Below are 144,179 nucleotides of genomic sequence, written 5' to 3'. Positions count from 1 at the left end.
TCTGTCTGTTCATGTTACGTATGTTACGTATATTTAACGTGTGAAAAGTTGAAACCTGTGGAGCAACATATACTGTAGGTCCTGCAGCAACGTTCTAGTGCTGAGAATGAGAAAAGTTAAAGTTTCAGTAAATGTCAAGCTCCTTACATGCAATTCAATTGTAAAAGCAAGTTTTTGATTATTTACATCGATAATGATTTGCATGTGTGTGCCATTCATGTGTTTGGGTTAAAACTTTTCGCAATGTTTTACAAGGTCTTCCAATGGGTTATTTGTCTGAAATTCATGTAGCTGTCATATTAGATATAAATTTGTATTATATCAGATTAAGATTAAAGCTAAGTGACTTCCATTTACAACAGAAGAACTTTTCACCTGGCAAGGATCAGCAAGGAATGTCATCAAGTTAAAATTGTCCAGCGCAAGAGAAGACTCATATTAAATAATTCACAAAAAATTGAAGGAAAAGAAAGAGCAATGAACACACAAAAAATGAGTGTCATAGAGGATTGACAAAATAGATGTTCCCATGTCCTCAAAAATCCATTTGAGATTTCCATATGTAATGTCTCAATAGTGATTTTGAATTTATATTTATATAAATGGGTGGTTGACAGAATAATATGCTAATTTGTCATATGGTATGACTGCAAAAACAAATAACAATGAAGATGCTAAATTGCATCTCTTATGCAATGTTATGAATATAAATATTAATAATATGAAACAATGTAATAGCAAAGTTTAGAAAACAAAATGTCAATATGTCACAAATATGTTTAAAAAAATTAGCCTAAAGAATTTCTTGACGTTCTTAAATATACTCATATAAACATTAATAAAATATTGATCAGTTCTAACATGTTACAAGGTTGTGTATTTATTTAATTGTTAATATTGCACTATAACAAATGATATAGATAAATTATCAATATTTTTCATTTTTCATTTCTTACCATATTTTAGCATTTCCATTTTTTAATCGGATTAGGTCACGGACCAGCTGAGCACTGCCTGTGAAAGAATGAAATTGTTAACAGATAGCTTCAGTATATATAGAGGTATTATACACCTCTGTGCCTCAGAGCAGAAAGAGCACCTGCTTGTAAATCAATGAAATGACAGAATGGACATTAAACAACAATGCATACTTCCAAGATAAAATGTTCCCTGAGGCATCAAGAGCCTCATTTACAGCTAACTATACAATCTACAACACAAGAGTGTGGGATAAGGACAAAAATATGATATTCTCCCAGAGGGAATTGTTTTGTATCAACTTCCAAGGTTAATTCTACAGAATCTGCTGAAATGGATCTGTGATACAAAGACTTTGACGAAATGGTAAAGGAAATAAAGCAAAGAATGTGTCTCAAAGGTAATACGCCAAGAACAATAGGATAGTGAAATGATTACGCTAAATCTATCAAAAGAGACCAAATACCAAAAACTAATACATTTGGCCCCATCCAACTGGACACATTTTGTTGTCTGATACTGTTGACAAGCATTGCAAGTTAAGAAAAAATAAAGAAAATCGACAGAAGCTATTAGGAAGCCAGGGAGATCTTCCCAAATCCCCCATAGACTTGTAAAGACCTCCCACTATCCAAGACAAAGTGATCCACACATAAATCCATATCCTCTTAAAACAAAGGAATCAAAAGATGGCCTGTAGTATCGTACAGATAACTCTAGTATTGTATAAATGAGCTCGAAACAACTCCTTTTAAATTCAACATTTATTAAATTATCTTTTGTAATGCTACACATATAGCCTATGTCTAAGTTGTGAGATTGGGAAAACTAAATCACATCCAATTTTTAAACAGATTGACAGGCGATCTGACACATCATAACGCCGATAATATGTGTCCCGTGACTGATGTCCGACAAACAAACCAGTCCGGCAAACCTGCCGTAGTAGAGATTTGGTTATCAATTTGAAAAAATAGCTTTAGATTATTGTGATAGTAAACAGAGAGATATATACCCAGCTTTAATGAACGTTCACACTGTAACGATAAACGATAGTCATTACTTAAATAATTGTAGATGAAGGAGAATAGCGGAGTTCACATCATAGCTATACCAATACAGATACGAGACACGATATTGTTGGAATCAATAATTACAGAAGGAAGCGTTCGGGAAGTGGTGTTTTAAGGCGGTTTATAATACTTATTGATATATAACATGTATGAGCAAGCGGGCGACATATGCTTTGCCTCCCTGTGATGTGATGAGCGCACCTTCAGCCTTCAGAGAGCAGCATTTCCAGTGACTTAGTAAAGGAAAGACATTTTCAGCAATGAAGTCGTAAAGCAACAGCTGTTCTGTGTTTGTTGTATTTAACACAAATAAAGATTAAGACACCGATGGACTGTTATTCATTCCAGTAACTGTTTTTAAAGGTTTACTTTCATTTTCACAAAGAAGGATCACGGCGAAACCAAAACTCTGCCCGAAGTTTCACTCTCTCTAGAATTGTTATTACACCACATTTAGGTTAGCTATACATCCATTTGTGTGACAGTAGCCTACTGCATCGTGTGAGTTTACAATTAACGTAACGTTATCGTCTGCTGGTGTGGACACAAATAATTATATATCTCAAATCATGCATATTTCCCCAGGGAGTGCACAAATGAACACTCGGAGGAGCGCATGGCTGATAACGAAAGCTTGTCGGACATAGCAACAGGAATGAAGTTGGGCGGGGTTTTGCGAAGGGTCAATTGACGTCATGCTTTCAGTTCCATAGTACAGCATGGTCTGCGCTCACACTATTGTACCCCATTCAGAACCGAACTGAACCTGAGACCACCTCTGGAAACAGACCAGGACACGGTTCAGAATATCACACTCGGGAACAGGTATGGGGGGCTTACACTTGTCAATCGAACCCGACTTAAGGTGTCCTAAATACCCAGGCATGCGAGTACACTGTTAGGCAGGTGGTCATAATGGTTTGGCTCATTTGCGTAAATCGGCACCCCCCTAAACAATCTGTACATTCTGATAAGCTTGTTGTGGATAAAACCTTCATATGCAGCCACTATTACATAGAACTTGTGCTTGAAAATAGTAATGATCTAGTGCATGTAAAGGCCTTTAAACATATATCCATCAAATGTGTTTGAAAACAACAATTTATAATTCTGAAAAATAAAGTAAAGTCGTCTGATGAAATACTGTTGCTCATAGGGAAGAAATAATATGGTTGTGTGAATATTACACTCCCTATCTGAGCTCAGCAGGATACAAGAATGGGCCTGAGGGGAGTAAAAAGAAACTGTAGTTATTGAAAAGTAATAATAAAAAGAAAAATACAGCGTGTGGCTCTGAGCCTATTCCCTTTATACAGGCGTACAGGGAGGGCCATGGCTAACTGTGAAAATAAATGTCACTTTCAGAATCGACACACACACAGGCCGAGTGCGTTGCCTGTACTCTTATCACTGCTTTCTCCCTCCCTCCCTCTCTCTATCCCTCTCTCTCCCTCTTACACATACAGCTCTTTCTTTCTCTTTCAGGAACAATTAGCTTTGTGCTGAGGCTGAGCCTCTGAAATGTTATTCAGTGAGGTGAACTGGTTATTATATCACAAAGACTGCAGCTGAGTCAATTATTCTGAGTGAATAGGACTGTTGGGTTGAGAAAGAAACAAGACGACGAAAGGGAGAAATGTGCGTTGTTTTTAATTTTTTTAAGTGATCATAGCACTTTTAAAGGGAGACGTGTTGCCCATGGTTTAAAAAGAGCGTTAGAGGTCTGTTCTAACTGCAAACTCGAGCTTTAGAGGGTAGATAAGGAACCAGAAAGACAGCAGTTACACCATATTCATTGCAACTGGCATGTGAGACCCCCAAAAAAGTTACCAGACCTTTAAAAAATATTTTCAGTTTACCGAATGTGTTTGAGTGAAATTATAGTATGTTTTTCATTCTGTGAACTAACAACAATATTTATACCAAATTTCAAATCAAAATATTGTATCTATTTGCATTTATTTGCAGAAAATGAAAACTGGAGAAAACTGGAGAGATCCTTAAATAATGCAAAGAAAAGAAGCTCACATCACTTGTAAGCAATACAACAGCAATATCTGTATACGTATTTAGGAAAAGTTAAAAAACTGTTTTTATGTGATAACCTTGCTTTTTTATCAGCTTTCATGTGTCTTGTCGTTCTGTCAGTCTTTCACATCGCTGTTGAACGACTTTGTCACACCTGAGGTTTGATTTCATTGAAATTCAACAGACAGTAAACTGGAATGGCCACATTAATGTAGACATGTTTAATAAATGAAAATTTGGAATGGTCTTTTAATTGATCCTGTGTCTGTATATTTCAATATGAAATCTTTAAAAAAGGACAAAATAAAACTCACAAGTGTCCTGTTCAAGTTGTGCTTTCAAAGGTTCTGGTCGATCTACATTTTCATTATGTGATTTAAGGTCTATTCACACTATGGATGATAATGCTAATGAATGCTAATAGTCATCGTCAGTGTGAATCGCACTTTATATGGCAAAACTGACACAGTGTTTACACCTGAGAGATTGGAGCTCAGAAGTTGGGCTTTAAAGAGAAAAGAGCGTTTTGGACAAACTGTGAAGAACTACATAACATTTGAAAAAGAGCACAAGATGAGGTTTCCACGACTTATATTATTCATATGATACAAATATAACAAACAAAACTCTAAATATCTTTCAAAGAAGTTATTCTAATTTTTTTCACAAATCTGCTCACTATTTCTCTCTCAGATCAGTTTATTGCATCAGATTGGCAGCCTCCAAACATGACTTTTTTTGGCAGGCCAGTACAAATCTAAGTGCCCTCATTCTGCAACATAGAATTAGGTAGTAACCGGATATTATAGCCAGCTCGGTCTATTCTTCTACGCATCATGCGCCCAGTGTCCAATCAGTGGCCTATGGGCATGCAATCCAATGCTAAGACAAGATATAACAGCAATACCTATAAGGGAATCCAAATGGATATTAAACCAGGAGTGGCTCATCGCACATTCTTCTGTTCCAAAGCGAAGAGCCAGATGGAGCTCTGTACACACTGTACAAATGCTACACCCATTGGGACCACTGCCCAAACACACACACACATACACCTCTTTTGGGCAGGTGTTGGAGAAGTTGCTGCCCCCATATTCTCTCCTGCTGGGGGTCTCCACACTCCCCCTGCTGAGAAATCGGTCAAAATGCCAGCGTAGTCCCACCTGGGAGAAGCCAAGCCTGTGGCACCTGACGGGCCAGCGTCACTGTCACGCCAGGCCCGAGGCATTCACCCCTGACGGGAACACAATGGCGTGCAGCCTGCCGGCAGACGCGGGCAGGTACAGATAATATTGTTAATCGTGCAGAATGGCAAACAGGCCTCTCAGGACAAAGAGGGATTGCGGCACAGTGATTGGAGGATATCTTCTCTTCTATTTTTCGCCATTTCTCACCGTTTAAGCACAGAAAATTTCATTTCGCCATTTTCCACCTCACAGGGTCTATCAGCCAAGGTGTTTGCTTCTGATATACCGGAATGAAGAGTCTTGCCTTTTACAGCAGGGTATGAATCACAGGAAAAATACTCACACCCCCCTCCCTCCTCTAAGCCCTCATTCTTAATCTAACTCCGGCAACAATGAGTGCACATTGCTCCAAAATCTCGACATTGTTTCGCTTTCTGTTTCCATTCGTCTGGATACTAGCAGATATTCTGCAGGAGTGCTTTGTAAAATGAGATAAGCGCATTTCTTTCCCCTACAAGCATGTTTAATTTCTCATATATTTTAAAGAGGCTAAATGGCCCCATCTGGGTTTGCGGAGCATCGTCTACTTATGTTTCATATTTTGTGTCGCATCCCATTAACATCGCATTAAAAAAAGAAAAGAAAGCTTCATCTTTTTATACGCACAATAAATAGACGTCCATATCCTGAGCAGTGATTCACAAAGCCGCACAGAAAAAAACCCAGAGGGATTATGGTTGAGATCGACTTCTGTAAACTGTGTTAAAATGGCTTTTGAAACTTTGTATAAAAGACAAATTACACTTACTCTAAACTTGTTGTCAAGGATGTTTGTCGAATTGCAAGTTCAATACATTCAAGCATTGATGTTGTCATTTTTAAAGTGCTTTAAGACTAAATGATCAAGGTCATGATGATGTGACTTGCAGATGTCGAATATTACCTACGCAGAACAGAAGAATGGCATCTTTTAATCTTTGCAAGAATGAAATCATCATTTTTTTATACATAGTTTTTGATCAAAAGCGACAGAGCAGATCCACTATTACCATCTGTCTGACACCCCTAGACAACAAAAATGCTGTTTTTACAGACATACATAAAGCGTGACCAATAGTTATGATTTTTGAAAAACAAAATCTGAAAAATGTAGATACAAGCTTTTGGTCTGACAGCGAAAATATAATGGTATTGAAACCAAAGTCATTGTCTCACCATATAACAGCAAAAACACTTAAATGTATATATTTCACACCAAAATGAAAATTCTGTTATCCTTTACTCACCCTCTTGTCATTTCAAACCTGTGTGGCTTTATTTCTTCTGCAGAACACAATGGAATATACTTTGAAGATATTTTAAGGAACGGCTGTAACTTTTTCTTGCATTGGTTTCGTGTCTTTACAAAATAAGTGAATAGGTACTGCCATTGTTTGGTAGCCAACATTCTTCAAAATATCTTCTTTTGTGTTCACACGGTCACACAGGTTCGAAACGACAAGAGGGTGAGTAAATATTGACCACATTTTCATTTTTGGGAGAAATATCCCTATAAGACACATTTAAGTCAGAGATTTTTTTTCAATAGAAATATCTTAAAACCAAATACTAGCGAAATTTAAATAGATACCAGAAAGTCTCAATCCCAATTCAAGGTATGCTCTCTAAGAACAGCATCTTGTACAAATTTGCTTCACGAGTAATTTGATCTAATTTAAAGAGATGTTTTTAATATTTGTGACTTCTTCATCGACTCAATATTGTCCAACCACAAAATGTATCTCCTGTAAACCCGGTCGATAATGGTGTGGACCGAGGCTTCTGCTCCTGGCAGACACCGTGGGCCGCAGATTGAGTGACAGCAGCAGCAGCACTGGTACATCTGGGGTGTGATTGGAGCAGGGAGCTGAGCAGAGGATGTGTCACAGACAGCACTGCATCACAGAACCCCACTCTTTTACACCTGACAGCATCCATATTCATGCGCCTGGACTCCATCCTCTGCCAGACACAGCGAGCGTAGCCTGCTCTCCCAATCAGAGATAAAGGCACGCTCGCTTAAAGGCTAGGACTCGTTCTGCAGATGGCTGTTTCGCCGTGATATGTTGTTGGTGTGTGGAGGAGGAATGCTGACGATTTTCTGTTTCTTTTTGTTTTTAAAAGGTATCCACCTGCCTTGAGGTAAAAATAGAAGAGTGAACAGCAAATATCTTGCATTTGGTGCAGTGTTTTCTGTGTTAAAATACTTTTCAATTTCAAGGAATTCTTCGTTTGATTTTGCTGAAAAGAGCATACGCATAGAAACGTTAAAAATAGTTCACCCAAAATAAAAATTCTGTCATCTTTCACTCACCCGCTTTTCATTTCAAACCTGTCTGACTTTCTATCCTTCTGCAGAACACAAAAGAAGATATTTTGAAGAATGTTGGTAACCTAACAACAGTGGTACCCTTTGCCTTTCATTGGTTTTGTCTCCATACAATAGAAGTGAAAAGGTACCGCCATTGTTCGGTTACCAACATTCTTCAAAATATCTTCTTTTGTGTTCTGTGTAAGAAAGAAAGCCATTATAGGTTTGAAATGACAAGAGGGTGACTAAATGATCCTTATCTGTGAACTGTCCGTTTAACACTTATTTGAGCTATCGGGACATGTCAACACCAACACAATCAATGGCAACAAGTTTAGTCCAGGACTATCCGTTTGGACACTCTGGCATATAGAAGTTGGTATAAAGAAATGGAATTTGTGTTTGCCTCCTTGTCTAGCAGTAAGCTCACGTTTTAGCTCATGTGATATGACAGCCTTGGTGCTCACATGGGTAATGCGTATTTGAAGCTGCCTTTTATTTCTTGTCCTTTTCCATTCAATGAGAAACTATGATTGATGCGATCGCTCTTCGATCTCTGCTCTTTCATAATAAAACGTTTCCCCTTTCTGACGAATACATGTAGCTAACAAGCTCACCAAACAAAGCAAGATTAGGAGTAAGGACCTCCAAAACACGTCTACGCTGACCTTAGAAATGAAGAGTTCTGCGCAACATCTGGTTCATCAGCTGTATACTATGCATCAGCGGGCAGAGGGACACACTGGGACAGGTTTGGCGTCTGCCTTTGACAGCAACAGTTAATTTCCAACATAATCAATTTATGTGGAGCTCCATAATAACCATCTGTGTGCTGCATCCGAGACTGGGTTTCCGAGGAATGGTGCGTTTCTTTTCAAATGCCTTGGCTAGTAAGAAGACAAGTCCAGTTGGACCATATGGAACTATACACTGTCTGTGTGGGCTTTCCTAGCCACTTTCTGTGTCTTGCATTTCCATACATTCAATGTCATGTTTTCCATTTCCATGATTTTGGAAATGTTCCCCAAAATGTTCCCAAAAATATGAATACATTGTGTCTTTAAAAGACGTGATTTGATGGCAAAAATAGGAACACCTTACTGGTGCGGCCCTGGCCTCTAACAAGGTTACTCCTTATGGCAACTTGTGACACGCACCCTCTCCCTCACCTTTGGTGTCAAAATGTAGCGAAGAACGTGCCACTCACACGATTACGGATTCACCTCCCTGAGCCAATTACACCAGGCCTGTCATGGCTAAATGCAAAGAGCGGCTAGCGCAGAAAGAGACAGAACCGGCTGTGCGAAGCGGGGTATGAATAGTGAATCCCGCTCCATGGCCTCTGACCTCAGCGCATGCTATTAAAGTGGCAGGGTAACAGCTAACATCTCGGCATGTTTTGACCTTAACCAGATATCCAAGGGCGAAAGAGAACTCGCCTAGTACAGAGAACCCAGTCATGTGCAAGTAATGTTGTTTGTAATTTTTTCATTGCAAAATCATTGTTAACAGTCATGCAGAAATCATGCATTTCTGACCTTCTAGTTCAGCTGAAATTGTACTTGGTTCTTTAAAGGTCCAATGTGTAATTTTTCTATTGACAGAAATGCAATATAATGTGTCTTCGGAGTTGTATAAAAACCTTCCATAATAAAGCATAACGAATGCATTATCTCCTTCTACAAAGAAGCGAAAACACGACGACATCGCTGTCCTTTGTCAGCAGCCGTAGTGTTACGAAAGGGGAGTTGGAGTAATTTGCAACATCACTGATAGATGCCGTTAAATTTCATACACAGAACCTTCACAGCAGCAATTCGTAACTTTTGCCTTTTATCACTATTTTTGGTTGAAATTAAAATGGCAGGTTAGTGGATAGGCAATAAATCAAGATGTTAACATGACATTTCCGAGATGATGGCCATTTAGAAATCTTTACCATCCTCTCGATTTCAGACACTGACATATATAAAATGCATCGGACTGGTCAGTCACGGATATTTGTAAACAACACTTACTCAATAATATGCATGTGTGGCTCTTTGGATTGTATTGTAAAATAGTAAAGTAAATTTTTACATGCTTTACATCAATTCTGTCTTTTTTATTGTAATAGTGGATAATAAACAAAAAATAACTGCTTGTCGTGTTTAAAATAGAAAATAAAATACTGTAACCATGAAAAAACACGCCTGTATGAACATATAAAGAGTTCATTTGCAAAAACAGATAACTTGAAAAAAAACATGTTATTATTATGGTGCATTCCAATGAATATTTATCAAACTGAGGAATAATAACAAAAATAAACTAACATCATAGAATTAAAACAGAGGCAAATAAACTCTTCACATCCTCAAGGGGTTTATTCTCGGTATTCTCTCGCTGACTCTAATCAGGCAGTCATCTCCTGTTTTAACATGGGAAATAGTGAGTGAGCAAGTGTACATCGGATGTGGTGAAAAAAACAGAACAACTCAATAGTGAAAAACATTTGGGTAAAAAAAGAGTGCACGAACGTAGAACAAAGTTTTTCACTCAGGTTTGGGAAACCACTAAAATGGTGGACACCTTATAGTGCACTATATAGAAGATGGGAATCAGTTTTCAGACAGCCAAGAGCTACAACACTAGACTATAACATCTTGCACACAAAGAAGTACAAGCTTTAGCTTTCCTGCAGCTCACTTGACTGTGGAGCTAGCCATGCCAAGGTCATAGGTTCAATCCCATGATGCACATTAATGTATAGCTTCAATGCACTGTTAGTCACTTTGGAAAAAACGAATTGAACTGTAAGTCAACCATTTTCAAGTAGAGCAGAAATTTGGATTGAAATCAAATGCATATACAGTTCTACATTGTTGCTTTGCCTTTTTAACATGCAAGCAGACTCTAATAACCTTGATGAACTTCAGTAGTTTCTTCACAATTTCAACATTTTCCCCAAATGTGGCACGCGGAGTGCCGTGTGTCCTTGTAAAGCCTGCAAACACACTTTCCTCTCCCCTAATTGACATGCGAAGAATCCCAGCAGCTGGGAGGCTCTCTCTGAGCCCCAGCGCAACCCTGGCCACCTGGACATAATAGCCATCAGCTGCCACCATCACCAGATCGCTTTGTCGGCACCGTATTACAATATTCCCCTCTTTTATTTATCTCACAAGGACTGCTACCATTGTCTGTCCCCTCCTGGCTGAGATGAAAGAAGAAAGATTTCTGACAAGCGAGCTGCATTTTTGAAGTTTGATTACTTGTCTGCAAACCGACCGCACTTGAATGCAAGATTCTCCATGACGCCTTACACGCATCGTACGCTCTCTTATCCCTTCGTATTGGAGGAATTATTGTCTCTGTTTGTGTGAAAACATATTGATTTCCTTTTTCTCATCTGGCATTTAGAACCTGACACATTTCCTCCTCATCTTTAATTCAGGAATCACTTTCGCTCTCCGCTTTCCAATAGAAATCCTTTGATTCCTCTCCTACTTCTCAATTCTTTATGGAACTCTGCATTTCAAAGAGTTCGCTTTCTTATTCAGAGGCTCATCGCGGGCCAAGTCTTCCAATGAGACTGCCCATCTGAGGTTATCTGGTTTCAGCAGGGCTTTGCTCATCTCCAATTCAGGTCGTCCTCAACTGCACAAGGGGACATAAAAGCCAGCATGACCGCGTCTTGTGATCCCGGTAAGCCTTGCTGTTAAAAGGCTTGATCATTCAGGCGTCCACCTGGACTGCCTGACCCTGGCACAAGAGCCAGAAAGGCATACGGTATAAATGCCAAAGGAGGGAACGCCCTGTCTTAAAAGTGCTTAACTAAGAGTAGACTGAAAGTTTATTCATACACTACCTTTTTTTGTCCAAATGGTTCCATAAAGAACACATTTGTGGCGAAAAGTGGTTCTTCAGATTATAAAAAGGTAAGAAAGAGATTGTTCTTTAAAGAACTTTTAACTGAATGGTTCTTTGTGGAACCGGAAATGGCTCTTCTATTGCATCGCTGTGAAGAACCTTTTAAGCACCTTTATGTTTAAGAGTGTATATGAGGCAAAATGTGGCAATATTTCATGGATTTAGCAAATGCTTTTTCTAAATGACTTTCAGTGCAATTGCAACAATTAGTTGTAAATAAAACAGTAACCCTGATGTCCATTCCAGTTGATACAAAAACAAGGAAAAGAAAAACAAGGATAAATTTGACTTTAAAGTTATTTTGTTTATGGTTGTTATGCTTTGTGTCTTTCAAATCGTGTTTATTTGATTACGGTATTTTGTATATTGTGAAATACTGTAAGATTTGTTCCTGTTTTACTTTTTTTTTTTTTATTTGTAGTTAATAATTTTAGTGCCCCAAGTGAAAGCTGAGGCTTCATTTCTATGTTTTGTTTGGTTTAAGTTTTTCAAATAATGCATAGGCCTATATTAACCTTGACATGAACTGGCTCAATAGGCTCTGTTTTCTTTGTTGTGTTCTTTGTTTGTTGTGTTTTCTGTTTTGACCAGTCAAAAACAGGTGGTACTATGTGCAAAAACATCTCAATTGAAGCGATTACTTTATTAGACAGAATTATTGATTGTATAACAAGAAATCAACCATTTTCCAGGAAAACGGTTATAAGTGTGTAAATAACATCAATGAAAATGCTAGCATACAGATTAAAGCATTACAGACATGAACTAAAAGTCACAAAAGTCAGGGATGCATGCACCTGACTCGGATCGCCCTCTAATATCTTTATCTCTAGACAGATAGCAAATTGTTAGGACTGATTTTTTTAATATTGCATACGATGGCCTATGTGTATAACTTTAACATGTGTTGACCCAGAGGCAACGGTGTTCAGCGCACATCTGTCTGGAGCGATGCCTGAATGGGATTTGCCTGGGGTGGGACACCAGCTGAGGGTGCACATATGAAGCGGGGCTGTGGAAATGCTTTGTGTATTATGAATAAGGACCTTAATGGAGACACTGACAGCTGCTTTTCTCCTGAGCACAAGGCCATGCACTTTTTCTACCTTTAGAACAGCTGAGCATACACGTCGGCTGGATTGTTTTGAACGCAACTGTAGTCAAAAATTGCAGAGCGTGTTTGAAAGTGCTGTTCATGTGTTCTGATATAAAATTGTAGTGTAATGTTGTATGATACTGGTGTGTGAATGTGTGGTGGTTATTATGGAAAATGTGTTTTGTGTCTTTGAGATGTTGTTTGAATTGCATAAATAGTGGATTTGGCAGCTGAACGGCATTATTATACTTTAAAATGTTTTCAAATGTTAATTACATTTTAAGAAATTCACAGAGATTTAATTGCGTTCATTATTAGTGCTGTTCTTTATGTGTCCAGCTGTTGTGTTATCTCCAATTTGCTTAAGAATTAATAGAAAACCTGTAGCCTTGCAAATGTATCCATAAAATCAGTGCTGAACGCAACTGGAGTTCTGATTTCTGAACTGACTTCATGAGTTACTTCAACGTTGATGATTAAAAACATCTTTTAGAAGGTTTACTTATAGCAAAATACCAACATTTTAAGCTAAAATATTGACTGCAAGAATCTTATGAGAACTTGCACAAAGATCTATGCTAATATATGCACAGTGCACGCATGGCAACGTGATGCTACCCACCGCAAATAAAAGCCCACAGACACGAAGAGGCAGCCGGCATTTGCTGTGTTTGAGGAATTTGGGGATTTGATAATTTCCTGTTCTCTGAAAGGGATGGCAGCACCTGGTCGGCACAGCTGTACTTCATTTGGAGAGCAATTTGAACAGCGGAGAGGGAGGCAAGAGGAGCGCCTGCCTTGTCATTAAGGGCTGTAGAATGGCCTCTGTTTGTTAGACACATGGCACAGAGTTAATGCTTTTGAATGAGGAGACGGCCGCTGTTGATGCTGCCGTGAATTTCTCCTAAGTGTTGGCAACATCTAAAAAGCCACTCCAACAAAAAGAGAAAAATCACATTTCCAATTTTTTCTCGTCAGCAAATGTTTTAGATGTTAATTGCGAAATAATGTTGCGCGTCAAAGTGGCTTCTCTGCAAAGTCGGTAACGTTACGCTTCTTTATTGCTCACCACTCTTGCATATTTTATCAGCCCAGCACGTTTTGTTGCTTTGACATATGCACGCAAAAAAAACTCTTTCCATTGATCATATGCACAACCTAAAAGAGGGGAAACGATTTCAAAGCTACACCAGGACAGAAATATTGTCAATTTGGTGGTTGGCAATCCGTCTCTCGGTTTATGATGTAACTGAGTTTGACGCGCACATGTGCATGGTGATGGGGGAGGCAAAGTACGATCAAAGGGGAGCTCTTTTAGCCACATCAGGGCTCCCCGCTGCATTTTGTATTCTACCAATCTGTCCAAACAGTCTGACAAATTCCTATGATAGGGAGTTAAGTTATTTCCTCCTCTTTTATTCAACCACAGATGGGGCTAGAAGTACTAAAGTGCGCCGTGAAAATACACATCCGCAAAGGTGAAAAGAGCTACTGCAATATTGATAGATTTGGAAGAAAGTAGCAGCCTGAAAGAGGAAAAATCGTGTAAGTTTTGAAAACTTCTTTCAACTTTACAGCAGAAGAGAGGCACGAAAAATGTTTGTTCATATTCGATGTATCTCGTGCAGTATCTCATCAGTTTCAGTGGAATACTTTGTTATGTTATCTTGCCATCAGTTTGTGAAAAGATAATGAACTTTGGCATTCCAAGGATTCATACGGTAACAAGTAAGATGGTCAAAGTCATTTCAAATCTGTATTACTTTCTTTTTAGCACAGAACTCAAAAAAGACATTCTCAAGAATGTAGATAACGGCGGTAGAGGAAAACAAGTCTAACAGGTAATTTCATTTTTGGGTGAACTATCCCTTTAATCGAAAGTCAAGTAAATAATTTCTGTACCACCATGTCAACAAACGCCACTACAAAATGAATTCCTGTTTCAAGCAGGTCATGCAAACCCTCCCCCTCGTCCGCATTAGTGACAAACATATAGTCCCGCCCCAAATTCGCAATACTGCTTGAGCCCGGTTGAAACATACACATGACTGACTTATAATTAACTCCGCACAAGCTGGGATAGAAGTATTTCAACGTCAGAAAAAAATTACACACGTCACCTTTAAGTACTGGTTGATGCAAGTTTCCTGCCTGATTTTCCACACACATGCAGCTGTCTTTACAGATAATAGCAATGGGACATCATGGATCCTCATCATGGGTTTGCAGCCCCCTGAGGAGGCCAGTACAGCATGCTCATTGTTAATGGGGATGTTAGTGCGTCTGCAGGCAGTGTGGGGACAGCTATCAGAGTTGGACAGAAACGGGGGGAGTTTGCACCTGCCAGGTGGAGAAGTGTTGTAAAGCTCCATCAACAGGATCCATGAACCCCACAATGCTGTGCTGCTACTCTGATGAATCAGACGTACATCAGACAGAGTCATGTGCTACATCTGCATTGTGTTTGTGCGGGACGGACCCACATTCACACCTCATGTCCAAACCTTTGGCTTAACTCATCTGCTCATCTGTTATATCATAATTTCCATGACTGCAGGAGACATACTATTCGATTCTTCTTTTTGTCCCTGTTATGGAATATTTAAAGGCACTGTTACCTAAATATGAATAATGTGTCATTAAATTTCGTGCTGCTTGCAATCTCATGACTTCTTTATTTTTCCACACGAAGGGAACAGCCTTAGCCGATTTGGTTAAGTTTACAAATCAACAGTGTACAACAAAACGTCAAAACTATTATTATATATTCAATAACATTACTGTCTGTTCTTTTGCATACAGCTATAGTGGGAGCGTGCCATACTCGATGCCAAATCAAAAGAAATTACTCGTTCGCCAAAACGAAATGCACCATGTTTGCTTGGGTGGAGAGTTTTGACAATGGCAAATGCTATTTTACTTTTTGGCTTTTTAATTCTATCAATGTATTGCTAACATCATTCAGAGATAAATCTGGCAAACAGACAAACTACCTCACAGCTGTGCAAAAACTTTGGTACGTTAAAGCGACATGGCGCACGGCCTCAAGGGGCGCAAAGGAGATTTGGGTCACAGAGGGCGCTTGGCTGCTCTCTTCCCTCCTGTCACATGCCTTGCATCCAGACCATGGATGTGTTCGAGTGTGTGCGCGTGTGGCACGACCACGGCCCGTCTGCAGCAGATGCGAAGCCCTCATGTCAGAAACAGGCAATGGCACGCCGGTGCTGCGGAGCCCGATCATACCTCATTGAGCCGTTTCCCCCTTAGCAGATGGCGCGCTGCTGCGGGCGCTCCTCTTCCCGATAATTACCAGCCTTCGCCACAGATGGAAACGTCAGTCAGCCCTCACAGGTCCCGGTTCCTGCCATTGCCTCCGTCCACCGCCCCTCTCCACCTAGGCAAGGCACTGCCAACCTTCACCATGTGTTTTGTGACTGCTGACTAGGCAGACAACAAAAGAGAGAGAAAGCGCCTCATAAATATGCATGAGGAGACTGTAGGTACAGCGAAAGGCCTTTAGCCGGTTGGACACTGGCTTACCATTTGTGTATTGAGTTGAAGCATTTCTCTATCGCTCTTTAAGTAGCACATTTTAGCAATGTGGAAAAAATTTAAAAAGAGCAATACTTCTGCATCGCTGGTTTGCAAGGGGCATATTTAGGAGATTAGGATAACTGTGTTTGCAAAATGGATTAATTCTAACAGATGCTGGGACAAACCCCCACTTATCTGTGATAAGGTGAGCAGATGTCCCAACTTGGCACAGGCATGCTAAGAGTTTTATTACTCTGCATCTAAAGTATCCCAGGAGATGCTCTGCACAGCAGCCGCACATAATCTACCTTAGCCGAGAACAAGACTTCAGGGTTTGCGTTCTTATTTGCCTTGCCAGTGTACGTATCTGTGTGATGATGTTTATAGTGTTTAAGAGTTCAAGTAGATTAAGCCCGACTAATACTCTCGTGCGGAATTGATTTAGTACATTGTAGTCTTTTACAGACCCCTACGAACCAAAAAATACACAGGAATTGCAATATATTGCAAATAATGCCCTTCCATATATAGGAACCAAGTGCATATATTTTTCATTATGTGTAAAACAGCAATTCCTTATTATTCAATATATTGTAATGCAGTAATATTTTAACAAATTGTTATTCTGTATATTCATAAATAAATGTACATGTAAATATATTGACAGCTAACATATAGAAAAATCAGTTTTTCTTTGCATTAGGGGAGTGATAGCTTAAATTGATCATTTGAGACGTGGTTGCAATTTTACGTGTCTGTAATAGACGGTTTTATCTGAAGCATGCACCTGGTCCAAAGTTTTGCTTTTTGGTCTACATAATACATCTACATTTAGTCATTTAGCGGACGCTTTTATCCAAAGCGACTAACAAAGAACTCAGGGAGCAATAAGCAGAGATCTATAATATAACAACTTATATTACATTTAAAATATGTTTTGATTTGACTTTATATAAATTTTCATTAAATAATCTACTCTACAGCACTCTGTTGTCATTGATTCTTTGCAGAGATATACCGGAAGTTGAGTTAGGGCCACATAACGTTTATCTTGTTGTTGCTGAAAACCACCATACAAAGGTCTAATGCATATATAATTTAGTTATTGCTACATTATATCAACCTAATCATACATAACCTAATCATATATAACCTAATATCATATAATCCATATGACATAAAATAAAAAAATGGATTAGTTGATTAAATAAAAAATAAGAAAAAAAGGTGAATTAAATCAAAAATAAACTGTTACGTTATCTGTTAATCCAAATTCAGATAAAAAAAACAGTCATTTGCTTAAACTGTTACTGGAGAAATGATTTAGAAATAGCCACAGATTGATTCAACTAAATTACGAATACTAAACAACATGTACGATATATTTGGCAGCCACCTGGCATCTGAAGTGATCTAACACAATGAGAAAAATGAACATGCCATGAAGACTAATAAACAAAATGGCTTTGAATTTATGAGGTGTGCCCGCAGAGAGCTACTCAATGCAAGCTTCACTTGCCGTGGAAAACTGCAGGAAAAGTGGGAATGACTCATAGGCTCTTAGTATGTAAGATGGTAATTCACAGGGAGTTCAGGTGATATGCTGTGCATTGTGTCATTGCCTACTGTTGCAGTTGGGTTGCAGCACATACAGTAGGTGTTGATCCAGACGCCCCAGGAAAACTTTCAGCATCACACTAATGTCGAGTCCCGTAATACGGTGTAGAGAACCTGACTCTTCAAGACACACTAGTATTCAACAAGATGCAGATACAATCCAGTCTATGTTAATGAACCTCACTTCTAGGGTCCTTTGATTTGCTTATGAATACATTTTTAATCTTTAAAAAAATGAATTAATATGGGACCAGCCCAAAAAATCTTCAATTCATTTATAAAGCAGCGTCCTCTCCTCCTCCCCAAAGTCGAAGCTTTAGAATTTACATATGACATACATATTTACATTTATATACTTTAGTTAATAGAGATTACAATGAAACGGAGTACTTCAGTACTCTTCAAACCCTTCAAACCCAATTTAATTCCTATGATTTCTAATTCATAAAATGTGCTAGTTCAATGTAGCATCTTTTTGAGACTAAGCTACTTAACAAACAACACAGGCTCATGAATTATTTAGTTCAACAGAATCCCAACCAGGTATAAATCCTGCTTTAAAACAGCACGCTGGCACATAAAACAGTTTAACAAACAAACCTGCAGGGTGACAACTGATGCAACACGTTAGCAACACACATTAAAGCGAGAACACAACATGCCATTAGTGGAACCTGTTCGATTCATGTCCCTGCTCAAAGATGTAACCTTATTATTTTAAATATCCTGGGGTTTATCTGGTTCATTCAAATTTCAGAGATAGCTGCGTTTTATCCACGCCTTTTTGAGATCCTAGTTGCATCAGTATTTTCATGCCCTATTTATCTATGGACTGAATCTGTTTCTGGTGGTGAGCAGTGCTACTAGTTATGACTTACAGTACATAGCTGTTTTATTCAGATTACATGATCACATGTAGTCGTCAGAAAAACAGTGCACTGAGGTCCAATATATCATTATCATATGCATGTTCAGTCTAAACTTGAAATATATATATTTTCAATATGCCGTAACTGTTTTTATTACAAATAAATTGAATCATTTGTTTACTAAACCCCTGATGATAGAGTCCAGACATCAGAAAAATATCAGTCTATGCACGAGTTTTATTTTTTAAGAGGGAAAAGTGTATGTGTTATGGATGTGACAAAAAGGATGCACATTTTTTGAGAGACAACGTACAAACAATATACAAACCAGAAGCAATAAAACCCAACAATTGGAGAAGCTTTATATATGATAAAATAGCTATTTTATTTAAAATTTTCATGTGCCTATTTATCAGAAATATGGGCAGCTAAGGATGTGACAATTCTGTTATGGATGTGACTTACCGTACTATGGAAAAATATGATTAAAAAAACTTTACATGTGCATTTAAACCACCAAATGTTTAAAATAAGTATGAAATAAGTTGGTAAAACTAGATTTCTTCATCTTAAGGCTGACTTTTGCATGTATTTGCCCATTTTTCAATTTAATTTCTATTTTATTATGCTGTTGGGACCCCCTCTGCAAAGCCGCTATAACACACTGCATACCTATAAATCATTTTTCGACTTTACCTGCAATAACAATGAGTTTTCACGACACTAATTTACATAAAATCTCTAACGCTATACATATGCAAATATATCAACCGTTTTAAAGAGATGCAGCAAGGATGTATAGATGGCAGGATGGGATGATGGGCTCTGTTCCTCTCAGCTCTGAAGAATCATTGGAGCTGCATTTTGATTCCCACCCCATTATGCAGATTGTATGAGTTCAGATGGGGAATATAAGTGCAAAGGCCACAGTCGTCCTTTAAGCCTGGCAGAAATTTGCACTTAAAAGCCATTTGTTGCAGACAATAGCACAGGTGCAATGTCCTTGACAACGCTTCATTTTCTCCTGTGAGGCAGAAAGTTGGAGTCACACCTGTTTGGTCTTGTGTTTCCTCTCACTCTCTCTCTCTCTCTCTCTTAAGAAAGAGAGAGAAATGTCTATCGCTCTCTATTTAAAACATACAGGGTCGGTTTCATATGGTATACTTGGTATAAACTGTTGGAATAAATACATGTGAAAATCTGAATAATAGAACAACATTTAAGTGTAAAATATCATATTGTTGCATTTGGGCAGTCCCATTTCCATGCAATTCCAAAGTTTTTACCAAAGGCTTTCATCATACTGATGTGTCAGATGTTCATTTGATGGTTTAAATACCCATGTGTGGTCTCTCAATGTTTTTAAAGCATTTTTTGCAACCACATGATTCTTTCTGAAACCTCAGATCACCATATTTCGTGACTTGAATTTTTTGCCCTTTATGTTTCTCAATAGGCACTGCAAATATCTAACCAAAGAAATATCAATAAGTGCTTTTTAAGTTTGAAAACACAGTATATAAGTGTTTTTTCCATTTCCTGAAAACATAGAATTGTTTTGTGAAGGACAGCATCGACAATAACTGTTTTTTATTTGACTTGGGTCTCTTTTTGTGTTGGACTTGGTCCTTTACGCAATTATATTCTTAGCTCATTCATCGTCTGGTCTAAAAGAGATGGGAAAATATATTTGTGTGTTGACTTAATTCTACAGTATGCTTTGCCTTCCTACAAACTTGCTGTCAATGTAATGTGTGGCAGGACAATCACTACCTATACATATAATTGTGCCTAGTGCGGGCATCCATTGTTTTGGCAATTTCTTGATACAGATATGTACACTACTACTCATTTTCTGGGCCAGATTATCCAATGGGAATCACGGGCACCGGCCCAGCGGCCCATGAGCTCTTGGGGCCCAAGAAAGGGGGGGACATTTTTTACATAACAATGTTTTCGTTTGAGGTGTATGGGGTGGTAGGGTCTACAAGACACTTGTGCCCAAGGTTCCCTGAATTATTAATCCGGGTCTGCTCATTTTGCATACTCTCTAGCAGCAGTTTTACACAGATTAACACTCAGTGTTTACATTAATTCAAGTGCCGGTGTTTGACTCTGTGCCATCAAATCGGTAGGATTGACCTCGTGGCTTTAATCCGCTGTTTGATAAAATCATCATTTGATTTAAAACCATATGAAGTAGATTAATTGCTCCCCAATATGTTAGCAGACTCTTGCATTTGACAGATTAATAAAGGGCCATATGCTATTTGTGAAGTATGAGGGCGGGATGTGATTTCATTATGAATCACTCACATTGATGGATTCATACACTTTAGCTGAGATTATAAACACAGTTCATCTTAAAATAATCAACAATGGGGTACTTCCATGGTGAGAGGATTATTTCAAACAAATCCTTGCTTGAATTTGAAAGTTCTCTGGTCTTTGGCCCCATGAGGGTTGCATGGAGGTTTGCTCACTTAGGTTTATGACCGTATTGATTATTTTATCCGCTCTTCGAGTCATTTGTCTGAAGTATACTGCTTTTAAATAAATTTTCACCATCCCCATACAATTTCATAAGAAAGGTCATGTTTGGAATAAATTTCCTACGTCATTTAACATCTAATTTATTTAAAAAAAGCAGTGGGTCACTGATTTATTTGGGGGCCCCATTTGACTTCCTAGCGGCCTCAAAATGACTACTATTTTAAAATAAGACAAAAGTAGCATTGAAATACAAAAAATAAAATGAAATAATTTTGACCTTATAACTAGGCAGTGAAACAACAGATACCAGCATTTACACAGTAAGAAAAAGTGAGAGAGAGGAAAAAAGCTAGGTGACCTTGTTACCAGTCGGGCTGAGTTGGACAGGCTGGTAGGAGGTTCGTGTCTACGGGGAAGGACAGACAGATGCTCACTCTTTTTCCCAGGGTGAGACATCTCGCCCGGCACCGGCAGCAGACAATCTGGCCCTAGCAGCTGTAACCCTAATGATCACTGGTGGCGCTGCACCTGACCAGCTTAATGCTCGCCCAGCCCGCATGCACCCCCGGCCCGCCAGTCTCCTTTTTGACCTACAGCAGCTCCAAACTCTGTGAAAAAACAGACACACACAGATGAGTGCTGAAGCTCATGTGCACAGGCAAGTGAAGGGAGGAGAGAAAGGGAAACAGAATGAGGGACCCCTCCCCGCGGATCCCCCATGATCCTCTCTGAGCTGTTTATCTGAACGCTCACATACTGCTCTCCATTGGCCCAGGGGCTTGGGCGCCATCTTTGCCCAGCAGGCAGCTCTCTAAAGAGTGAACTGATAGTTCCTCATCCCAGGCCCTTCTGAGAGACGGTTTATGAGTGTTTGGGCTGGATTAATTGCACGCTGTCCGCTGAGAGGTTATGCTCATGGGAACGCTATCTGACCACACAGTGTGATGCTATGACACACAACACAGGGTACAAGCTTGACAGTTTAATTTGCGTGACTTTAACAATGGATTCTTTCGATATGGTCAGATAGTGAAATAAGCTCATTGTAGGGTTTAACATCACTTATTATAATGGTCCAACAGCAATTTCAATTACTTTAATATTGTATTGTAATATTGGAATTTATAGTCTGTATAATATTTGACCTGTGTTTCTCTCTTTTATCTTAGATGTGTGCTTCTCTGAGATAACCACGCTGTGTGTGCGTGTGTTTGTGTGTATGCGTCTGTCAATGTGTGTGTATATTGTGCTCTGTGCGTGTGGAGTTGTGTTTTATGCATGTGGATCTATATGAACCTGTGTGTGTGTCTGTATTCTGTGTGCGTTCACTTCTTTTGTTTTAACTTTACGCAAACCACATACACAGATTGATATATAAAAGTATTTTTATTTCACAGACATTTAAATATAAAAATAGAATGCAACGCAAAAAAAAGAAAAATGCACTGTATCCAAGAAGCAGATGTTATGAGACCTGTTTACCGGTTCAGTCATGTGACATTCGACATATACCCTATGACTCATTCTAAATCTGTGTGTTGTTTTTAACGAATTGACAAAAATACAGTTAAATAAATAGCTTCTTCCAAATGCACAGATCACAAGTTTTCACTTTAGGTGTGCTTGAGTCCATCGAGTTTGTGAGTGGAACTCGAGATCTAGATCAGCTTAAATCATTTCAATGAGAAAAACAGACTTCAGTGTTGCTTTTGTTCCTGATCTTAAGCTTGGCAAATCTGCCTTTTCTGTTCCACAGAAAATAAATGACAAGAACATGAGGGCCAGCAAATGTTTACCGAACGTTTAGATTTCAGGGGAACTGTTGGTTTAATATCTGAGGATTCAAATAAAACATTTTTATATAAAAGGATGCCTCCTTTTCTGTTAAATTGCCTTTTATTATGCATTTTCCAAAAGAACACAATCCCAGCAGAAAAACATCATGCTTTGGAATGGTTCCTCGCACTCAAACATTCAGCAGCAAAGACCAGATGCGATCACTTCAAAAGGGGGTGCTAGTTAGCTGCTGTCAGATCTGCCTCTTGGCTTCGCAGCGAGAGCGAGCGAGCGCAGATCTGTGTGTAGATTAGCCGGTGCACACCACATGTCTTTACCAATTCTAAAACTTCAAACCTTTCAGGCACAAATCAGAATGGGCCGTCATAACAAGTACTTTTCCTCTCTTTTAACGCGTCTCATTATCCCACCATCCCGATAATTAGCCTCAATAATCAGGATGTAATGTTTTGACAAAACTACAAGGCATTACTAATATAATGCCTCATCTGCTTGATAGTGGATATCCATGACCGGCTCACGCTGATGAAAAGATCTGGGACTGGAGACTTACTCGTGCTTTGATATTCCGATGCGTTCTCAAACGCCGTGGAACAGACTGCACAGTACGTAAGAAATGTCTGCTGTTGTGTGGCGGCCAAGCCCGCAGACTGACTGCTGCTCTGTGTATCTGCCCGCCTTGGATAGCACATGTGACAGACATTTCCCAGTCATTGTGACAGCAGACTTTTCCAGCACTGCTCCGAGAACAGTTTTTATTTAGGCGTATTTACATCGAGACAGGCCGGCCTCTTACAGTCTCTCTCAAGAGCGAGGTTGTGTGTTGTTGTCGGGTAATGTCAATCTGTCACCCTTGACAAACCGTGGTATTTACATAATGCTTTCCCCTTTTGTGGGTTAAACAGGCTATGTGAACATATGGTACAATGATCCAAAATATAAATCTTTATCGTGGCACACTGTGCTGTGCTGGGAATCAACTTAAAATGAACCGGAACACAAAATAAATGACCCAATAAAATATATACGTATACAGTATATATACACAATTTGGGGAGAAACAGGCTAGTTCCATGTGTGCTCAGTTAACTGCAAGATTGCTCAGTTGAGAGAGGCCCTCAGCTCAAGGGCCTTCATTTAAATGGTAATAACACTGTCCACAGTCCAGATGCTGGTATTAATATCCCTGTATATTTCCAAACACTCACTCTTCCAGCGGTATCTTTTATTAACATTATACTTTTTCTGGCGCTGAACACGAAGACATTGCCCATCAGTAACAAATGACCATGGCTCTATAAATGAATGGCCTGTGAAAACGAGAGGTAGTTTGAATGCTTTTCTTAAAATTTGACTTTTTGAGTTTGTTAGGCTTTACAAACAATTCGAGAAATCAATAAAGAATGTCTTCACAGTCAAAACCAGAGTATGGACAGGAGCTGGACACAGTTGGATTTTGGAGATTTGTTTTAACACTTCTATGGTGAAGGAAAACAAAACCTCCAAAACGTTACAGAAATACGGTGTGAGTAAAATATGAATACGCCATGAAACTTGCATCATGTGGAGGCAGCATCGCTTAGACAGAATGTGCTCACTGTATTCATCAAACACTTCTCAATATATTGTTATTTATTTTTACAACAAAAAAGTTGGTCTAAGAACGCATCTGGTACAGCAAGACAAAAACTATGGGCGCTCCAGAAAGGGAGCTACGTTGATTCTTCACAAACAAAATGCTAAGATATTCCACATCCAGGCACTCACACAGATATTTTAACACCCTGACACTCTAAAAGAAATGGTGCTATATAGCACTAAAAGTGTTTTTTGGCTCATAACCATAGGGGAACCACTATACAGAACCCTATCTTGGTGCTTCAATGGTTCTTCAGCCCATCTTTGGGATGTCTGAGGTGCTCTTTCGAACCGCTGAAGAACCATACAGGTGCTCAATGGGTTCTTTCTCCAGAAGAAGTGCTATATCACCTCAGTCATCCCAAAGAACCATGGAAGTAACTCTGAAGAACGTATGAAGCACCAAGATATGGTTCTATATAGCACTTAAAGTGGTTTCCCTATAATTACGAGGCCAAGAACCACTTTTTGTGCAATATAGCACCATTTATAAATATGAAAATATGAGTGCATGGATGTGGAATATCTTTGCTTTTTTGGGGGGAATAATCCACTGAATCAAATATTATTATTATTATTATTATTATTATATTCCTTATGTGGGAACCAAAGGCACAAAAATAAAACTTATTGATGTTTTTCCCCCAGCGTCTAAATCACGAACTGAGGCCGCCCTTGTCTGTAGAAAGATACATACATATTTGTATATATACATACACACATAATTATAATAACTATAATTATTTAATATATGAATTTATATTTATTATTTATTTTTGAGCTACACTGAGCTTTCCAGTAGCTCAGTGGTCAGAGGATGGCGCTAGCAAGGCCAAGGCCAAGGGTTTGATCCCAGGGATTGCACGTACTCAGATACAAATCGAAACTTTCATGGTATAATCATCTGCCAAATGCATGAATGTAAATGTTATTTACATATTTATATTGATTATTTATTATTATTTTCCTTTACTAATATCAATACTAATGTTTATTATTACTATTACTTATTATTGTTATTATTATATTGCTTTTGTGTGGGAATCAAATGCACACAACCAAAATTTGCGATGTTTTTTACCACACAGCGCTTGTCTACATTATGAACTGAGGTGGGTTTATACATGACCGCCCTGTCTGTAGACAGATATACTGTATACATATATCCACTTCACAAACCACGAGCAGCATCCCAAGGTGGACTCATCTCTGCTGGCATGCTTTTTATCAGCGGCACCAGCAGCCCGCAGTTCACGTCATCCAGAGGTGCTGCACATTACCAAATTAGTCCCAGTATCAGCTGTTATCTGCGGCTGTTGTTGCTGCCAGGGCAGGGCCGCTCTCTCCTCTTCCCCCCCTCCACCAGCTGCAGCGAGCTGAAGGATGCCAGGCCGTCGGTGATCTTCTCTTGAGCTTCCACAGACTTAAGGAAAAGGTTCTTTCTTCCTTTAAAGGCTGCACACTTGGCTGTGATGTATAAAAACATACTAGAATAAATGATACGTATATATTATGAATGCCAAGTTGGAATGATCTAGCTCTTTTTGAAGTGATATGAGAACAGACATGTGAAACAATGGCAAGTGCTCTCGTGCACTTTATTTTCAACTGATAACAGATGTGTCTACTTGACCCTTCCTATGGTGTATGACAAGAATGACTATGGTTATCGCCTTGGCAGGCGCCTGTACAGGCAATACAGCGCCGCTGAAATAAACCACTTTGCTGGTTTTAGCTGGTGTTGTAGCATGGTTAAATTGGTATGTTTGCTGTTTTAGAGAGGTTATGAGGCTGGTAGACCAATGTGACAAACTGAACCATGAAGAGATACAGCATATACAGTTCATGCCTGAAAACCAGAGGTAGTCTAGAAAAACATCTCAGACCCTCAAATCAGTTTAGACTGTTTTATTTCAACAGAGATTACACAAAAAAGATGAAGAAAGAGACCGAAGATTTGGGATGACTCATACATATCCTCTGTATGACATCGTGACTGAAGGCCGACTCCGATTCTGTGCTTCATACTTCAGATGCTAGTTCATGATAAATTATTGGAGCATATAAATGGGGGTTAACAGGACCACAGCAGGCCTCATCCCCCTTCATAAATTCCCAGAGCAGCAGGTGAGGGCACATCACGGGCACATGGTGACAGTTGGAGGTAGCCAACGAGTGCAGTTGACATAGCTGTGCCAACCTGCACTGAGTACTGCCATTCAAACATAAATAAAGTATTTTTGGCACCATAAATCCACGTGCGCTAATAATGCTTGCCAATGATTTTTCCACTCCATACTGTAGCCCCCTCGTTCACACAACTACACTAAGAACAAAGTTTCCAAATGCTGAGTCTTATCTTCAAAACACTTTAGAGAATGTGTTTCAGGTTGGATCAAAGTCTCAAGTTTCAGAGATAAAGATTATAAACTTCCCAAGAGGAAAATATTTCTGTTAAATACCAGCATTGCACGCTGTTTTGAAAAACTAACAATTGACTCAAAAAAAGACAACTGTCAGTAAAATGCTACAAAATATTATGTATAGCATAATTCAGATACTTTGATATTGAATCAAATTAATGAGAATTTGTGACTTTTGATTGTAGACTGAGATCTTGGCAAATCTGTACACAGTTTGAGACAATGTTTTTTAGTTGAACATGAGAAGGAGGAGACATAAGACAAAAGCGCCCCCTTTGTTCTCCATTTAATATAACTACTGTCTAGTATTAAGATATTAAAAAGAGCTTTACTAATTTTCTGTAAAAGTTTTTTATGGATGACATCTCATAATCAACAAATCAAAACGATTTGAAACGAGACCCATCCTTTCTAACTTTGTGAGTGAATAGACCAATGTCAAGTTGCTGTAAATTATTAATGAAACTACTGAATACTATTTAAGCGCCATGGCCGAGTGTTCAGCATTTTGTTCTCACAGTTGTATTTCCTGATGCCTCACTGTGCAGCCTCAGGTGGACTTTACAGAGCCCAATAATAAATGGGAGGGGGGTGGTATGGGGTTGTGCAATTACGGGCTGAACTGCACTGCTTCTTAAGCAACATTCACAATGCTGATGGCGCCCTAACCCCGGGACACTTGCAAAGAAAATCTCCCGTTGCCATGGCAACACAGCACTTTCTTCGCCAAGAACTTGACCTGCTCCCTCTACGAGCAGCTAGACTGCCAAACAGGCTCTTTCCCCCTTGCTACCCTCCACCAACGCACCCCCCAGCCCTTGTGGCTTCTGTCTTCGCTTAGATAGCCCTCGTGCCTTTACTGCAAAAATAAAAAAAAGAAAAAATTCTCGGTAAGCTCCCAGTAAATTTGCTATCGCATTAGGCCAGCATTGACTCTAATACTCGTAAGATGAAAGTTGCAGAGCGTGCACAAATTCTCTGTGTCCAAAGAATTTGTGTGGGGGAAAGCCGCCCTAATGTTGCGGTAGCGACAGTCTGTTTTTCGAATTTGAGAAAAAATGTGTGAATAAGAAGATAAGATGTCCATTTATTAGTTGACTAATCGAATTTAGGATTAGTACGTGAACAGGACCCGAAAGCTCTTCCGTGACATTTTTATTCCGGACAAGGGCATCGAGTTTCCTTTGCACGCATCCTTTTCACCTCCGAGCCCTTATGGAGAGCAAATACCCAGGCTAATGTTTCCTCTGATCTGTAAAATGTTTCCTACTGTGGCCATCCAAACCACACCCACCTTGCGAAGACCATACAACAGGAAGTGACACATTAGAAGAACAAGCTCCTGCCTTGTTAGTTAACATAATGAAAAGGCAGACAAAACAGAGCCATCAGAAGCAATGGGGATTTGTCTGTTGATAAGGCCTGACAGGGACGACTGTTTGCAGACTCTTTTCCCATGGCCTTTGCTAATAGATACGAGAGTAGGCTGTGTCTCTCTCTCTTATACGCCCTTGTTAACCAATTAAAACCCGGAAACAACCTTCAGGCAACGTCCCCACAACACAATCCCACTGAAACCAAAGGGCATTCGACTCTATTACCTCACAGTAGGAATTAACAGCGTGTCTGATAGTGTTTCCAAACAATGAACGCGTTAATAATTTCCAAATACATCAATAGCACCTTAGCGCAGAAAAGGAATTACAGTTTTCATGCGAGGAGAGATAGCTGCCCCTCGTGACGGTTATCGTACAACATTCATTCAGAAATGCCAGGATACGTATTTCAGCATGCAGAGCAATAACTACAACTCAAAAGAACCATGTAGACTAACGAAAAACAATGACCTCATGGGTTCAGCCGAGCCAGTTCTCACTGGGTTTGTTTTCATTGATATCCTTGTAAATGATGACAACATACTGATTGAAACACGATACGCTCATGTTCATTCACTGCATCACGCTGTTCTTAGCTCTTAGCTGATGTCATGGGCTAATTAGCAAACAGTGTTACATCTCAAAACAAGAGGCTCAGAGTTTGGCTCGCTCGCTCTCGCATCAGACTTGGAAACGAGCTTTCTGACGTCAGGTGAGATGTGGGTCACCTCTATTCTTTCTTCAAAGTGTAGCTGCGCAAAATGTTACGTTCTAAAAAACTACATGAGCTGTGACGGTTCGTTAATGGAAATCAAAGCAACATTTTGGACTTTCAAGTGACGGGGTGATAATTACATTAGCGCACAATAGAACTGACATTACATGCGCCATTCCAAAATGTACTGAGCTGTCTTGCTGCGTACTGCTCGCATTGCCAGATGCCTTCAAAGGCAGAATGAAATGGAACCTCATGAGTGAGTGATTTGGAATGTTATAAAGGCTAACAAGATGTGTATGAGCAACACTAAGATAAAAGGTGAGTCCCATATCGCATTCTTATAAGCACTATTCTACGCCATTTTTGTAGTTTAAATAATGTGAGTGTTTACAATAAAAATTAAAGAAAGTAGAGTTCGAGTACAAACTTTATGCTGGCTTGACAAAACATGTTCTATAAAGTTTAAAATAGTTTGAAAGGTTTACATTTTTAACATGATGGAAACAAGACTTACAATGTTAAGTCTATGGGAATTAAGGTGGTTTTGAGAGTCCGGTTATTGAAAACCAGAACCCGGATCAGATAGAAATGAAACAGCAACTCAAGTCAGACCAGTCTGAAGGTCTGTGGAAAGTTTGGAGGATGTAGCATTGAAAGCTCAAGGAGGAGTAGCCTTCAGAAGTTTGGGGAATCAGAATAATAATAATAATAAGTTTGGCTCTGTCAAGCCAACATAATAATAATAAGCTTCAATACAACATAATTACAATGTATAAATTGTGTTTCATTGGCTAGCATCCTGTTATGTATTTTACATTATTTCCTGTTTTCTGGGCAATTGCTTATATCTGAGATGATACTACCCTTCTAAAATATTGTCTGAAATAGTACAGAAGTCATTAGACCGAGCTATATCTCTGAACAAATATAAAATAAAATAAACTTTTTTCAAAGGTAAACCAGTTGAACACCAGTTTAGCCAGGCTGGAAGTTTAGCCTGCACTACAGTGAGGGAAATAAATATTTTATCCCCTGCTGATTTTGTAAGTTTGCCTGTAACAAAGAACTGAAGGGTCTAAAATTTCTATGGTAGGTTTATTTTAACTCATAGAAACCGAATATCAACCAAAACTTATAAATTGATTTGCGATTCAGTCAGTGAAATAGGTATTTGAACCCCTGCCAACCATAAAGAATTTTGGCTCCAAAGATTGGGATCACTATATGGACCACAGATTAGTCATGTTACTTTAAGAAAGTACTTCTAAATCAGCATATAAAAGATGCCTGCCAACAGAATCTATATCTTCCATTTCAGCCTCTCCACCACCATGGTCAAGACCAAATAGGCTTCAAAAGATGTCAGGGACAAGACAGTAGACCTGCACAAACCTTGAATAGGCTACAGACTGAAGCTTGGTGAGAAGGAGACAACTGTTGGTGTGATTATTTGGAAATAGAAGAAATACAAAATAACTATCAATTAGCCTTGATCCGGAGCTCCCTCCAATATTTCCCCAATGGGGTAAAGATGATCATGAGAAAGGTTAAAGATCAGCCCAGAACTACACGGAAGCAGCTTGTTAATGATTTCAAGACAGTTGGGACCACAGTTAGCAAGCTTCTTCCGTGTAATTCTGGGCTGATCTTTAACCTTTCTCATGATCATCTTTATAGCCTATCATTTTTTCCCCTGATTCTTTGGTTGCTATTCGGTTTCTATCAGTTAAAATAAATCTACCATAAAAATGATCGACCCTTCATTTCTTTCTATGCAGGTAAACTTACAAAATCAGCAGGGGATCAAATAATTATTTCCCTCACTGTAACTAAGCCTAGCGCAAACCATTAAACACCATACACTTTTTTTAACAGGGTTTTCACATATTTTAAAAATATGGTAAAACATATGAAATTACAGTAAAAGACTGAAGATGCGTGGAAAATAACATGAAAAACACTGTTATTTTACAGTATTTTACAGGATTACAGTGGCGGCCGGGTCGGCTGTTGTTCATTATTTCAGGCACATATTCTTCAAAAAAGCATTAAGTAAGGGCAAAAATAAGTTTATCTTATAGGAAACAAAAATAAGCTTTAAACAATAACTTCAACTCTTTATTTTTCCACATTCAAACCAATGTTTTGTTCAAAGTACCACTTACATTTAGGCATTTGGCAAACGCTTTTATCCAAAGCGATTTACATAGCATTATCCTATACATTTTACATAGGTATCTGCAATCCCCTGGGATCCAACACACAACCTTGCGTTGTTAACGCAATGCTTTTACCACTGAGCTATAGGAAAGCTCAGCTTTCTGTAGAAGAGAAGAGACGAGCCGAGCCAGTCACCATAGTGAAGAGCCACACATTAAAACATTTCCTTTAAAGCCGCCTTTTAATAATTTGAATGAAACAAATGAAACATTTCGAGACATCCAACCTGATCTCACAGGAATTCATAGCTATTTTACAAGGTGGCTAATCCGAATGAATTTGTACGTTGTAAATTGTACAAAACCGTGTGCTTTCTAGAAAAAATTACTGAAGACTCACTCCTAACCCCCCTCCTAAACATCACTGGTGCAAGAGCAAATCGTAATAAAATGTACGAATGAGAACGTACAAACGCATAACGAATTAGACAACATAATCCACTTCGTAAAATATGTATGTTTTTGCCGTGAGATGTGTTGAAACATATAAAGCCTGTTGCGCTCTGTGCATTGGTCAGAACCAGTGAGGCCTGATACATGGCAGGTGCACTTCCTGTTTTTGTAATTAGAAACAAATTAGGTTAGAGTGCTTTTTCAGGCTGTGCACCGAGGGCCAATGCTCTCTGCCCCTCCAGGCACTGACACACACACACACACACACATACACCGAATTACACATGACACCACGCTGACAACCAAATGCTGTAAACCTCCACCGCGGCTGCTCAGGAAAAACCTGCACCTGGAAAAATCATACAACTATTTTGTTCATAATTAAAGTTGCCTCCATTTGTCTCCGGCACAAAGAGACGGCTGAAGTGAATGGCGGCCCACGTTCGCACAAAGAAAAGGGCTGCTGTTGGTTTCGTGCGGGATGCTCTTCCCCCACCCTCTTCTCTTTTTTTGTGTGCAGGCTTAATTGAACACTGATGGATTTACATTAATTTCCTGCCCACACCTGCTTCCTTTATTTCGCTTCAAGATAGCGCAGGAGAGCGATGTGCCTCCACGCCATTATGACTAATGGACGACCGCGGTGAGCGGCTTTCTGTAGAAGAGACGAGCCGAGCCAGTCACCATAGTGAACTTCTCCGTACTCTTGAATACATGAAGCCTGGCAACACACAGACCTGGGAATTTCAGACATGTGAAGGCTCTTTGTTGGGGCCACGAATGCAGAGCTACTGAAATGTGTTACCAAGCACTCCAATATGAGGGGAAGATTGTTGTGAAAGCAGAAAGTATTTTGAAATGTTAATAACCCTTTTTGTGAGTTTGAAAGGCTTGATATTTTTGACATGAATGCATTGCATTCAGCTTTTAAAGGTGAAGGAGGGCTTTAAAAAAACAGCAAAGATATTTTCAATATCTTAAATATTTATGTTTATTTATTTAAATTCATATTGTTATATGTAATATACAGACTTTCCACAGACATTTTCTGTTCACTCTACATCTTTTTGGTTCAACAAACATATTTTTGGTTAGGCATAACAACTTTAAAAACTGAAACAACCAACTATCAACCTATTATTACCTCTAGGGTATAGATTTTTCACAAAAAAATCTGTTATCATTTACTCATCCTCATGCAATTCCCAACCTGTATGACTTTCTTCTTTCGACAGAACACAAAATAAGATATTTTAAAAAACCGTTGGCGTCCCAAACTAAATTGGGGTCCCACTGATTTCCATTGAATGTTCAAAAAACAACTGAGACATTCCTCAGTATAGAGTCATTTATGTTTTGAATTACATGGGGGCAAATAAATGACGAACATTTTGGGTGAACTATATCTTTAATAGGAATATTGCTCCTGCACCAACAAAATACACAGATGCAGAAACATGTCCTACTTGGCTAAATCCGAGTGTGCCAGGGGACTACTCTTTTGTTGCAAACATTGGCATAGATATAGGCATGTTTCCACCCCTCCACATCGTTGGGAAACGATTTCTCCCCTTCTACTTTGCACACCTGTTATGTTAAACATTTTGATTATATTTTGAGTTTATCAAGTATACGAGACAATATTTCATACCACAAACGTTTGCCAATGGTTATTGGTTGCTAACATGCTGTCTTAAAAACCAACAGCAGTACATGCAATTTTATAGAAGGCGACCAAAGCTCTGCAGTTTGTGATTTTGCGGTAGGCAGTAATGGGTAACTGCACCATTGGGAGGTGATATCAGGCTCCTTTACCGGGACGGGGCAGATCCCAGCAGCTGGAGCCTAATTGTGAACACTGAAACAGAATTAGCTTTATCATTGATGATCATAATTGCGCCCAGAATCTCCAGGGTATTGTTCTATTGCTCTCACAGTTCCTTTTTGCTTAATAATGTGTTTAAAAGCTTCAGATAGTACAAATGTTACCTTTTAGGATCACAGCGCTATTGTCATTTACATATTTAAGTGCTTTACGAGTGCACTGATGATCCGCTGAATATTCCTATAACAGGCTTGTGCCTAAATCACTCCGCAAATGGCTTACAAACACTTAAGTGCTGTGACACACAGTGACCGTGGTAAAGATACGGGTTTCGTTCTTTGAATCGATGAAAATCAAGTTGGCATTTGTTTCGGGCCAACACTGCCAATTCACAGAAATAAACAAATCCATGGTGTTATGCTTTTGCATTCCATATCTTTCATGTATGTGTTTTATTTATAAGCAAGTGCACTAATCCTACAGTAACCGAATTGTCTCTCTCCAAGTAAACACTGACCTTTTGAAACTGCCTTCCAAATTTGTAATCTCTGAAGAATGCACTGACAATTCTTATTAATATGTGGTGAACATTAACAAAAGGAAGTCGGAATTTGTGCAGACTTGAAATGAAAAATCAAGAGCGAAACTTCAACAAAGACCATTAAAAGGGTGTGTGAAATAGTTGGTTTCTGTAAAACACATTATTACCAAAGAATTTTAAAAAGGAACTTCATTTTCGGTGCAAATGGAAATGTGAGAGAAACATAAATCTAGAAATGACAATCTCCTATTGCATTCAAATTGTAATTCATGGTTTTCTACATACAATACAATGGGCATTCCCAATTAACCTCATAATCCTGTAACTAAATATTCTTCTAAATTATATTCATGACTCATGAGTAGTGTACATATATACAGTAAGAGCTGAATATATATAGTATACACGTCACACACTCCACCTTTCATCGTAAGGTAGTAAAGCCAGTGCAGAGGTGTGTTTGGACATCTTTCAGGCTACAGTGGCATACAGAGGGGCAGTGACCTCTGAGCAGCAGGGGCAACGCCTCTCTGCAGGTCACAGGGTTGACCTCCGACCCCACCGGACGTGCCTCCACAGGGAGAGGAGCAGCGAGGAGTCATGGGAAATGCAGGCGACAGCAGGGGCCGTGTCTTTAACCAGATGGTAGGCTTAGATTAGTCATGTCCGCGCCACAAGACAAAAAGACAAGCACAACCCTATCAAATCTGTCACTTCATGCACGCAGACTCTAAAGGTGAGTGATAAAAAGGCAAAAACCATCATGGCATATTTTACAAAGTGACAGTGACAGTGCAGTGGGTTGCTGTTCCGATCAATGATGTCTTCATCTGCCTTCCCAGCAGCACGCAAGATAATTAGCAGAATTTTATGTCGATGATGACAAAACTTGCCCCCATTATGGAGGGGGAGTGAATCATTTTGGAATTTATGTCGAGTCACTTTCATTCTGTTGCTCAGATGTTTTCCTAGCAGGGCTCTTCACCCACTGAAACGTAAAAAGTTCGAAAACCGTCGCGAATGTTTGAATAAATGGCTGTACAGGAGAGACGCAGTCCAACAGATTGCTGGGGAATGTGAAACACACTTTAGAACTTAGATGGAGAGATTGAGAGAGAACGACCACGGCCTCTGCAGCCCTGGAGAGAGCAGGAAACAGGACAAGGTTAATGTACTATGACAGACAGGAGCCAACAACTCTCTTTAATGTTGTCCCGTTAGGACGCCTCTGGTGCAAGCATCTTTCACATCCTTTAGGAGCCTCTCTGCCAACAATTGGTGGGGGAGAGAGCTGCCGACCAGCTGCCAAACATGACATTTGCTGGCGAGGGCCACTGAACCCCAGCAGGTGACATCTGTGGAACAGCCTTTCATCCCCTGTGCCTGGCAGTGGAAGGGTACCTGCGCGAGGCCCCGGAGAGGAATAGATGAATGTGTTCCATCTCTCTGGCCCAGCTGGGGCTCCGCATAGCCACGGGGCCAGAGCGGCCCACGCTCCCCAGCTTCCAGAGGCAACATCTGCACTCGCTGTTGCTTTTGTCCCCATCAGCAACTGATAACACGTACCGTCGTGGCCTTCCAGCGCAATTTAGACAGGAGCTGATCATTACGCCGATGAATAAACGCTATCATCATGAGAGGTTATTGCCTCATATCAGCTGTTTGATCAAATATGTATAACGGAGCCGGGTGGATACGTGGCGAATATCAAGAGCCGCCCGGTCGTGTGGTGCTGTGGTGATTTGTAGGGAAAGTAGTTGGCAGTGGATCAGAAAAATATTTCATTTAGCAGTCAGATGCTGACATGCATGAGGGTGTTAGAGCTAAATATCAAGGTGCTACTAGACGTCTTTTAGGAAATTGGGGTAGAATTGACATTCGTAAATAAGGGGTAATGTGAAGTCAGGCGGTCATTCTAGTAAAATAAGGCCTGACAGGGGGTTTCCCTCAGGGTTTATTTTGTCGTAATGACCAGGCGATTGTACATTATTTTGCTTATTATACAGCCACTTACCAAATAAATATGTGAATTGAGTTTAAATATTCATTTATTATGCGAGACGTGAACTAGTGTAGGAAATTGGTCACCAGGGTTAGTTAAGATCAATCAAAACCAAATGTTATGTTATGTAAAACTACATATAAACTTATTAAGTGGCTTATTGTTTGTGTGAAACTGCAGCAGGATCAATGAGACAAAAACATCAATAGTTACATTTATTAATGTTAATAATCAGAATAAACAATTCTGCCGCCAAGTAATATAGTTCATTAGCCTGACTGCAGGCTGTTTACAGTTGCCAAGCAATGTAACAACTTGGCACATTAATATAGAATGTGTGGTCACAGGTGTGCGCTCATCAACATTTTACAGCGTCTCTAAACAGGCGTCAAATAAAGTTATGATAAAAATGTAACATTATTTTATGTGTGTTGGCGTAAATAGCAATTAATTAAAACATGTCTAGCATCAATTCTACCTGCATGTATTCCAGTCTTATTGTCTTTCCCAGTAACTTTAAATGAATGCCAATGACACTGACACCTGAGCAACGGCCCAGTATCGCTGATGTCACTCATTCTGCACTAGTTCCTGACAGCGTTTCTTCTAAATGTGCTCATAATTGGCAACCCATGGTGAACTGACACACACAATTAAATTCAATTCTCATCACGCGGGCTTTACGTTGGGTCAAGTTTAGAAACCATTATACAAATTGAGGGCAGACGTTCACAGTGCGTTTCATAGCCCTAGAGGGTTTTAGTAAAATGAAACCGCATGCTAGGAACTGTTTTATAGGATTTAAGTAATATGGTCATGTTTGTGTGTTTAAATAATCCGGAATCTTATGAAAATATTCTGATCACATTTCACCTCCAAATCCAAGGGAAACATTTATAAAATTCATAAAGAAACGATGCCAGTTTTTAGGACTGATGAGGCAATTGTGGCAATATTTTCAGTTATTTCATTTTCAATTAAATTTTCAATTTAATGCATTGAGATTCTCATAATGTTATCATTAAATTAATAATTTGTAATAATTTAATTATAGTTACAATGTGCTCCAGCAAAGTTTATTGCTGTTATAATTAAAACAAGCTTAAAGTTAATATAATAAAAACTATGATGCTGTACTTTAAGACTTTACAGTCTGTTTTTTTGCATTCCTGTAACAAAAAAAGTATTTACGTATACAGGGATGAGAATTTGAGGGACATGTTTTTTTTATATAATCAAAATTTTGGTTTCATTTTCGTGGCAAAAAAAACAACTTTTAATTTCCTCCTGATTTTGTGATGACGAGTTCGCTTGCAAAAACAGATTTATAATTTTTTTATAAATCATGTTCAAATCATGTTTTTCATTGTGGATTCCAAGTAATATCAAACTGCATTTGGGATGTTTTGATCAAGAAATCATTGCTAAAAAAATACAGCTGAATAATACAATAAAATAATTTTTTAAGAAAATTTCTAAAAAGTGATCTGTTTTTGCAAATAAACTTTTCAAACGTTGTAAAGAACTCTGGAAAATAAATTAGACCCATATTCCATATCTTTAGCCTCAATTTTATTAAAAAAAATCAGTATAATCATAAACAAATAGATAATAGTCAAATTAATGTCAATTTGAGGTGCCAAGTTAAAATGGTGTTTGTGCAAACATGGGGCTAAAGGGGTTAGGGAGCTTCCCCATGCTCTGCTTTCATCTTCATTTTCAGCTTTGCCCTGGGCTCCCTTATGTTTCCAAATAGGTGGGCCCCTGTACCCCTGAAAGTGCCATGTTTAAAAAGGGCTCTTGCCTGCTGTTCCCCTTCCCTCGCCACCTCTCTGAGTGTGAACCTGAGCGCGTTGGCTGGCAAACAAAGCATGAGGCGTGCTAGAAGGCGCAGAGCCCTCCAAGAGATCCACACATGTTCTGACTCATGTGCAGAAGAGTGAGATCGACAAACTAAAGATAGTGGTGCTTTTACAGCTCTCAACATCTTGGGTTTAACTGTACCATGTGTGGCTGTACGTCTCTCAGCTTCTTCACTGATAACATCTTTCCAGTTTCCTGCTGACTGACGATTGAAAAAATAAATATGCCATTTTACCACGTATTCGAAAACTGCAAGTGTGATTTACTACCAGCTAGCAGAAGTCAGCTTTGAGGTGTCATAGGTTGAATATGAAGGATTGAGGGTGTCATACGGTGCTTTTCGGAATGAAAAATGTTTTTCTGTGTTTGCAAATGCATAGGAATGGCACACGCACAAATATTGACTGAGGGCATGTAAAATGGATAGAGTACATTGCGCTTCTGTCCAAATTTGTTTTCACACAGACGACCTGCCAACAGGCTGTTAGCTTCGAGTGCTGGAAGAGCAAAGGATATAACAAATATTTAAAGAAAACATGCTTAAGAGTAAATAAATAAAAATATAAAGATGTGAAAGATATGGGAAAATACATTTTGGCCAGTGTCATGCATATGTGGGGAGAAATTTGATAAAAAATGCATTAAAGTCGGTTGAATAAATGAATGGTGGCTGATAAGGAAAAATTTGAACCTTGTACTGTACTGTCACTGTATATATATAGTTATTTGTGAATGAGGTCATGCAAATTAAAACACGGTCATCAATTATAATCTGTCATCATTTACTCGCCCTCTTGTCATTTTAAACCTGTATGACTTTCTTTCTTCTGCAGAACACAAAAGATATTTTCAAAAATGGTGTTGACCGAACAACAGCGGTACCCATTCACTTCTATTGTATGGCCAAAAAAAATCAATGCAAACATTTTCTATGTTATTTCCAACCTGTATGACTTTCTTCCAAAGAACACAACAGGAGATATTTTAAAGGATGATGTACCACACAATTTCCATAAAGCGCCTTTGATGCTTTGAAATGCCTGTCCGTAGAAAAAGACCTGGAACTTTTCAAGCTCAAACTGCCATCTGACCCTCACTGAAGTTATGAGGGTCACGCACGAGAAGAAAGCAACAGAGACAGAACGCTGTCTCCACTTTAAACACCCTCTCGCTCGAGGAAGACCAACCAGCACTAATCTCCGGTGAGACAGGGCAGATACGGGGGAGGTGTGTGTGTGTGTGTGTGTGTGTGTGTACATATTAGGTTACTATGACATAGATCTTTATGTTCTCACAGTGCTTGTCTTTGTTTGCTGGTATTGGTGGAGAGGTGATGCAGGAGATATGCCTGGCGCCTCTGGAGAGACATTGCAGACCATGCTTGGCGTCTATATCTCTTGGTGCTACAGTGGGGCTTTGAGACACGTGTCGGGGCAGTACTTTTGAGAGCAGGGTCCCGAGTAAAAGGGAACGGAGAATGCTCCACGGAAAACCTTTTGGCTGGAGTCCCTGTGAATCTGTCTGCTAAATGGCTCTTGTTATTGTTAGTTAAATAGCACAGAGGATACCAGAAGTGCCTGTGACATGGGGTGGGTGTCCAAAACAGAGTGCAGACCCAGGGGCCGATGCACGGCATGTTTAATCATGCATTTATTGTAATTGTGAAATGACGTTTAAATAGAATTTGACAGGGGTATAAATATACTGACAATTTTTGGCTGCTTGCAATGGCTGTTGCTCATACATACAGTATGACTAGTAAATTCAATACAGAAAAAAAGATTCCGTTATCATTTACGGACCCTCTTGTCATTTCAAACTTGTATGACTTTCTTTTTTTCTTCTGCGGAACCCAAAAGAAGATATTTTGAAGAATGTTGGTAGCGGAACAATGGCAGTACCCACTTGCCTTGGTTTTGTGTCTACACAGCAGATGTGAATGGGTACTGCTGTTGTTCGGTTACCATCGTTTTTCAAAATATCTTCTTTTGTGTTCTGCAGAAGAAAGAAAGTCATACAGGCTTGAAATGACAGGAGGGTGAGTAAATGATGACATTTTTGGGTGAAGTATTCCTTTAAAAGAGGAACACAAACAATATGTGGCGACTAGGAAATTACTGTCTGAGACCTTACATTTTGTAACAAAGTAAATTCACATGTTTTAAAGCTGAGGTTACGTTCATAATTTGCTGAAATGACAAACTGCTGCACTTTTCCATGCAATAATTCTCTAAGCATTAATCCTCTCACAGTTAAATGAGCCTGCTTTGATTTGGATCACCATGAATCTTTGGGAGTGCTCTCATGACCCTCATCTTTGGTGGGCTGAGAGCGATGCCCTGCTGCACACCCCTAAGAGAATAAACATACATAGTGACTTTCCACTCTTTGACAAACAGATGCCCTAATATGGCCCAAATATCCAATTAGCCGACTGGATCAATGTTCAGCCTCATTTCACCTCAATAGCAGAACAAAATAATCTGGGTAATAAAACCAGCAATGTGGAGGATCGCCAGCTCAGGTGATGATGTTTAAAAACGATGTCCATTATAATTGCTGACGGATTATTTAGGGATCTATGGCATCAGTGGTCAAAACTCTTTTTATTTACAAACTGAACCAAAAGGTCTGATGTTATATATGATAAACCCTTCTAATATCTTTAAAGAAGTTTTTATTCTTTGGTACTTGCATGAACTAAAGGCACTTTTACATGACTCAAGTGAACATTTTCCAATTCACTGAATTTAACAGAGGAAGGGTTCCCCCCAGCACCACATTGCATGTCAGTCAAGTGCCGTAACGCAGAGTTCAAGGTTCAGCCAATGTCAGCTCTGACCCCATTTGTTGTTGACAAAAAAGTGCCACCAATAAGTAACATACAATTGATGAATGCAAAAAGCTTTGCAATGAAACGTATTATGTCTGTGATTTTTGTAACGTAAAGCTTAGAATTTCCGCTTTCGGGTTCATTTGCTTTCCACAACATCATTACACAACGTCATTCACCTTCGGTGAAGAAGCAAAAATGTGATGACATCTTAGCCCTGTGCTTTGAAAGGGAGTGGTGGAGTGAGCCGTTAGTTACAATTCACAAACTCACTGCTAGATGCCACCAAATTGTAGACACCGGACCTATAGAGGTGCACTTATGTGTTATTCTTTTCGTTTCGGTTTCCTTTAGAGTTAAAACTGGATTGAGGAGGTATCAGTTTAACTCTGTATGGGGAGGGTAACCCCCTCATACGTGCCGCAATGTTGACATCATATTACAGACAATTTAATAACACATATTAAAACACAACATCAACAGTTTACCAGAAAGATGATACAATTCAACATGCAGGCCTACATTGTCAGTCCAAATGTCATCGGTACGATTAAAAAAGGAACATCATGCCACAGTAGACAGGTGTCAGTATTAGCTCCAAAATGGCTGATACTGTTAGGACACATAAAAGCAGACTAAACAAAACCATGAAACTAACTGAGTATACCTTTAATCTAAATTACACGTTGTCACAGTGCATACTTTCCACTATACCTAGCAACGCTGAATCACCCATTTTGCAACACATGGAGCATACAGCAATGTAGTGAAGTCCTGACATATAAAAAGGCCTTAATATGCTTTTCTACAAATTGATCCTCATTTTGTACAAAGAACTCATGGTGCTGCAAAAACTGTTAGCTCTGGTTACCTCCTAAAACGAATCATCTAGTGTTACGGGCACCAACCCTAAATCTCTGACCTCTGAATGAAAACAGCAAATGGTCTGATGATGTTTTCCAACCACAATGTTGTTTACCAGCTGTTTATTACTAAAGGGGATCTGTAATGTCATAGGCAGCCATCCCTTGGAGATCATTAGATCAGATGATTGGATTATTGTATAATGACCTAGATGAGGAATATGACAACACGCTGAGAGACACACCCTATGGCGCAAATACACCTCCTAACAAACTACTAAATGTAAGAGTAGTTCCAAAAACACTAGTCAAGTCAAACACCTCACAGGGCTTTTCCAACACACAGATCCGAACATAACTACACTGAAAACGAAAATAAAAAGATATCAATTAGATGTCATAAGAATTTCAAGAAGCACAAAACTGCTGGGCTATTCCTTATTAGGTATTGATATTATTCTGGTGTTATTTAGGCATCTCTGAAATTTTCAATAGGCTGCTTGCGAGTGTCTATGGGCAAACCATCCACTAATGCCTATAACAGCAGCTTAGTAGACAGGTAGTGGAAAAACCTGTCCACACATGTTTAGTTTGGTACATTTTATCAGCACATTTTATCCCGGCATACTATAAATGTTTAATTCATTGATGCTTACAAGTTAAAAGGCAGCATTCCTTCTACGTAATCCAAATGCAAGATCTGTTTTATTCTACTCCCAGTTCAGCCCATTATGTTGACTCCTTGAGATATAGTGGGGCTGTAATTTTGTACTATGTGTACATTGTGTCTGCTCTGCATACAGATGTAAATCAGAAGTGGCAGAACACTAAAGAGCTCCAAAAGAGCCAGTGGAGACCGCTCGAGTTGCTATTATTACAGTACAGGCCCACCACCGCTGACTGGACCCCGAGACGGTTTGGTTATGGGTGACCATGACTCCTTGGAAGCTAATTCATTAGGCGTTCTCACTCTTTCTAACCTGTAAAGCCACAAACAAGCATAACCAGATTTATTTTATACAGATTCCACCAGCAAGGCCTTGTATGGTTACATTATTAATAGTGCATTATGCGTAGTGAGATCAGAATAAGAGGTTGGAATTTGCGCTTTCTTGGGTGTGGGCCTACAGGTTTCCCATAATGCCCTTCTTCTTTTGTCCTTAAGTGAACAGTTCACCCAAAAATTTAAATCTTTTAACCCTAACCCTTTACTCACCCTCATGTTGTTCTACATCTGTATACATTTCTTTGTTCTGATGAACACAGAGACAGATATTTGGAAGATGCTTGTAACCAACACTTCTTGGCCTCCATAACTTTATATATACTGTATAAGATTTTACTTGATGACACAATAACCAGAGGAAAATGTTACAGGACTTCGATTTGGTGTCTCAGAGACATAAAGGCATAGACAATAATTCATGCAACGAATTTTCATATTGTCCCTGTCCATCTGAAACCTGTACTTTTTCAATGATTAAATCCTTTGTTGTCAAAGTTGACAAGCACTTTTTAATACTTTTAATTGGTTAGATATTTGCAAAACCCAATGACAAACATAAAGGGTGATTAATAATAATGATTTATGGCTTCAAATAAAAATAATTCAATATTGAGATATGATGTTTCAGAAGAGCAGCAGCGATATTTGTCATTTTCTGAACAACTTTCTCAAAAAAGTATCAGAGCATGTCAGGATAAGAGATTCCCGCAAAACTGGTTCCAGATCAGAGCGGCTTTTACGAGCACAGACTGCACGTCTCTCACATGGGGCAAAGGGAGTGGAGGCCAGAGACAGTCTAAGAGCGCAATACATCTGAATGTTCAAACAAATTACAGTTTTGTGCCACCTATGTAAACAGCACTGGGCTCTCGGCCTGATGCAGCTGAGAGATATGGGCCTGCCCACAGAGCCACTGAGTCTAGACTCCAGATGTGCTAACACACATACACACCCTGCCCAGTTCAATGTATTAGATCACGTCACACGTCAATGGAAGTCAAATCCATTTAAAGCGGTGTCAGATATTCTGTTAATGAGAACTGTTTTCAGCTGGACAGATTGAAGAGCATGCTGTGCTTTATATGTGTGAAAACAGGAAAAAAACGAAGGAACGCCGAGCAGTGAAACATGTTATCTTCTGTAATGCGTTCTGGGGAACACTTGCGACGCTACTGGGACACTTGAAGAAAAAAGGCAGCAAATTAGAAAAACGTTGATTACTAATTACATATTCATTTTTATAATCGTTTTGAGAGATCAATTGCATATCGGGACGTTGTGGAGGATACTTGCTTGATGAGGATGCGCATCGAGTGGCAACAATTTCAACTCGGAGAAAAACATAAAATGTGTGAAGTGACGATAAAATCATTCTTGTAACATAACAGCAGCTCTGATCGTGTCAGCCTCGACGCATTCGCTATTTCTCCGGTGCCTACGTAAGCAGCGTCACACTAGCTATTCTTGTAGGTTTGTTAATTGTTTGTCACCCACCAGGTACCATCTGTCTAAATCCCTCAATCCCCGAGCCATGTGTGACGGTACTGCATGCTGCACCCTCATCAGTGACCTGCACTGCTCTCTTCCCTCCCTTACATTCGTACCATCCTACTAACATCACATCCTTAAACCTCAGGGAGGTGGTCACCTCCTTATTGAAACCTTTGCGAGCGTATCTAATTGAGGGTGAAAGCAATTAGAATGTATGTGGTGTTCAGTTGGCAGCGTGGAAAATCTGCCTCCACCCCCTGTGTGTGAAAAACGCATTTCTTGCAATGTTAGTTTCGTCTCCTTCCAAGCTTTACTGGATTGTTGTTATTTACATTTTTACAAGGATGCGCCGTAACACAAATATAGGGGCTTGTCATACAGAGACATCAAAAAGCAATAGGTCGGTTTGAAAGACGTAAACAAAAAGTGATTTCGGAAAGGTGTCATTATAACATTAACAGGATCAGTCTCGGAAAGTGCCCTGTGTAAACAAATGGCAGAAACAATGCAGTGAAAGCCATGTAGTGATGACACACATCTACTGTATAATCAATCATACATAATGTGGCTGTAATCTCTGTGTGAAAAGGTCTTAAAACATGTCAACCTTTTGTGACCCCCTTTAAGTGTTAAATGTGTCACACCCCAAACTTGCCCTCTCCAAAACGGACAATTTGTCCAAACCAAGCATTACAGAAGTTCATTTTTTGTACCTATAATTTATAGATATTGTCACGGTTTACCTCTGTCTCTCCCTGTGTTTCCCCCTTGGACTTCCTCAACCACGCTCCTCCACGCTCCCGCACCTGTTTCGTGTCTGTAATCCCCACACCTGCCCGTCATCAGCCTCATCTCACCCACATGGACTATTTATACTCACCCTGTTTTCATGTACTTTGTCGAGTCTAATATGTAATGTCAAATGTAACTTTAGTGTCTTCCTAGCCTGTGTTATACGTTTTATAAATATATTATTTGTGGATTATCGCTATGTGTGGTCTGTGGTGGCAATTCCACAAAAGGTTGACATGTTTTAAGACTTTCTTGCAGAGAGATTATAGCCAAATTATTTACGATGTATTATAGACGTGTGTCATCACTACACAGCTTTTAGGGCATTTTTTCTGCCTTTTGCTCACAAAGGGTGTTTTCCGGGACTGATCCCGTTAGTGGTACTAGGTCCACTTTCCGCAATCACTTTTCGGATTAATCCGGGATGCGTTTGCGTTCACACAGAAGGTACTCTGGCAATGTTACGGCAATATTCTGGGATCAGTGGTCTGCGTGAATGACCACCTTAACAGAAACTTAATAGACTTTCAAAAATGTACCCATTTCAAATCATCAAATTTCCTTTAGTAGATTGCCTGTAATGGTTTATGACTGTATAAAGAACAAAGGGTCAGCCTCTAGTAGCAGCCCTGAGAGAGTAGGTAACCTTCATCCGGGCGATGTGATAGTACTGTCTGTCTTTCAGCCGTGACGAATGAGAGGCGGTGCTTTGGGATGGCGTATTGGGGAATCATACAGACTGAGCTGGACTAATGTAGCACTACTGTAAACAGGTGGCTGAAAGGTCCCAAGGAATTCTGGGTCACCTTCATACAGGGTTCAAGGTTTGGCTGGCTGGCTTTGGCAGTCTGCCCCTGCTGGTAGATGCTGTAACTACATGTACACTATTATTCAGGAAAAGTCTTTTGAAGACCATTCACAAGTAGACATATCCCACATATAAATACACAACATATCTTCTTTTCTACAGATAAATGGAAACATTTTAGATATTTTATGTCACTGCCATTTTATGTAATAGTCCTTTATTATAATAATGATCAAATCTGCCCTATCTGATCTAATCTGTAACCTTGAACCTTAAGTGCATAAATTACAGAAAACATTATTGCGAAAATCGATTAACCAAACCTACAGGTCTACTACGGGATATTACAACGGACAAAAGTTTTGAAGATCATACATTACAAAAAACATTAGCTGTTCACTACAATGAATGCATACTTTCCAACTCATCAGAGGCTTGGGAATAGAGCCTCATTCTATGGGCTTAAAATCTCGTACAATGACAAACACAAAATAGATTTCCTTAAATTGATTAAGAAGTAACATTTCCTTAATGCCTAGAAACTGTGGCTTCCCAAACCACTGGAATTTTCAAACTGCATGCTGTGTGGATCATGTACCAGAGTATGCAGCAGACATTCTGATGAAACCGCATTGACTTTTACAGTAATTGCTTTTGGAAGCATTCTGGGTCGTGGGAGAGTACTATTATGATCTATAGCCTGTGTAACCAAAGTCTTTTTGCCAAAGTTTCCTTGCATAAATAGAAACACAATAATGTGAATAACAAAACTATCGTATATAACAAAAAAGTACAGAGAACGTACTATGTATGGACAAAAAATATGAAATATACTAGGGTTAAACGTGTTTGAATGGTTGGTATGGACGTTCACTTGAATGGGGGATATGTTTGTATTTAAATATGAATGTTGTTTTACATTTCACAGCATGACATTTAATATAATTTCCCAAGTTTTGCTCATCATGTAGCTTTGGCAACTTTTATTAAGGATATACAAAATTTATATGTATACCTGTATTGATAGATATTGAAAATGTCTCAACAGAATTTTTTTTATTGTCCAATATTGTTTGACACAGACTAATTTTTATATTATTTTTTTTAAAAATACATCATCACTTAAAGTGATAACAACAGATCTTTTCAAAGATTAATATTAGTTATGTCATAATGAAACGCAGCTTAAATTACTTTCATTCACAGTTATTTATTTAGCAGATGCTTTTATCCAAAACGACATACAAATGACATAATTTTTGACAAAATGGTGGTAAAAGTTATGTATGCTCTTTTATCCTTTATTATCAGTATTGGACAGACTTTTTATATTTTGCATCTCTAGCGTTCATGTAACATTTCAATTTAAAGGCCTTTCCAAATAAACACACCATGCCTTCATTTGCTAAATATATTACCCATTATAGCCTCCAGTCCTATTATAGACCAAAACTTATAAGGGTTTGCACACTTTCAAAGGATGATATATTTTTTAGAAACATTTCTGGCTGTTGTTCTGTCCACTCTGAGATGCAACATCTCAGCTTTCCAGTAGGATCTGGTACAGATGCTGGCAGAAATTATCATAAACTCCAGATTCTGCTTGCCAGCTTTCCAGTAACACATCTACACAAAAACGTGTCAGAGGGTGCCAGGGAATACAAGCCAAGAGGCACCAAAAAATTAATACCAGCAACGGGGCCCTCTTAAAGTCTAGATTCCTTTCCGCGTCGAGCTCCAGCTCTGTTAGTGCGCAGCAATGACTGGAAAAGATTTCAACAGTTTTCAACAGAGTCCACGCACAGAATGTGAGGGACAGAATGAGCTCGGAGCCCTGTCGGCATGCGCTTCTGATGCAAGAAGTCTGTCAACTACGACACCATCTGAAAGTTCTTAACATAATCTCTGGCCCCTCCCGTTTGCACGGGGTTCTGAACAATAACATTTACTTAGAGCGGGATCTATCTAATTCAACATATAATTATCTCTAGCCTTTTTTCCAATAGTCACGGCTCTTTTTTTCATTCAGAGCGAATTAATAACATATGCAGAGACTTGGAAGAGAGACACTATAAGTTGTAATGGAAGATGTTTTTCCAACAGATAGGAACTGCCGTGGTCTGAAGTGATACTTGTGTTAAACATACAAAAAAAAATGCTTCTCTGAAAGGAATGCATTACAACACAATGCTTTATACTGATCTTAACTTAAACATTTTTCTAAAACTATTATAAACCAAACCCATGATCATATCTCATTAAATACATGTACTGTAAGGGCAGTAAGTGTTTCATTTATTTTATTCTGTGATTCATAGTGGTTTACAGATCAAGCTGTATCAAATGCCACAAAAAGTAACTTTACAGAGAAATTGAGTCAAAATCTAACCAACCGTGTATAATATGTATGTGCATGGGCCATAATCCCAGTAGTAATGGTCTTCGCTACAATCATATAATGAAACACTACGAAATTAAAATCTGCGGGACCAAAAGATAATGAAATCAACATGTCATTTCCCAAAGTACAGTTTGAAGAACTCAATGTTCTCAAACGTTCTTCTTTTAAAACATGATGTTTTGATCTCTCATACAGAAAGCTCTGACAGGTCATCTGCAGAAACAAAATGTGCAGTTATTGTGAGAATGTGCACGTTTGCCAAGTTATTTAACCAGACGCCCGACCACACTTACGGTAACAGCCCACGTGGCCGAGTGGCAGGATTAAAAGTTTGTCTTTTTCTTTTTGTTTTCCTAATCGTTCATACATCACCTACAAGCCCATTGTTCAGAATCCCACCGCGGTGGAAACGTGACATTTTAATGTGCCCGCAACAGTGTTGACCTGACTCATGTTACAAGAGTAATAATATTCTTGACAGGCCTATGGCTCCGGCAACCCGTGAGCAGAACAAAAAACACTGTTACTAAGGAATAAAATGGGAGGCAAACTGGAAGGTGGTGGTCTATCAAAACAAAATGTTAGCAGTGATTTTTGTTTCTTTTAACAATTGTTTCTTTTAATTGCTGCTTTAAACATTGCTGCTTTAACATTTACACTACAACTACAAAAATATCATATAAATAATTACAGTACACGAAAACGTACTCGCATGTTTAAGTGATAGTTCACCCAATAATCATCATTTACACTCCCTCGTGACATTTAAAACATGCATGATTTTCTTTTCTTCCACAGAAGACCAAAGAAGACTTTTTGAAGACTGTTGTTGGCACTTATTGACTTGCATTGGTTTTGTGTCCAACAAGAAGTGAATGGGTACCAGCTTTGTTGGGTTAGAAACTTTCTTCAAAAAACCTTCTTTTGTGTTCTGCAGAAGAAAGAAAGAAATACAGGTTTGAAATGACAGGAGGGTGAGCAAATGATGACATCATTTACATTTTTGGGTAACCTATCACTTTAAATGCTACAGTTTTACTTTATTTTACGTGATTTGCTACAATAATATGGGGGGTAGGTCTTAAATGCCATGTAAACATCTGGACACTTGAAAAAAATAGAATTAATACTTTTTGGAACTGCTAAATTTAACCAACCAAATCAACTGAATCACTTGATATAAATGGCTAAAGCAGGCATTATGATGCATGTTGACAAAAGATAATTTTGTCACCATTCACCACTCCTTATAGGAAAAATATGTTACTGGAAAACACATCCACTTATGTTACAAAGTTGCTAAATGTAGTTATCAGTGCTACTTTTACTTATTTTCTCCCCACACAGAACACATAATCAAAGTCAATCAAAAGGCTTTTTGAAGGTACTTTAGAGGTGACAGACCCCCAATCTGCAGGGTGATGCTACAATGACAGGAAGGGACAAATGGTCCGGTGCCTGAATCAGTGCGATGGACCAGGCATAGCTGCTGTGGGTGGGCTGGAGAGGAGGGTGAGGAGAGGGGCGGCCCAGCACTGTCCCCGGCCAGCAGTGTTTGGATAAGGCCAACAGAACATGTGGAGGGATCAGCATGAGGCATCACACCTGGAGGAAAAGACAACTAAACCAAGCCCTTCACCAGGGCTCTGGCTCCGCTGAGTCTAGCCAGCATCTGGAAGTGATATCAGGAGACACGGCCTCCAACCTTCCCCGCCGGTCGGGACGCGCTTTACCTTCATAATGTGAGAATAGGGAGAGCAAAACAAAACAAATAAAAAAGTAGGATTGTGTCAACATAAACCTCAACACTCTCTTAGAAACACAACGTTGTTTGCAAATAAAACAAAAGAAGCGTTCCCTTGTTTTTGATTTGCTAGGGTTTTTGTCAAGTCAGATTTCACAAGGATGTCACAAAGATGTCAACAGATTCCAGATGATCTGAACACCTAAAAGGCAGCATACTGTACTCTCGTGATAAATTGCTTGCTATATTTGGAGAAAAGCATCTTCTAAATGAATAAATCTGAGGAAAATATCTCCTCATATCCTTCCTTTGATTTTTGAGATTTAAAGAGATTCTAAATGTAAAAGAATCATACATGAAATTTAGGTTGCATACATATTTTAGGTAAACAAAATTACATTTGGTGTTAAATCTTACGTTAATATTACATTTCAATTTACTGTATTATTTTATCATTTAACCAGCAATGAGATGCTGTGACTAATATACAGTAAACAAGTTGAAATTGCCTACTTATTATGATGATCTAAAGCAATGTAAATTATTTTTAAATCTAAAATTTTAGCAAGTTAAATGACTTGTAATTGAATTGTTTTTTTACTGTACAGTTCAAGGGTATCGTTTTAGTACAGTATCAAGATTTGAACCCACGTCCATGTTCATTGTAAACCAAAATTGTATCACTAAAATACTGTATCTTATAAAATAGAGAAATAATAAGCAGATATATTTGATCGCACCAAGGACTGACACTCTTGTTAGTTCAGTTCCTGTTAACTATACAACTGGATAAAGAAGGAGCTGTCTAGTTGGGTCGGACCAATACTGAATTGAAAATGTGTTGAAACAGGTCATGTTGTGACTTCTATTTGTTTACAGAGCAGCTCACACAAGTACTGCAGGCACTGACACTACTGATAAGATGCTTATACAAACATCTTTACAGTCCAGGTTGTTTCCCTTCCTAAAATCCCCAGCAGTTCTATTGTTTCCAGGTTTGTGGGTTATTTGTGGGTGCCGGCTACACATCTTTTGTCAATATTCTGCCTCTAAGTTTACAAGCCAGTGGTTTTTGTTTTGTTATTTTGTAATATTTTAGCCTTGTGAAAGTAGATCTTCACACCATAGAAACTCTGTTGCCATGCAAGACTTTTACCAGTTTCTAAAGAGAAATAACTTCATTAAAATTCCGGCCATGACCTTGGTGTCATCTCTACAAAGAAGGAATGCGCATTTTCTTTTCAAACATTACATTTCGTAGGAGGATAGGAAGAGTTTAAAAGAAAGGAAACAACACATTGTAAGAATCCACTTATTTTTTCAATCTAACTTTTTAACAAAATACACAAGGGAGAAAAGACAACATTGTTGCAGCTTAAATAAATAATACAAAATAAACAACTCATTAAGCAGACAAACCAGATAATGATCAAAAAACAATTTCAAAACACAAGATTAATTGACTTCCAAAAACCTCAGTAATTCACATCTAATGTTTACAGTTTTTTTCTTTCAGTACAAATCCCCCAAATCCTTAAAATAAGAGATGTTCATATGACAATATGACTTGCTTAATAGCTTCATATTTGGCTATTTTTTTATGTCTGCCTCTTATGTTCACTAATGTACATATCACATAAAATTGGAAACGGATATCTGACAGTGCCAAAAGTGTAACTGTCTGGTTGAAAGATTTGCAATAAAACTCTGCATTATAGTGAAAATCTTTTCATAATAATGAAAAACATGTCATTTTATTAATGATCATTTTTACTATATATACTGTATATATTTTTTTTAACTCTACGGACCCGCCGACGGTTCCAAAATGACATCACAAAGAAATTTCTTTAACGTTTACGTATTTCTGAAACTCTTACAATCATATATGGTATCATTTGAAAGCTTAGAGTCTCTAGTTTCTGGAGAAGTGTAAAATTTGGGCATTTATCATTAATATTGTGTATAAGTTAAACATCTGCTTCCAATGTCTCCTATCCAAATGCTGCATCAGCAACGTGATATAAAAGCTTGGATAGTTAAAAATTTGGTCAAACATATAAACCTCGGTCTATCCACATGAGATACATGTTAAATGGAAGCTCAGACTCTGACCTCTCTGTAGACCCCTCATTTGTCCAAATAGGCGAATCAGAAGCTGGATATGGCAATGCACAACAGGGGAGGCGGACCAAAACACCATGAGCAACACTTTCAGCTGTTGCATGCAATTTTGAGATGGTTACTGTGAAATTACACAAAAATATTATTTTTTTATACCACCGTATGTGGTTATGGGGTCTGTTTATACAAATAAACCTGACTTGAAGTATTTTTCCAAGCAAATTGTCATTTTGAATTAAATAAGATCCACTATATAATGTCTGAAACTCTTAATATAACGCAATGTTGCACAAAGTTTTTTCAAGAATTTTATTAATTTTATTTTTTCTTACCAAACGTGTTTGCCTAAACGTTTTAAACTGTAGGGATTGGTTCCACTGGTTCCAAAAAAAACCTACAATTTGATCTATACATGAATCCATTATTTGGTTTAAGAAGAGACTCTACAAGGGACTCTCAAAGTTCAATATCACACAAACACAAAGTCACACTGAGCACAAAGTAGTAATACAGAACTCTGTGCAAAGTCAATGCTGTACTTTTTCCCTCCACTTGATGGTGCAGCAGATGATTCTGACATCAGGTCATGATCTGTTCTCGTGGTCACACCATCTACCTATAAACATTTATTCACATTAACCAGCTGTGATGACCGACATATGATTAAATCTTTAAATCCATAAAATGTAAATCCACTTGCAGATCTGTCCAGAAAGCTCAAAGATATTTAGATTAAATGTAGCACCAACATTAACATTCAATCTAAATTCATGGTGCTCCATTGAAAGTAAAAACAAACATTTTGCATGCTTTCAAAAATAAACACAGGACAATTATTTGCAATTAGATTACAAAGAACGTAATCTGTCTGATGTAAACAGATGTTTATTTGTTCATGAGCTTATAGAGCTTGATTTATATAGGCAGTACATCCTGTTTCTTATGAAGTGCAAATGCATTGTTTTTTCATGTAAAAGAACATCTTGCTTAAAATAAAAAAATGAACGAGCAGCATCATTTATTGTACCTGCTTAACATGATTTGCAGTCAACAACAATCCATTGAGATCTTGTTACAAATGATGTTTCGTCTTCCACGGAGTGATGTGAGAGGCATCAGACTAGCAAAGCCATTTGGGAAATCAGTTGCCTGCCACAGTGGCTGAGTATACAATATAGCAGAAGAGTAAAAAAACTACAGACGGCAGAAGACCGTGATTGATTGACCAATCAGAATCAAGCATTATGGAGCGCCATGAAAATGTGTTTTTTTGAGTGATGTGATGTGATGTTGCTGCCCTCTCTTATAGATAACTTCAAAGTTAATGCAAAACCTTCACTTTACCTTACTTTAATGGTTTGAGACAAACCAACAACTTTAGAATTAGAATTAGAAATTAGAATTAGCCCTTATGATAAAAGCTGGTCTATTGTGACGTGCCGTGACCTCAAAGAGGACCATACCGACCTTCATGGAAACTAGCACTTGACACAACATACAACATTACAAAACCACAGAACACACAAGTTCCACATACACTATGAATCACATATCTACTCTTATATTGTACTGTATACGTGAAAATATGAACATAACATTACCACTCACAAAACTGTAAATACTGTACTGGACAGTAAACTAAACTAAAGTATTTCATTCCTCATTATTTTACTGTTTGTAACACTGTGTTTCCCTGTTTGGTTTATGACCCTCAGCAGACAGTGTCTCTCCGGGAGAACAAGTAGAAATGCTATCCAGAGTGACATCCAAAACCTGCCGGTGTTTGTTCCTTCCTGTTTGCTCACACCTGTGTGCTCTCAGTTATGATGTTATCAGAGCCCTGCACCTGCTGCTCAGGTGGAGCTCACCAGCAACATAAACAAAGAGTTATTAATATCTATCACAGCATTTTTTTGTAAAACTTGATACCCAGCTGTCACGTCAGGTGAAAGCGGTTGTGTTTCATCCCTTTGAAGGGCAAACCTGGGCTGTTAAACGCGATAGGATCTGAGCAGGTAAAGGAGGATTAGAAAATAGCAAGCGGCTTTTTTAGCCATTGTTGCGCTTGCATATTTGATGTGCAGGGGGTTAATGTGGTCTCAGAAGAGCTCCAAAATGAGAAGAAATGGAAGGACACACCCCTAGCGAAAAATCTCATAGTTCACATACTCTAAGTTCATTGACTCGCACAATAGTGGAGTGTTTGAGGTCAAGTGTGTTGTGTGTGTGAAAAAATACATACAGAATATATCATGTTCTGAAAGGCCACTGGCCGAAAATCTACAATCTAATATACCATCTATAAGCATTAAGTTGTTAAAAAAACTAGTGTTTTTTTTGTTTAAGTATAGAAGTTTAATAATGATCACGAAAAATGTGTATATCCCCAAAAAGCTTAAATCTAAATTTTTTATTTAAATAGATTTTAAATTAAATTATAAAAAAGTCACAGGATTTAATAATATAGACATTTATAGGATTGCAAAAATGCAATTTGTGAATTTTTAGAAGGTTTTAAGCACCAGCCAAACTGCCTATTTGTTGTAAAATACAAATTAAGAGACCGTTTTAAAATAATTTTCAGAATTTACCATTTATGTGTTTATGTAAAATTATAACTTTTGTTTCATTCTGTGAACTACTAAACCCACATTTCAAATAAAAAGTTCCTATTTGCATTTATTAGCAGAAAATAAAAACAGAAAAAAAGCTATTTTCTCAGACCTTAAATAAGTTCATTGTCTTGTCATGCTGTCAGACTTTATTTCACTCCTGAGGTTTGATTTTGTTGAAGTTCTGGACACGGGACCAATTCTCTTAACTTTTTTCTGCGGCTGTATATATTTTTGGTTTTGAATCTGATTAGCAGAAAGTGTCTAAAAAGAAGTAGATGTATGGTATCACGCAATCTTTCTGTATATGCCACTCGAGTGTCTGACTCTCTGACTGCATCTCTCCCCTACCCCTCCCGCTTGTGTGATCATGTCAATGGGAGACAAAAGCAGCCATCCTGAATGGCACATTAATTTCCCTCTGCTCATCCAACTGCGTATTTGCCTCCTCGTCGCCTGAGGAGCGGCAGCCCCGGCACCAGCCAGTAAACACAATCACACTAAACACGGTGTAAACTAATGGGCTGTTTACAAACAGAAGAGAGAGGGTGAGCTCCCCACGCTAATGAAGACTCCGTCTATGATAAATACCCCACACAGCACACGACCAGAGTTGTGGAGAAATAAGTCTGTGGTTCGGCTCTGGTTTGAAACCCCGACATTACCGTGATGTCTCAATGACACGGTACACGGCTTGCATGCAGTTTATTAAGTGGGTCTTTGATGAAGGTGTATATACTCATTGATCAAAAATGGACATATAGCCAACAAGTAAACATTTAAGTGAGTGTAAGTGAGTCATTGTTTGAGATTTGGGTGATATCTTTAAAAGGAGGATGTGCAGTTGCAGTCTCCTTATTAAATTCCCTAAGTATTCTTTGGTTTAGGTGTTTAAATATATAAAATCAACAATCCACTATAAACATAATGCTCTGTAGTGGCCAGGTGCATACTATTCTCATATCTCACTTGAATGACTTAACTGTTTTTATTGATTGTCAGCAGTTTTCAAGCAAATGTTGAGGTTATCCACCCTTCCGTGTTATTTTGTGCCCAGTCAGGAAGCTTACACATGCAGACTGTGTTGCAATGATTCTTTTCTACTACAATGAAGTCAATACAGGATGATTGATGTGCAATATTGACGTTCTCTAGATATCCAATAGTAAGTGGTTTCAGAAGGCTGGTTTGGCATCACGATCAAATGGTTAGTTGTTTTAAGAAAGTATTCTTATAACATTAGACAATTAGGTTTATAAAGCCTGGTCACCTTAACTTGTTGTTTTTGTTCATGTTCAAGTTAAATTAAATGTATGTTTAATAATATTTTTATTTTATTTCATTTCTTTATTTTGTTTTATTTTAGCTTCATATTTGGTATGTATAGGTGTTGGTACGTTAAGGCGAGCGTAATTGTATGTTTGCATATGTACACGTGTGAAGCAAAATGTTCTTGACTTTTTAAATGGAAGAACATATCTCTATGTCAGGCAGTTGGATGTATTTTTCATTTTCTAAATACAAAAAACTGAAAGAAATTGTGATCTTAAATTGTCAGCCACTACAAGGGTGGGACCATCTTTATGTAGAATACAATTTTTATATCACTGCTATACCGGTCAAAGGTGATTATCTCATTACCTTAAAAAGATAATTTTGCAGTTTGACACAAACAAAAAAGTTCTTAAGTAAAAATGTCCACTGACTTTGGCTGAATAATTAAAAAAAGAGGAGCCAGAACAGATGGGAAAAAAACAAGAAAAAGCCAAAACAGCGTTTCTACAAATTCTAGGAAAAAGATGACTACACTGAAGATGCTAATATAATACAATAATAATAATAATATAATAAATATAATATAATATAATAGATTAGAATAGAATAATATTATATTATATTATATTATATTATATTATATTATATTATATTATATTATATTATATTATATTATATTATATTATATTATATTATATTATATTATATTATATTATATTATATTATATTATATTATATTATATTATATTATATTATGAATATAATATTTTTTTTAAAAGTGAGTTGCAAAATAATTTTCATAGTTCCATTTGTGCTTTTCCCCAGTTTTGATGAGCTTACAATTTTTCTAAAATTGCTTTATGTGTATAAGTGTTCTAAAACTTCTTAAGTTAACGTGATGTAAATCCTATTATTTACTGGCCAAATCTATTCCTTTCTTGTGGAGACTATATTTAACATGATTTACACAGTCTGTCATTTTTCTTTTAAGGTCATTGGCTAATGAAGTGGCATTTCTGACTGCAAGGCTTTATTACTTAATTTTCTTGTCATCCTGGACTGCTTTAGCATTCAGATTAGACAATTCTGCCCCATACACTCCATTCTAAACACCAATCAGCCCTTTTTTGAGTATTTCGTGAAATATAAACAGACCGAGTCTCCATCCAGGGAACGGCTGCTATATAGGGGAGCTGTCAGACCTAATTCAAACCATTGATCATCGCTGGGCAGGTGTTCTGCTCGAGTCCCACAGTCATGCGTTGTTTATGAACCCTCAGTGATGCAAATCTGGGAAGAAAAATCTGAAAACAATGGGGGAGGATGGCTTCAGCTCCATCCTACCCAGAAATCTCCCTTTCTGCGCTCAAGATCGATGATAGCACATTAGATGCTTGAGTACAACAAATGAGTTCGTAGTAATGAGAGCCAAATCTGGACAGAAATATGGAGCTGTGGGGAAGAAACAAGTTTGATCTGTTATTTTCTTTCCTCAATCTCACATTCTCAGCAGAGCCCAAATGTCTGCAGCTTTAATGAGCTATCATATGAAAGCAATTTCTACTTCGTGTTAGAAGTTATTATGCGTGCTCGTGTCAGGGTCAGAGTCTCAGCGTGAGTCATGCATGCTGATGAAGGAACTAGAACATAAACTCCCAGTGCTAATCTACGTTTACTCAGGGGCGATGTTTACCTTTACGGAGGTTATAGATACCGCTCAGTGCGAGCAGGATTTAGCTAATCCTCTCATATGTGCACTTACAATCCATTATCACTCACATTTAAATAACCACGCGACCCAAACCCCAAAACCCTGTGGATGGGAGGATATGTTTTCTCAGTCTTTCCGTGAGGAGCTTAGAGTGATATAATACGCCTCAAATGAGCCAAAGCCGAAATCCTCAAAACAGGCGTAATGGAGAAGAATAGCTAGAATTCAGTTCGGTATAGCTTTCTCTTTGTGGCTACATTTACAAAGTCAGCGTTTGGGATTGTATTTACTAACAGGTGTGACTCTCAAATTGTCCTGTTTAACACCAGCAACAGGAGGAGCTTGAATACTGTCCTTATAAACAAATAATTCAAGCTGCTTTCTTATTCTCGCAATTGATGTGAATCACTTACAGTATGTGACTGTGACAGCGATATAGAAATATTAAAGATACTCTGTAAAATCGTCTCACATTTGACATTATTTCATAAATGAGATCAATTTGAATTAACCAAATGTGCATTATAACACTTTGTTTTTATAGAAATTACTTTAAAGTCCAGGGGCCTCATTTATCACCAGTCCGTACGCTTGCAGTCTCAGAAAATTCATAGTCCTTTTGTTTTATTTTGTAAAATTGGTGTGAGAAGCTACTAAAGACATTTGAAATGTAGTTATAGTGTTATGGCTGATCTCACTTTGCTGGATGATTTTGCAAATATTTTATTGAATTCACAATGTTAAAGACACACTTAACAGAACAATATACAAAAAAAATTAAAATAAAAAACATTGCAGCGAACTGAAATAGAACAAAAATATTTTTTCTTATTAACAAAAATAGTTAATATCTTATTGCTTTTCTATTACTACATCGCTTTACCAAATCATAAAATTGCAATTTCACCAAAAAAGAACAGCAAATTCGGTTTTATGCCAAGTAAATCTCCTATAAATAATTATGAGCAATAACAATAATAGAGCAAAACGTGCATTGCGCAAAGAATGCGTTTTCAAAGCGCTGTGATCTGTTTAGTGAGAGGGCCGAGGACATTCACGTGATTTATAAAGGGAGGTCATGGTTCATTGGGGGCGTTTACAAATGCAAATGACCATGAACGTGAACAAGCACGGCGCTTAAGAACATGTGGGATTTATCAACAGTGATTACTCACTGGTGTGCGCACATTTGATAAATACATATATTTTTGTACTTACACAAATTTCATTCGTAGGACAAAATATAGAACCTCTTCTACGCACTGTTGATAAAAGAGGCCTCTGGATTTTTCAAACTGTGAGCCACCATTGACTTCAGTATTTAAGTTTTAATCCAACAAAGTAAACGGGGTACATTTTTATTTCATGGGGACTTTAACAATAAAGTGTGTCAGTTTTGTTAAAGAATACGGTTGTGACTCTCGATTACAGTTGAACTGTCTGTGAACGAAAAGTCTATTTAGCTTTCTGATAAAGGACTGAGAACTGTATCGTGCCACTGTGAATGCAGCCCATATACTTCTTGCAATTTTCAATCTATTAATAGAGCCAACATGTTTTTTCTGGGGGCATGGACTGACTGTGTATTAATGTTTTGTGTGGATTCAGTGAAGTCTCATTCACTCCTGAGCGGCTCTGCAGGCCCTGCCGCCCAGATTAGGCGTCCGAGGACACTGTGCTGGTGGCTGATAAGGTTCCTTCTGCTGTCGTGGTCGTCTTTGGATGTCCGTCTGGTTGGCGCCTGGTGCCGCTATCTCTGACCAGGCTCTGAATCTGCCTTGGACCTGTCTGAATCCAGCTGATGACAGCCGGCTTTCAACCAGCTCTGGGCCTCCTCTGTTCCCCAAGATCATCCTTATCATCACTGATTTCCTCTTCCACTCCGAGTCAAAATGAAAGTATAGAGCAGGGGAAAGAAGGTCAATCTGTTTTTCCTTGGGCAAGGATTGGTCAGCTACTTGTTTTTTGCAAGTAGCGAGTCAAAGTTTAGCTGGTTACAAGACCTGCTAAACTGTGCTGGTAGATAACGTATGTACACTATGCGTGCTTCCAGAAAAATTAATTTTTATTAATAGACGTTTATATGAGGCATGAAACTTCAAAACTATGCTGTTGGGGATAGTTTATGCAAAAATGAAACTTCTGTCATCATTTACTCGCCCTCAAGTTGTTTCACACCTGCATTCATTTCTGTGTTCTGCTGAACACAAAAGATAACGTTTTAAAGAATGTGGAAAACCAAATAGTTCTGGGGCACCATTGCCTAGTAGTCAACTAATAGTTGTTTCCCCTTCTGTGGTAGACAATAGTAACTCAGACCTGTTTGGTTACAATAATGATTCCAAGTATCTTTCAGTGTGTTCAGCAGCACAACAGACTTTATACAGGTTTGAGGGCGAGTAAATTATGACAGAATTTTAATTTGGGGGTGAACTGTCCATTAAAGCATAGTATTTTGAGTCACAACATACACTCAAACCCACATCTCACACGTGAGCAAAAAAGATGAAATGGTATGGCACTCCTGCGCTAACCCCAAAACCACGGCTCCAACACGGCTCTGTGAATATTTTCATTTTGCGGGGACTCCCTTTAACCTCGCTTCATTAATTTCTCCATGTGTCTTCCAGCATGTGACATCAGAACGTCTTTCACCCAAATCACACATTCACAGAAAAACATGACTTATTCTCACAAAGTGTGCCAGCAAAAAGAGGCCAGTGTGCAGGATTTGAGAGAAGGATGAAGAATAAAGGCACAAGCCCTGCTTTTTTTCTGCTTTAGAGCAGTCGAGGAGAGGTCACCAGTGTTACTGGTAATCTGAGCAACATCTGTTTGCCATCATCTGTGCGGTCCCGTTTTAGAGCAGCGTCAGAGTGGTCTGAGAGAGCCCCAGGAGCCACGGCACACGCATGTTCTCAAGCTTTTAGTACGAGCAGTCCTTCCTGCACTTATCATATCAGAGCCAAATTGGGGCATTCTTTCACCACAGCTACTGTTAAAGGGACAGTTTACCCCAAAATTAAACTTTCTAAAGCATTTACACCCTTCACGTCGTTCCAATGCCATATTACTTTTTGTCATACATTGGACATGTAAATATACTAAAGAGAGAGAAGTCTAAAACACACCCACAGACAGAGGTCTGCCGCTATAGCCCGTTTCTTACAGACGCTATAATTTCCGAACGAGGCACATTTATGCAAAGCAGACATACTGACGTCCCCATCGTTGCAAAATCTGAAGGAAAGTGCCATTCAAATTACAGTGTTGTCAGAATACAGACTGTTTTGGAGGAATGGAGCTGTGAACAGATGCACATTTGTGGCCAAGGGAGGGAGCGAGAGATAGATTAAGACGGGTTTACGCGAGCGATTTCTCCAATCCTCTTCATTCAGATTGACAAAGGAAAGCTCACGAGTTAAACCTGCAGATTTTTTATGTAAAGATGTTTTCTCTGTGGGATTATGGAATGATATTTACTGCAGTTTCTTTCCTTTTAATCATTCAAGTGGACATTTAGTCTTTTTAGTTGGTTAATTCAGGCCATTTTATTAAGACTAACAAAGCTACACATACAGTATATGCATAAACAGTGATCACACTATGCGTGGAAAATTCACAAATGCGTGTTTCTTTAAGATTGAGTAACTCTTAAACATCTTGTTTAATCAATGTTAAAGTTGTTACTCAAAAATATAGACAATCATGAAGGTTTTAAATGACACGAGGGTGAATAAATGATGACTTTAAGAAATGTTAACAGGAAAATTGAAGAAAAACATTGCAAATGGCAACACTAAGGATTTATTACACAACAAAATATTGAATCAAATGCGATGAAGGTTAATAGAACATCATATTTAGCTGTTCTTTTTACACTGTAATTATCCACTTTCAAAAGTGTGCGAGTCCACCTTCTCAGCATCTTCTGTTTCCCGTGGCATTCTGGGTAATAGCCTGACAGGCTCAAATAAATGTCAGATCACATTCTGTGAAAATTCAAACCGCCCCATTTCCTTAATCCCACTGACACCATTCGATTCGTTTTGCTTTTTACATAGCAGGCGAAGTAATTATATTAGTGGGCTGAGATGTGCTTTATGGGTCCCTGCGCATTAACATACACTCTAATTATAGGAAACACAGCCCCTGGTGGAGTCGGTCCCCGTTGATCGAAGAAGGGCCCATTAAAATCAGAGGGCCGGAACACCTCTGGCTATCGATTGCAGCTCGCAGCCATGCAAATGCACTGCGCGCGACACCAGTACAGGCACAGAGAGGAAACATCCCACTGGGTGAATCAATAGGCTGCCTTTGGATAATGGAGGCCTTGTACTAACAGCTGTGTCCTGCCTGCCTGCCTCTCTTTCTCTCCGTTTCTCTCTTTTTCAGCCACCACACACCTGCCAGAGAGAACAGGCACAGCGCGCTGGTCAATGGGCAGCTCCCCCTTACAGCTCAATTCACACAATTATCATTGCACACACTGCTGCTGTCCCTGCGGTACAGTAGCCCTGCCAAGATGGAAGCAAGCCTTCTAAATCTCACTCCAAATGGGCATGCATTCACACATGCCGCGCGCGCGCACACATTGATAGTTTTGCATCTGTTTTTTCTGGACATACATTAAGTAGCCCTCACGCATGCACATACAGTATACATACATGTGGCCTAAGCGCGAGCTATGAAACCCTAGCGTGCATACATTGCTTGCAAACATCGTGCTTGTCTTAAAAATGCAGCTTTTCTTGGTGTGTTTCTATGCTTCATAAATGATAAAATGCACCAAATAGTTGATGCACACATAATGTTAAAATTTTACAGAAAGCAATATTCAACACTGTTGATGCTGTAAGTAAAACTTATTACCTTATTTAAGAACAAAAAATATGTTTGATCGACTATAACATCTAAATTACAGGGCTGCCAAACAATGAATCGCGATTAATCACAAACAGAACAAAAGGTTGTGTTTACATAATATATGTCTGTGTACTGTGAATATTTATTTTGTATTAATAAATACATGCACATACATGCATATATTTAAAAATAAATAAAGTGAATAAACATTTATATATAATTTCAATTATTGGTAAATATAAATAAATATATCTAAATATTTCCATAAAATATATACACGTAAGTGTATTCTTTTGTGTTTATAAATATACAATTTACACAGACATTTATTGTGTAAACACAAACTTTTATTCTATTCGCAAAATTCATGATTATTCGTTTGATAGCCCTAATGTAAGCACTTACAAATATCCATTACATTTCAACCTTTTAGCAAATGTAGAGACATTTAACTGTTTTACGCCCTCCACACCACCAATACGTTTTCTGTAATCTGTAGAAACTCTAAACTCATGTATATTTTACTCAAAAGACTCATTAGAATACATTAAATTCTTTAGCTTTATTCAATAGTAAGTATATTCTTCTGAAAAGAGAGATAACTTTAACAATAATTCAAATACCAAACATTCTCTTATCTTTGTGCAAACCAATCCATGGCCATTAATCACATAACTTCCTTTAGTTCTTGTGCCTTGACAAAAGCTAGCAAAATGTGCTTTGAACTACAGTAATTAGACGAGCAAAAATTTGCATTCACAAAGCCTGGTGTACACTACTCTATAATGAGAATTGAGAGTGGGTCCCAGTTAAAACGTCAACATTTTAATATGAAAATCAATATTGAAATGAGACCTTAATATCCAATGTATTTGCATAGTTTGCGCATTCGAATCGCCTAAAGCACATGCGGTCTCCCTCGTGAGCTGCTAAAGAAGGATGTAACAAAACACATAGACCTTTGACTACGGTATCCTCTTACGATGACATGAATACTATGGGAACTTTAACCTACACAACTGTGTCGATAACCTTCCATGAGCTCTGACTGAATTAAGCTGTGCGTGTGGCCATTTACTATTCATGAACATGTCACAGTGTTAAACCAGAACCTTGTTGCATCAGAGGTATTCAATGTGCATGACGTACATCTAAGCATTCTGGGACGTTCATTACAGGGTCTAATCTTTCAAATCACTTTTAAATGGGAGAATGTATGTAATTGTTTCTGGTGCAGCTGAATGAGATGCGATGTTGCTTGGTTGTTTTTTAATAAGCCTATAGTTTGTTCTCACGTGGCATCGCATGGGCGGCAACAGGACACCTGGAGACTCTGAATACTGTACTGCAACCTGACCATACCACTGCTGATCCATACAACATTTGAATATGGGGAAACCTTATACTTTTTCAACAGATTATCCATGCATACATGTGCTGTTTTAACAATGTATATTGCGTTAGGTCACACAGACACACAGGGCCTATAATCCATCGTGTATGTTTGCTATGCAGTGCTGTTTAAATGATGCACGTTATAATGACAAAAACATAAAATACTTTTAACAATGTATATTGCGTTAGGTCACACAGACACACAGGGCCTATAATCCATCGTGTATGTTTGCTATGCAGGGCTGTTTAAATGATGCACGTTATAATGACAAAAACATAAAATGCTTAAAAGATCAGTTCATAGATGTGAATTTGGAAAAGACGTTTTAAATGCATGTTAGTTAATGATCTGCAGAGAATTATGTAATGCAGGTTATGTTACATATACAGTACAGTATGCAGTATGCAAGGCAGTGTTATATTTAACATGTCATGTCATTGTACTGAACAATGCATGAGAATGTCTCTCGTTGTCACACCTGCAACAATGAAAAGTAAATCTAATGTCATTTTCCCTGCGGTCATCTTATCTATTGCTGCAACATGAGAGGATAGTTCCTGCTTTGTCTTATTCAGAGACTTGACCTACTGAGTTCTTCTTTCATGTGTGTGTGTGTGTGTGTGTGTGTGTGTGTCAGAGCGAGTGAGTGTGTGTGTGTGAGAGAGAGAGAGAGAGAGAGAGAGAGATAGAGAGAGAGAGTTTAAGATGTCTGCATTGCACAGGTAATGACATCTTGACAGCTCCTTGTCAGTTAACCTGGTCATAGCCATTAAAAATGTATGCAACCTTGTTTATTAATACAGGTGACCATGTACAGCACCAAGTCAGCACGACATTTTATAGGACAAAATAAAAAAACAGACAGTCGGTGCATCTCCTATGGTAAAATATAGCGAAAATGGCAGAGGGAGAGCGAGAGGGAACTAAGGGAGAGAGAAATAATATGTTCTGTATCCAACTCAAGCCACCTGCTCAGTAGAAGTACTGGCAGCAGTGGAACTGTAATTGTCTTCACCGCAAAAAACAAAAATCTCCTGGTGTGTTTACAAAATGCTATTTTGCCACTAACTCCAACTGTACCAAATGCACAATCAGTTCAGCTTGTAAACTCTGAAGCGGCCATTCTGTCCATCGTGCATGTGAGCTCGTCCAGGACATAAAGATCTCAATCAGCCATAATACAGAGATGGTAAACATCTGACTGTATTCCAACACAAAATTAATTATTGCGTACGCACAGAAATTTCATCCAATTTCACAGGCGGATATACGAAATACATTTTTCCACATTTTTTATATAGAAAAACATTTATCTTTATTGAATGGCATTATGAAGTGTCACGAATCACTGCAGCTGTGGGTAGGGTTGTAGTGTTTTCATGCCCTTTCCAGAAAACCACTGAAAATAAATCTGAAAATGCGTTTCAAATAGTTGCACAAACCACAGTTGTGTTATTTATGTAGTGTCACAAAATGGAACTACAAAAATACAGACCCAAACACTGCACCGTTGTGTCGATTGGTCGACCATTGTTTGGACAAACTGCTACCGCCACCCTTATTGCACATCATTAGAGCTAATGTCAAGAACAGCCATTTTGGACATTTGCAATTCCATTTGATAAGCCGCCTTCCTATGCCCAACATTTGCACCAGCTAAGTTATTCATGACCTAGCTAGCTGCATTGTACACGGCTAACAGACTCTAATCTAAGAGCTTAGCCCGCACGTGATGGATTCCATTGAAGGTACAGGTGCAGTGATGCGTCTACTCATCTCAGTCTCTTTCCATCCCTCTCATGTTCTCTCCATCTTTCCAAGGCATTGTTCGGCGGGGATCCGCAAGCCTACTCGGCTACAGGGGCTAATAGCATCCCAGGGCTATTGAGGGCCCCTAAATGGAGGCTGCGCTCTGCTGCTCCGGAGTGCTGTTTGTGAATCGAGGCTAATGCTGCCGGTGCTTACAATGTGGTTTCTGAACTACAAAGGACAGGTGTGTACGCACAGTAAATTGTGCTCCCCTCTTGTCTGGGTTTCCGAGTGGCAGGCCTCGTCCATTAGGCGCAATTTAGCAGGATGATCGCAGTGCTTGAAAGGGCCAGATCAAACAGTCTAGAGAATCCCAGGTGTCCGCTGCAGATTCAGACCCCGGCAATAACCACTAACCCACTTACAACTAATGTATTCTGTGTGGGAAATGAAGATGGCCTTTTGTTCTGTCCTCATGCGGGGTGTATTATTTAAGTTTGTTGTCAGGTAGAGTTGAAAGCATGTTTGCATTCTGAAAGGCGGAGTGGGGTGAGCGTGCATTGTGAAGACTGTATTTACTTAGGTGTAAAGTTCCTCGCCACCGTTTGCTGGGTTCCTCGCCACCGTTTGCATACTGTTTTGCACTGTTTTGCCTGGCCGGGGGGGCTGCTAGAATTTGATAGTCTTATTTAATTAACTCTGCATATAGTAATTTATTGTGTGTCTGATATTTGACCTGTGTTTTGAATTCCATAACCTTTTATGTTTTACTTATAGTCATTTTTTCTTGTACAGCTGCTTTGTAACAATGAAAATTGTAAAAAGCGCTATATAAATAAAGCTGACTTGACTTGACTTGACTTGACTTAAAGGTGAGTGTGGACATTACATTGGTGGCTTTTGCTGAGGCGTTATAACTAGGCCTGTAAAGGAGATAAACAATGTTTGAATCCAGTATGCGACCAATGTATAGAGCCCATGTTTCACCCTGCGCTGTAGATCGTATCTTTCACACAATATATTTAGCTTAAAAGAAATAACAGTACATATTACATTTTTAGGTGTAGCAGGAAGCGGAGCATCCTTTAACTCATTCCCTTCAACTGTCTGTCTGCTACCAGTTCCATTTCAAAATGCAACGGCTGTTTTAATCCATCCAATCAAATATTTTTCTCATTCGTTTCATGCGTAAAAAACGGAAGCAAAAACTGATCAGAACAGCCGGTTGACGAGGACCTTAAACTTCACAGTTCTGATATATAATTATAACATTTATAGAAATGTCATGGGGTTGCAACCCCAAGGTGGAAAACCTTTGTTTAAATCATGTCTTAAACTGGACCCTTATCATTCACAGTCACACTCGACATACCTGCATATAGTTTCTCAACTTGAGTCAAGATGTTGGACACGCCCTTGTCAAGCAGACAACAGCCCCCGTCACTCAAGTTATCAGAAACTGCCAGCGCTTTGTGCGTAGGACTTCCATTCGCTTTGTCGCAGCAAGTTTCTATTAGTTTTTGACCCACGCTTTATGGTGAATACTGAAAGACTCTAAATACCAATGGGGAGATGATTGTTTCAACTTTTTCCTTCTCGTCTTTCAAACTTTGTCCTGACCTTTCCTTGGACACCTAATGACACTTAATGTGGCTGTGGGGACGTTGCTATGAGTTGATATTTCATATCCTCTCTCTTTATATCTGGGACAAGGCACAGTGAGGACAGAGCAGGGTCAAAGGACATTATGTCCCATGTTCTTCCAGGTGATTTATGACCAGGCGCTGTGCCCCCGTGCTGACCTCTTATTTGTGTCACCTATGCAGGGACAGGCTCAGCTGAAAGTGACAAAGCTCCTGTCCTGGGGTCATGACCTGCCTCAAAGACCCACGTTCTGAAACTCATCACAGTTCTGGACAGCATCACTGAACTATAATCTTGTAAAAATAACAACCAGACCTTCCTTAATTGGGAATATTGGAAAATAAACATTTTAAATAGGCAGTGTTTTTTTTTACGAATGTCTATTTGTCTGTCTACATGTGATATGATACATTTAAAATGACAGTTCAATATAATGTCACAAGTCTATGGTCAATATAATGCTCATTTGCAGTAAGTTTGGTAAGTCCCACACCACATGGTCACAGATGTGTGATGTTGAATTATTATTGTAAACTGTGATATAGCCCTGTACCAAGTAGATGCTTCTCATCCACTAGCACTCTAAGTTTACATCAAGGCGTATGTTTATGGAGATGCTATTGAGCAATTCCACCACACATATAAAGTATGCATTCTATCACAGGATTCTAGTCTAAAATGTGTTTCACACCCCACATGTATATAACACATAGCCTATATTTCAGCATCCATGTTAACAGGTTATGGTATTCACACTGTTTGTGTTAGCATTTGTAAAAAGAGATTTGGCGCGATGCATTTTTTTGTTCTTAATCACGCACTTAAATCAGCAGAAAATGTGGAAAACTCACTGTGGACCTTTTTATTAACACAATACTTAACCATTTTTAACAGAAACAATTAAGCAAACTTCTCACCGCAAAATATGAGTGCCTGGCCTAACGTTAGCATTTTTTGTTCTGTTAAATCTGACTAAATCCAGATGATACCTTGGGATTTTGTAACATGCAGGTGAATTATTCAAATATAATATAGTACCAATAAATACTGTAATAACTATAAATAATTTATGGCTTTATTGCTTCTAATATGGCGCTAACATGTATATCAGTTGGTAGAGGACCATGTTAGCGGCACAAAATTTGTGGGATTGATTCCAAAGGAAAACACAAAGACAAACATGTAAGAATTCACTGTAAGTCGCTTTGGAAGATTGAAAGGTGCATCTGTCCAATCATTATTAGTTACACATTTCGGTTTGTCTCAGCAACCCATGAAAATCTCTTGCATTACAAGATGACCAAAAGATTGCTAAATATGCAAACATGACAAATTGTTGTTGTATAATGAAATGCAAACTAAAATCCAAATAGTAACACGTGTAATGTTGTATTAGTTTTAGTAAATGCATTATCTAACATGAACTAACAATGAGCAATATAGTTTTTCAGCTTGTGTTAATATCAATACAATTATTCATGTTTGTTCATGGTGCATCAACAAATGTTAACAGTTACGACTTTTGCTATAGAATACACAATGAGTCTTCTCTTTTGCGAAAGCTGAAACGGCTACATAAATTCATCCAGGTCACATCAAAATGGATAAAAGTGAACAAAATGCCCTCAACTTCGACAGGTAAGTCATACCACTGACTCACCCATTTAAAAAAGCATCAATTTCCCTAGCAACCGAGCGGTGGATGGTGTTAGTGAGGCGGTTTGGAGCAGATGGCTCAGTAAATACCTTGCCATGTGTTCCTGGGGAGGAAATAGAATGTATCTCGAAAAAACGCAGACAAAGAGAAGAGGGCAAACACGCACAGTTCTGCTTATATCTTTTCTGTCACTGATAGGAACATTTAATTTGATCAATGAGGTTTATTGAACAGCAGATATTGGGATTCATATATAAATCTAAATAAAATCACCACAATTAAGTTGTATAGAAATGCAATGCATATTTTCAGATATTCTGTCTGATATTCAAATGAAAAAATTATATTGTTGGGTTGGAATGGGTGAACTATACCTTTAAGTCATTTGCTAACAGAGTCAAAACAAGCAAGCACTCACAGTCTCAATGTGACTGAGAGTGTATTTCAACTGGCTGTTCAGTAAACAAGACTCTCTCCTCCCTCTGAGCTGCTTGTGCAGATGTGAGCGTGGACCGGACCAGCTGGCCTGGTGAGTCAGAGCGCTTTCTACAGCACACGGCTCCTGGAACCGCTCTCACACCAGCAGTGACCACAGACTGCAATTCATCCAACACCTGCACAATCTGACCACGCGACACGCGCACTTATGAATGTTCGCAACTGCTTGAAAAGTGGTTGCATGGGACATATAATTAATTCTGCATTCTGTTGCCATGTGATGAGCCAGTGTTTTTCTGGAAAAACAGGAAATTCCAGGTTCGGAGGAATGGTTTACCCAGAAATTTAAATTCTGTCCTCATGCAGTGACGGACACTCAACTAGCATTTTTTTTCTGAATCGAGACGATCAAAGGAAGCATACTGCAGACACTAAAGGTTTATAGAAATAGTAAAGCTTCCTAAAGTCTGTAATTCAATTTTTCTATTTTCGGTCCTTTTACCATACAATACTTAAAGGGACAGTTCACCCATCAATGAAAATTCTGTCATCATTTACTCACCCTCGGGTTGTTTCAAACCTGTATACATCTCTTCGTTCTGCTGAACACAAAGGAAGATATTTGAAAGAATGTCAGATACCAAACAGATCTCATCCCCCATTAACTGCGATAGTGGGGAAAATAAATACCATGGGAGTCAATGAGGGGTGAAATCTGTTTGGTTGCTGACATACTCCAAATATCTTCCTTTGTGTTCAGCAGAACAAATACATTTTTACAGGTTGGGAACAATCTGAAGGTGAGTAAATGACGACAAAACTTTCATTTTTGGGTGAACTATCCCTTTAATAATGTCCACATAATGTCAAAGTCACAAGACAGACACAAAACAACAAAAGCATACCTATGCAATATATTTCTGGTCACCAGTGCATGAAGCACATACTGAAATTACATTTGGTAACCCAATTATTTAATGAAATATTATGACAGAAATTTTGGTTTTACTCCTTTAAATGAACCATGTTTTGCCTGTGCATAAACACTTTGGTATCATTCAAGTGCTTCAACTGTCTGCATATTCTTTGCACTGCAGTGAAACTTGGATCCAATTTACCACTAAGAACCGTCCACCGTAAAGCAAACTCATACCTCTCTGCAACTCAGACCAAGAGGGCCACATCTGCCATGACCATATACAGTATGACAAACATGAGCTCTGTGCATGTCGAGTCGCTCACCTTGCTTATTTTGTTGAAATTACTGCATCACGAATGCATTTACAGCAGAGCCGAGCTCGCCTGCCCGATTGTGTGTTGCCCGTACAGACTCCAGATGCATCAATCTATTACTCTCCTCTTTGCAGCCAAGCTGCGGCATGATTAAGCTTGATTTGTCACCAAATTATATACACAAAGTTTACATGCATTGTGCGCCGCTCCAGCTGTTACAGATTTGTACGACGGAATAAATCCTTAAGCGCACAATTTTGCATGCACACAACAAGGACTCTTCCGGGTGCCTGAACTTATATGTGCCATTTCACGATTTCGCCTCGCATATAATAACTACAGATGGGGGACGGATATTATGTGTATTTGGCCTGCTGTCCTGGGAGAGGGCTTCGAGCTCTGTGGTTCCTCCGAACTCGGATCGTCTGCCCCTTGTCCGGAGAGAGGGCCCCGGGTCCGGTGTGTGCCCTGACAGGACGTCCCCCCCTGTTATGCTGGGTAAAAAATAGGCTGATGGTGAGAAGTTTGGGTCGAGGAGGGATGCTGCGAAAATGTAGAGAGAATGAGGGTAAGATGTCTGTTTGTAGTGATTTTCTCCCAGGCTAAAAGATGATTGGTGGGATTGGTTATAGGAATCCAGCAGAGTTAGTTATCTGATTGTGAGATTGTTCATAGCAAGCCAGCCGGGTTAGTTATCTGCATGTAATCCTCTCGATCTTTGTTAATAAAACATCATGTAGTTCACATATAGTTCACTTAATTCTATTTTTTTCAAATAGAAAATCTGTCATTTGTTCCTTCTACTGTTATTTCAAATCTGTCGGAACTATAGAAACACAAAAAGAGACGTTTGAAGAATGTTCACTGTGCGAGAGAGGTAAGCAGAGCCTGTAAATGCACCAAAGACTTGAATACAGGAAAAGCTTAAGTTTACCCAAAAATTAAACTTCTGTCATCATTTACTCTCTTGTCATTTCAAACCTGCCTTTCTTTCTTCTGCAGAACACAAAAGAAGACAAAAGATTTAGAAAAATGTTGGAAAACAAACAATGGCGGTACTCATTCACTTCTATTGTATAGACTAAAAACCAAAACCAATGCCAATCTTTTCTTCTGTGTCTTCTCCAGAAGAAAGCCATACAGGTTTGAAATGACAAGAGTGTGAGTAAATGATAACAGAACTATTCCTTTAAGGTGTCACTCAAGTTCGATGGTGGAGCTACAGTATATCACACTGTATAAATTACATATGCCTTTTAATTTAAGCTTATTCAGACCTAAATGATTCAGTTTGGATATCGTCTATGTCTAGGTATCATTCCAATGAATCAGATAAATGGGACAAGCAATAATTGCTTTGTGGGCATCATTACCCGAGAAACCATGAAGAAGAGGTTGTAATTAGAACAGACCCAAGAGCTCACTAGACCTTGATCAATACCATTAAAATGTGCACTTTCACCACATTAGAATAAAGCCTAAATTGAGATTTTTGCCACTAATGAATCTGAACTATGCCTCCATTAACAATATAGTATGAGAGAAAGCTTTATTAACATAATCCAATCTGTTTCTCTTTCGCACATACTGATAATGTGGAAAAACAAAGTGAAGATTGGCTGTTTAATTAAGAGTTTGTTATAATTACCTTCACAATCTTAGGATCAACAATCAATTTCTCATTTATTTCTCAGATGGTCTCATTTAGCGCATTAACTCGCCCCAGAGTAATTGGGTATGAGTAAATGATTTATATCAAACTAAAACGGGGAAAGGGTTTATAACCTACGACTAAGTGTGGCACAAAGTCAACGCAACTGTTCATCAGTCATTAAAATAAAGCTATCTGACTCCCCCGGGGGAAATCACGTAGGCGATTTTGGAACTTTTCCCACTTCCTCTGACTTTAAAGGTCATGTTTAAGGAGAAAGAGATGTAAAACTTGTGTCACCTCTTTCCCAGAGAACATGTGTTTGTAATTGTTTCTTAAAGACATGTGCCTTGCCAAAGATAAGATGGCAGGACGTTTGCACTGAAAAATCGTTATGATCACCTAGTGTAATTACAGAAATCTAAATTTGCATCTTGGGTTTTAATTCATCGAATCCATCTTTCCTGCAAGCGCTGTAGTACGCTCCATCTGCTTCTCAAACAAATGGCGGAAAAGACCGGGAGGCCGTTAGGCAATTTTTCCGTCGCAATTACCGCAATGCTAATGGCTACTGTATTGATTGTTATTGCGCCGAAGAAGGTCAAGGTTGCTCGAAAACGCAATCAAAACTAACTTTTAATGTGTCTATTCATTCTGTTGAATCGTGGAAAGTCATCCCCAGAGATGCATTTGAAGATGACAAGGAATCCCATCCATACGTGTCACATCCTCTGGCTGCATCCTGAATATACATAGCAGCTTGAAATGCAGATCTGGTTTTCAAGAGCCTAGCTTCAACGGCGGATAGCTCCTCAGAACAAGTTCACAATTTTCTTCACAACTCGACATTATGCTTGGGCATTCGCTAATTTCGCTATTGTGCGATTTGGCTGGCGTATCTGTGAAGTTTGATATTTTGGATGCTACTTGTGTAAACGTGTGAAAAAGTCACAGCTTTCCGGGAGTCTCGTTCAGCTGCGTAAGAGAAGCGACCTGTGATACCGCCACTAATGATGAATTAGTTTGGAGTGCAACGGCAGATAGAGTATCTGTCATTACTTAATCAACTTCAGTTCCAGCGAGCGTAGCAATCAAACAACTCCGAGTTCTGTGCTACGGGGGCAAAGAGACATAACGCATGGTTGGATCCACACTGCACTAATTTCCCTCCAGATAATGAGTTACATTTACTAATGTGATGTCAAAGGCATAGCCAGAGTTAATAGAATGATTGATAGGGCTCAGTAATAGCTTGCTGCTGCAAAACATACTCTTCAAAACAATAGCGAGCAATAATTAATCCACATTACTGAGTGTATTGCTGAGGACTTCACTACGTGTGCTTGAAATCTTTATCTCTTGCTCTCCAGAAGCAGACGTTCTGCAGGAAAAACTGATTTTGATTTGTTTACTCAGTTTCTTAATAGGCAAAGATAACACTTTCAATGGTGGGACGTAATTAGGAATCTGAGACTTTGCATGAAAATTCTGTAACGTTAGTGTAAATTGTATTTTTACGTTTGATTTGTGTTTTAACACATTGAATGCAAAATGTTCTGTGACAGTATTATGACAGCTGTTGCGATTTAAACCGTTAAAAAATATGTTTACAGAAGCTGTATTTTTTTGTAAATGTTTAACTACCCAATGGTACTGCACGTAATAGATTGACATTTCAAATATGCATGACTGACCTTCTTCTGCAAAACACAAAAGAAGATATTTTGAAGAATATTGGTAACTGAACAAAGGCGGTACCTATTGACTTGCATTTGTTTTGTGTCTGTACGTTAGAATTGAATGAGTTGGTCGGTTATCAACAAACATGTTTTGCAGAAGAAAGTCATACAGGTTTGAAAAAACAAGAAGGTGAGTAAATGATTGAATTTTCATTTCAGTTTGGGTGAAAGCCCCTTCAACACCTTAACCCTCTGTAACAACTCTTTAGACAGCATTATATGCTATTCTTTTTTTTGTCACAAAACACCTCATCTCTTCCCATATCCCGCACAACTCTGCTATTTCTCTGCAGAGCCCCGAAAGCAAGTGCCTCACGTCGCAATTTCATCAATGCCAACCAAACGGCGTGCAGCAAAACTCCCTCATAGGTTAATCCTGATATCACACTTCACCACCAGTTCACTAAGCTGCTTAAAAGGACACATTATAACTATGACAATGACCCGCTAATGGTTTTACATTTCTCTGAAGCATCATGAGCTATCTTTGTCATTTTTATCTCATAATGAGATCTGTCAATTGCGCAAGGGAGAAGGAGATCCAGCGGCCAAGGACGCTGATATTTCACTCACCCAGGCAGAATAAATAAATAACCTCAGAAACGCTAGGGACAAAACAAACCTTGATCCCCTCTGCTGCTCTGTTTTCATAGCAGGCGACTGCTTGGCCTCCTCCCCAGGGGTGCTTGTGTTCTGCTATTAGCTGCAATGCTGCTGCGGGCAGGCTAGTCCTCGGGGCCGTAACGCTGGACTCAACGTTGCAATGTGATGGATGACTAGCCGGTCCCAGGGGCGTCTTATGGAATATTTCCTGAAGCAAAGTCGCCTGAAGAAAATGGGACATAATTTATCATGTTATTACTGTATTAAGGCCAAATTTAATGTTTCTTGTCATGAAGAATTTCTCAACTCTTGTCCTATGCGATCAATTTATAATATAGTGCCATCAAACGTGAAAGCAGATGGTTGTGAGGGTTTCACCTTTAGAGAGTGAGGACTATTGATTTTTTTTACATATTCTATTACATTGCACTTACACTGCATAAAATACATTTAAAGGGATATTTTACCCATAAATGATTTTATCATTATTTAATCATGTCATTCCAAATCTGTATGACTTTCTGTCTTCGGCAAGATAAAAAAGAAGATATTTGGAGAACTGTGTCTAACTAAACAGCACTGGCCCCCATTTACTTCCATTGTATGGCAAACCACAGAGACATTTATTAACATATCTTCTGGAGAAGAAAAAGTCACATACAGGTTTTGAATGACATAACGGGGAATAAATGATGACAGATTGTTTTATTTTCCGGGTAAAATATCCCTTTAAAGCCAGGCGTCAAATTGAAATGAAATGTATTGTAGTTTTTGTTAAGCTACAGTACAGAAATTAAAAAAAGGAGTATTAAACTGAAAAAAAAATGCATTAAAGATGCATATTCATCTTTCAACAATACAAATAACACCTTATTTTTATGCAACAAAAATCTACTTCATATTCATAATAATAATGAAAGCATTATATTTCTGCATTGCTCTAACATTCACTTCAGGAAAAGTTCTCCTCGTATAACTTTTTCAAGATCTCCTCTTTAAAAAATATACTAGGTCACTGCTCATCCTAAGGCCCCTCTGCATTATGTATTTCCTCTCAGGGGAATACAATTCTGACACATCATAAAACAAGTTTCACACCTTTGAATATCCTAAAGCAAAACACCCAAAGCCTTTCACAGTCCACTTTTGGAAACGGCCCTGCCAGCTCTAATATCGTTCAATCTCTGAACCAACTGTTTTCAGCCTGACGCTATCAATGTCTGACACGCTAATCCAAAGACTGCAGGCTCTATTACTTTCAATTAGCTCTGACAGCTCGGGGCTTAATCTATACTGGGCACGTGCGTGCGTTCTGTTGTGAGGGGCCTGAAAGCTTTTTGGTTGTGGCCGTTTTCATTTGGTATTCCGAGGTGAAGCAGACATGGCTTTTGTGGTCGCTCGTGTGTCACCGGTGCAGCATTTGATAACAGCCGTGAGCTTAAGAGTGTTTGTTTATCACTGCAGCTTTTTTAAGCATAAAAAGCACAGACGACATGTACACGCACAAGGTCACCCTCAAACAGACACGTGGCCTTGCTCTCTTTCAGTATTCAGACCAGTACAATAAAGTGCACAAAGATGCTAATAGTTAACATGCTAATCATGCTAGTCTTGTTATATAAATTGGCTTCATAGAGTCTGTGATCTTTGATTCATTTTACTGAAATTGTTATATCGCTAATGTGACTTTAAAATGTTGTATTTCAAAATAAAAGTGGTCTTATACTTTATGACTATACGGTATTATAATTTCTCCGAGACAGCAGCTGCCAGTGCATTTAAAAAAAACTTGTCCTCTTTTTAACAGTCAACATAAGGCAAGAGGCATTTATACTTTAGATCAGTCTCGCAACAAACGGGTTTAACTTTATGCATGCTCTCTTATCATGCCTATAACATATGCATTACACATCTGCGCATGCATGTATATGCGAGTATGGCCTATAATGTATTCATGATGTTTAAATTCCCCAGCTCAGAGACTGAGCACTACAAAAGCAGCTCTGCCCAACCCCCTGTAGATCTCCGGTAATCCCAACATTGCTCATTCAAATCAGTGATCTTAAATATTTCCACGAGAAGTCCCCTGAGCAATGCAGTGGTGACCTTTACATTTCATGCAGCAATGCACAACAAATACATCCTCTGTGAGATCTCAGTGCAGTACACTGACCCCTTGACGGCTGGTGTCTCGTATGAAGGTGTAGCATTCTCCTGCACATGCCAATGTATGGGGGGGGGGCTTTATGTCACACTTTTTATTCTCAGGTGTATGTCTCAGGGTAAATGTCTTTTTCTGCGTAGGCACATAGCTTAAACTTACAAAAGCAAAACATTTCCACCCACTTGAAAAAAACATCTGACTTTTTTTAGATTAATCATCCCGAGAACAATCTTTTCATTAAAATCTGACATTGTTTTATAATTGATAATTTTTTTATAAATCGAGGGTATTTTTATTGTTTTAACTTGATTACTCAAGAAAAAAAACAAAATATGACAATATTGAAAGCTTTAAACTCAATATTTGACTCAACAATATTTGTATTGTATTTAAACATTTATCTTAAATAATCTTGATGCCTCGACTAGTGCTGGTCTCTAGTTGGAGATGAGACCAAGCTCATTGTATAAATCGGTATTGAAACATCATAGCAGTAAAGATTTGAATTCTAAAAACATACAATTTGGTAACACAAAAAACAATCATAGTAATGAGAGAAATTAACCACACTATCAGCAGTTTACTAAAACCTTGTAAAATAAAAATTAACGTATTGAATGCTGGTACAGCCACATTCAAGCACTTTGGTCATATTGCTACTATATACTGTACATTCATGGTTTTATAATCCATTTTGTACATTATTTACATCAAATAAAACTGCAGATCACAGTGTCAAAGATATTTTCATTCTTTCTACATTTCATCTCTGGTATATGCTCACACAAGGCCCTATAGGAACATGTGCACTGTTCACTATTCAAGGCTGAGGATTCAAGGACCGTGAAAAAAATTGTAGTCTAAATACTGGCTATTTGTTGTGCTTTCATCAAGGTCTACAACACCAAGAGCCCAAAATGTAAAGCTGGTTATAATTTAAGCACCTGCAAGAAAACAAAAATTTTATTATACGTACAGTATGTACCATGTATAAACAGATAGGCAAAGATAGTGACTAAAGTACTTTAAACACTTCAGATATAAAATACTAAATTTTAAGGAAAATATTAGTGGTGGAGCTGACAGGGAAGTTGCAATGTGGTTGCTAGGGTGTTTCATTGTGGGTGCTAGGCCGGCCCGGTACTAGGTTGGCTGGACGGGGGTCAATCACATATATTTTGGTTTGACAACAATTTTTAGTTTAGTTTTAGTTTTTTAATTGTTAGCAGGACATTTTGGAGGGACCCAAGACCCGGCCCTGTGGCTAGGCTGTTTTGGATGATTGGTGACTGGCCCATCCCCAACATACTGGTCCATACTTCTATATGCAAATATAATAATAGAATTGTTACTAAACAAAAAAATCTAATCACAAGCCTAATTTCTTATAACTAACAAGTCTTTAGAACAAATGGTCCAAGTCAAATGGCTGATACAAACTATAGGTATATGTACGTATTTTAGCAAACGATAATTATAATTATTTTTAAACATTATTATTAAATTGACATAAACTCCTGAATTTTAACAGTAAAAGTCCACATCATAAATCATGTTCAGTCTTCACAAAGACCACCTAAGTTGCAAGTTCACGAGCCGCCGCATGTTTCGAGAAACAGCGCACCGTTAAAAGGTCCTGACTTACCTTGTTTTAAGAGCAAGACCTAATTGCTACCATCTTTTACAGCAGCCAATGCGGCAGCTGGCATTTGCATAGATCTGCAGGGACTGTCATTACCTCAAAATGAAGCATAGCTCTGGCTCCTTCACACTCACTGCCTTCAGTGTACCTCGTGCAAGTTGAGGGAATAGTGTGTGCGTGGTGGTGGGGGAGCTATTAGAATCTATCTCCTTTGACTCACAACCTAGCGTTTGACTTATAAAAGGGGTTCATTACTTAACTTTGAGATCTGCAGAGAGGTAGAACGGTTGAGAAATTGAAACGTTTAAACTTAACTTTTAAACGCACCTCAGGGGTCGCTCATTTATGATGAAACAACAGGACGCTATTAAAAGAGATTAAATCCACACTGACCTGTCTCCACTCACAAACTTACATCTTTGGTAAAACTGACACACAAAATGTCCTATTTCTTAATAAAAAATGATGACAGCTAAGTCAAGTAGCTTAGTGGAATCAAACCAAAAAATAAACTAATTTCCCCAGGTGCTGAGAGAACAGGTCAAAAAGGACAAAACGTCCCATTGCACAATGCTGTGTACTAATACGAACCACCTGATTACTATACTGTATATCTTTCCCTTAGAGGAAATATATACATTTTAAAATGTAAGAAAATTAATTTAGAGCAAATACACAAAGGGGTACGTTGATTTAATAGTTGAAAGTCAAAATAGATCAAATATGGTTAGAATCAGCAATGATGTTTTCTATCCACACTATAATCTACACAGTAAATACAGGACCATTACACAAAAAAGCTAAATCTTGTATTGCCACCCGTACAAAACAATGCTGTGGCTGTTACATACAATAATGGTAGTGCTTGGTTTCCTATCTCGGAAAGTATTTTAGAGAGTACCATAGTACTATCATAGTCCATGTCTAAAAAACATGACAGCACTATTGTACCTTTTTTGCTAGTGCAGTATGTTTTGCTTTAACATGCACAAACTGATGAATACGTTTTAGGAATATAGTGGTCCATACACCCGTCAATTGTTGGCATTTCTGCCAAGGACAAATGTTTCGTAACTGAAAACACATCTTCTCATTCAAACACCTGGAGGGTTTAACAGCAGGATGGCTAACCCAAAAGTCTATTTCTGGAGATCTGTAGTAAATATTTTGATGATTACATTGGTGGATCAAATGGAGAAAAAACAAGTCATAACATCATTTTGGCCCTCAGGCTGGCTGGCTCATTTGGAAATGTGCAGGTGTTCACAACCCCCTCCGTTTTCCCATAATGCATGCTGTCCTGCTGTCCAAACTTGCGGCTGGCCACAGAAATGTCATCGGGTGTCTTCAGGCCAGCTGAGGGCACATGCTGCACACGGTCTATTTTTTTGCAAATCACCACCTGTTTGCTACTATAGAAGGCTGCACAGATTGGCATTCTCACACATCATGGATGTGTCTGTTCGACATTTTCTTTAGATGTTAAGCAACGATTGTTTATGTAATGCAGGTTTAGTGATGGGTCCTTTCTAAATTCTGAGCAACTATCATCACCAGCCCAAACAGAGGGTGCTGTCCCATCATTGGTTGAGCCAATGTCAAACAATCAATGCACTTGTGAAACTTGTGAAAATCAACCTGCAAATGGCTTACAAAAAGTCAAATTGCTTTTAATTGATAACAATAAGCTACCAATTTGCAGATTACAGCATTGCAATCCAGCAAAAGAGATAAATGAACGTAATTGGTGCCAGGATCCCTGGAAGGGAAGTTTGAACAGGCGTGCTGGGTTTGGGTGCGGCGGTCTGCTGTAAGTCAACGTGATAAGAGCGGGGACATGGCCATTTGTCATGCCATCAGCGAATTCAATAATTAATGGGCCATATCGCATCTCAGCCCGCCGTAGCCCAGTTCACCGGTCTCCCTGCGCAGAAAACATATTGTCCCTGCAGCGTGGTCGGCGTCGCCTATTTTAAATTCCTCATCATTAAGGAACGTTCACTTGCACTAGCAGCCATTTATTTGCTCTCTGTGACAAAGTGGCGGACCCTCAAGTTCACGCTCTTTCTCACATCCCCGAGTGCTGTTTTAAATCATCGGCCCCGTGAGGGACGAGACCCTCCCAAGCTGCTGAGATATCTAATTACCCACAGTTCAGTGCGAAGATGATGACAAAAGAATTGAAAAAGAGAGATGGCGTTAATGTAATGCATCGCCACCCCTAACCGTGAAGGTGGCATTTAGACTAATGCCCTCTCTTTTTGCTAACAGCTAAGAAAATACTCAGCAGGCTTTAGACACTATGTGTCGTATGGATCAGTGTTAGGGAAGATCCTGGGAATTTGTAGCTTGCAATGCTTAAACAATTTATGAATAAAAAGAGTTTATTTGCAGTCAAGCTACCTTATTCGAATAGTTACCATGAATGTTGTTATCTACTTTTTGTTAATAGCACGTAGTTATTTACATTGCTAGAGGTACGTTTTGCTGTATAGGGATAGTGGGGCACAAAGTATCGCAGGGTTAACTGTGACACACGTTTTCATAGTTACACAGACAGGGTCGACCGAGTTGTGCCTTCGGTCGTTTACTCTCATTGCAAGATGACAATCATCTGTGAATCTTTTTATTGTTTTGATGTGTTTTCATTGAGATATTGGACAAAAAGTGTTGTGGCAGCATTAAAGTTCATTTCTTCATCATATGTGGTTTTCAATTTCTCATTTGGGTGTGCAAGTCACCAAATCCAACCTCATATTATCTTGATTGTTCCGTAACACATAGCACCATATTAAAACATGTCAGCCACTCCGTGAAACTGTTAACTAGGCTTCGAAAAGAAATTTACACAGCGGGGTTGGTTGTAAACACAGTGTTACAATCAATCCTTATGTGTGAAAATGTATACAAGACAATGAGATGAAAACAATGTAAATTCCACTAATCGAAATAACTAAAATGGCAATATTAGCGAGAGAAATTGAAACTTATGATTTGTTTGGTTAATTGCGCAGCATTTTCTCATAAATCCATCCATATTTATTGATGTACAGTATAATAGAAGGAAATAGATAAGCGGTGACTGCATGACAGATGTCTGGTATAGACTGATGTACAAACAACATTCACCTTTATTTTATAGACAAAATGTTATTTGTGTCTATAAAAGTCTTTTATTAAATGAACCCCAGCCCACAACGTAAGTTGTAACGTTTGGTCTTCTGTCACTTTTGCAGTCATTGTACAAGAACGGTAGGTTCTAGAAAAATATTTAAGTGTTCATTTGTAGCCATGATGTATATGTTGCTAATGTAAAAATCTGATTTATCATCTTAAATATTTTTGGAGTGATTGAGCTACAACCAAAAGCGCTACGTTGTACGTGCTACGCTCTACCCTTGTTAGCAAAATGTTTTGTATCTATCTATATTGCTTATATAGGGTCCTATTATTACCACTATGCAAAAAACATGTAAATAATTGCGTATTCTACATTTACGCATTTGGCAGGCGCAATCTAGGCACAAAAATGGAATTTGCTATGTAATGCGGAATGGAATGGGATCTGGCGAATGTAGTATTTCCAGAAGGTTATGCTGAAGAGCTAATACATTTCTAATTGTGCTATGAATAACTAATTAGAAATAAACTAAACTAGCTTTTACTTCACAAGCATTTCTCCGTTTCATTTGAGAAAAGCTACCTTCAAACAATGACACTGAAAGGGACTTTGAGGCAAGTCCTTAAAATAAAAGTGTGGTTAACTTGAATAAATTATATATCACACCCACATAAACAAACAAAAGAACAAACTTAAAATGTACTGGTTTATATTGTTGTAGATTATACCCTATGTTCCTGTACATTTCAAAAACATTATAGCATCTAGGTATAGTTTTTGACTAGATACTTAATTTTTTCATGTGGGCAGAAAAGAAATTGCTACTGTGTAGAAAAAAACTGAAAACATAATCCCAAAAAATGAAATGAAAACAATGGAATTTGGGGACAATTTCAAAGGGCCCTACTAGTATATTAATAGCAACATAAGAAAAGCGTTTACAAACGTTTATATACATTTAAATACAGTAATGTAACAAGAAAGTACAAATTGAAATATAGACCATTTTGCAAGATGTGAACAACGCTGGTCTAGAAGCACCACTTCCTGTTTTATTTTTCAACACTACACAAAATATACAACAATATAACAGAATATAACAGAATCAAATTGTTAAACAAACATCTTTAAAACTTGTTTAGATGTTTACGCCTTACAAAATTGTCTATACATATTATTCAGCTACTCCAATGAATTGGACCTTTTTTATTCATGCTCTGCATGCGCAAAATAATGTGGCATACTGTGAAGACTTTTGTAAGTCTACACTGCTGCCTGTTAGAGTAAACGTAGCTTGTTACTGGAAAAACTACATTCTTTCAACAACTGAACATGTCATTCTGCAAAAATCTGTAGTTAGTAACATCGCTGCTGTTTGTTACCTCCCAATGTGTATGTGTGGACAGGGAGAGTTTGTAGCAATAGGGATCTTTTCCCATGGTCATGTCCTTGTTTGAGAGCACTGTGAGGTGACTGTTGTTCCTAAACACATAGGGGAAGTCAGGCTGCATTTGAACAGCTGTAGGAAGCCAGTATTTACTCGTGAGGGGAACAAAGATAGTGGCTAAAACAGGCAGACTAACGGACCCTGACTCAATACAGCTGCCACCAGGAAGCACGGAGGTGAGCTGGGAAACATGGGCCTCTCTTTAGACAGATATCTGTGTGTCTGTGTGAGAGAGCGTGGGAGTGTGTGTGACCATACACAGCAGAGCGATAGGATGAATTTACACATCTCACAAATGCTAAAACAACAGTAGAGTCTGGCGTTCACATTCCCACTGAAACCCAGCTCTGACTTCAAGCTGTGGCTGAATTATGCCAACTTCTATGACTGCTCACCTCACGTTAAAGGGACAGTTCACTTAAAAATGAAATTTCAGGCATAATTTACTCACTCGCATGTTGTTATGAACCCATATGACTTTGTTTTGAACATTTTATGAATAACTTATGTACTTCCATATTGTCCATGTAAGAGTATTTGTCATAACCAGCGAAAGTAGATTTTGCTGTGTATTACAATAACAGCTTACATTTCCAGACGTTCCACACAGAAAGCTATTGTCATGGAATAACGTAAGAGTGATTTTCATTAGGGTGAACGGTTTCTTTAAGCTATAAAAGCAACGAGTCTTTAAGGAAGCCTAATATCACTTCATAATGGGGTACGACGAAAATAAAAGTAGAAAATACGTGAATAAATTTGACATCACAGCTGGGGAGCTCATCTTACAGAATCCATTTCAGTCCACTATTAGTTCTGTCTCAACAACCTTTCCATGGAATACATTCTCATTTTTTTTTTTATTTGAATCCTCTTCGAGTCTCTCTCAGGTAGGAAAAACGATGTGTGACGCTTTCTGATGAAAATCACATAGTGTGAAAATGTCAGCCCCTTCTTTTTCCCATTGCTTTGTTTATGTTGACATTTATCAAATGGAGAACAACACTGCATATCTGCTTTATTCCAAGGAAGAATAAATGTCAGCTTGCATCGCCTGAGTTGAACCAAAATACTTCTAAGATTCGTGTTGACACAATATCATATCAGTCGTAAATCGGGGATTTTGTTGGCATGGTGGCTGGAATCCTTCTGAATAATTTTGTGAAGTCCTTCATTTCTGTCAAAGAAAATCTCATGACTGTGTAAACCCAAGGGCATGGCAAACGTGTGACCTTTTCATCCCAGTAAAAATTACTTAAAAGAACGTTCTGTCACATAGGAAAAAGAACAAATGAGATCTCTTTAATATCTTAATTGTTTCTCTTAGATGAACAGTAAATCAGAACAACTCAAGAACAACAACAGAGACTTAAGACTGCTTCTTTATCTTTCTTTTAGAAAACTCTCTTTAAAGGTGCACTGTGGCATCTAGCGGTGAGGTTGCGAACTAATGGCTCAGTCCACTGCTCACCCCTCCCTTTAGAAACACTACGGTGGCTGACACAGGAAAGGTCTTTGCTTCTTTGCCAAAGGAGATATCGTATTTACAAGTTTGTCTGTTTAGGGCTTATGTGGAAACAACATGGGCAATTCTCTGTAAGGGGACCCGGGTGTATGTAGATAGAAATAGCTCATTCTAGGCTAATAAAAACAACGCTTCACTATGTGAGGTCTTGATACACCTCTGAAGAGTTATGTATATTCAATTGCATTTTTGTCAATATCCTTAATATCACAAATTGCACCTTTAAGGCAAATTAGTTATTTCAGTGGCAATACTGAATACTGGTTTTGTCTAATACAGGCAATCAAACTAGACAACAAAAACAATAGTTTTCTGTCAAAGATCAAACAAGAACATGTTTTTTTTACTTTAGGGAAGTTCCCAGGCTGTTGGATCTTTTTATTATAAAGTGGGACGTCCACCTCTACAGTCACCATACGGAATCTTGTGATTTATCCCAGTCATTTTATTAGGATGCTATATCGCATCACCTTAAATGTCTCTGATGAAACAACCAACCATTTGGCAACCAAATTATCCAATGGGGTTCGACAGCATGAATCAGCAGCATGTACAGTAGGTCCTCCCTTAACACTGATTAAGAACAAATACAATGCTACTTTATTAATGTCTTGGCTATTATCAGTGAAACACTATGCAAGTGTAGAGTTCCCCTCGATGCCCAGAGTTCAGTTAATACACTTCCTTAACACATCCTCATTTCCTCCAACGCAACCCCCTTCTCTCTCTCACGTGGCTGCAGGGCCAAGGCCAGCAGAAATGTGATAGGCCTAATCCCATTTAGCCTAATTGCATCTGCAGTATGAGCGCTTTCCCTGTGTTCGGTCATGTGCCTGCCTGCCCTTACAGAAAGACCTCCCTCTCTCTGTTTCTCTCACACACACCTAGAAGCTTCCTCGCATCTGAACGCTTTCCTGAAGCATGCTGTCCATAAAAAGTGTATGAAAATGACACATCCAATGTCATCTCAAGAATAATGTCGGGCTGGAATATTCTTTTTCCCAGAGGGTTGGATTGAGGAGGATAATGTGCAGGAAAAAGAGTGACAGCTATTGTCGGACATTTCTCACTCATTACCCTGATGCATTCTGGGAAAGGAATTGTTAGTGGTGATACGACCAAATAAAAATTCACCTGCAGGCCAACATGTCTAAAAAAAAACAAACACACCTAGACTCAGCATTTGTCTGACAACCAGGCTGAGAAACAATTCTGGAATAAAAGCAGGCATACAGGGGAACATCCCATCTTTTTTCATTCTGTAAATTCTACTAACTATATTTATCCCAAATTTTAAATAAAAATTTTGTTTTGCATTTATTTGCAGAAATGAAACCTGGAGAAACCGGTCAAAATGCTCTGTATTGTTTCAGACCTCAGATATTGCAAAGTAAACAAGTTCACATTCACTTTTAAGCAATACAACAGTCATATTTGTACATGTATTTAGGAAAAGTAAAATAAAATTACCTCATAACCTTGATATACATGTCATGCTGTCAGTCTTTCATATTGCTGTTGAATGACTTTGTCACTCCTGAGGTTTGATTTAGTTAAAATTGACACTGGACAGGAATGGTCACAATACACCTAGAAATGCTGAATAAATGAAAATTACAAATGGAAGCTGTTTCTGAAGCTGTATATAAATTAGATTCTTCTCTTTCTGACTTTTTAATAAAATCTGACCAATGTACATCTAAAAATCTCCTAAGTTTGAAGCAATAACCGGCTGGTTAAAAAAGCAATTCTCCGTACTGTTTGTATATTCAGGTGAAGCGCCTGCAGTCAGAACACAGAAAACTGTCACCTCAGAGCAGCAGTTACAAATTCAATTAATATGCAAATTCACCCAACTTGATGAGGTGTCTTAACAAATAACCCTGAATAAAGATAAGCTTGTTTAGGGTTGTTTTGTTAAACAGGCACCCACCCAATGTCAAATCACTGAGTGACAGGCTCTTAAAAGACCAGCGCTGGCATAACCAAGCTCATACATTACAATACCTCCGCACTAAGTGACATCTGCAGCGAATCAAGACATTTGTGATGCCACATTCTGTTTTTACTCCATTGCAATTGTAAAGAGATGCGACTAACAGAAAACGTTCTCAGTGCTTTGGCTAATATTTTTGTAAAGTTACAAACAAAGCAGTTCGCAGTTCATTTAACTGTATGCGTTTGGTAACCGCTTGTATCCAAAGTGACTGATGCCCCGTTTCAGATTACAAGCGACTTTGTCACACTGCAAGTCATAGTGGGCATTTCCATTACTGGTTAAGCTCACTGCAGGGGCTGAGAGAAGAATCAAGTTAGCTCCCATCTTCACTCCTACTGGCTGCCGCTCCTAAAAGTCGTTTCTCATTTTTTAACTGTCGTGTTGCTAGACACGCCCAATCCAGTCGCCAACGGTTGCTACTGCTCTCCATTAAAATTAATTGGATCATGACGCTTTGTCACTTGTAATCTGAAACAGTCACAATACGATACACAATTCGACAGTATCCCTTTATTTTAACTCAACAACCTTCCTCACATTTAAATACTATGTTTATTGCTAAATCATTAAAGCGGCCGTGACTCAGTACTTGAGTACTTACAGAATAGTATCGCACCCTTCAAATAACCGTAGAACCTTTAGTTTGTTCACGTTTATAAAAGACAGATACAGCTGTACGATTATTTCTGAAAACATACGACGCACGCGGGTCTTTGTTTTGCCAACAAACAAAGACATATGACTCAGTTTCACTTACCGCACCATCTATCAGTTTCAAACGATCTCCAAATCCAGCGTTATATCCACTGTTTATATAACGTTCCTCAGCGAAATGCAGTGAGCAAACAAACACAGCTGAACTTTGCGAATGCAGGGCTCTCTCATTTGCTCCAACTGGTTGCCGCGTGGGCTTGCTCTTTCATTTGGACCTCTCGCGGGTTGTGCGCTTTTCCGGGAGAATTTTCCAGCAAGGGAAGAAAAGTTGTCACGAGACGGATACAAACACTCAGGAAGTGTTTCGAGCACATATATACTTCGTCGTACGTCAAACTCTATTATTGATAAGTTGACCATGTAAAGCATAAGCACGTGTAACATTGTTAAGAAGTCAGAATGCATGAAACACGGTTGCACCTTCCCTTTAACAGTTAAATTATTCAATTGAAACATTTATTATACATACAGCTTCTGTGTTTACATTTTTACAATTTGAATATGTCTGTCACTTGCAGGTCACTTGTTGGCAGCTCAACCAATTGGATTAAACATCATATTTTAAAAAAGCAGTTCAGTTCTACAATACATATTGTAGTTTTGTATTGCAATATATTGTGTCATATTATCAGCACCTTCATTCTTTGGGAAGTAAACCCATGAACTTCCATGCTAGCACCATACCACCAACTATAATAAACAGACAGTAACATTAAGAGAATGTTATTTCGACTTGATAAACAGTAGCATTAGAATTAAGCAGGACATACCAGAAAATGTCAAGACACTACAAAAGAACTATACTTACTATTTCCCCAGAACATTCAGAAAACATATGCAAATGAGAATGGTACAAAAACGTTAGTAAAACTGTTTGCCGGGATAGAATGAAAGAGAACTTGTGTACGGGAGTAGGAACAGAGTAGATTGATTTGGTTCTCCCTGCAGCCAGAATCACATTTCCCATCATGCCTCTGGGTTAAACCCACTGCTTGTGTTTAACAGCATTCATCTCTCATCAGAAGGGTATATGAGCTGAAACTGGTGACTGATTGCTTGGGATGCTCTAACTCAGCCGTTTTACAAGATTTCAGCTCCCATCCTTTCATCTCACACGCTGCTGCTTTTGATTGGTACGCATTTAAAGGTGGTGTTTTAAAAATCCTTGAATGTTTACAAGTAATTACTGAGAGGGAATTAAGTGCAGCAGAGATGTCCTTCTGAAGCAGCACGCCATAAAAATGAGTGAATTAAAATCTGGATGATAATAAACAGAGCCAGTGTCCTCAAGAAACTGGGGTGAATGTAACATGGTGACTTTATCAATTAATAGCGAGTCCTTAACTAATGAGGAGTACAAGTTAGATTATGGTAGAAAATCAGCAGAATTCTACAGATTATATTTTAAATGGTTGCTTAACCGAGTACAACAGTCATATATATACCACTTCGCAAGATGTGAACACGGATCAGGAAGCACTTCTGTTTTTTAAATTGCTTTATTTTAAAATCTTAAACATATTTGTTTAATTAGGTTATAAAATGTTTTGTTGTCTTTTGTTCAAACGCTGTGTAGTGTACAAAACTGAAACGGGAAGTTCTTCTGAACCAGGGTTTGATCAGCATTCCTTACATTTTCCGAAGTGGAATTATATTGGGTCTGGGCATCTCTACTTAGACTGCTGCCCCCGCGCCCCGGCCCCGGATAAAGCGGAAGAAAATGGATGGATGGAATTATATTGGCTAAAAGATGTAAACATGCAAGGTGTGTTGCACTGCAGCCCCAGTCCCCATCTGCTTTCATTGTATAATAAAGAACATCTACAGACATTATGCAAAATTATCTCTTTTTAGCGGTCAAAATTGTTTGCCCGTGACATGAGGGTCAGTAGATAAGGAATTTTGCATTGATGGTGTATACTGTACCTTTAAATTATTCCAAATGATGTTATAAACAGATAAATATTTTTGTTTCTAGATCATTTCAAGAAAAAAGACTACATATCACAGACTTACAAATGTCCGAAGCAGTAGCAGCTAGGTGTTGTTCTCACACACACTCACACACGCACTCGTCCTCACACAAAGGTTGAATTATTTGGCCAAGGACTGATCATGATTAAAGTGTCCTGCGCTCACCTGCCCGAGTCTAATCAAGGCGAGCTGTGATTGCACTGGTAAAGTGACTGCGTGTGAGTGTGTGCGCAGATTGGCAGCTGGAGCACTACGAGGGCCGCACCCCCCCACCCCTCGTGCTCCTGTCAGAGGTGAATCAATCATGTCCAAAGATGTCAGCATCTGCCCAAGCAATTTTATATGGGAATAAATGGCAGATGGGGATGTTGTTCTCTGTTTAATCAGTTCCACCAAACGCGGTTTTATCTCATATAAAATGAAACCATCTGTAGCACTGAGAGGTGTAAAGGTTCAAGCAGAGGGAGGCAGGAAGAGTCGCCGGAGGAAGAGAAACGGAGGCTATGTAGACGCTACTGTCCAAATGAGGGAACGTTTCGCGTACTGTCTAGGTGTCTGTTACAGATGTTCAAGGGGCCGAAAAATAACCTTCCGAACATGTTCACAGCCCTGGTGTCATGTTCATTTGTTTATTTTAAATCAGTTTAGTATAATGATGTGAATAACCATGTTCCATTGTGTATCATCTTAGTTATTGATATTGTGTATTAACCATGTGTATTATTTAGGTTTATCGTTCATTATTTATGAATTATTATATATTATATAGTACATCCATCCATCTGTATTTGTATTAAATAATGAATTAAAGCAACCTGTTATAAGCATTGCTGGGGGGCACGAAACAAAACAAAAAAAAACATCTTAGTGCCATTCAGCCGCGAAATATTCAGTAAATCATTTCTTCCTTCACCATCATTCTCTCAGTCCTTCTCACAGATATATTACCCATGGGCTGCAGCCATTATATCTAGAGCCATTTATTTTCAGCACCTCCAGTCAGACACAGACCATAATTTGGTCTCCAGGAATGGTGTAGGAGTGAGGGGGAGACAGGCTGATGAATCCCCTTTGTTTTAAGTGGATGTGATGGGTCCCAGTGTGCAGAAACTGCATTTAAGGGGCCGGTTTGCAGTAAGGAGGATGAGGAGTGGAGGAAGATGGAGGGAAACAGAGAGAAAGAGCTGAGTTACAGCAAGAACGAGACACCTTAGAATTACTAAAGCACAACTAGGGATGGGCAGTATCAACCCTGCTCATTTTAGACTCGGGGGCAATGGTAGCATATACATTTTTCCACATAACCCTCAGACTGTATACAGCCACGGAAAAAAATTAAGAGACCTTTCCAAATTTGAAATTAATCATTTCTAGATGCATTGTGGCCGATACTGACTAAAACAAATATAATCTTTTTACGTAAACACATAATTCATATTTTTACATGACTGTATGTCTACCTGTCATCTCTGGCTAGATGGATACATAGTTGTATATGGTATACGTGATACACAATCACACAATCTCAGAGGCAATAAATAGTATAATAATAAAGCATAAAACATTGAGCAAAAACTGTATAATAAGTCTAAATAAATAGCTGAATAAAAGTCAAACTTGTTTGTCATTCAAATAATTTCGTATTTTACAATTGCTCCCTGTTATATTTTCTCCCTTTCATCTCCTGTTTACTATTTTTAGCAAAGACTGTTAAAGATAGCTTTTACAAAAGATGTCTGGGAGAGAAATTAAGTTGAATAGGAACAAATGCTAATTAGGTAACATTTAATGTGATTTAAGCTAAAGGGTTGTAGATAAAAATCATGCTTGGGTGATAAAATATCAGATTTTGCTAGAAAAGGTTTCAAACCTATTTTCTAAGTGGACCTTTTCATAAACTATAAAACCCAAAGAACAGGATGCCTATACACCACTGCATTTTAACCTTCAAAGCAATACAAAAACATAAAGAGAGCTATTCATACTCAAATCGAGAGAATATGTCCCCTGTAGTTGAGAACGCATTTAAAGAAAATGATTTCCCCATGGAGAGTTGCATCCTTATTTGTTTATTTCCTTTAACTTATTCTTATTTCAATCTATCTATAACATAAACAATTGCATTACATTTCCAAAAGGGCAACGCAACAGTTTAATGGATGGGAAATTAGCATTTATGAGGATTAATTTTAGATAAAGAAAAACAATAAGCATATTTTGAAGTTATATAACACTTAAAATGGATGTATGGCAGCATATAAGGCTATTGCAGATAGGACAGGCCCCTCCTGTAACATAAAAGCAGTCTTTCCCCTCACCCAATATCAGGGCTTTTAATTCAATTTTCTGCTTGGTTTAAAGATGGGAGCTGCTGACCTCACTTCAGGAGCTCCTCTCCTCCTCCAAGTGGCTCACTCCCATCATCCACCCTAATGTGACTGATACATTGTGACACAAGTTAGATACGTAATTTGTTCCAGAAAATGACTTAGCGTCATGCGCCGCGCTAAATCGAAACAATGAGTGGGCCGGGGAACGGCGATATCTCCAGCCCACAGCAGCCTTCAGTTCTGTCTGCCTTTATCTATCCAGCATATGAATATTTAATATCAGCGCAGACCAAAATTGCTCTAAATAAGTGGCGCTGATGAGAGATTGCCTGCTAGCAAGGCGCAGTGAGTCAAACGACAGAGAAAGAAGCTCAGTCGTTTACGGTCAGGAAGGATTTCAACCAAATAAGCGTGTCATGCGAGCAAAGCGACGAGGTAGCGCAAGCAGACCGCTGGAATAAGAGAATGCTTGTATAGAAAGAACCGCACGTTGGGTGTGACCACTATAAGAGGCCAACATAAGGGGAGAATGAAGTAAGCTGTTTAAATTTCATTACACTTAACTTTAATAAAAATAAATTTTATTTTTATAGCACCTTTCAGGCCACTCAAGGACACGTTAAGTAAAATAATGAAATTAAAACATGGTGAACAATACAACAACAACAAAACCAAAAGTATAACACAATTTAAAATAGATTAGAAAAATTTAGCTTGTAAGTTTTAAGGTGTGATTGAAAAGTAATCAGACAGTCACATTCTCTCATAGATTGTGGAAGAGAATTCCAAAGATTAGGAGCAATATAACTGAATGCCCTAGACCCCATAGTTGCAAAACGAATAGAAGGTACAACAAGGGAAACAGATGAAGAAGATCTGAGATTACGCTTCGGGGTAAAGATGTGGAGCAAATCACAAAGATATGACTAATTTAAACTATGTATTGGTTTTGGTAACAGTATAACTTGCATGCAGAGGCAAATCTTTCTAACACTAGTTGACACAGTTTACTCCGAAGCATCTGACACAATTTACACCACAGCTACCTTTATTTAATTCAGATATGTTGCGTATATTTTTGGCTCATATGACAATATTCTTGCGAGTTTCTTCATTTGTAAGCTGCTTTGCATAAAACCATCTGGTTTATGAAAAAATGTAAATGTCTAAGCATTAGCCAAATACGTTGGTTATGTACATTGCCAATATATTTTTAGACGTACATTTGTTTTGACTTAAAATTCCTTTTACCTGCCATATAGAAAATTGACTTTGATGTTTAAAAAACATAATAATGTAACACAGACTGATGTAAATGATGGCCCCATAGTAATATGGTCACATGAAAATAGATTTAGTTCACCCAAAAATGAAGATTCTGTCATCATTTACTCATCGTCTTGTCATTTCAAAACCGGTATGGCTGGGTTTGCACTTTGCAGAACACAAAAGAAGATATTTTGAAGAATGTTGTTAACCGAACCACGTCAGTACTCGTTGACGCATTGGTTTTGTCTCTATACAATAGAAGTGAATGAGTACTGCCGTTTCTCGGTTGCCAACATTCTTCAAGATTCTTCTTTTGTGCAGAAGACAGAAAGTCAAACAGGTTTGAAATGACAAAAAGATATGTAAATGATGACAGAATTTTCATGTGTGCATGATCTATTCCTTGGCCGAGTCCCCGGCTACGCCCTTGTTTATGATAGAGAAATCCTGTGAGTAAAGTTAATAGTGTTTCTTTGTGTTTCTGCGATTATATGCTAATCGTGTCGTCTAGACGGTGTTAAGCAGAATTACATAGGTGGCAATTAGCAGGCCATGAGGATGAGCGTGTATGATCATAAACATGCACTGAGTGACTGAGTTGTGGAACAAGGTATGAGTCACTCATGTATTTATCTTTTTCGATTCTTCTTGACTCCTCTACCTGAATTAATAGACAAGTGCCAGACACCATGCCAGATGGGAGAAGAGATCGTGGCAGGTTCACATCAAACTCTCATTTCCAGAACACTGGATGAAAATCTGTAACTAGTCACCGCTGCAGCAGACGGAAGGTGGGAGATGGACTTTAATCTCACATGTGAAGATGACTCTTGGTTTAGATAGAGCTGCAATGTAAAAGTGTAGAATAACAAAATGCCAAGGTATATTCCTCCAGTACTTACAACTTCCGTTTTTTTGCCACCATTGACTACCATAGTAGGAGAACATTACAATCGTGGTCAAAAGTGCCCCAGAGCCCGAACTGTTTGCTTTCCTACATTCTTTGAAATACCTTATTTTGTGTTCAACAGAACAGAGCATTTCGCTGCTTTGGTAGTCAATGGTGTCCAAGAACTGTTTGGTTAAAAGCATTTTCTGTGTTTATCAGAACAAAGAAATGTATACAGTTTAAGGGAGATTAAATGAAGACTTGTTATTATCTTGACAAAATAAAAATAAAAATCCAATTCTTCATATCTTTAATGTCCATAGCACGTGAGCCACTAAAAATATGTCTATACATTTCCTCAAACCTCAATGTATTTCTCAAGGAATTGTTACTGCACAAAAGCAAAGAAAGCGTAGCACATTTCTAGTAAGCTGGTAATGTTTGGCTATACATATGGAGGGTTGCATGTCAGCATTAAGCATCTCCCTCTGGAATCTAACGCAGTGTCGCAGGGCGCAGAGCAGCTCCTGAGGGAAATCAACATATCAGCCACAGCTAGTCTGCTCCAACCCGTTCTGACATCTCCATTAGCAACACAACCATGAATATCACCGACGAACTGTAAATTCTCCGTGTCCCAGGTAATCCCATGAAAATCTATTAGTTTTAAAATCTGCAGGAAACCTACAGATGGGGTTAAAAATTGACTTTTTATTTGAACTGTACCGAACATGCAAAACCAATGAAATAGTCTCCAGTTATCAATGGGCCACAACAGTAGAAAATCTGAAAAAATACTATTATTATACGCAGATACAATTATCTTAAAATACTCATTGACAGCAAAGAAAAAACATTTCTCAATATATGTGTAAAATGCTGGTTTTGTCCCTGAAAGCTATGAACACACAGGTCATCTGAACTACTGACCCCTGTGTGCACACTGACCCCCGAGCAGCACTTAAAAGGCATGTCTCATCTGGAGGAGTGGCAACAAGAGGTGATTACAGCTTTACAGGCCTGTTACCGTTCCCTGGGCCCTTCAATCACACTTTTAAAACCCATCCTTAAAGTGCCATGAAACCTCTTTCAGCTCATGTGCACATCACAACCATTTTTTTAAATGCAACCTTGGACATGATCACTAGGTGACTCTGGTGATATAAAGTTAAGCAACATTGTGAATATTACAATCTTTAAAGTGCTCTTTATGGGGCCATTAAGTTTTCTCACAACCACATTATAAGACTAGCTTGACTGTCCATCCTAGTTTCATGACTCGCATGTCTGCAAATACAAAGAAAGATTTGTTTTAGTAGTGTGATTGTTGTTCACATCCTGTATATTACTTTGTTTTTCAGTCAAACACAAAATGAGAGATTTTGAGAAATGTCTCAGTGGTTTTGTGTATGATACAGGTCAATGTTGTTTAGTTATCAACGTTTTTTTAAACTGCACTGGAATAAAAGAGCACAGATTTGTGATGACATGAGTGAATAATGAAAGAATGTTCATTTTGGGTGAACTGTCCATTTAAGGAGGAAAAGTGGATGCAGATTTCTATTCAAGTTGCGTGCTTCTTATTCGGCAATTCAACAAAATACTTTCCATAACTCAAATGTTCACATACATTTCCTTATTACATTTTTTGTAAATAAAACGATTGTTTAATACATATGAATAAATATATTGTAAAAATGCAAATTAAAAAACGTTCGCCCAAATCCACATATAGAGAAGTCCTTTTAAGGCCTGATTTACTATCGTTTTGTGTTTAAAAGTCTTCGGATTTTAGAGTTTCACTGTTCTAATAGGACACAATTCCATCACTAGTATTCAAAAACCTATGTAATGTTTTGCAGACCAATGTAGTGGTTAACCTACATTGATTTGACCAAATTAGGGCAAAAACCCCATCCTTCTCTGACCTCTCAAACTGGGATTGGCAGGCCAAACAGCGAACTGTCTGTTCGAGGGAGAGGTACACAAATGTGCATCGATGTGAGGACATTTCAGCGGATTGTTAGACAAGAGAGAGTTCACCGACAAAGCTGTTTTGGTTTAACTCAGCAAAAATTGCGAACACTATGCTGCAGTGAAGAAAACAAAGAGCCGTGTGTGTTTTTCACTTTGTTCGACTCACCCCAAAGACCCCCTCACGCCCCAGCAATGACACGAGTGAATGAGGGTCCACAGTCATGCTGACACACGCCCTCTTCCCCTTTCCCAGAAATGAAGTGGCAATGCCACAACAAGGCAGAAGAAGAGCGAAGAAGTTGTACATCGCGAGACCTTCAGAATGCCAACTATGTGTCCGTCATCTACATAACAAGAGAGCAATGACCCAACATTGACGCACACCCTCCCACACATACACACCCTCGCTCGTTGTGTCTTGGAAGAGATTAGCTGTAAATGGACCCCAACTGGCACAGATAGTAGGACAAAATTGAGACTAGTATTTATAAGTGGAATGTGTATTCTATTGTACATGATTAAATATATCACAGCCTGCCAAATGTGGTGGTTTGAATCCATTTAAGGCCTTTTCCTGAAAGACCACCTCATACAAGCGTGGCAGTGTTGAATAAATGAACTTTATTTGAACATGCTGTGAAAACACCTAAACATGGGTTATATTTTTATAGAGGCCTGGGGTCAAAAGTATTCAAAAAATAACTTAATGACAGATAACATCTTGTATTGAGCCAATGATCGTTTTATTGTGACCATGTCGGTCCGTTTTTGGTACAATTTGCATGACGTAGGGTATTGTAGCAACTCTATTTACATGGGGTGTCGGGATGCAAGATTCAGTCGTTTTGTCCCGTATAGTTTGTATATGACGTAGTTTGCAATATTTTGTTCGCAAAATCTGATACATTTATAATTAAACAGACCAAATAAAATATGTATCATCATTTTATTCCACTTTTTTTCAAACACTGTAATTTTAAGGTTTTATTTACAACAGCTTTAAATGCTGTAAAAATGTCATCTGTAAAATAAAATGAAAAATGTAACTTTTTCTATACATAAATGTTATTTTCAAGTTTTTTCGGGAAGCCATTTTATTACAGTTTTACAGTGAACAAATACATTTGCAAGGAATATCTGTGTGTTGTATGCCATTTTTAAACTATACACAAATTGTATATATACACATTTTTTTAAATATTACACTCTAGTGAAAATAATTGAATTTCAATGTTGGGTTCATAATTGCACGGATTTCTTTTAATTTTGTTTATTATTTCAGGTTTGATTTCAGGAAAGCAACCATTACATTTCAAGGTAAGAACGAAACTACAATGATTTTGTTAATGGTTAATTTTATAAAGTTTTTATTACTCAAATGAGACAACCGCAATGACGTATCCGCACGAAAATTGCGACCTCTGGAGGACGCAGCCAAACCCTGGCCAAGACGGTTCCGGTAAAAAAAGCCTTGGTCACCCCAGCTTCCAAAGCTAGCCAGGGCCAAAGGTCACTTTCATTTGATTTAGTGATAATTGTGACATAACGTGTCATCACAACTTCCCGCTACTATTATAGCCAGTGAAAGTAAAGAGGTGCTGACAAATCGGATTATGAGTCTCATCTGGAAGAGATATACCAGCTGCAAGCCACAGGCTTAGAAAGATTCGCCTCTTCTGTTTTGACTATTGGTGCATTTATGATGAGTGTCATGAAGAACTCCATCTCTCTCTCTCTCTCTCTCTCTCTCTCTCTCTCTCTCTGTCTCTCTCACTCACTCACTCACTCACTCACTCACTCACTCACTCACTCCATCACCATTCATCTTCAGCAATGCTGCTATTGTGCTGTTTGTATTGTAATGTACTGTGTGTGCTGGAGAGAGAGAGAAAGTGCTGGTGCTGTGATTTATAACCCCTGCAGTGTGCTCGTAAATCACACCTGAGTCTGCGCGCTTCTTAAACGCCCCACGTCCTGACAGCGTTTACCTTTTATAAATGATCGGGCTTTACCTCCCAGTGAGACACAGCCGTGGTTACTTCTATCCCCCTCTCTCTCTCTCTCTCTCTCTCTCTCAATCCTTGGACTTTACTCTCATCGTTGTCTTTCTTTTACTACCACCTTTGTTGTTTTGCCATCTTTCTTTCTTTCATTCTCAAGAATGTCTCTTATTGTATTTGTTGCATTTTTATACTTCTTTTAGTTCATTTTCCCATTTGGCAAATTCATAACTCCTTTGTCATCAAATGAAAATATAACAGATAATGTCCCCCTTAAGTCTCGTCTATATCGACCCATTGGTGGCTTTCCTTGTTGTCTGCATCTCTGCCAGGTCCCTCCTCTTCTCCTGCATCTAGAACAACCGAAAGCCTCAGCCCTGCTGATTTACCCACCCGGCGATATCCAAAGATATGAGCATCCATACAAAGGCCCATGTTCAAATTGAGAGGTGTGTGTACAGTAAGTGCATTTGAACAATATGTTCACGTGTGAATGAGTCGGGATTTTTATGTTTGGCTACTTGAGTTTGGCACACCTGTATGCTGTGTATATTATGCCAGCGTGGGGTAAAAGAGCAGAGCCACAGCTGCAGGGTGGTCCTGCCAGATAAAGGTGAGGTCCTGCACACAGCAACACTGAATAAAATGCTGCTGACTCTATATAATAGCTTTGAATAGAGCCACGAGAATAGATCTCTCTCCCTCCCTTTCTCTCTCATGCGCACATCGTATAGCAAATAATCACAGTCTAACAAAAAACCCAGTTTCTTTCACCAATGCCAGACAAAGAGTAACCTAGATCCAAGCACACCTGTAGGTTGGCATACACACACATAAACACATGCACATTGGTGCACAAAGATGCACCGCTCCTAAACATGAAATGGATGCATAAACGGCATGGTTAAAATTAAATAACTTATTTCACATGGATGCAAGGTTCTTAATGTAAGCAGATGCAGTGATGTATAACTTTGTTCTGGTCTTTCAGCAGGATTCGGTACATGGGACAGTGCAGCACTAGACCTCTGGAACTGAAATCAACTGTTATTTATGCCTTTGGAACTGACAGTCTATATGCTATAGCTCAGCTCATGTCAACACAAGCAGTCATTATAAATCACGTATCGCTGTGTGTGTGTGTGTGTGTGTGTGTGTGTGTGTGTGTTCTAAAACCCTCCAGATTACTTCTGCAAAATAGAGGATTAAAAAGTAATACAATGAAAATAATATACTTTTTTTAAGAATGTTTAGATATTTATTATAGCAAGTAGAAAAAATGTAATATGGAAAAACAAAGAATTTTCTAATAAACAGATACAGTAGTACTTCATTTCATCATTGTATTGCCAGTTAAAGGGATAGTGCACCCAAAAATCCTCATCGGCATTATTTAATCACCCTCTTGTCTTTTCAAACGTGTATGTCTGTCTTTCTTCTGCAGAAAACAAAAGAAGATATTTTGAAGAATGTTGGTAGCCAAACCACGGCGGTACCCATTCACTTCATTCTTCTAAATATCTTCTTTTGTGTTCTGAAGAAGAAAGTCATACACGTTTCAAATGACAAGAGGTCATATACAAGAGTATATGATGACAGAATAAACAATTTTGGGTAAACTATGCCTTTAAATGCTGGTTTTAATACAAATGGCTACATACAAACATGTAGCCATTTTGTAAATGTTCTTTGCATGATCAAAACCAAATATTCCTTTTAGATAAAAAAGTAAAGATAACACCATAGAGGTGATTCTCATCCAAAAATATTTTTACACAAATCATATCTCAAAAACGGAAAAAACTTCCTTTAACTGGCCACGATGTATAAATACTATCTATGTATCAGCTGCTCATTTAGTCAGCTATCCATCTGTTAGATCGTTACACATTTGATCTTTCCTTAAAAGCGTCATTTCTTTTTCAGTTCCAACTTTTCATGGCGTGATATGAAAAGGAAGACGGGACATGCGAGATGAACCACCAAGACAGTCGGAAATTTCTCCTTGCTTTTTTCCACGTTTATAACATGACAGTTGCTCTTTGTGTTTATGTTGGCTGGGCTACAGTGAAACTGAGAAATGCAGTAGATATGAAAAATTGTCCGCCGGCCAGCCTGATGGGTAGTTTAGAGAGAGTGTAGAGAGAGAGAGAGAGAGCAGAGAAGAATGTTCTCCGTGGTGGCATGACATCAGGTGTTTCCTCAACTCCAATTTCATCTCGTGTGCTCATGGGATGCGCAGCATTTATCAGAAAGACGTGTGAGGTCTCTGGATTTAATGAAACAGTCAGAGATGTAAAATAAATCATTTTCTTAATGTGTAGCTTAGCTTTGTTTTTTCAGTATTTACTTTTAAACGCCTACAATACAAGATACATTTACTTGGGAAAATAAACTGTTAGATAATAAGACCAGATCACTTATCCAGTTTTCTTTACCCAAATAATTTTTTTCCTGTTTGAGAAGTAAAATTGATACTTCATAAAATAAAAATAAACTGTATACTGTTTAAAAGTTATACAACTTAAAGGGAAAGTTCAATCCAAAATGAAAATTCTGTTATTATTTACTCATCATTTCGAACCTGTATGACTTTCTTTCTTCTGCAGAACACAAAATTTTATATTTTCAAGAATGTTGGTAACCGAATGTTGGTACCTATTCACTTCTATTGAATAGACACAAAAGTCAATGGCATTAGTAAATGATGACAGAATTTTCATTTAGGGTGAACTATCTCTTCAAAAATTGTCAATAGTGTAGGAAAAAGAATTTTAAAAAAAATAAGAAAAATATATTGTTTACAATAAACATTCTTTCAAAAGCATGTCTTATTATTTTACACAATTTATCTTTTTTTATATAGTTTCCATTGATTCTTTTTATTGATTGATGGCAGTGTTATATGGTTACTATATATAGTTATTATGTTTTGATTACTGAATACAGTCTGTAATGTTTACATGTGGATCTCAGTATTAGCTAACACAGATTAGAAAAACAACCAATCGTTTTTTGCTATTTATAAACGGGTAATGAAGTTAAAAGTTGTGATAATAACAATATGTTGATGTTCACTGCTATCTGAACCCTGGTGCTAGAAACATATTGACCCTTGTCTTACAAACACCCAGTGTCATAATGTAGTGCCCTGGGGTCATCACTCCTCATCACACATTACACTGTGGCCAAGGGCAATGTTATTCAGTTATTCAAACCCCCAGCTGCTAATATAGACACTGTTCACATGTTATTAATTAGCTATTAGCGCCGATCCAGACGAGGCCATCGCAGGTTATTCCATGCATCACAAACATAACTCACTCTCTGAACTCATCACGTTAGTATTCGGTGAAAGTGTGATGGCCAAAAACATGTTTTAAAAGAGATTCAATGGTAAAAAAACTCTCGAAAATATCTCAAGCGAGATAGAAATGCAGTCAGGGGAAAAGTATTTGGCTTAGTGAGCCATCACATAAAAACATGAAAGTTAAAATTCAATGATTGCAATCTGCACCTTTGATTTAAACGCTAACAGAACATGGCTCCAGAAATCATAAGGACACCTGGAAATGATCTCATACAGTAAGATTTAAAGGAAAAAAAGAAAATCCTGTCATCATTGCCTCACCCACAGATTGCTGAAAACGTATATAACTTTCTTTTCTTCTGTGGTACACAAAAGATATTGTACGCTATACACATTTACATTTAGTCATTTAGCAAACGCTTTTATCCAAAGTGACTTACAAAGAATTCAGGGAGCAATAAGCGATATAAAATCGGACATGCATGTATGGACACATTTGTTCATATATGGCCATATTTCCGATTTCTGTGCAATTACGATGCACGGGACTAGAATGTTTAGCTTTTAAAAAACAGTAAAAGTACAATTAAAGCACATCAAATATTTCATAGAACTTATGAAAACAATATGACTCTCAGAGTGAAAAACGCTGAGGGGCAGGTGGTCTAGGCCTTAGTTAAATTAGGATATTTATCTACAAACTAAATATCCCAATTTGCAAAAAAAACATTACTGGTGTACTGTAACAGTCTTGTCTGCCTCCCGGTGTTTTCCTCTGCCAGTGTTCCCCCTTGGACTCCGTTTCCCATCACGCCCCACGCTCCCGCACCTGTCCCGTGTCTGCAATCCCCGCACCTGTCAGCAATCCCCTCATCACCCAGACTCTATTTATACTCGCTGTGTTCCTTTGTTCTTTGTTGAATCTCGTAGTTATCAATGTGTTGCTCTGTGTTTTGTTTTCCTTCTTGCCATTTAAGTGTCTTTCATTTTGGACTATCTTCGTTTGTGTTCCTTGGAGACTTTACCTTACACGTACGTAGATCTTGGGAAATACAATCGCACTGATATATTTTAAGATATGCAATTAGTTTTTTATCAAGATAGCTCTAGCATTTCAGTTAGTCGTGATTAAGTGCCGTCCAAGAAAGCGCTCCTGAAAGTTTAAACCATTGTTAACTGACAGTCTTGCCATCCAGCAGACTGTACAAGATCATTGAGCAGTTTAGGTCAAGGTTCATTGATAAGATCCAACTCAAAAGTGACGGTTGTCTAGAAAAAAGACATTTCAGTTTCTCTCATACAAAAAGCTATCGGCCACGCGCATGAGTGTAAAACAAGTCATACAGGTTCGCAATGAGGGAGAACGAATCCTCCTTCGAGTGCAGTTTTTCCCTTTTTTGGATGAGCTATCGCTTTAAATAAAAGAACGAAAATGTAAAAATAGCAAATTGAACAAGCAAGCCTACTTTGATGGGAATGTTTGGCTATAATACAGGGTAATGCAGAAGAAATGCAGGATTTAATGAGCTGGATCACCTTGAGATCAGAGAACAGCTCCCTATGGCTGCACACTAGCCAAGCGATACTCAGGTGAGATGATTAGGACGGTCGGCTCTGCTGATGACGGTTATACTGCTTTCAGCTTTCAGGGAGTGGCGTAAAATCTTTTAAGGAGGTAATTTATCTCATTTCAAAACAACATTCATTTTTGTCCAACCACTACTTCGGGTCACACCAACCTCATACTTTTTTTGTCAACCTAGTTTCCACAGTAAACATCATTAAATGTACCAGACGGCTAGATCGAGGATTGGTTGTGCATGAAACAGTTATTTGTTTCTAATTATATACAATTGTATAATTATATTTTTATATAGTATATTTTTAATTACGTAATTACAAAATCCTGAAACAACAACTGAAGGTAGTAATCTAAATCTGACTAAGGGATAATTGGAAGGACGCCGTAACCATCTGTGGTCTTATACCTGCCCAGGAAGCATATCACAGCTGCTAACAGAACGAAAAAATATCAAACCTTTCTATCAAAGTACCAGATTTCCTCACTGCGCACCTGCAATAATTGCACCACAATGGATGTACTGTATGTAGCACAATATTTTGCTGTAAAAATAAATAAATAAGTATAAACAGCAGCTTTCAGGTTTTTTTCCTCAGTACATGGACGAGTAATGAGGGGCTACCTGTAATTACATACAGCTGCTGTCTTCCCTGACGAACGCTAATTGCCAATAATGATTTTGGAGTGCTGTAAAATCCGCCGGCTGGGCTCTGGCGTCGTGGTGGGGAGCCCTTTTACCACTGAGAAACCACGTTAATCTCAGTCGCTGACTTATCGAAAATCCGCGCTCACCTGTTTGCCATCACTTTCATGAGCTGATAACAGGTTTATTGGAGTCGTAATGCACAGGTGGGGGTTTAAAGGTCCCGCTCGGCCTCGTGAAAGTTTCGGCATGGGAGACAAACACGGATTAGGGAGTGCTCGGATCATAGCTGAGGACACTAATGAGATATTTCTATAATTAAACGTCAACTGATACTGGTAATTAATAAATTGTTATGTTGCAAAGGTGTGTGGTATTAGGGAAACATTAGGGCGGGCAAATACCAACGAGTTGCAAAACAGGGGAGCTGAAAAAAGTGATGCAGGGCATTAAAGAGATGAAACCTGTACGACTCTCTTCTGCAGAACATACAATAAGAGATTTTGAAGATTGTTGGGAACCAAACAACGCGTGGTACCCATTCACTTGTTTTGTATGGATTATAAAGCCATTGGAAGTCAATGGGGATGAACACTGAAGAAACAGAAAATAACAGAAAAGCTCTGTTTTTTTATATTTAAGTTCATATTCACTTTTAAGCAATACGACAGTGTATTTAGGAAAAGTTCAAAAATATTTTTGATGTGATCACTTTTATGTGATTTATATCAGTTTACGTGTGTCTTGTGACATTCTGTCAGTCTTTCACATTGCCTTTGGATGTCTTTTTGTCGCTCCTGACGTTTGATTTTGTTAATATTCAACAAACACTAGACAGGAATGGCCACAATTCATCTAGAAATACAATTAAATGACATTCTGGAATGGTCTTTTTTTCTCCGGCTGTATTTAGTTACAGTTCATATAGCTTAGACTTTCTCATTTATCAATAGTGTCATGCACGTTGTGGCTTAAATGTAAAGTGAGTACCATTTTTGTTATGCTGTTTGGGGATGTGTTTCTCTGAATTACATTATATCATGAAACGTATTGCAAGGCGTACTAATGGCACTGAAGTCTTCACTAAAACTGAGAATATGCGTAGACTTTGTGATCAGAATTTTTGCCCATGCCAAAGTAAAAAGTACAGAATATTTAATAGGCATAACAAATAAGCCATAGGAAATGAACGTTGCATTGTAAACACCTATAGACAAACATTTATTTTAAACATTTGATGTCACTAATCTGGAAAGCACAATTATAATTTTACTCTTAAAAGTCATCAACCACCAAAGAGAATTTGTAAAAAGGCAATTGGCTAATTCGTTTAAATTTGTACAGTGTGAATGGTACAAAAATGTATGATTATTTAAAACAGAAACATACTGAAGCCCCTCCCCTCCACTAACCACACCCCTAAACCTTACTTATCTAAATCATTCTAAAACGCACAAAAAAGTATAAATTGGCCACGTCATAAAATCTTTGTGTAAGAATGTGTTGAAAAAGCATTTACTTTCAAGTGTCAAACAACATGCATCAGATGATCAGCAAACAAACCTGATGCTGATGCTGATGCTATCTCCTCTCAAAACAACATAGCCATAATAACCCTTTGAAACTCTTTGCCTTCACTCCAGCCTGTGACCTGAGACACAGAGAAAATCTCTCCACACAACTGTTATCTTTATCTGCAAGCCTATTGATTATTCTCTTCAGAGCTTTTGCTTGTCAGCTGGGAAAATAAACGCATGATAACACAGTGCTGTACACTAAAGGTCTGCTTATAAGATACCTTACTATGAAAGCTTGCTGGTCGCTCTCTCAATGAAGTCAGTAATTCAAATCATCAGCTGTGCCTTGAGGTCTTACATTAGCCAAGACCTCCCTGTAGCTTAGAGCATGGGGCTGGCAATGCTACTGACATACACATAAACGTGTCACACATTTGAGTGACAGTAAAACGCCACCACATTGAATTTGACTTAACTATCGCAGATACTAGCATGACTAATAAAAGACATTGTCTTATTAAAATAACATCAATGAACAAACTTTATAATGCAACCTGTCACACTGTCCTGATCAGGAGAAGCTCTAAACACAAGAGAATGTCATTTTATTTTGAAAAAATTAATCCGTATCAGTTTACTGTATAAATAAAAACTAAAAGAAAGATGTATTTTTATAGCATGTACTGTACACACATTTGTACAATGCTGTTCAATGTTAAATGTTTTTATGAAACCAGAAATGATTCTTCTGTGCTATGGCAACGTAAAACAGCTTTATTTTAAAACTAATTTGTTTCGAGTATACAGCAAAATATCTTGTAATGGTTAAGATTTCAATTCTGATATAACTTTAGAGGTCTAAATAAATCCGTTAAATGTTTACATTGCTCTCAAAAATTTATTTTGATTTAATTACTCCGTCAAATTCTATTATAACAGATATTCTCAAAAACTTTTTATAGTACAGTAATAATGTAGAACAATTACTCAAGTATCTCACTTTCATTCGTGTCATAACTCTAAACAAGAGGGGACCGGTATATCAAAGCATATTTCAATGACACGAAATTATACCTGGTGTTAATAACTCATATCTCCTAGTCATACATTAACCGACTGCATCCAATGTGCATTTATAAACGTACGGTGTTTAAAGCGGTGGACCTTTGAACACCAGAGCCTGTGGGAACCTTCTTAAAAAACATCCTGTAAAGCACTCCATCTTATCAGTGCCGGTGTGAATTTCAAAGGTGTACATGTTTATTGTTGTGTGCCCAGAGAGCAGTAAAGTGCGTGGGCTTGTGTGTTTATTGAGGAATGATTGCAATTGTACCAGCCCTGCTGATAACTTTCCATACATATCAAACATTCCTCAGCGCCTCTGCTTATAACATTTGGCCTCTTTTATCGTACAAATATGACTTTTTTATGAAAGGCAAACATGTTTTGGACCTCTTGCACAAGCTAAATGTGATCAATATTGTGAGAAGTAAGTGTAATGTTAACCTTGTCTTGAGTGCTATAGATAAAGAGAAATAGACACTGCCATAGTGTTAAACGTCTGTGCCATTTTACATGCAAACCCACCAGAAATGATTTAAATTTACAGGAATTTATAGTGTGACGGTAAACGGGGTTCTTTTGCAGCGCCAAAAAAATATTCATTTAATTTCAATGATAACACGCGAACTGTGTGGCTTGCAAATATCTTTCGGTGAAAAGAAATCGTAAATTATTAAAGCTATTTCAATTTATGTTCAGAGTGAAAATTCTTTAATGCCACCCAACCATTTAATTTTGATATACCCGGCACGGATACACAGTCGCCGGTCCTGCGTACACTATCCAAATAAAAATGTCTCTATTCTCATCTTCTTCTCTTTCTTCGTCTCCAACCTGCTTGGAGACTCGAGTGAAACGGCCTTGGATTTAGAGTCTTGGCAGACTCTCAGGAAATTACATTTAATATGGGGATGTGCACAGTGGGGAAAAAAACATCACTGGTAATTGGAACGGAAGGATCTGGGTGGGGGTTGGGGTGGCAGTAGAAATTGAGATGTTGTCACCCATTCGGCCCATATCATCGCCTGGGTATTGAGGAAAAGCAATTAAGGAGTCAGGGGAGGGCGTCCCAGATTTCTGCTGAATCCAAGGGAGCAGAACGCTGGGCGGCCAAGGGGCCACCACTGTTAGTGGGGCGCGGAGTAATTGGGGCTGGGGTGACAGATTGAAATCATTAAGGCTTGGTGTTTGTTTAAGTGTGCTTTTGCATTTAACGAGTAGACCTGCGTATTAATTTCCCACTGTAAATCAAGATTCCTCGCCTCCGTGATTGCACTGGCAGTATTCCTCGCATAAAACACATAATTGATCCTTAATGCGGTTAGAGCTGTTAGGGATCAAATGCTTTTATGGATATCTCGGACGGTGCCGTTCCTGATACGCGGTGCACATTACAATAGGCCTAATGGCGGCGGAATGGTGGGCCAGCACGTGTCTGTTTTCAAGGACATTTCCTGGCACAAATCTTGAGATTAATACCGATCTCATTTCTTTTTTCTTGGTCTAATGAAGGCACGCGGAGCTTCAATTTGGCCAGCTCTGATTGATGCTGGGGCCTGTGGAAAATTAAAGAAAAAATTCTGGGAAAAAAATCCAAAGACTATTCATCAGCCCCCTTTTCCACGGGTCCAATGAAGTTGGCCATATCTCTTCGTGGCACTGGCCTCACAACCATCATGTCCTGAATCAGATGGTAGATTATGTTGGGTTAAAAAAACGCCGTCCCAAAGGCTCTCGGCTCCCTCCATCGCGAGTGGAGAGAAAGGAATAAAATAGAGGAGTGAAAATGACTGTGGCCCAGCAGGGGGGCCCATGCTAATGAACAGGTGGTGTGGGAGAGGGAAGGTTAAGCCCGTTCGGGTGGGTGTCTCTGGAACCCCGTGCTGCGTGGACAGATGTGCGGACGTGCGCTTCTCATCCCCCGCCTGTTCTGCCAAACCAGTAGTCTGTTTTCAAAATGCTCTCATTTATCCCTCTCTGTTCTTTGTTATTTTTGGACTGGCTCACGGGCGGCCAAATTGTCTCTCTCAGAGGAAAATCACGTTCTTCTGCTCTCTATCTCATTTGTTCTTCTCCGTGTGTATTGCGGAACAATGTTGCAGAATTCTGCGTGACACTTGGCTCGCTGTGACAATGGTGTAAAAATGTGTCTAAAGAACCCAAAATGGGCTTTTGTAAGCCTTGCCAAAGAGCTTAGAGAGGGACGCAAAGACCAACGCTGTTTAAAATGAGGCCTGTCACGTGGAGACCTCTGACCTTGTGGTTGAGTACAGGAAGCATGCGCTGAAATGGAGCATCTAAAATGAATGCACTTATCAGCATGATGTTGGACAGTTATAAAGTCTCAGCAGGTGTCACTTGAAAGGTATTTGGAAGGTTGGTTGCGATTGCTCAATCAAAATGCTAAAGCAGGGGCTCTCTAAGTATTTTGGTCCATTATTGTTTAAGATTAAAAAAGGCAAAACATAATTTTTTTTAGGCCTAAAAACTTAAAATCTTCAGCATTTACTCGCCCTCATGTTATTCCAAACATGTACAAATGTTGGTAGCCAAACAAAATTGGTCACCATTGCCTTCCATTGTATGGACATAAAACCACATTTCGCAATATGTTATTTTGTGTTCCACAGAAAAGTAATAAACAGGTTTAAATTAAAATTTTAACCCCACTTCTTGGTATTTTACAAGTTTATTACTTTTCATTCTGGTCTGTTTGCCTGTTTTAACAGAGCATTTGCATTCAAGTTAAAAGTAGCGATGCACCGATATCGGCCAATAATCTGTAACGTTCGATTGTTTAAAAATAGTCAATGAACAGGGCTGTTGTATCCTGTCAATCAAAATAGGACACAGGAAAACGCAATGAATTTGTGCTCTGTGTTTAAAAACATCAACAATTTAATATAAATAGTCATTATGTGAATTAATAACATTCCGAAAGTTAAGAAATATTAATTTAACCTTTACAATGTAGTTACTATAACCATAAATACTATCAGTATCGGCAGGCACCCCTCTGAATGTATATATACAGTATCTTTGTTAAATTCTCACTATAACGTACAATATATCAAAACTTTACATAAAAACCACATGCTTCCAAAAGGTGTAGTTGCTATCAGAAATTGTATAACTTCATATATATTCATATATTGTCTCCTTTACATAAATCGAATCATTATTTTTCTCATTTTTGTGAGCAGCTTTGGCTAAAAGTGTCTTTTGAAAACCTAAAGGTAAATATAAAGCACAGCTTTTGACCAAACATTCGACTTTGAATATATACCTGTTATGCTAATGGTTTTTAACAGTATGCGTTTTGGCGACTCGATGCGGGGTCACAAACCCTAGGTGAGTATCATGGTTAAGTGTCGGTTGCCTCAACAGTGGAAAAAAAACAATCGTCTGAACGATGAGAGATATCATAAAAATCTGTAAAGAGTCAGACGGTGCAAATGTGAGTCAGTGTGGAAATCACCTGCTTACTGCTATTCTTTCTCTTTAGCTGCTGAACGCTGCACCTGCCACCACAATGGAAGAGGAAAAAATCAGTTAACAGAGTAACTCCTCTCAGACGCTCCTACTGCTCTCATTACAGTCTGAGTCAGGCTGCTGGGCCTGCAAGTTTCACTCTGACATACAGAAAATAGTCCAAAACCCCCGCCTGCCACAACAAGCTGAGCAAATGACAACTTGTACTTGGGTGGCACAATACGCCGTCACACACAAAAAAAACGAAAAAATGTGGTTCACCCAAAATTGCCGTCACTGTTTTTTTGGCGAGCGCAGGCAAGGCTGGAGGTCAGTGGGGATTTTGGGATTTTTTTATGTCGCCTGACACCCACTCAGCGTGCCCGTTCTTTGAGCGAGGCGGCACGGCCACCTGCTTGCATTGTGGCCGGCAGCTTTGGAGCGCGGTAGGGGGGCCTGCAGGGACGGCCGAGCACGCAACATGTTCCGGCGAGTTTGTTTGGAAACCGGCGGGCTGGGCCAGAGCGCTGATCAGGGCTAAGACTGAGCCAAGAACAGCTGACAGACACACACGCCCACTCTCTCACTCACAGCCACTCGCTCACGACCGCCTGCCTCACTTTTACATCAGCTTTTTTCTCTTTCTTTTTTCCACCCTGTTCCACGGGCTCCTTCCTCCCCAGGCTCCTTCCTCCCCACGGGGGTCTAAAATCACACTTTAATTTCCTATTCTTTTTCGTCTGACCATCATTGCTTGGTATCCCACAGGTGTGATGTCATCACTAATGACCCAGACAGAGATCGCAGGTGAATCTTTACGGCCTCATTATCTCTGTGGTTTAACTGACAGGAGCGGCCCACCTGAACCAGCCTCCGTACTCCCCTATGACTAATTTACAGTCAGCTATATATTACCGTGACACTGCTAAGAGGCCCACCGTGGGAGGAACATAACTGAATATTTAGGAACGGCTCTCATGTGCCATAGTGTCACACAATTATTTTAGTAATAGCGATGCGTCTCATTTTGATAATTTATTGGAACGTGTAGTTATCTTGTTCCAGTGGTCCATGAGGACATTTATTCCCTTTTTTATTAATGTTAAAGCATAATTCAAATATTTAAGGGAGAATATACCTGCATTTTCAATTGTGAAAATAAATACACTAGGGGTGCGATGAGACACTTGACTGAGTTCACGAGAATGAGACAAGATTTTTTGACTTTTTTTAAAGAAATCCACAATGATGAAATATATACAGTAGGAGAAAAATGCACAAAATGTAGACATTATAAAATCAACCTTCAAATTAACATATTTGCATGTTTTATGCTTATATTGCACATATATTGTTGAAACCATCATGGGATTGCCATCTTCAAAAAAGGCAATCCCATGATGCACTGCAAGCTCAGTACACTGTAAAAAGAGCAGTTGTAGCAAGTGACAAAAATGTCTCCGTAATAAGATCCATAGAAGAGAAGGAAGGAGGCTGGAACCGGCGAACATTTAACAAACTTTAATAATAGAAAACGAACAATAAACACGTAAGTAAAAGACCCCCTAACATAAACACCAATTCGGGCCCTGTCCTCTCTCATTGACAGTCTGATCGCTCGTCCATTTTATGCTCCACTATCTCCTCCGTGATACGAGACCGGTGCGCGCACAGGCCCCGAATCCCGGCTCTCGTCCCACCTAACTCGCTACAGTCTCCAAACAACTAAGGTGTGCAGTTGTTGGATGTAAAAACAAACAGAGTTCTTCATTTACTCCCGACATCTGAGCCTCTGAAGACACTGTGGATTAGTTTTTATTTCTCAACTGAATGTGCAGAAGACATCAGGTTAAGTCCCTTTACACCGAAATGCTTCACAAACGAATGTTAGTAAAATGCTGAATTCATGCTTTCGTTTTTTTATAGATATGACGCGTTTGTCCTGTGTATGTTACCTATATAAAAACAATGTTCGCGTTGTAAAGAGATAGCGATTTTCACTCATAGAGAGCATCTTTTTGTCCAGTGTATTGTCACTAGGGCTGTTCATTGGCAAGTTGCCTTGTATACGATACAAGGCAATATATTGTATTGTGACCCATCTATCGTGATATGTATTTCAGTACGCCACACATTTGCGATATATTGCAAAACTCTAGATAGAAAATGAAAAAAGTAGAGCTAGAAATACAACATGCTGTACATAAGTGTAAAAACATCCCTTACGTCTGCAGAGTTGACATGATGTGCGATGCATGGACCTTTAGATCAGAGGTTTGGGTTCCCAAACAATGGATTGTGCACGCAAGTCACTAAGCTGTTGTGGTGCATTACAGTTAAAACGATGAACATGGGCAGTATAAACTCCCTGGTTCATCTGTGCTGTAAATGCGCTGGTGTCACATCCGTGAAAGCACAATAAAGGTCATTGTTACTTTCTCACAGGCAAAAATGGACATGTAGGGCACACAGTATAATAAAAGATCTGTGGTGTATTTAGCTGAATTTTCACAGACACATTCTGTGGAACTTGCATTCACTGCAAGTTCTGTCAACATAAATAAATCACATTAAAACAAAACTTGGAAACCAACTTTTACTGTGTATTTCAAGTATGGTCTTTTTAGCCAAACCAAAATAATGGCAAGTTTACCATTGTCCTTCTGCACTCTGAGTTTTGTAGCAAAAACTATGATGATAAAAATATAAAATAACCCTACAAAAAACATGGTTACCAAAATTTTACTATAGAATTATGACTGTTACTTTTTATATATCAACTTCTATATTATACGGCAATTTATTTATGCCGATAATGTCAAATTCTGGGAGTTGAATGCAAGTCAGTTCTCCAGAGTGCTATTTGCTGGCTGTTTATGAAGAACATCTTAAATCACTTACACAATGATTTGATTCCAAGATGGTTAGATTGCTACCTGAGAAGGCACCTGCAAGCAGTATGTTTTGAAAGCAGCTCATAGGTTTACCGAATAAAACATAGCAAAAAAGGAAACGCACAGATTTGTTGACGTTTTGAAAGGAAATCTGAGCTTGCATCTGATCTCCAGTCGCAACCTTGAAATGGAAACTTTCCATCCTCCAGTATGTAAAGTGTGACATTCAAACTATCACTCTCTAAATGTCACTACTGATGCCCCACGATACCACATGAAGGATTGTATTTATGAAACTTCAACCGCTCATGTCATATCAGTCCTTCTCTCATTTCTCAGCTCACGATTAGGCGACGCTTTTAAGTGACACCTGATTTTGACCATGTTCAAGTTCATACTGTATAAAAAACACATGCATACATTCCTGTTGCTATATATTTATACTCTAACCTGTGAGAAACATTACAAGAGGGACAGAGAGAAAGAGAGAAAGAGAGAAAGAGAGAGAGAGAGAGAGAGATAGAGAGAGAGAGAGAGAGAGAGAGAAAGTGAAAGCCCTCTGGGGGAAAACACCTGGCCAGCGGAGGCACGGAGCAGTGGAGATGAAAGAGTATGAGAGCAGCTTTTTGATAGTCCTCTTCAAAGCAGTAACAGAAGAAAAAGTCTCCCGGAAGAGTCTTCTCACCTGCCCTATCTACCGCAGCAGGTTTCCGGAGCGTTCTGCACAGCACAACTGTGTGCTCTCTTCCTCCACTTTTTCTTTCTCTTTTTTCTCCCCACAGTGAGGGAAATCACCCTTTTGTGCTATTTCAAATGCATGCTTAAAATAGTTTTAGCACTCGAGGTACACAACACACCGTTACACAGCTCTTTTTTAAGAATTTGGTCCAAGGAATTGCAATGAAAAAAAATGTGAGATCATTTCAAAATAATTGTCTGTTTACTATTTATAGGTATGTATTTAGGTAAAATATCATTTAGGTTAATTTTGTGAACTACTTACGATATATCTTCCAAATTTCAAATAAAAATATTGTTTCTATTTGCATTTATTTGCAGAAAATGAAAACTGGAGAAAATAACGGAAAAGATGCTTTGTATTTTTTCAGACCTCAAATACTGCAAAGAAAAAAAACAAGTTCACATTCACAAACGCTGATTAAATGAAAATCTGGAAAGGTCTCTTATTATGTTCTGTCTATATACGGTATATTCGTACACTGTATAATGCAAGTGTAACGGTATTATGGTATTGTAATAGTAGCACAAAACAAGATATATAATAGTAAGCAATACTATAAAAGAAGAAACGTCTAATTTGTACAAAAGGTCCTATTTTCTTGCTTTCAATGAAGCACACAAGATGGTCTTTGGAACGTTTTCAGATCATGCTGGGATAAGATGGATCATCAGGTTTTACACAAATGAGTACTGCTGTTATTACCAGCACAAATGGCAACAAAAATAAGTAATTATACAATTTAAAATGAAGTATAAAAATAGCAAAAAAGTGGGCCATACAAGTGTAAATTATTTTTTACATCAGGTTAAAAAAGTAGCAAAATTCAATTAAACTAATTCAAGATAAAAAGTGAGGGAAGACATTTAAAAATTAGAAATATATATAGTTTTCTGTTTACACATCCGAACCGGTGCTGTGGTGTCATTTTAACAAGTTCTCTAAAATTTCACCCCCGGGTTCCTCTGATCCTCTCAATACCCAGCAAATACGATTCTCTTTGCTAAACCCGAACTCAAACTCCCCAAAAGACGCCTTTGCACACACATGAGCAGGGCTTGTTAAACACTGAATCTACTTTTGTGTCTCATAAGTGATAAAGCTTTAAAGCAGCGGAGGGTGTGCAGGGAGATGGAACTAACATCTATTATTGCTTTTTCCCTTCTTTTCCTTTTTTGCCCATTTGTAAGCCTGCGAGGCAAGCCAATTATTGCACAATCTCACTTTTTTATTGTTCCCAGCTGCTGAAATGATTTCTAAATGTCAGTAAGATGCAACATTTCCTGTGGAGTTACTGACAGTAATCACTTCCCCTCCCAGTGTTGCAGTCTTTAATATGAATACACTACAGAGCAACCCGCCCTCTACACTTTACACAAAGCCTTCTCCATTTTCTTTATTGGATTCCTCTCTTTCTAAACCCAATCACGCTAAACACACACACTGCATCATTTTCTCATTGAGTGACTGTACCTCCTGGCACATTCTGTAATAATAAAGATTCCTGTCTAGATTTGTTTCTACATTGCATTTGTGTTCCACGAGACCCCTGTTTCATAGCAGGGGGCTCTTAGGATTGATTACGGCCCTTCGCTTACGGACGCCTACCCTGTGAAACTCTTTCTTTATTGACTAGTCATCAAAAAAGTTAGGGGTAAAGAGACAGAAATAGAGCGTTCATGAAGTCAGAAGTTAATTGCTGAAAATGGAAGCCCGTGTTCGTAAAATACAGCGGAGGTTTTGTTTTATGTGCCAGCGCATGCTGGGAATATTCCAACATGTATAGATGTAGAATTGTTATAGAAAAACACTTGTGCGGTATTTGCCTTATATTGTAAATGAGTTTATTTATCATTAGGAGTTTAAGAAGGAATATGAGTCAAAATTGATAAATGAACAACATTTGATAAAGACTATTACAGCTAAAAACACTTCAACAACATAACTGAGCTCCTGAATAATGTCTCCTGAAATAAGGAAATTTCTCATAACAAAAACAGAAGCTTTTAAGTCGATAGAAGCCTTATTAAAGTCAAAATGTTAATTGTCAAAACGATTGTGTAACATTTACATATTACATTTATCCTTAAATGCACCGGCATGTCTCACATTCATTGCAAACACAGAGATAAATGTATTCCATCAAAGCAGACATATTGACAAATATCCAAGCGGCAGACAAATAGAGGATGTTTATCCGGGATAAGAAACAAGACGTCTTACAAGAAGCACAGCTGTCACTTACCGGAGAAAACATTCGCACACACGTAAACACAGAAACAGCCACACAACCTCAGAAAAGGTTGAGAACGTCTAAGTGGGGCTGAGTATGCAAATAAACATTCCAGCGATTGTCTGCCTTTGTGAAGGTACCTTGTTAGTCCGGGTGATCATTAGAGAGATGCCAGGGCTGTTTGATCTGGCAAACGCATAATACTCTTGCCATTTTTCTCTCCCCGATTCACACCCACATGTGGCATAAAGAGAATTATTCATTGTTTTCCACCGTGCAACAAAGGGCTGGCAGCTGAAACAGCATCTGCTTTCAAGTAGTTCGTTTGCTGCCTGACGGGATACACGTGCATTGGTGATGAAGGCTTGATTCGTGTGACCTGTGTGCTATTTATTATTAATATTTATAACTATTTTTTACTATTAACTTCAACCTGTTAATTTTAAGTCCCCTCCTTTCAACTTTCAACTGGTCAAGCATCATTTCAACTTTTTATGAGAACAAAATGCTCAAGAAAGTTCTCCACTAGTGTCATTATCAGACATTGACAAAAACAAGCCGCAAACGTAACATTCGTATGAATTCCACTGTGCTGCGAGAGATTGTGTTTCATCCTGTTCTCTTCCAAACTGTCGCACTGTAATGGTGAAAGCACGCTTGGGTCTGAATGGTAAAGTACAGTGTGAGCGCAGGCCAGCAGGGGAGGGGGGACGATCGCGTTCGGACACGGTTGAGAGAAACCGGATGAAACGCGAGTACGAGCCTAGTCGAATCTAAGATGAAAAGCCCTAAAAATGACCTTTGTTTATCGGTGTTTTGTTTTGTAAGTATCACTGTTTCGATCCTAACCAAACATTGTGGTGTTAACCACTTTGTGTCAGAGTACAGAAACATTTTGTGAATTTTTGTATATACCTGTAGTAATAAATGAGTAACAGGGGAAATGTCCCTGTGAATCGTCCCCCCCCCAAAAATACCCTAAATGAGGATGTTAAAATACAACGGGAATTTCAATGTGAATCAACAACCTTTAAGAGAAAGAAAAACATTTTTGAAAATTTTGTTTATTTGTTCAGACCTTCAGGCAGTTTGGGCATTCCGTGCTCCTCCTTTTCCAACGAATGTCAGGTAAAAGGCCAGAAGCAAGCAGCTACTCGCGCCAAAAGTCACACAAAATGTATTACACAACACACATTCAGCTCTGTAAAAACAAGTGAACCAGCTCTGGTTGTGAGTGTATGGCACTAGACTTCTCTCTGGACTTTTTGACCAAAAAAGTCACCAAACAGATAAGAACCCTGAAAAGAACTGGCATTTTTCAGCCACAGGTTTTCTCTGGAAATATCGAACACGCTTTTAGATTTGCGTTTATGCATTTAGCACACACGGTGCGTTTCAAGGCTTACATTTGGCCAGTTCCTCAAGACTTAAACCCATAACCTTGGCATTGTTAGTGCTTGGCGTTGTTAGAGCTGATGTGAAGTAATACTGAATTTAATGTTTGTTTTATTAAGAGACAGAGAAACGCTTTTCTTTCTTTTCTTATTAAAATATACGTCTAAAATGGGGTTAATCAGTTAACCTAGCCTGAAATGTATTTTGTTCTATAAAAATATTTTTTTTCTAAAATAAACAATTTACACAAAGAATTTAAACTATAAGACAATGAAATGAAAACATAATAACATCATTTTAAACCTTTGTTTTCTGAGTATTTTTTTATTTGTGCCAAATTTATCTGACAAATTAAAATCCTTAACTAGCAATTTAGTAAATAGCAAAAATGGCAAAATAACAGGACCAGCTCTACAATACTCTCAATCCCACTTATTTCTTAAAGGTCCCGCGTGTACATTTTGGGATGATCTATTGATAGACATGCAATATTATACACAAAGCTATGTCTTCAAAGGTGTAAAGACCTTACATAATGAAGCGTTGTGTTTTTATTACCTTAGAATAAACTATGTCTATCTTCATACACAACGGGTCCCCTCGCCATGTGCTGTCAGCTGTCATAGTGTTTTGAAAGGGAGGGGGTGGAGTGAACGTATCCCAGATATTACTGACTGGACCTTTAATTAAACACTTAATTCATAAATTAAAAAGCACTGTTCTTAAAAAAGTCAAATCAAATTCAAGGGAACCAATGGAAAATCAATCTTTCTGCCTTGGAGTAAATATTGCATTTAAAGGTCTAGTGTATGAGTGCAGCTCTCACAAGGTTTATCACCATGTGTTACCATTGACTCGGACTGTAGTCTTCAACACATCTTTCAACAATATCAGAATTCATTTGGAGAATTCTGGCTATTTGGCAAGTACATACATTAGTCATTGAGGATACGCTCTTACGCTCCTTTCCTTATAATCACAAACCGCAGAAAATATTTGCATTTTTAAAAGGTAACAGAAAGTTTCTGTCTGATTCACTTAAGATTAGTGTATATCAGTAGCATTGAAACTTTAGATTGACAAAGTTCGTCTAGAGAAAGAACATCTTGTGATTGCACTTATTTTTTTCTTCTTTTTGGACCTCTGCCAGCCTGTGTTTCTGGCCAAGACAGAAAAAACAGAAGAGTTGTCTAAACCTGGTAGACAGCACAGAATGTGTGAATTGACAGGTATTCCGATGCCTGCCAAAATCAGCTGTCTGAATCTTCCGCCATCACAAGATCTGCCTTAAATAATTCAGTGCGCGTATATTCACAGTCTCTCTCCCTCTAGGCTGAGAACCAGAGATAAGTGTATAAACTCAGGAAAAAGGAGGAAAGTCAATTACTTTGACAAATCTTTCCATTCCAAGGAGAGAAGAGGTAAAATCTGAAAATCTTTTATCACTGCTTAATGTATTAATGGCTAAACTTGAATCCAGCAGTTAAACCGAACAGTTTCTTCAAGGCTGGTTGTTACGAAATATTAGCATGCGAATTATATTACAGCCAATTTTTTTGGCCACGTAAATGTTTAATCAACAAACATTACATCTCTCCAAATGACACCCCAAAACCACAGGATTCCCGGCTGCCACACAAATACTATTTATTCACAATTTTACCTTAAGGTGTGAAGCTGTGCTCTACCAGACCAAATTAAAACTTCAAATTAAATTAAAATTGTTATCATGCATTTCAAGGCTGCAAACATTTTTTTTTATTCCACACACAAAAGCTGTCACTGGAACTGTACTTCTTATATGCTACAGATATGCAGGGTCAGGTCCGGGGGGGGGGCTAGTGGCGAATTGCCATCAAGATTTTTCTTGGGTCCCCCCAAATATCTAGCTGACAAATACAACTATTATTTAATAATGATCTGTCAATTGAAATATGATTTTATATTTGCCCAATCAGAATACAAGTTTTGCCCCCAAGTAGAGCAAATATGCTAATAGGTTCCATTTAGGTACAAATATTTATACATTTAGTACCTATATGTAAGATCGATGGACTAATATGAACTCTTAACGTGCAAAAGTTGATTATGTAAAGGGTACCACAACCCAATTTTCACCTTTTTTGTATGTGGGTGCACCAAGAGTACGAAGTTAGCTCTTCCACTGGTGGTCCAAGATAAGTTTCTTTATTTAAGATGCATCCCAATCATGCTATAAAACAAAATGAATTTTTTTATCATAAACCATGCTTGTGAGATCTGTGTAACTATTCTTGGATAGACTGTAGATGTGCAGCTTTTGCACAACCCACCTGCCTGTTTTCTCTTAGGACACACTGGAAGCAGATGAGAGAGAGCCAGGAGATGAATGGAAATCTAGTGTTGGATTAGCAGAATCGATTACGTTGCCTTGATGAGACTTTCGTTCGAAATCTTAAAGATCTTTTCGAGACCAAAAATAGGCTTCTGCCGTATGACAATATGCGACCATGTGGTGTTTGTATTTGCATGAAATCTGTTAAAGGGACACCCAGCTCAGTATGCACTGGCTTTGAAATATGGAATGACACTTTGGGAAGCGTTCCACACAGTGATAAATATGCTAACAAAATCCTTCAAACACAATAGGACAACCTCATGATTCACAATGAAACGATAAATAAAATAAATGTATTAAAAGATAAATATTCTGGGTTTCATGAAAATAATAACAATAATAATTATTTATTTTTTAGTTGAAAAAACAATCAAAGCAAACACATTTTTTGGTCAAATTTGTTTACAGCTAAAGTCTGTGTAGCAAATATACTGTACAGCCCTTGCCCCATAGCCATTTGTTGTAAAACCCGATTTTAGCAATCTCAAAACTGCCTGTGTAGATTTCGCACATGGACATGTTAATGTTTGTTTATATGATATTGTTTATATACAAGTACCCGAAGCATCCATAGCTGAATCCATAAATATAAAAGATATGAGATAAGCATCTTAAGTTGACAATTGACATGCCTGGCTAAAGCACGACGTCCCATTTTCCGCAGACAAAAGATAAACAGAGACTTATTTCCACTTCACGAGATAAACCAACTGTTCCCACAGGGGAACCAAAAGCATTTCACAACAGCTATCGCAATCTTCAGAGTTTGCAGAAACGTTGCGCTGACCAAAACGGAGTTTGGAAACTTTTCCAGTAATGACTTTGGTGACAGAAGCCAGTCGCTGATCAACACAATGAAGCAATTTGCCCGGTGTGACTACAACTACCCAGAAGTGCCATTGCTAACTGTATCATATGTTAAGAGGCCCATGATGAGCAAGAGTTAAACTGGCATTATTGGGACGGGCCGTAAACAGCGGACCCGTGGGAAGCTGTAAACAAAGCGAGAGCTTGATTATCAGCCGCGATTAAGATGCAGATGCAGGACTATGCTAATTTTACCCTATATCCTACAGAAGTAAAACAACAAGCGCACGCTTCATTAAGAAAGGCCATGCATTATTCAGATAACACACGTCCAGAGGAATGACTTCAGGCCAATTAAAGGACTGTGCAGGAATTCTCTGTAGCCTGCACTTTCTTTTCAAACGCACACGCGTACACAGAGAAACAGACACACCATTCATTTTTAAAGAGACGGATTTCTTATTATCATTATAAATGGCTGGCACTGCTGAAAGGTCTCAGGCAGGGCAGAGAGATACATGAGAAACTCTGTGGATTGGTGGATACGAAGAGGAAAGAGCAGTTCGTATCAGCTATTAGAATGCAAACTGTGCAGGTATCCCCGGGGTAAAATGGTTGACCTATTTCTCGAATGCCATGGTTCAGTGCAGCTCTTAAATGCACATACACACTTAAAGGGACCAGTGTTAAAAAGCTTCCTGTTATTCTATTTAGGCAATTTGTTGATAAATGATCAGGCTCTAGTGTTTCTATAGACCAGCCCAATGCAACAACTTTGTGGAGAAAGTGCAATATTATCACATTTAGCAAATTATGGGTTTTTATGCTCAGACGTTTGACATTTACATGATATACTGTACAGCAGGAGACAATGACATGCATATGATTAAATATCATGTCTGTTTTCATGTCAATGTGTTTGTGAAACAAACTGTCTCTACGAACATAGTGAAAACATGTTAAACCAGTCTGTCTCTGTGTGTGTGTGTGTGTGTGTGTGTGTGTGTGTGTGTGTGTGTGTGTGTGTGTGTGTGTGTGTGTGTGCGTGCGTGCGTGCGTGCGTGCGTGCGTGCGTGCGTATGTGTGTATGCTTGTGTGTGTGCGCATGTGCGTGCATGTGGGAAAGAGAGATTTCAAGGTTAAACATTACCTAGTTAGTAAGTTGAATGCTTGGCTGAATAAATCCGAGTTGACACTAAAAGTTATATATAATAGCTTTATAAGATTTTGCTCTCTATATAAGACTCCATCTTTCTTTCTTTTACTCGCCCTCATATCATTCCAAACCTGTAAGACTTTCTCACTTACGTTAAACACAAAATATGTTTTGAGGAACGTTACGAAAAAACATTGTCCCTCGTTGACTTCCACTGTGCGGACACAAAACCACAAAGAAATTTTCTTCTTTTGTGTTCCAAAGAAGAATAAAAGTTATACAGGTTTTAAATCACATAAGGGCGAATTATGCTAATGTTATTTTTAATTTAAGCTGAACTATCCCTTTAAAAACTCCTTTCAGTACAGTCCCCGCAAATGTTGTCCTAAAGGGACATCACCTCTTCATACAGAGACACGAATCATTGTATGTGTAATTATGAAAATTCCACAATTTTCATTTGTTATGGTAACGCTTTATTTTAAAGTGTTTGTTAATGTCTGTAATTGTAATAACAGTATATTATGCATAATTCCTGTAGGCCCACATAAAATGAACACTAGACCAAACACACAAAAAGATTCTGTCATCATTTACTCACATTTTTGTCTGGTTGGTGCTTTGAAGAATGTCGGTAACTGAACAACGGCGATACCCATTCACACCAAAACCAATGCAAGTCAATGGGAACTGCCGTTGTTCTGTTACCAAAATTCTTCAAAATATATTTTGTGTTCTGCAGATGAAAGTTTTTCAGGTTTGAAATGACAAGGTGAATAAATAATGACAGAATGTGTACACTTTGTGTAAATGCAAATACAGTGGGGCAAATAACTATTTGATACACTGCTGAAGTTTTTCCACTTACAAAGAATGGAGAGATCTGTATTTTTCATCGTATGTACACCTCTACTGTGAAAAACAGAATGTAAAAAGAATCCAGAAAATAACATTGTATGATTTTTAAATAATTAATTTCCATTTTATTGCATTAAATAAGTATTTGATACAATAGAAAAATAGAACTTAAAATTTGGTACAGAAACCTTCGTTTACAATTACAGAAGTTCCCTGTCGTTCTTGACCAGGTTTGCACACACTGAAGCAGGGATTTTGGCCTACCCCTCCATACAGGTCTTCTCCAGATGTTTCAGGTTTTGGGGCTGTCGCTGGGCAACATGGAGTTTCAGCTCCCTAGGGTCAGTTCCCCTGGCTGTGTGTTTGGGGACATTGTCATGCTGGAAGACCCAGCCACGACCCATCTCCAATGCTCTTACTGAGGGAAGAGGTTGTTGCCCAAAAACTTGTGATACATGGCCCCATTTATCCTCCCCTCAATACAGTGCAGTCGTCCTGTCCCCTTTGCTAAAAAGCACCCCCAAAACATGATGTTTCCATTCCCATGCTTCACAGTTGGGATGGTGTTCTTGGGATTGTACTCATCCTTCTTCTTCCTCCAAACACGGCGAGTGGAGTTTATACCACAAAGTTATATTTTGTTCTCATCTGACCACGTGACCTTCTACCATGCCTCCTCTGGATCATCCAGATGGTCTTTGGCAAACTTCAGACGGCCTTCACATGTGCTGACTCGAGCAGGGGGACCTTGCGCATGCTGCAGGATATAAATCCATGGCGGTGTAGTGTCTTACTAATGGTAACCGTTGAGACTGTGGTCCCAGCTTTCTTCAGGTCATTGACCATGTCATCCCGTGTAGTTCTAGGCTGATCCCTCACCTTTCTCAGGATCATTGGCACTCCACGGGGTGAGATCTTGTATGGAGACCCAGTCCGTGAGAGATTGACAGTCATCTTGAATTCTTTTCTATTAATTGTGTGACGCAATTACAGTTGTTCCCTTCTCACCAAGCTGTTTGCCTATTATCCTGTAGTCCATCCCAGCCTTGTAGAGGTCTACAATTTTGTCCCTGGTGTCCTTAGACAGCTCTTGTGTTGATTGACAATCTGATTGAATGAGTGTGTGGACAGGTGTCTATTATGTACAGGTAACAAGTTCAAACGGGTGCAATTAATACAGGTACAGGTTGGTAGGTGATCAAATACTTATTTCATGCAATAAAATGCATGAAATACAATGAGATTTTCAGTATTTGTTTTTTTACATTCTGTCTCACACAATTGAGGTGTCCTTACGATGAAAATTACAGATCTCTCCATTCTTTGTAAGTGGGAAAACTTGAAAAATCAGCAGTGTATCAAATACTTATTTGCCCCACTGTATGTAGAATTTGCAACTCCATTGGACTGACCAAATTATTTCCATGGCATCTTTTTTTCTTAATTTTTTTTTGCAACTTTTCAAGATATCAAAAAAAGTATTGTTTCATACAATGAACATATTGCCTTCAGCCTCAGAGCTAATTTCTTCAGTTCAGAATCAGATGACGCCCAATTAAAGAAAAAGGTCACAGGAACACAACGTTTGTGTCTCATGATTGTGCTGTTGTGCGTTAGGCAGCAGCTGGCAGGATAAAGGGTGCGACTCACACCAACAGCAGGAAGTGATGAAGGCTGGTGACAGGAAGCCTGGGGTTGAGGTCCGTGCTATGCTAACATCGGGCCACTGGCGATGCAGTCACATGCCCTGTGGAGACTGCGGTTGCTAGAGAGTGGTCTGGAGGCCCAGCTGTCGGGGTGTGATGAGGTAACAACGGAGGAAGTGCAGGGCAACATGTGGCATGTGGCAACAGCCCTCAGCCCTCGACTGTTAGTGACGATCGGCAACTCATCCTGTCACAAGATTTATTACAACTGTGTGAGATCTAGCAACACTGAATTCAGTTTCAGGAACATGAGGCTTTGAGTGTGCTGGGGGGATGGTTTGGGATGTCCAGAGGATTAGGATTATTTAGATGTTAAACATCAACATGAAACTCATTTGCGAACACACTTCCATTTGAGTGAAACAGGATAGAAAACCTGGCTAAGATTTTATTGTATCTTTTGGGAATTTATTAATCTGTGAGATGCAAGTGGGTGTTGCATATGAAAAGGGAGCCAGGTGGTTGGTGAGGAGCAGTCGAAAAATAAAAAGAGATGTTAAACAAAATTCTAAGTTGTCAATTTTGCAAAAAAATGTATAAGGTTAGCAAAGGTTGTGACTTTAACCACGGATATGAATAACTAGATGCCGCATTAGCCTATGTTTCTATGGGCTGCTATAGGTAGGTCCTCCGCCATATTGGAACGTTGCGAGACAGTCCGTAAACATTCAAAATCAAGCTGACTGTCTATGATTATGAAAACATATGTTATTGTGTGTAGCTCAAACATTATATCTGCTACACTAACACATGACAGCAGAGAAAGGTTATCCCATTTAGCCGTTTCACAGCCATGGCTTTGCAGTGCAGAGTTGGGGTATTCTAGTCAACTATGCGTGACGTCAGTGGACCGTTCCCAGATGGCCAACATGTCTACGTGCAGCATCTAGAAATTTAGATCTTTGACTGTCACAACCAACAAAGTATCTCCAGGGCTGTTATGAAAGAATAAAATCCATTCTATTCACCAATGCTACAGTAATATGATAGTCAATGCTAACTATCATACAAAGAAAAACCTAAAAATAAACACAAGCAAAGCTCTAAAAAAACATTTTAGTCCAGCCTAGCCTTTTGGACCAATTGCATACACTGAACTCAGACATGAATTCATCTAATCTGTAAATCTAAATATGCCCGTTCTACATATCTAATATCCTGACCTGCACTGACCTGCTCAGCTGGCCCGGCTCTACCAGATCTCATTACAGCGCGGTGCTGCGGAGCAAGACTGTGAATTTTCTCTCCTCACCAATACCGCCAACACTCGGTCCCACACGCCTCCAACAGTCCCTGAGGTCAGCACCCCATCTGCTACCCAGACATGGCTGTCTTGACGGACATGTCATCAGGTGTTTTTGTCTACTCTCTGAATGGGACTAATGGTGGAGATCTCAGTCTATGCACAACAGCAAATAAGGAGCCTCACCTGGTGAGTTACGCCAAGGCTGATTAGGTGAGCCAGGCTGGCTAGATGAATCCGTACCCAACGCAGGCACACGTGTGGTGGGCTAAACATAGCAGCTGCACTCGGCGTGATCCCTACCCTCCACAGGAGCCTTGAGACGTGGAGTGTTGTAGAGGTTTTGCATGGTCAAAACAAACAGCTTGGTTAAAAACTGATGGTATTTATGGGTCTTAACTGGTGCCAAGCCAAAGTTTACTCGGAACCAAAAGATCCTCAGAAGTGTATCTGATTTATAGATTCGCACGAGCTTCCGGTAATCGAGGTGAAAATAGCCGTCTGGTTCTTAAACAGGATTATGATGCCGATGGCAGAATTGAGCCACCCTGCTTCTGCAGAGGGACTCACTGAGTGTGCTGGCTTTTGTTCCAGCAGAGCTTCTAATTACCTCAGCTAATTGTGCTGTTAATTGAACTGTTGTCTTAATTAAATATCTCCTGACGCTTCTTTGCTCCTAGTTCCTGCCACCAGAGATGAGTGGCCATTGCCACACATACAGCAAAAGAGCCCAAAATTCCGGTCAGCTAATCAACCTCCTCCTACGCCCAAAACAGCAGCAATTAAAGACCAGTTCATGATTACAATTAGATAGAAATCAGAAACTTAATAAGAAGTTAGATTAAAACCAAAACCGCCTCTTCGTCAAATTGAAATTAAGAAATTGAAAAACTGATAGTCCATATCATTGTCATTTATCATTATTTAGAACGTAAAAATACAGAACTGCCAATATAAGACCAGGTACCAAATATATGACAAGAGGGAACATCATAAAGGGTGAAACAAAAATGTCCTTGTTAAGTACCACACTGTGAACCATTAAAGTTAATATCTACATTTAGTCATTTAGCAGACACTTTTATCCAAAGCGACTTACAGATGAGGAAACATTGGAAGCTATTATAACAACATGTGATATCAACAAAGTGCATAAGTGCATCAAAACTAGTACATTAAAGCCTAGCACAGTATACAAAGCTAAGAATGGTAAGGTTAGTACAATTCTTTTGTTTTATAGTGACGACAGCTTTCAAAAAAGTTTTGCTTCATGTTTAGCAAATCCTCACATCCTTATAATGAGACTTTGTCTATAGTATAATACTTGTCTGTATTAACTTTCACTGCGGAGTATGAAAGAAGGAAAGAGCTCAGACAATCTGGTAAACTTCACGTTTTCACACAAGAAAGCCACACGAGCCAAACAATTTGTGAGAAAATCACAACAGATTTTTAAGTGACCGATCCCTTTAACGTGTGAAAGCTGAAACGTCACTCCAACAGTAGGTAGGACAAGGAATCTGAAGAAAAAAGGATAATTTTTGTTAAGGTTAACCACCTGGGACCACAATATATCCTTGCAGCCAACCCATATGCACCCTCCGATTACTCCCTGTTTCCCCTCCTACAGGAGACCCCGTGGGAGCCAAGTCTGGTCAGCCACACTCAGCTGGATGCCTGACTCACACACACTTCCTGGAAGAGGCCAGCACAGAAGAGGAGGAGGATACAGTGGGACGAAGACGCTAGCGCTGATGATGCTAACTTTATCATCCGCTCCCAGCCTGGTGGCAGATGGTGCCAAGTTGCATTTGCGACATACACAAGCGGTTCCCACGAGCTGCAGCTTGAGACCACGTGAAAGGAGAGCTTTGTCACAGGCCGCCAAATGTCAACAAGAATGCCAAGAAGTTAGAGCCGTAGAATGCGAAAGGGAAGGGTGAGGAAATGGGGGAAGACAGCATGGGGGGGAGGTAACTTCTGTTTAATGTTCACTCATGATAATGATTGACTTTTGTGAGGAAATGCTCCGCCAGTATAAACCGTCAGTGTTTTGCTTGAAAGACTCTTAGGACTGGTGGATAATAAGGAATGATATGTGAAGATAAACTGCTGAGGAATTTTTTGGTGACAAGTGCCCTGTGGAATCTAAATTAACTATTAAAAGTGTTTCCAAGGTAGCAGCTCAGTGTCGATAAAAGATAAACTGGCCCACTGAAAGCAACAGCGGGAAAGCGTCACCAACCCCTTAAAAAATGTCAAATAACAATTCAGCTGGCAGAAATCTGTGATTGGATATTTTCATGTTTATTTATTAATAATGACAAGAATAAAGTTTTATATGTGCCATTTAGCGTTTACCATTAACAAAGTAAACTAATCTGCATGCCTGTATTGGTTAGTTGGTTTTTAAGTATTGCTACAACTTTATCATCATCATTGCTACTAATTTATTCTCATTACATTGTATTCACTGTCAAAATATTATGACTTTCATCTCATATTGCTAATATTTTATTTGTAATCATTTTGATTTATCCTTAATCTCATATCGCTATATGACTTTATTTTTATACGTTTGTTATTTTTCTACAAAATATTACAATTTAAATGTTATTGTGCAGTGATTTTATTTTCATAAATTTGAATTTATTATCAAACTGTTAGGATTTAATCTCATATAAATACAATGACATTTTTAATAATTTTGTAAATAGTGGCACAAAACATTACACATTATGGGTTGGTTTCCCGAAAAGGGAATTAATAAATAAAATAGATCAGTGGGTTTGTTATGGATAGAGAAGCACACAGTAATGTCTTTTTTTTCGTAAAATACGGTCCGATTGCCTATACCGCTTGGGGTAGTTTTACAAGTTAGTCATCCATTATTTTTTTTAAAACTTATCATAACTTTTTAAATCAGTCACATATAAAAGGTAGATTGGTCTAAAAATAGATTCGATTTTAAATCTAAAAGTAAGATTTATTAGTCATAACTAAATGCTTGTCAGTGAGACCAGTTGTTAAGACACAGACTTCCCTTGCGGCAGTTTTGCCAACTCTTTTCAAAGGAAAGTAGTTAAAGCCTGCCCAAAAAGTTACTAAATGTCACCAGATGACATCACACGCTAATTAGCATATCCACGACATCATCACGTAGTATCTGACAAGCTAAGAGCTTCAGGTCTGCTTAATATCTCTACTCTCTGAGCTGTCGTATGCAGTATTGTTTTAAAACAATTCACCCAAATGCACAATAAATAGGTTCTTAATTACTTATTTTTGTGTTTCTGTTGGCAGACAACTCGACTCCTTAAAACGGCAGTAATTTTTCGTTAAACAGCTAAAATTCATGTTTACACGTAAATAGCCATGGCGTTTCATCGCGTTTCGTAATCATAAATGCTTAAAAATGGTCAATAAGCGATTAGTTCTTGGAAACACTGTTTGTACGTGCAAACTGTGAATCTCTTTCAGTGGGGTCTTCAGCGGCTTCTCCCTGATGGGTGGTTACACTGTAGAGTAGACAGAGAAGCGGTGCTGCACCGGGAAGGCAAAAACTTGCTATCGCGGGCTGGTAGAAGTAAAGCAGAATGATTCGCTAAATCGCCAAGGATTATTTAGAAAGTAGCTAGATTTGTTGTTAGTTGCTTTTTGAAAAATAAGTCGCTAAAGGGGTCTGAAAAATCGCTTGTCAAAAAAAAAGTTGTCAATCCAACTGGCATGTTTATCCAACTGGCCCTGTGTTTAAAATTTTTATTTTAACTAAGGCTTAGTCCTGGTTTAAGATAAATGCGAAGTTTTCCCGGATAGGGATTAACTTTAAAACAAATCCTTTATTTTAAAAAATCTGTTTGTATACATTTTTTTCTTGCTTTTTTCTACAATTCTCATTACAATTTCTACAATTCTTTGAACGTTTTTCAAAGCTACTAAATTCAACAGCCACAGTCAGCTGTCATATGTTATTTCATGGTAAATCCTGTCTTTGAAAAAACTTTGACGTTCATTACATGACATTACTCATAATCCTTTCCCTCTAGTCAGTGGTGGACTTTATTACAGTCAACATATTGCAGCATTGTGGACCATTAGTGATATGAATCTACTGACAAAGAAATGCATTTTTTTATTTATTTGAACAGCTGTCAAACTAAAGACATTTTACACTAAGGGCAAGAGATATCTCAGTTTAATAGTCAAAAACAGACTTGTGGTTCTTTTAACTGTAAGGCAGGATTATTAGTCCAAGTGCCAACATTGCAGGTGGCTCTTAAACTGAAAGGCGGGATTCAGCGTTATAATTGCTTTTATTCATTTAACAGTGGTTTCTTTCGGACGGAATGTTTCTGTTTCTGATCAGATTACCGTACCATCACTAAGGTCAATGATTAACTGTAGAGTTCAAAGTTCCAGTCGAGTTGGTGTAAATTTTAACAGAGTTACACATCACCAGAGAGGAAGCCTGTCCGTACTGATGTGATTTAACACTTCTGCGTAAGGTGCAGTATTTCAGCGATGAGGAAGTTCAGAAATGTTCACCACAGATACAGCCCTCAATTTGTGTTTCTGGTGCCATTGATAAAACACGCAGTTATAAAGTCTCAATATTTCACATGTGTCACTATGTGGGAACAGCGGACAGTTGCAAACATGTTTTATTACAACACACTGTCTGTCGGTTGTAAAAACGTTAAAACGTATATACTGAGGAGAATCATACTGATGTACTGCAAGTCTTTTTACAAATAGGTTTTGATCATTCTACCAAATCTCACAGGAATTCATAGCTATTTTATAAGGTGGCTATTTAGTATTAATTTGAACAATGCCAATCATACAAAAACGTACGATTGTTAGAAAAGAAGCAATGCTGAAGCCCCACCCCTAAACCTAACCTCGCTGGTGCAAACCATACAAAAACGCACAAATGATATCGTACAAATTCATACCGATTAGCTACCTCATAAAACAGTTATGTATTTCCGTGAGATTGTGTTGGTTAATCTAATACAAGAAAATAAAACAGAATATGATTGCTGACTTTCAATTATGATACTCTTAGTTTGCACATATGCTCACAGGAACAGAATCTTTTAAAAAAATATATTTTGCATGAATGCATTTCTGCGATAATTTAAATGTTGTGCACCACTCCTTGGTCACAGACGCGCGGCAACCAATAATATGTGGATCTGAGATTTGTGGAGGATGTGGCGGACATTTTGTTTGTCCTGTATTGTTCTTGCATGCTTAAATAATCTCAAACTATTAATTGTTTATATACACAAACGCATTGTTTGGCTTCATAATGTATTAACCACCTACAGTAGAGTCATGTCGATGACTTTTGTGATGGATGCACTTTATTGAGTTTCAAACATTGGTATCCATCCAACGCTATAAGAAGAGCCACGGTTATATCTAAATCACACAGAATTTTTTTTGCTGAAAAAGGTCATATACACTAAAGATGGCATGAGGGTGAATTAATAATGGCTTAATATAAAATTTTGGGTGAACTGTTCTTTTAAGGCAAGGGCCTTCAACTACTTTTCTTTGAGGGCCAGATTCCAAAAGCACAAATACTGGATTCAGGCCAGTTTTTAACCATAACATCATTTCTACTGTAATTTAGTTTTTCTGTTATGTCTTGCATTTTGTTGCGTTTATACAGTTTTTCTTGATGTCATGTGGTCATATATTAAAACATGCACACAAATATTGCATCCAGTATTTGTGCCTTTTCATTATATTTAATTAAAGGTGTCCTGAACTGGCCGTTTTTATTATTGTATACTGTTGTCTGATGTCTACGTCCGCAGGGTTTTTACATTCGAAAAATCAAAGTTTATAAGTAATAGGCTATTTTCTACCCGGTTTTGAGGCTGTCTCGACAAACGCTCTGTTAATGGGCGTGCCGCATTGAAGACTTGGAAGTAAACGTCCACCGCTATGATTGGATAGCAGTTTGCATGGTAAACCTAGTTGGAGCCTTCTGTGAATTTGGATAGACATGTCACGTTATGCTATGCATTATCAGGACATATCAAGCGATGTCTAACAAAGCAATCACATGTTCCTTCGCAAGACGCGTATTTCCTCTCTAATGGAACATCTGTGATCCATCCTTTCATCTCATGGGATGATATCTATAGATGGGGGCATTCCAGGACCTGATTTCAATAACAGTTGTAATTTCAGTAACAAGGCCATTTTGAGTTCGGACACTTACAGGATGATCGCTTGAATACAACTACCTCTTATATAACAAAAGCTCTGGTTAAAATTGAGGTCTTAATTCATCGCCCCTTTAAACGAGATATTGTCATTTTTATAGTTATATTCCTAAATGCATTAGTTTACCCAAAAATGAAATTGCTGTTAATTTAGTCACCCCCAGTACTTCCAAGATGTGGATGGTTTTTTTCAAGAAGATATTTGGTTGAATGAATAAAAGTCAAATGAATAAAAGTCACAAACGCTTATACATTCAGCACAAAAGTAATCCCTGCCCCTTGGAATAGGGTAACAAAAAGAGGCAGAGGGAGAGTGTGCGAGGCAAACTTTTGACAGTTCTGTGTGTTTGTTTCAGAGTTGTAGGAGAGCAGCAGATGGCTTCACTCTGTGCAAGTTTTCTGTGGAGTGTGACTTTGCCTCTGGTTGTGACACTGATGTTGCTATCCACCAAGTCAACAGCCAACCGGTGAAATCTTTTCAGTCAGCCCAGTCTCCTACCGAGAGACACTCTGTGCTTTAGCGAAGACACAAGTATAAATAAATACATCAGGCCATAGTATCTGAGGAGAAAAAAATGATGCAATACCTCAGTCATAAAACACAAATGCTGACTTTTTTTAGTCCTGTTAAACTAACTTACAATGGTGTCTCTTATCAAACCTTGATGTGTAAATCTAAGTATGTCATTAGATGGTAAATATTCCTGGAAAGTGTGAACACTGCCGCTCTGGGGTGCATTTTAGCATCGCTCTGTTTTTACCAGTCCAACATACGAATATTTGCTCAAGAAATGCACTGAGAAACATTCTGGTTTCATTATAGGCATAGCTTACCCCAAAATTGTTCTGGAGAAGAAATAAAAAGTCACACTGGTTTAGAAAGACATCCGGGTGAGTAAATGATGACAGAATTTTCATGCTTGGATGTACTATCACTTTAATAATACTTTATGTTATTGTTATCTTCATACTGCATCTCAGACCCCGAAACTCACTACTGTTAAACTACATACCAAACACTCTCTAATAACTGTGGACAAAAGCATCTGTCAATTAAACAAACATCAAATGTGTCTATTCTGAGATGTTTCCGAGAATAGACCCAAGAATAGACCGCCTTGAGATCTAAGCCCAAATAAAGGCCTCCAGACAACAAAAGAGGAACATCATGAACACAAACTCAGGTGTTTTGTCAACTAGCGCTGCCAGCACGACTCAACGCCTTTATCTTCACACGCTCCTTCGCAAGACGCGTATTTCCTCTTTAATGGAACATCTGTGTTCCATCCTTTCATCTCATGGGATTTTCATTTAGCCAAGTTAATTACCCTATCAAACCAGGTTGATTATCATATTCCTTCGCTTAAAATAAATAAATTATTAATAAGAAATTGGTGGCGCAGTCTTGCGGCAATGGTTCAAATCCCACACAGCCTGCACCGAGGGTGCGGCCCACGGCAGCACAAAGAACAGCTGTATCTGGACCGAGTCCCCTGGGTGGATCCTGCACTATAAAGTATGTGTAAAATGGGAATCTGGTGCAGGTTTGTTGAGCAATCTCTTTGTAAACATTGCACACAGATGCACCTCTGGGGAATATATGGAAACGTGCTAATGGTGATGAAAAGCAATGTATTGAATCAGGTAATAATCCTTGCACCCTATTCTTAATCCAAATTTCTCCCTGAGTATCATTAACAAAACATTTTTCTTTTCCATCAACCTCTATTGACCTTCATCGCTGGGCATAATTGGAATGTCTGGTTATTATTCCTATTTTAACCCATTGATGCAATTTTCAGGCATTCGGTTTTCGATGTAATTTAGCAGATCTTTCTAGCTTGGCCTTTACACATCTGTCGGTGCAATTTTCACTAATATTTGTATTCTCAGAGAGGTTCTCGCCCTCCTTTCCCAAGCCTTTTAAACACCCAAAAAAAAAACAATTTGGACTGTCAAAAAGCTTAATACAGTTCTAGCAGGATCATTACTTTAAATGGCTATCCTGTACTTGAAATGACCTTTCACACACCGTCATTACTGTATTAATCTATTCTAAAGATAATCTGTTAAATGAATTATACATAGCGTATTTCTGCCGAGCGGCAAGGCACAGGAGACCAGATGGCTCAGGGTGGAGCACTAACTGCTGTAAATTGTCAAGACGAAAATGGATGCTCTAAATATGGTCCTCATGCTGCTTGTAGGTAGAGATGAGGGTAGCAATGGATGAAGAGCTGAAGCATCTCAGAAACTAAATTAAGTTTACATGATGTTCACTGTTTACATGATGCACATATGGTGGGAGGTGAAATGAAATCCATAGGTGCGACTGTCAGGAGAGTCAATTGGTTGGATGATCTGATGCGGCAAAATCACGGATAGTTGTCACCCTTTTTATCTTATATCTCATAGTAGTTTCGTAGGCACATACACTCAGTATGCCCCTATACAACACAGTGTGACCGGAATTCATGACTGTTGTGATTCCAATGACTCCAAAAGATTACAACGAACAATTATTTTTTATTGTAAATTTAATTTAATCTATTGATTCGTGTTTATAGACACAAATTTCCACCTTTTTTTCTCACTCAGCACAACTTTCAATCTAACGTTTTAATTGCAATGCAATCTCTTATATTTATGTTTTATTGTAATTTGACTTTGCCTTGTGACAAAAGGTTTAGGGGCGGGTTAGGGTTGGCCTTTGCCATTGCTTTGCCGCCTCATAAAATGTGTGCGCTTTAGCAAAGTTAGCATTTGCGCCTGAATAAATGGTGAAATGTGTGTCCATGAACACGAATTATATAGGTTGTCATATTACATGGGGTGAGTTGTAACAGTGGAGAATGTCATTAAACAGACTTAAGAAAATGATTTTAGGTCAAATTAAACAGTTAAAAAGTAGGAAACACAAAACAGCATTAATGGAAAAAGAAAGACATTCATTAAAACATAGTTTTTAATGTGTTTTGCGATCCAGATTAACACTAGTAATGCCTGAATTCTCACCAGAGCCATTTCACTTTAGGCCAGAGCATTTGACTTTTTGGTGAGATTTTGAGTGAGGTGAAATGGAGGTTAGCTTATCTCCCAATTAATCACGCTACTCCTGAATGCATGGCTGCACGCGTCAGACCTCCTTAATTCCAAGCCCATTTGTGTTTACTGAGAACATTTAGATAACAAATGTGCCACAGGTGCAACAAATCAAATCAAGTGTTTTTCAAAAATCAGAAAAGTTCACCAGGGAAGTGTTTCTGCACGTCAGCCATTTGTAATCTAGCAAAATAAACAAGACAACTGATGGAGCTGCTGTCATGCAAGTTTCTCTGGGCAACATGGGGACCGCTGTCTGCTTGCGTGGTTGTGTGCCAGGGTAAAAGTGATTCCACGCGCCTCTGCTACTGTTTAAACCTGCGCGAGTGTCCCGCGTGCATGCGCTAATCGCGCTGAGTGCTCCCCCGCGTCTTGTTTTATTACCTTGTTGACACCAGCTGCTAGTTTTTAAGCACTTTTAAATGCGGGTGCGAGTGGTGGCTCAAATCAGAGAACTAATGCCGTTATTCGCCACGCTTTTCTTTTTGGCAGCGACTTAAGCCCCAGACTTAACAACAAGCCTGTTTTTTATGCATTCCGACAGCTGGTGGGAATAGGGCCCTTGCCAGTGGAATAAAAAAAATCGGTACATGAAAATACAAGAAGATAAGTACTGAGCACATATACCGCCCCTGACGGCTCTAATTCTCAGCTGCGGGCCTCTGAAATTTTCCATGCCCCGAGAAAAGTTATTTTCTGCTGTCCTAATATTAGCATATTGATAGATTTAAATTTGTTTGTTTGCTTGTTTTGGAAAGCAACATTCCACTCAAATTCCCCTAATGAAAAAGCACAACACTTTTTTCCACATTAGCAGTGACTAGGGATCCAGATGAAACAACTAGAAAACTATTCAGACCCATTGTAGAATATTATCAATGTAAACATTCCCCTTTCAAACACATATACACACAGCTGGGGTCTCATTTATAAAACTGTGTGTAGGATTCTTACTAAAAGTGTAGGTGCGCCCGAAAGCCAAAAATAGGGCACGGGATAAAATATTCCAAATTGTAAAAGAAACATATAAGTAATATTCGCTTTATAAATCACAGATCACCTGCAAGTGTGTACATGAATCAGCCTCATATCCCACCCTGTACACGCCCGTAAATAGTTATTGCAAAGCACCCATGAATACTGGTTTGTATATTAATAAGAATGGCATCCAATCCGCTTGTTAAGCCTGACGTAACACACCATAATGGACATATACCGTTTACAGTTTGTAAAACTGCCGAAAACCCCCGATCCCATCCTTTATCTCCATAATGAAATCACAAATGGCCACTCATGAGATTCACAACGATTTACAAATGAATAATTGTTATAATTAGATTCATGTCAAAGAAGGTCTCTGCAGCATTTATATCTTTACAGGATATAGACTGATCTAGTGGTGTCCTTCACCTGAGATCAAATTTGAAGACATAGTTGTAAAAGACGAATGTTCATTCCGGTTTTGCTATGAACATAGTTAAGACTGATAACAAGGACATAAAGAGAAATGGCTGTGATTCCTATAGACATTGACATTTGATGATTATGCACAATATTTAAGGAAAATATCATTAGTATTTATTTACAGTGTGTTCTGCGGTTATCGTATGTGATGCTGTCCCTATTCAGTCGGATCATCTCCTCATCATGCGCTCATAGTGTGATGGTGAGACAGACCTGATGAAATATTTTGTCAGAATTTTTGAAAGTTGGATTTTACAAGAAGGTGCATGAAACAATTATCACTCATAAAAATTGCAAATAAATAGATTTAATACATGTGATAACGCGGATCTTTAACGGATATGAGGTGAAATGAAATGTGCATAAATGCTTATAATCGTTTTTAATCACACTTCTATAATCTGCAATCTAACTGGAGTTTACTAACTCACCATTTGTGTCGCCCCTTGTCTCCAGAATGTGTGTACACATGGGTCAGAGTTTGCTTACAGGTGCACACGTTTTCCGTCGAGTTTGTTTTTAATAGATCGCATCCTTTTTGTGCGTACGCAACGTTTATAAATAAGACCCCTGAGCAGCGAGAATGTGTGTGTGCATTGAAGAAAGACAACTCACATCCTGGACAAAAAAGAAAAACGAAAATTACACATGAATAAATAAGAGAGCACAAGACGACTTGGGAATGTCAACAATATTAAAGTGTCATAATATAGTGAAAACAGATATACATGGAAATTTATCATGTGGGCAGTCCACACAGTCAATATATTGCTTATTCAAATGTTGTCATGAAAACAGTTTTTACCACTAAAACAGTAATAAAGTCATTACAACATTTACTTGAATTAAGTTTTAACATTTTCAGAATGTCTTGGTATTGGGTAAATTAAGAAGAAAGTTTAATTAATTGTGTTATCTGAATAAAGAGAAACATTTAGATACATTATATGTACATATCCGATCTTTCTTCAGGCCATTTCATTTAGAATTTGATATTCACAGTATGCAGCCCCTATGTATTGTAGGCTCTGTAGCTTTAAGGGAATCGCCTCATAATAAAAGTCTGATAATTACTATTTGTAAATAAAAAGAAATGTTGAAACAGAAAACAAAATTACTTACTAAAAAAGCCTTTCCCAATAGATCTTTGTTCATTACATAATGTGACCCTGCTTGTAAAAACACAGCAAAAGTCTTTTCTACGGTTTTCTACATAAAATCATCCTTCAGAATATTCTGTGAAATTATATTAACAATATCTTCAATATTGACTAAATAATGACATTTTAAAGATTGAAATCTCAGTGTACTGAATGCTTGAAAAAAATATTTGATGCTTGTTATCTAATAATGAATTCGATTAGGAGACTTTATAGCCTGGGTTTTCACAGGGTCGCAAATGTTTACATGCTGATCAATAATGCTAATGCTAAATGTAGATTAAACTTGTCCAAAGGTTGGAGACATATAGCAAACAGTAAACAGACTGACAGATACAAATACTTAAATATTGGTGCCTTTTTTTACTGCCGTGCACGCGCGTTGCAGAAAGGGTTAAAACAAAGTACGTTTGCCGCTAGATTAAGATATAAGAGGATATAGCGGCAATATGGCAATTACATAGATGTTCCAGAGAGCAATTCTCCATGTGATTCTCTGTTGTGTAGACTCAGGGCTCAATTTATACAAACAAAATAGTCAAATGTTGTAAATGTTTTATAAGGCTAATATCTCCCGCCAATTTAGGATGACTGATGTTGTAGATGATAAACAGATTTGCTTTACCACAAAATGGCCAGCAAATGCTACACTGTAAAAAATGAATCATAGGTCTTGTAAATTCCATTAAAAAAAATCCTTAAAAAATCCTTAAAAAAAATAAGTGTAATAATGTTACCTAAATTTTTTTAAGTAAATAGCATGTTTTAATTTTTACAGTGTATGCATATTTCATACTAATGCCGGGTTCACACCAAACGCATATTAAGCGATTTGGTTAACGCGACTTCTGTGAAAATAGTAACATACCATTGTGCAACACAATCATAGATATAAATTCTGAGCAGTCAAACTAATGGTTGCTCTGTGAAGAGGTCATCTTATCATGAATAAACAACAGCGATTGACCAATCAACAAAACCACTGTATATATGTGTATTTAACTTCAATCTTATTGATGGCAAATAACAAACAGTGTGACCAGATGAAGGAATGTATGCAGTGATTATAATATCGTGCGCTGAAGTCAATTGATGATAATGGCACAATGATGGAAGAGTAACCTTGACCACACTATCTTGAGGCGCTGTCAGAACGGCTTGACTCTGTATGTGAGAGGCGCCGTGATTGCACTGACAACAACAAGCTGCTAGCGGAGTGTGTGTATGTTTGCGTGTGTCTGCTTTTCTTCTGTGTAATGTCGAGAAAGAGGGAGGATCTTAAGCCTTAGGTAAAATAAATACAAATTCAAAACGCTGCCAGCAGCACCTGCTTGATTTACATTTTATAATTGCAAAAGTAATAAAAAGGCAAAACACTGTCATCAATACATTGACAAGAAAAGGAAGCTACAGCACAGGAAGAGAAAAAAAATATTAATTCACTAAGAGAATTAAAGAGAGTTCACCCACAAGTAAACATTCTGTCATCATTATTCACCTGTTGTTCCAGCCTGTATATGACTCACAAAAGAAGATACAGTATTTGGAGAAATGCCTCAGTGACTTGTGTCCATACAATGGAAGTCAATGGGGAACAATGTTGTTTGGAGACCAAGTTCAGTAATGCATGTTTTGGAATTTCACAGCGTGGCAGGTAAATGATGAGAGAATTCTAATTTTTGAGTGCGCTAAATGTTTTGGGGGCCTACCACAGAGAGCACACATACCATGTTCTCAGGTGGGCTTTTGAAATACTTTTGCCTTTGTCTTAAAAAGCATTTTCTTGGAAAATTGCCAATAACATTACTTTAAGAATGAACAGAAACTCACGCTTAATTTCACACATCCTCCAGATATATGTCACAAACAATACTAGGATTGATCAAAAAATGCGAAAGTTTGCATTTTGCAATCAAGATCAGACATTTATGAACTCAATTTATTCCACAAACGAATCATCTAAACTATTGTTATTTTTCCAAAGGAATTTCATAGCTAACATTTGAGATCGTTTTAATATTTGCTTTCTTTTATGACTTTTCTCGGAGTTGTGTTGAAGGCGGGATAACGTGCTACGTCATGCATTCTGACTACACTGTTGAACTTCTCATGCTTAACATGGTCAACTTGATAAAAAATTGAGCTGGACATATGATGTAGTATTTCTGTGCTTGATACACTTCCCTAGCACTCCAACTTGTTTCGGAAAGTTTTTTAAAAGTCTGTCTAAAGAGCAAGACGGGATGAGAGCCACGAGGGAACGGCCGAGGCCGATGACGCAAGTGTTAATCGGTGTCAGCTGTGAGTTGCACCGGTCTCGCATCTCTCACGGAGGAGCTCCGAAAGCATAAAAGGACGAGTGACAGGAGGGTACGAGGAGAGAGGACCAGGCTTGGAGCTTATGTTGTGTTTTTGTGCGTCATTTTACTCTCGGTTTGTTTGTTTATTTTATTAAAAGCTTGTTTGACATTCGCCAGTTCCCGCCTTCTTTCTTCCTTTTAATGAACCATGTTACGGTCTGGATCTCTGTTTCATAACAACGATCCTATTCCTTTCTTTGGGCAATTCTTCCAGAAAAGCACGGCAAGGTGAAAGAAAGAAAAGAAAAAGCCAAAAGACGAGTGAGACACGCTTACCATCAAGATTGTCTGCACCGTGGGCCCGCAGCTACAGCACGTTTCTATTGCGATTGTGAAGTTTAGGTGTGTGTTTGATCACGGCATTTCAGTGATGGATGTTATATAAACTGTGGATATAACGCTGGATTTGATTTAGGATGGAGATTGTTTGAAACTCATGGATGGCTCGCGCTGTCCCAGTGCTAAAAGATGCTGGACATGAACTGCACGTGTTAATTAAGTAATTTGCTAGTTCTTTGTAGGCAAACGGCGTGTACAAAACACAAAGGGATTAATAAGATGATGTGTTGTGTGCTCGTGCGGTACTTCCGTCCCACTGTCTGCCTCTAGCAGCTCGTGTTTTTCCTGAAATAATAGCATAACTGTATCTCTCTTTTATATATTTGATCAAACTAAAACTCTTCAAAGATACGACACATGCAATACTACTGTATTGGTACTTGAGTTGAATATGAGATTGGCAGAAACTGAGTGTGTTACCTGACAGAAAATGAGAATTAGAAAAACAACCACATATACTGAGAACTGCTGGCAGATGCTTAATGAGTGAAAGCAGATAAAAAGGATTCGGTCTGTCAGTCAGATAGTGACCCACATGAGCAAAAACAAACTGGTTTGCCGGGTCGTCTTTTGACACCTAAACCAGAGGCCCTTGCGGAAAACCCAACAAACAACACCTGCACAGGCTCAAGTCATCTCCTTGATTACATTCCAGTAACCTGGGAGAAAAACTTCCCAGGACTGGCCCTATCTCTGATTTGGTCTCTCTACAGTTCCAGAACCACAAAAAGCGTTTTGCTGCGTATGACTCAGGTTGCGGTGCACAGCAGAAAAGACAAACAATGAGCGAGCGAGCGCGAAAACAGACTGTGGGTCACAAGTCTCAAATGTCACAGGTGTTCTTACTGCCATCAAGAGTAGCACAGAAATTGGCAGGAGCTACGCTGTTGAGCTTCCTAGCAATGTGGCTGTTTGGCAGATGAAGACATGGCTGTGATTAGCAGCGGCGCATTTGCGCTAACAGCGAACGACGGCGTAGGTAAAACCAAACAGAGGGGGGGAACAGCTGTGAACGCATCCCGTAACAGAAAAACATCGTGCCAGGCTGACCAACATTTTATCAGATGTAGCTAATGGACCGTTTCGACAGTGCTGGATGCTGTGTTTCTGCCGTCATTTTGCAGGGTAAATCTCCTTTTTCCCCAGAAACAGTAAAAGAGAGTATTATATACTTTGTTATATTTTACCTAAGGTATGTTAAACCACTGAAAAAACACGTTGTAAAGAAAAACAAAAGAATGTCTAAAGCAATGAGCAAAATTATATTTACATTTGGATAACAAATTACTATAGAAACATTACCGCATAACCAACCTGATCTCATTGGAAGTCCTAACTATTTTACGAGGTTATTCGTATGAATTACTAGAAAAAAGCTATACTGAAACCCCATATACTGAAGCAAATCATACGAAAATGCACTAGTGATAGTACAAATTCAGGCGAATTAGCCTTGAGTTTTGGCCATGACATTGTGTTGAGATAACACTGAGGATAAGAATTAAGAAAAAAAAATGTAATTTAGCATATCAGTATAAATAATGGAATTTTTGATTAAATAAAAAAATCTGAAAAATTTCAATTCTGAAACCTAAAAGTGCATTTGAGACATAAGACATTCCAAATAAATTACAAAATGATCGAGCATTACAACTTTATTGACAGATTAAAAAAAAGAGAATGGAGAAAATACTTCAACCCCACACAACAAAAAGACCAATATACTAGTAAGAAATCAAAAATCTTACTTTAAGTTGTGTGAGAAATGCAATCATATAACTGAAAACATTTTGAATCATTGCAAAACAGTACCGCTTCATTAAAGTGCAGGTTCTGTCGCTTTGGTCCACTAAGTAAGGGGTTCTCAAGTGGGGTCTGCGAAATGATTTCCGCTGTGCAGAAAATGCAAAGGAACCGCATGATTTCTTGGAGCTTTTTCTCTTACTCCATGTTCTCGAACCACGCAAAAAAACATTTGTTACATTATTGACTTGCTCATAAATAATAAATAAGTAACAAATCATATTTCTGTCCTATCTTTTCGAATTGTCATATACTTTTAATGCATTAAAAAGTGTCATGTCAGATGGCAGAGCGCACCTGCTCTCTCTGTTCCCTCACAAACAGGGAGAAGACTGAATCTGCATAGGCAAATATAGCCGTTTCAAATAGTCCTTAACAAATATGGCTAAAAGATTTTCATACAGTGGTAGTATAATATGACATTTCATTAAAGAGAATAATCCATACTGCTGAATTTGTATGTTCAGTATATAAAAAGGTAAATTGTTTATAAAAAAAGATATACAAGGAATTACTAGCCCATCATATTTCCTTTTGTATTCATTTTCAAATATTTAATTGTCAATGTTCCAATGTTTCATGACTTTATTCGTTTACCACAATGTCTGATAATACATTTGTATTAAAATCATAGATCCAGAAATACTAAAACAAAACACTGATATGATTGTGACATAGCACAACAATCTGCCAATCACTTAAATCATTTTAACATAAATTGTTCCAAACCTGTATGAGTTTATTACTTCTGCACAAGAAGACATTATGAAGAATGTGGGTAACCAAAACATTTCTTATGCTTTTTTACATTTTAACATAATTGAAAGTCATGGGGACCAGAAACCGTTTGAATTCCCATATTATTCATAATAATAATCTTGTTTTGTGTACATCAGAAGAAAGAAACTCATATAAGTTTGGAAAGAAATTGAGGGAGAATAAATAATCACAGTAAATGATGGAAGAATTTTCATTCGGGATGAATCATCTCTTTATTGTAATTAATCATCTTGTAACATAATCTTCATAATTTTAATGTTGTGTTTAAAAGAGCTATATGCCAGTCTTGCTACTGTTGATAGGAAAGCTTTTAAGATAAATAACTTAAGGTGTAATGATGACCCACTGTGTGCAAGTATGTAAACTTGAAATGTGTTTCTGTTCTATGAAACAGGTCTGAAGTTGTGAATTAGGGTGAATATTACAATGCAATAAAGCCCAATGGCATTGAAGAGAACAAATCGTACTAATCGGAATTTACTAAATCACTGTTTTAGTTATGAGGGGGTCCTTAAAAAAAAAATTGCTGTAAGGGGTCCCTTGCCCCAAAAAGTTTGAGAACCCTTGCACTAAATCATTCAATGTAGATATAAAGTATGCATTTCCTCTACAGTTTTCCCTGCTATTGACTCTATGCTGCTAGAAAGGTGTAGACCTGCACAAAAAAATGTCTAATACAAAAAAAATTTGAACTTTGCTTAACCGATAAGCACTTGCTAAAACATTGACTTTGACGAATTACTGTTTACATATATAACTGACATTGCATGTGTGCAAATGAAGGGAAGCTGAAGACCGCTTAACGCCACTGCGGCATGATGTTTCGCAAATGCAACTGTTGTGATAATGAACAGAAAACGAAACCTTCTCATCTGTTTTAGCAACAAAAGAAAAGTGTAGGAAGATGTCAAGTGTGTCAGGTTGTCTGTAACAGACACCTGACAATAGGTGAGACATGTAGCCTGTCAGACGTCTTTGTCATGGCCACCTGCTCCCTGAGGTGACAAAACCTTCAAGTTTAAATTCACCTCAGTGCCTCTCTCCCACACCAACAGGGATGAAATTGGACATTTGAGCCATTTTGCTGGGGAGTGTTACTTTGGGAAACAGCAAATTTAAGAACAATCTTCGACCATTTGGCTGATGCTAGTGTGCATGAACATAATGGCCTTGCTTGAAGAACGTAACAAATTTAGAGTAGGAGGTGACGGATCACCTTCAGAAGAAAAGGAGAGAACGTTCTGCCTTTCTGTTAGAGAACCAAAAGATATCAAAATGTTAAACAAAGAACCAAAATGATAATGCGCATATAAATAATACGGTTACAAACACACACAATAAAGTGGAAATATTATGATCTTGTACCAAAGTTCCAAACGTATTGAGCATTAATCAAATATAAAGTGCGACCGTCTGTCTTCGGTTTAGTGGTCTTTGTTTGTTGCCGGTTATCCTGATCATCTCGGAGCAGGTTTTCATCTGCCTGCGGTGGTTGCTGCTGTTCTCAGAGCAGCTAGGAGCTAAATGAGCAACGCAGCAGCACCTGAGGCCTGGGGGCTGTGAGTCTGGAGTCTGCTTCTTCCTTCCTGCCAGTAGGACAGGAATGAGCTCATCATTGCTCTCCCCTGCTGTTAGAAGCCTGGAGAGCCCATCCACTCACTCAGAGTCATGAGGCTCAGCCATATTGCATGCGCAGTCCCGCGCACACACACACGTATGCTTATGATTGCTTTGTACATTGTCGAGCGTCATTCTTTAATAACACCCAAAATAAAACGGAAGGACGTCATTGGTCCGTGTGCATATACCCTGTTAAATCTTAAAAAAATTTAACATTCTGATTGGGATACAAATTCTGTTGGTTGTGTTAAAAAACTGTGCAGTGTAAAAAAAATACGAACAGTGTTTTCCGAAGTGCTCTATAGACAGTTAAAGCTTCATAGACAGTCTTCATTTTCTAACCCTCAAGTTGTTCTCATGAACACAGAAAAAGATATTCGGAAAAATGCTTGATAAAAGAATATAAAGTATAAAAAGTATATAATTTTTTAGGTTTCTTGGAAAATGACTACTCAAACAAAACCCTTAATCATCGGCTGGGGTTGTTTTAAGTCCTTTAAAGCTGTGATGAAACAGAAATTTGGACCTTAACCAACAGCCCCCAGTTTAAGTGCATTATATGGATAAGACCCTGGAAAGTTTTCCTCATTTGTTTTTGTCAGAGGAAATAAAGACACTGACGGCTTGAATGACATGTGGGTGAGTGAATTATTACGAAATTTTAACTACTCTTTTGACAACCATTGTAATTGTTCCT

Source organism: Barbatula barbatula (assembly GCF_947034865.1).
Source record: "Barbatula barbatula genome assembly, chromosome: 6".
In the NCBI taxonomy this organism is placed as follows: domain Eukaryota; kingdom Metazoa; phylum Chordata; class Actinopteri; order Cypriniformes; family Nemacheilidae; genus Barbatula; species Barbatula barbatula.
Note: the sequence above shows the minus strand (reverse complement) of the source record.